The 121,896-nt window shown below is 38.5% G+C and overlaps 1 protein-coding gene across 1 annotated transcript; it reads right to left on the reverse strand.

The window, feature by feature from the left end:
- Positions 1–57,169: 57,169 nt before the first annotated feature.
- LOC149244106 (APO protein 4, mitochondrial-like) lies at positions 57,170–119,496 on the reverse strand. Its single transcript, XM_089374739.1, has 3 exons — positions 119,344–119,496; positions 118,840–119,102; positions 57,170–58,115 (listed from the first exon to the last, which is right to left on the reverse strand). Exons 2-3 carry the CDS (start codon positions 119,094–119,096, stop codon positions 57,185–57,187), a joined length of 1,188 nt encoding a protein of 395 aa, XP_089230865.1. The 5' UTR covers positions 119,097–119,102; positions 119,344–119,496; the 3' UTR covers positions 57,170–57,184.
- Between the last annotated feature and the right edge of the window lie 2,400 nt (positions 119,497–121,896).

The following is a 121,896-nucleotide window of genomic DNA, read 5'->3' on the forward strand; positions in this document are numbered from 1 at the left end:
AGATCAATTGATTGAGAAGTCAGTAGTGCATCAAAAGAAGATCAAGGAGGTCTTTGATAAAAAGTAAAGATGGACAGAATTCAGGTTGGTGACTGGGTTCTCAAATGGGATGCATTGAAGGAAAAGAAGGAAAACCATGGTAAATTTGATGCCTTATGGACAGGACTGTTTATCATTACTCGAGCTCAAATGAACAATACTTTCACTTTGCAAATTTTAGAGGGGGAAGGTGTTTTTGACGGCCCAGCCAATGGGTAGTTTTTGAAACTTTGTTTCGTTTAAGGCTTTAAAACCTTGGTATTGTAAATATGTTTTTCAATTTTATTTCATACTAGTTAGACTCCATCCCCAATGGAACACTATGTAGTAGTTTTAATCTTGTTGTTTACTGGAAAGGCAGTGGTCTACAGTTCTTGAAACCACACAGGGAGGCTTTCATCCCTAAAAGGAGCCAGTGTTAGCCCTGAGGTGCAGCACTGACGTTTTGAAGACTGAATGGAGGACATGGTCTGCTATGTTGTCCTGAAGAGGGCCCCACACGAGCCATTACCCCACTTTCCTCACTCTTCCACTTACATTTTATTCCGCTCGTTTCCTAACCCAACCCTCACATCGCGACGAAACCCTCTTTCACCTTAGCCTTAAGCAAATTAACCCAAAACCCCCGCAAAAACTTACCTTTCCGTCATACGCGCCCTCTACACATTTATCGAGGACATCTCGTACTTCCATGTCCCTCCGCCATTGATCTTCCCCCGCCGATCTGACAGCCCACGTTTCACCCAATTAACGAAACATGCCCAATCGTCCCTCGCCGTTAGATCATCCCCGCCAAATCTAACGACTGTCGCTCATATTGCACAAGCAACAAACGCAAAGAATACCCACCCAATAAAGGTGGTTTTTCTCTCTCTTCTACTGCGACATGTCATCCACTAACTGGAATCAGGTGGCCTCGCCATTTACCTCTTACCGCCGATGCCCTTCTGATAGAAACCATAACCACCCATACAAAACCACCCCCGGGCATTATCATCCACGCATATTCTCCACCCGATAGCCATCCGAACTGCTCACCCGAGATCTAACGGCCTGGACATGTTCCGCTCCCACCACGACCGCAGACCTCCTGCGCTCGATCTCTACCATGCCTTCCCCATGATCTAGTGACCCTTGTTCATGATCGCTCCCGCTTGCCCTCCTCCACTTCCGATTTGTCACGTCCCTCTGCCCATGCACCTCATACTCCACTCCCTATCAGTTACCCAAGGAAGAAGGTGGTCGACTCTGACAGTATTGTAACAAGTCAAACCGTTGAACCGAATTAACAGAACGCATGGCCGAAGGAATAAGGACACAGCACAATTCAGCAAATAGAATTAAATAGTCATGGAGCTCCACTGTCATAATCAAACCAACCACCTAACAGGGCAGCTCTGTACCAGAATTAATTACCGTTTTCATGATGGGAGGAGAATTGTGTCCTTGTATGCAATCAGGAAATTAAAGACAGTAGGGGGATAGATTAAAACAGATCCAACCCTAAAGGTCTGGAGAGCATTACAAAAAGCTATAAATAGCTGAAAGCAAGATGTAATCGAGGTTCAACTTCTGGAGACTATAGATACTTTGTTCCTTGCAGCGTCTCATCTTCATTTTCAGTAATACAAGCTTCTTTTGTTGTTATATGTTCAATGTCCATTTTCCCTCTGTTCTAAACTTGCACTTGGATAGGTTTATTCATGCTTTCTCCTATGTCTAATGCTAGATAATTGTCATCTTATCTGCATTGGTGAATTGGATTTTCTATTAAATAGGTCATCTATGTTTCTTCTGTATCTAACACTAGATAACTGTCATCTTATCTCTTCTTAGATAAATTAGAGTTGCAAGCTTCATTCACTGGCTGCAGCTGGCCATCGTATGTTATGTATGCATCTGTTGGCGTGGTTAGTATTCTTCATTCATTCACTTAATCTGCAAACTATTGAGCATTAGTGGTCTAAAGCCTTGTAGGTTGAAGGTGTTCATGCATGTCTCGAGTGAAAACAGAGTTGAAGTGGTTATCTGGCTTGAACCAAACCACCACCCATTCCAATAGTTCCTAGAACAATATTGAAGATTATATGTTACCAGGCATCTCCGAGCTATAACCTAGGAGAGTTTCCTGGAGAGCTAACAGGATCAGCCCAATGGATCAAGAACTAGAGAAACGTGTTCTTCATTGCCTCCTAGGGAGACATTATCCCCATTGGATCCAGTTGCTAGCACTAGGTTTATACCTTCCCAAAGGATCCAAATGTTTTGAATATCAATTAACAACTTCACTTAGAAATAACGAAAGGTTAAATATTGGGCTATGTTAAAAAAATTATGTGAAAGGATGGCATAAGGGTTAGAAACATGTAAAATAGGTTTATTATGTCATGCCTAATGTTTTACCTAAGTTTTGCAGCCAATCAAATGAAGTATAAAGAAAATAGGTGGCGGTGCGAAATATTTTCATAGCGCCTACATGAATTTTAAAATTAAAAGGTTTCTAACCGCCCTTTGAAGCATTTTAAGTGCCCAAACCATTTTGAAGTAGTTTAACTCATGTTAAATCTAGGTGTGACATTTGGTGGAATTTCCAAGCCTTAGAGAAAGTTCTAAAGTTAAACCCTAAAAACTGCAGTTTTTTGTAAAAAGGTCATTTCCAGCTTTCTCAGGCAACCAGTTTGCAACAGACATAGGAGTTTTTAGCATTTTTTACAACGTGTGGAATATTTCTTCAACTCCCTTGATGGAAGCACAGTTAGGGTTAGGTACATACAATTTCAAGTGACAAAATGTGCAAAGGAAACAATTTACCAACTAAAGGAGAGAAGTGATTTAAGAAGAAATGACAACACTCTATTTTTTTCTTGTTTTAGTCATCATGTTCAAACAAATATTCCAAGCAGGTGGTGATGAATTTTAAAAAACCAAAAAAAAAAAAAAAAAATGGGAATGGATTGATCTCAAAAAAAATCTTTCATATTTTACCCATACATTATAGTTTGGAAACTACAAAGGAATGTTTGAGGCCTATTTTTCCTGATTTTGTAATTATGTTTTTTCCTATTTTAGACATTTTTTTCAAACAAACTTTATTAACATGTGATGATTAATTTTTAAAAAAAAAAAAAAAAGAGGTTTTTGTTTTGAATAGGATTATTTACAAAAACCTCTTTAATTTTTACAACATGTGTCATGGTTTTGAAGATACGAATGCATCTTTGGACCTTATTTTTCAGGAATTCGCATATTTATTTTTCTAAAAATAAACTCATATAAGTTATTGATAAGCCACCTCATCAATTAGAATCGTGGATCATATATTTAGGTTTTAAAACTGTACAGAAATTACCTGCAAATGAATTATTAAAAGCAAAAAATATAGAATGGCAAGAAACACAAAACAAATACACAGAGATTTCCCCTAGATCCCAAAACCGGGACTACCAGATTGATTTTTCATTATATTCTTTTCAATGTTACAATACATATATATACATTTTGAATCATATATTAACCCTGGATTAGAACATAGTCATAGTTCCCTTTACCATATCTACAAAATACCATGGGCAGAAAACCACCATGCCCAAAACCATGTGCGAAATCAATGCACAAAACCATAGGTAGGTTCCCACACCTAATATAGGGTCCAAAAAAACATTCTCGGGGCATTGCCTCAGACCCTGTTCAAGGGGGCTACCTCCCCCTTGAAAACCCCCCGACAGGGGGGCACCCCCCCCCCCCCCTTGTGACCCCCCCGTTGCTCCTAGCGCAACGAAGGGGGAGTTGGTCACCCCCCCTAACCCCCCGACTTCGCACATGGCGCTAGTCGTGGAAAGAATATAACACACACCCAACATTCTCCCACTTGTTTTTTTCTTTCCATAGGGGGCCACAAGAGAGCTTGGTCATTGGTCCAGCCCTACACTGCCCATTGTTTCTCTACACCAAGAGAACTTCTCAGTACTCATAGACTTTGTCAATGCATTTGCAGTATTCTTCAAAGTGTCCACCTTTACCAACAAAACCTTTTTGTCCTCAACCATATCCCTTACAAAGTGATATTGAACATCAATGTGCTTTGTCTTTGAATGATAAGCATGGTCCTTTGCCAAGAAAATTGCACTTTGGCTGTCACAGTCTATCCTTATATCTTGTTGTACTAACCCCATACTTGAACACAATCTATGCAACCAAATTGCTTCCTGGCTTGCATGAGTGGTTCCCATGTTCCCATGTATTCTATCTATGTAGTTGAAAGTGCAACTACAGATTATCTCTTACTCATCCAACTGACTACACCTCCAAATAGGTTAAACACATATTGTCTTGTAGATATTCTCTGATCCAGAGCTCCACCTCAGTCTGCATCAACAAATCCACAGATTTCCAAAACTCTATCCAATCCCAGTCTCCCTTGGTATCACATACCATAATCACTAGTGCCACGCAAATACCTGAAAACCAACTTCATTGTTGTCCAATGCTCCTGCCCTAGTTTTGACATAAAACTGCTCAACACTCCCACTGCATGTGTAATTTCTGGTCTAGTACAGACCATTGCATACATCAGGCTACCGACTCCACTTGCGTATGGAACACGGGACATGTCCTCTTCCTCTTCTTGTGTCTTGGGACATTGTTCAAGAGATAAATTTACACCTACAGGAATAGGAACCTTCATCAGCTTACTATCCTCATATAAAACCTCTGCAGTATTGTCTGAAAATATTTCATTTGGTTTAACTAGAGCTTCTTCTTTGCCCGATCTCATTTAATTTCCATGCCCAAATATAGTTTGTAGCACCAATATCTTTCAAGCTAAATTTGGAGGAAAATTGGGTCTTCAAATCCTAGATAATTTCTTTGTTATTTACAATCAGCAATGTATCATCAGCGTACAAGACCAAATAAATAACACGGTCACCAATTACTTTAAAATATACACAGTGATTTTCTTTGCTTCCTGTGAATCCAATTCCCTGTATAAATGTATTAAATTTCTGATACTACATCCTTGGCGATTGTTTTAACCCATAAAGAGACTTTTTTAACTTGAATACCAGTGCGTTCTTACCCTTCACTGCAAAGCCTTCAGGTTGCTTCATGTAGATCTCTTATTCCATATCCCCATGAAGAAATGTTTTCTTCACATCCATTTGTTCTACCTCAAAATCAAAAGCAGCAACAACAGATAAAAGTAATCTAATAGAAGCTACCTTGGCAACAGGAGAAAAAATATCACCAAAATCAATTCCTGACACTGGGAATAACCTTTAGCTACCAACCAAGATTTGTATTTATCCACCTTGCGTTCTATATTCATCTTCTTCTTAAACACCCATTTGTTGCCAATGGGTTTCCTTCCAGCCAGCAACTCCACTAGATCCCAAGCCTCATTTTTGTGCAAAGATGCCATTTCATCAACCATGGCCTCTTTCCAGAGTTTTTCATTCTCTGAATCTATTGCTTCCCTCTCAGTTCTGAGATCATCATCAGTAATAGATAAAGCAGAATTTGAACAGAAAGTAGATGGACTATACCTTTCTAGCTACCTTCTTTCTCGAACTAATCTTCTCACATCTGGATTTTGTGGCTCTTCATCTTCTGATTCCTCTTCTGCTATAGATTCTGATTCTTCCTGCATTAGCTCAAACTCTATCTTCTCGGGTTCCTTTGGTAGGACTTCATGTTTAATAACATCTTTCACCCCTCTAAACACCACATCTCGATTGTACACAACCTTCCTTTTTTTTGGGTTCTAAAGCTTATAACCTTTTAAACAATCCTTATACCCAATAAAGATGCACCTTTCATATTTACTATCCAAGTTGGTTCTTTTCTCCTTTGGAACATGTACATATGCATCACAGCCAATTACCCTCAGATGTGAAAGAGAGGGTTTCTTACCAATCCATGCCTCATGTGGAGACTTATTGTGCAACGCTGATGAATGTGATTTATTAACCAAGTAACATGCAGTCTCCACTGCCTCTGCCCGGAATTCTTGTCCTAACCCGACACCACTAAGCATGTTTCTTGCCTTTTCCATCAACGTCCTTCTCATTCTCTACACCCCTAGGATATACGGAGCCCCTAAAATTCACAAAGAAGGTATACCTATTAGACCCATTATAAACACTATTGGTGGCCCTACTTACCATCTTGCGAAACATCTGGCTAAAAAGCTTAAACCCTTGGTTGGAAATACCAGCTCATTTGTCAAAGATTCCTATCATTTCATTAATGAAATCAAGCATATAAATCTAGACCAAGATGACATCTTAGTGAGCTTTGATGTAAAAGCTCTTTATACCAACATTCCTATAAATGAAGCCATGGAGGTTGTGCATAAAATCACTGACCCTAACACAGCTAAATTGGTTGAAATCTGTTTAAAATCCACCTTTTTTAGCTTCAAAAATGAGATATATGAACAAACTTGTGGTGTGGCCATGGGATCACCCCTGTCTCCCATCATTGCTAATTTGTTCATGGAACATTTTGAAACTAAAGCCATTGAGTCTTCTCCCCTAAAACCTAAATTATGGAAAAGATTCGTTGATGACACTTATGTCATTTGGCCTCATGGAAAAGAAAAATTAAACGAATTCCTTGAACACCTTAACAGCCAGTCAAATTCCATCAAGTTTACAATGGAAGTGGAAGAAAATGGTTGTCTTCCCTTTCTTGATATCCTTATCAAAAGAAACCAGGATGGCACTATATCTCACCAAGTCTATCGTAAAAAAGCTCACACCAAACACTACCTTCATGCTAACTCTCACCATCATCCGGCACAGAAACTTGGGGTGCTAAACACTCTAGCAACAAGAGCGATTCGTATTTCAGATCATGATAATTTTGAACAAGAGAAGAACCACCTCTTGGATGTTTTCAAGAAGAATGGATACAAGAGACGCCAAGGGATCAAGGCTTTCAAGAAGGTTGAAAATCCCATGAACAAACATCATAGGGATGATTACACTGGTACAGTTCACCTTCCTTACATTCTAGGCACTACTGATAAAATTTCTCACATCTTGAGAAAGAATAACATAAAAACCACCTTCAAACCTTTGAAAACAATTAACAGATGCCTCAAATCTGTCAAAGAGCCTATTGACCCTAAGCACCACAAAGGGGTCTACTTGGTCCCTTGTTCATGTGGAAAGACATACATTGGTGAAACCGGCCGATCTATATTAACTAGGATTCAAGAACATGCTGCTGACATTAACCATAACCGCTCCAAAACCTCAGCCTTGGCTGAGCACTCTAGTAAAACCAATCATCACATTTGCATCGAAGACTCCTATGTTATGGCCAAAATCGAGCATTACCACCATAGGAAATTCAGAGAAGCAATTGAAATAAGAAAACACTCTGATAACCTAAATCGTGATGACGGTTGGAAGATAAGTGACAATTGGATTCCCACGATAACAGATGATTCCACCACTTCCTAGTCCTCCTGTCCCCCTTGCACCCCCCCCCCCCCCCCCCCTTAAATCCCTGAGTCAGATTTATCCCCTTCACTTTCACAATTTAAAGAACCTTCTCTATATCAAATTAAATTAAATCCATAATTAAATAAAATCATAATAAATTAAACCAAACAAAATATATATATATATATATAAATAAATTATGAATTCAAATTTATAACCAAAGCATGATTAGGTTAAATTCATGCTTTAGTTATAAATATAAATTCAAATAAAAATGAAATTATGATAAATTCTAAATTAAAATAAAATTAATTCAATCCTAAATTAATTAATAAACCTCTCCTTAAATCAAGAACTTGTCGGCTCCTCACACCTCCCATCTTAACATTTATTTATTCATCTTCACCCCTCTATGACTTCTTCACAAATTCTAATCCTGATGATGAACCACAGAGGATGGTTCGAAACGTCGATGCACAAAAACAATAGATGCGATGAATCCGGAAGACACAACCACACAACTCCATTTTGTTGAGGTGTGTATGGAGTATTCTTCTGTCGTTCTATACCACACTTTTATAGAACTCTTAAAATTCCTTCTTGTAGAACTCTCCACCATTATTTGTCCTCGACACCTTTATATTCTTCTCTATCTGGTTTTCCACCAGAAATTTAAATTCTTTGAACCTGTCAAAGACTTCAAATTTCTTCTTGAGGAAATATATCCATGTATTCCTTCAGAAGTCATCTATAAATGATACATAGTACATAGACTTACCCACTGATGGAACCGACATAGGTCCAAACACAACACTGTGTACAAGCTCTAATATCCCTTTTGCCCTCTTAGCACCAGAAGCAAAACTCACCCGATTATACTTCCCATATACACAATGTTCACAGAAATCAAAATCCATAGAAAAATTAGACATACCTTCTACACACCATTACCATGAAGTATTCGAAGGCCCTTCTCTCCAATATGTCCAAACCTTTGATGCCATAGCATAGTCTTTTCTTCAGAGACCACTAGATTTTCTGCTCCACTTTCAGGAACCACAGAACTGTTGCACCCATCGATAACAATGCTACCCAGAAGCTTGTATAGATTTCCAATCCGAACTCCCCGCATCAATACCAGTGCTCCCTAAACCATCTTGAAAGTATCTTTCTCGAACATTTTTTTTACACCGGCATCATCCATCTTGCTTACAAAAAATAGATTTTTGGCCAATGCAAGAATATGCAGAACACCCGGAAGTGTTATAATCCTTCTACCTTACAATGTGTCCAGTGATTCTAGCCTTCATATCATCTCCTAAGAAGACATCACCACCATCATTTTTTCTCATACTTACAAAATGAATCCTTGTGGGGAGTGAAGTGAAAGGATGCACCTGAGTCAATCAACCATGCCTCATGATCTACATGTGTAATTGAAGAAGAATCCAAGTACACATCCCGACCTTCATCTAAGGTGGTTTTCGCCTCTATAGAAGGAGCATCATCAAATCCCTTTCCTTTCTCAGGAGCTTTAAATCTACAATGATTTTTGAAGTGTCCTTCCTTTCCACATTTCCAACACACCTTTATAGGTTTTCCTGGAGATTTAGATCTCCCTCTAAATTTAGATCTCCCACTCGAGGACTTATTTTTGTTTATGTTCTGGAACCGTCCTCGTACAGACAAGGCATCACCATTCTGGCCCTCCATATTTTTCTATCTCATCTCCTCCAACATCAAGGATGAGGTTATTTCATCAAACTCCAAGGTAGTTGTATTGCTACCTATTGCAACAACTAGACTATCCCACGAATCTGGTAGAGAACACAGAAAACTAATGCACTTATCTTCATCTGAAAATTTAATATCAACATATAACAACAAACTTACCACAGTATTGAAGGCGTTCAGATGCTCTGTCACCAAGTCTCCATCCTTCATCCTTAGGTTGTACATTTTTTTTCGTAGGAATAGTTTATTCACCAAAGACTTAGATTGGTACAAAGTCCCTAACTTGTCCCATAAATCCTTTGCCAAAGCTTCCCCTAATACATTCAACAAAATTGAATTTGAGATACACAACTGTATTGTGCTCTTTGCTTTCTGATCCAACTTCTTCCAGTCTTCATCGAACATTTTCATTAGTCTAGTACCTAGATCTATCGTGATCCAATGATCTTTATCCACCAGCAGATCCTCCATCTTGATTTTCCACAACTCAAAATTCTTCCCATTATTTTTCTCAACTCTATCTTTCCACTGCTCGTCATCTTCTTTCATTGCAAGAATCGATCCCACAGATCTCCCACTGAACAGGGTCCCATAGGACTAAGAAAAACCCATCCATAGCAAAGGCATCCCCTTGAAGCTAAAACAACTCTGTTACCAAATGTAGGTTTAAACCCTGTACAGAATTACCTACAAACGAATTCTTAAAAACAGAAAATATAAAATGGCAAGAAACACAAAACAAATACACAAAGATTTTGCCTGGATCCCAAAACTGAGACTACCATATTGAATTTTCATTATATTCCTTTCAATGTTATAATACATATATATACATGCTAAAGCATCCATAAACCTCAATCCATTAACCCTAGATTAAAACATAATCGTAGTTCCCTTGACTAAATCTACAAAATACTATGGGCAGAAAACCATCATGCCCAAAACCATGTGTGAAATCCATGCACAAAACCATAGGTAGGTTCACCCAACTAATATAGGTCCAAAAAAAATTCTTGGGGCACTGCCGCGGAGCTCGTGCAGGGGCGTTTCTGCCACCCCTTGTGCCCGGTGCAACGAAGGGGAGGCTAGCCACCCCCCAACTCCGCACATGAGGCTAGTCGTGGAAAGAATATAGCACACACCCAACAAGATCTAACCATCTCCTTGATTATTTCAAACAATTTACTAAATTTTGGTCAATAGGTTTTAATATCCATTTCTTTTGGATCTTGAGGATCACTGTAATTAATACTTTCCACAAATTGTGGATTTGAAACCTATGTAGTATTTCTATAAATTAAATGTAAAAGGAGGACTGAGGGTTGGTTTTTTATGAAAATTTAGCTATTGTATGTCTGTTGAAGGATTTGTTAATATATATTTTTCAAAGATCAGTAGATTTTTATTAGTGACACAAAGATTCATGTGATGGTATCTCTTAGTTTGTATTTTCTACATGTTTCATTGTTTCCTCCTTTGTAATATCATTTGAATGTAATGTCTTCTAATATTTGAATGAGAATAAATGTTACAGAATTCATCCTTGCTTTTGATGCTATGTCTCATAGATTCAAATATTTGCACTCCTATCTTCTAAAGCTACTTTAGGATTCATTTCATATGCCCTACTGTAGTGGATTGTTTTTCTATTTTCCTCTTCCATCTACAACGATGATTTGAAGTGTCTTGGATGTGCCATCTACCTTGCCTTTATCAATCTTGATCAGAAAAACAGTATCTTGCTAGGTCTCTATAATACTAGTGTATTCCATCATTGTTATTAGTGTAGCCCCCTCATTGTTATTTTTGTGCCCCATAGAAGACCACTATTTTTATTGTTCTGCCCTTACATTATTATTGTTATGTTGGCTCTGATTATATTCTGACCCCTCAAACTCCTGCATATATAAAGGAGATTTTTTCATTTGAATCATCCAAGAATTTTTCATTTGTGTAAAGTGAAGGAGATTTCTTCCTCGACGAGGCTGATTTTGAAGTCGTTGATCTATATTTTATTCTATTTTGTGGGTTGGTTGCATAAAATTTGGTACAAGAGCTTTGCATTCTACGGTGTTGTTGCTTTAAATAGGTCATCGTGGAATTTTCGCTATAACTTCTTTTCTACAAAACTTCAAAAGCTGAGAAAAAAAAAAACAAAAACAAAAACATTTGAGATGACATCTTGAAGAACTTCATATCCGAATTTCAAACTTTTTCTCGCAACATTTTTGGAGATATGAACTGAGGAAGTTAGGGTTTTTGCAGGCTCCCGAATTCCATCCCAAACAGGTTACGTTAGGAAAATCGTCATAACTTTCTCATTAAGCATCATATTAAAATTTTATAAAAAGATACAAAAAGAGGACAGACAGTAATTTGTTGCGTATCGTTTTGAGGGTTGAAGTTCGAATCAATGACATGTGGAACTTCATACAAGTTTTCTCTACTGAACCAGTGTATAATCAGGTCATTGTGGGAGATTGGGCATAACTCTTTCTTGGAAAATCCAATATTGATCAGACTTGTGGGGTTGGAAAGAGGACTTAGAAGTCTACGACAGGATGAAATTTCAGACCTTGGAGATCCAAAATTTCAGAGATACATCAGATTCAAAATCGAGCTCCTACAAAGCAAAACAAAAAAATAAAAGGTGTGTAGTCTTTTTTAAAATTTGCATAAGTTTTGTTTGAAAAATTAGTTTGAAGTGATTCAAAGGGAATAGTGAAGCATAATTATCATTAATTGATGCCCCAAAGAAAGAAAATGGAAACACCTAGTAAGCAACCTGAAATCTCTTCTATGACTCATGAAGAAGAGGAAGAAATGCAACATGATATATCAAAATTACGAGACCAAGTGCAACAAATTTCACTCTCACAAAAAGTAACAGAAGCTAAGATGAATGGTTTGAAGAATGGCATGGAAGCTAAGATGGATGGTTTGAAGAACGGAATCAATAAATCAAAAGGCAACATTGAAGATTTGAATAAAGAAATGGAAGGTTTGAAGGGAGGTTTGGCAAAGTTTCTATACGAAATGCTTCCTAATGGAAAAACAATAGTAGAGGAAACTCATTATGAGAACAAAAGAAATGTTAATCATGATTTCATAGACTCTAATATTGGATTGAATACCCACCATATTGTTGAAGAAAGTGTAACTAGGTTCGGTCTTCATGATGACATGATCTTTGTATTTGACGTAATAAAAGGAAATAAATTATTTTTGTAATCTTGCTACATGGGTTTCATGAGAAAGAAGTGTCTCTAGGTAGAATACTTCTTCTTGATGTCTTTAGGATTTATTTCTATGTCAAAGAATTATTTCATGAGTCCATGTAAATGTATACAAGTCTTCAACAAGTGTAGAAGCCCTCCAAGACCAAGATCAATGCCTCAAGAACAAGTGCAAGAATTTTGCAATGTAGGTTTTAACCTTGTACAGAAATTACCTGCATATGAATTCTAAAACACATAAAATAAACAATACGAGAGCATAACACATAAAACACATATACACAGATATTTTCCCCTGGATCCCAAAACCGAGACTACCAGCTTGATTTTTCATTATATTCCTTTCAATGTTACAAACATATTTATAGATGTCGAAGCATCCAATATCATGGACCGAAAAGCCATCGCGTCCAAAACCATGGACCGAAAAGCCATCGCGTCCAAAACCATGGACCGAAAACCATCGCGTCCAAAACCATGTGCAAAAATCATGCACAAAAACATAGGTGGGTCTGCCCAACCTAACATATGGTCCAAAACCAAAATTTCCTGGGGCGCTGCCCCAGACCCCATAGAGTGGGGTTATGGATACCCCTCAAACCCCTTGTGACCTCACCCCCCCCTAGGCAATCGACACAACAAAGGGGTGCTCTGCCCCCTCTAAACCCTAGTTAACTACATTCTCCCACTTGTTGTTTTCTTTCCACACGGGGCCACAAGAGAGCTTATTCATTTATCCAGCCCTGCAATGCCCATTGTTTCTCTACACCAAGAGAACTTCTCAGAACTCACAGATTTTGTCAATGCATCTTTAGTATTCTTCAAAGTGTCCACCTTTACCAGCAACACTTTTTTGTCTTCTATCATATCCCTCACAACGTGATACTGAACATCAATGTGCTTTGTCTTTGAATGATATGCAGGGTTCTTTGCCAAGAAAATTGCACTTTGGCTGTCACAGTCTATCCTTATAGCTTCCTGTACTAACCCCATACTTGAACACAATCTCTGCAACCAAACTGCTTCCTTGCTTGCATGAGTGGCCGCCATGTATTCTGCCTATGTAGTTGATAGTGCCACAATATATTGTTTCTTACTCATCCAACTGACTGCACCTCCAAATAGGTTAAACACATACCCACTTGTAGATCTTCTCTGATCCAGATCTCCAACCCAATCTGCATCAAAAAATCCATGAAAATCCAACACTTTGTCCAATCCTAGTCTTCCTTGGTAGCACAAACCATAATCACTAGTGCCACGCAAATACCTAAAAACCCGCTTCACTGTTGTCCAGTGCTCCTTCCCTGGTTTTGACATAAACTTGCTCAATACTTCCACTGCATGTGCAATGTCTGGTCTAGTACAGGCCATTGCATACATCAGGCTACCGATTGCACTTGCATATGGAACACGGGACATGTCCTCTTCCTCTTCTTGTGTCTTGGGACACAGTTTAGCAGATAACTTCACACCTACAAGAATAGGAACCTTCACCGGTTTACTATCATGCATATTAAACCTCTGCAGTATTGTCTCGACATACTTCCTCTGGTTTAACCAAAGCTTCCTCTTTGTACGATCTCTTTTAATTTCCATGCCCAAAATATAGTTTGCAGCACCAAGATCTTTCATGTCGAATTTGGAGGACAATTGGGTCTTCAAATCCTGGATAATTTCTTTGTCATTTCCAACCAGCAACATAACATCCCCATACAAGACAAGATAAATAACATGGTCACCAATTAATTTAAAATACACACAGTGATCTGCTTTGCTTCTGGTGAAGCCAAGTCCCCATATAAATGTATCAAATTTCTGATACCACATCCTTGGTGACTGTTTTTTGCTATACAGAGACTTCTTTAACTTGCATACCAGTTCTTTCTTACCCTTCACTGCAAAACCTTCAGGTTTCTTCATGTAGATCTCCTCTTTTAGATCCCCGTGAAGAAACTTTGTCTTCACATCCATATGTTCTACCTCATAATCAAAAGCAGCAGCAACAGATAAAAGTAATTTAATAGAAGTTACTTTGGCAACGGGAGAAAAAATATCACCAAAATCAATTCCCGACACCTGGGAATAACTTTTTGCTACCAACCGAGCTTTGTATTTCTCCACTTTTCCTTTTGCATTTGTCTTCTTCTTGAACACCCATTTGTTGCCAATGGGTTTCCTTCCAGCCGGCAACTCCACCAGATCCCAAGCCTCATTTTTGTGCAAAGATGCCATTTCATCAACCATGGCCTCTTTCCAGAGTTTTCCATCCTCTTAATCTACTACTTCCTTCACAGTTGTGGGATCATCATCAGTAATAGATAAAGAAAAATTTGAATAGAAAGCAAATGGACTATACCTTTCTGGCTGCCTTCTTTCTCAAACTGATCTTCTCACACCCAGAGTTTGTGGCTCTTCATCTTCTGATTCCTCCTCTACTGTAGAGTCTAATTCTTCCTCCTTTAGCTCAAACTCTATCTTATCAGGTTCCTTTGGTTGGATTTCATGTTTAATAACATCTTTTACCTCTCTAAACACCACATCTCGGTTGTACACAACCTTCCTTGTTACTGGGTTCCAAAGCTTATAACCCTTTAAACCATCCTTATACCCAATAAAGATGCACTTTTCAGATTTACTATCCAATTTGGTTCCTTTCTCCTTGGGAACATGTACATATGCATCACATCCAAATACCCTCAGATGTGAAAGAGAGGGTTTCTTACCAGTCCATACCGCTTGTGGAGTCTTATCCTCCAACGCTGATGAAGGTGACCTGTTGACTAGGTAACATGCAGTATCCATCACCTCTGCCCAAAATTCCTGTCCTAACCCGACACCACTGAGCATGCTTCTTGCCCTTTCCATCAATGTCTTGTTCATTCTTTCTGCAACTCCATTTTGCTGAGGTGTATATAAAGTAGTCTTCTGTCGTGCCATACCACGCTTCTTACAGAATTCTTTAAATTCCTTGCTACAAAACTCTCCACCATTATCTGTCCTCAGCACCTTTATCTTCTTCTCTGTTTGATTTTCCATGAGAGCCTTAAATTCTTTAAACCTGTCAAAGACTTCAAATTTCTTCTTAAGGAAATATATCCATGTATTCCTTGAGAAGTCATCTATAAATGATACATAGTACACAGACTTACCCAGTGATGGAACCTTCACAGGTCCAAACACATCACTGTGCACAAGCTCTAATATTTGTTTCGCCCTCTTACTACCAGAGGGCAAACTCACCCAATTCTACTTCCCATATACACAATTTTCACAGAAATCAAAATTCAGAGAGCTATTACTCATACCTTCTACCATACCTTTACCATGAAGTATTCCAAGGCCCTTCTCTCCAATATGTCCAATCCTTTGATGCCACAGCATGGTCTTCTCTCCAGAGACTACTAGATTTTCTGCTCCATTTTCAGGAACCACAGAACTATTGCACCCATCAATCACAGTGCTACCTTGCAACTTGTACAGAGTTCCAATCTAAACTCCCTGCATCAATACGAGTGCTCCTCGAACCATCTTACATGTATCCTTCTCGAACATTGTTTTTACACCTGCATCATCCAGCTTGCTTACAGAAATTAGATTTGTGGCCAATGCAGGAATATGTAGAACACCTGGAAGTGTTCTAACTCTTCCACCTTGCAATTTCAACTTTACTTTTCCATAACCAACGATTCTAGCCTTCCTATCATCCCCCAGGAATACATCAGCACCATCATATTTCTCATACTCGCAGAACCATTCTCTATGGGGAGTGAAGTGAAAGGATGCACCTAAGTCAATTAACCATGCCTCATGATCTACATGTGTACTTGAAGAAGCCAAGAACACATCCCCACCTTCATCTGAGGTGGTTTTCGCCTCTACAGAAGGAGCATCATCAAATCCATTTCCTTTATCAGGAGCTTTAGATTTATAGTCCCTTTTGTAGTGCCCTTCCTTTCCGCATTTCCAGCACACCACCTTTACAGGTTTTCCTAGAGATTTAGATTTAGATCTCCCACTCGATGACTTATTTTTGTTTCTTTTCTGGGATCGTCCTCGTACAGACAAGGCATCACCATTCTGGATCTCCATATTTTTCCGTCTCATCTCCTCCATCAACAAGGATGAGACTATTTCATCAAACTTCAAGGCAGTTGCATTACTACCTATTGCAATAACTAGACTATCCCACGAATCTGGTAGAGAACACAACAAACTGATGCACTTATCTTCATCTAAAATTTTAATATCAACAGATAATAATTGACTTACCACAGTATTAAATGCATTTAGATGCTCTGTCACCGAGTCTCCATCTTTCATCCTTAGGTTATACAACTTTTTTCGCAGGAACAGTTTATTCACCAGAGACTTAGATTGGTACAAAGTCCCTAACTTGTCCCACAAAGCCTTCGTCGTAGCTTCCCCTGATACATTCAGCAATAATGAATCTGAGACACACAATCGTATTGTGCTCTTTGCCTTCTGATCCAACTTCTTTCATTCTTCATCAGACACTCCCTTTGGTTTAGTACCCTGATCTACCGCGATCCACTGATCTTTATCCACCAATAGATCCTCAATCTTGAGTTTCCGCAACTCAAAACTCTGACCATTAAATTTCTCGATTTCTATCTTTCCAACGCTCTCCATCTTCTTTCACCACTAGAATCGATCTCGCAGATCTCCCACTAAACAGGGTTTGCCACAAGCCCAAGCAAAACCCCTCAGCAACAAAGGCGTCCCTTGAAGCCAAAATAGCTCTGATACCAAATGTAGGTTTTAACCTCGTACAGAAATTACTTGCATACGAATTCTAAAACACATAAAATAAACAATGCGAGAGCATAACACATATACACAGAGATTTTCCCCTGGATCCCAAAACCGGGACTACCAGCTTGATTTTTCATTATATTCCTTTCAATGTTACAATACATATTTATAGATGCTAAAGCATCCAATACCATGGACCAAAAAACTATCGCGTCCAAAACCATGGACTGAAAACCATCGCGTCCAAAACCATGTGCGAAAATCATGCACAAAACCATAGGTATAAGGAGCAGTAGAACCTAGATCAGCGTCCTCTCGAAAGCGAGGTTACGGGTACCCCTCAAACCCCCTGTGACCTCCCCCCCCCCTCCCCCCAGCTACGCAATCGACGCAACGAAGGAGGGGCTCCGCCCCCCCTCTAACCCTCGGTTAACTACATGGGCTAGTCGTGGAAAGAATATAACACAACCCAACATGCAAGCAAAGATGATCACGTCGGCTACAAAGAAATATGAATTAAATAAATTAATTAAATGTATTAATATATGTCATGTCAGTTTGGAAAAATATACATGTCGGTTCATAAGTGTACGTCAGCTTGCATATATGACCCTAACCACTATAAATAACTCATTGGTGTTATCTGCAAAGGGGATGACAGATCTCGTATACAGCCACAGTAGCCGTAGTGAGGGTAATGAAGATGCAGTCATGGTAATGGAGTCGTAGTCAAGGGAATGAAGCTACAATCAAGGTAATGGAGCCACAGTCAAGGTTGTTGGAGCCGTAGTCCAGGCATGGAACTGTAGACATAAAGAAAATGAATCTGCATTTTTATGTGGGATAGATCTAGGGTTCAGTTGCATCCTCGGATGGATATAAGGAGTAGCAAAACCTAGATCAGCCTCCTCTCGACATATCTATGATAAAGATGATGCCCTCGGATGGATAGAGCAGATAATTCAGCGTGTGATATACTATTGTCTTCACTATGACATACCTGTAGCAGCCTCAACGTGATGTATCGCAAAACCATGGAAGAAGTTTCCATAATAACAGAGATCCTCGGCATACAATAGCTCTCGGATTTATTATGATGCAAACTTGACGTGCTACAAGGGATAGTGACAAGGATCACAGTCTTGATCCTGATATAACCATAATCACAGTAGTTGTAGATCATGATTTTGTATATCAGTGATCTCATTGTCTCAATGATCTCAGTGCAGCAAGAGATGCATTATCAACCGATCTCAGTAATACTGTTGTGAAGGCCTCCATGTTGCAGCAATGGTGACTCAATGAAGACATAGCAACTATGGTCATGGTGAAGAAAGCAACAAAGATGATCTCAGTTAAAAGTGCAGCAGTAGTGCATCTATGATGACATCAGTGTAAGTAGCAGTGATGATGATGATCTCAACAATGGCTAGAAAGAGGATTGATGTCTTGGTCTTGGAGAGGCAGATTGTGTCAAGGGTCCTGGTCTTGGTATTCATCAATGGAATCTCTATAAGAATAATTTACGCATGGGTTTTCCTCTCCAAGAGGGAGAGGTTTTGGCCCTGGCAGAAAGCCAATCACTTGTGTTCTTGTCTCTTTTTGTTTTGATAGCAGTTTGATGAAGCTAACTCACATATGTTAATAATGAAGTAACATCAAGCTAAGATAAAAATGCATCAACACTTCACAAATTGTTATCATGTATAAGAAGAATCAACCTAACTGTGTTTGCCCTAGATTCTTCAACATGGTATCAAAGCAAAAGGTTCAGCAGTCAAAGAAAGGGGCAGAGAAGAGACATTCAAAAGTCAAGTTTTCTACAAGGTCTCAAATTAGTTGAAGGGATCAGGATCTACAAGGCCTAGATCTAAGAGGCAGCCTCCAACCTCAGTCTACAACAACAAGGGTTCTGAAGGATGACAGTCAAAGATGAAGCTGTCAGATCTTAAGATTCATGGCAACCTATTTGATGACTCCCACAATTTTGATCTAGGTCATGCCATAGTGAGTTCAATCATTTCACAAAGGAACAGAATCAGATCAGCTACAGCATGACTTGGATAGACAATACTCGATGAAGAATGAAGGTGTTTTTTGCATGGCAAGAAATCTCAAGACGATGTTGGATAGATTCCTTATGTAGCCCAAATACATAATCAAGATAGCTCGAAGGCAAAGGAGGCAATTTGCATGTCTACTCCAACTTCTGCCAACTTGATCAAGGTGAAGATTTCATCTTCACAATCAAGTAAGTACCCTTTTTTATTTTATAATCAAATTTGGTTTTATGACTTCATGATTGCAAGAAGACCTATATATTGATGGGTCATCAAGGGTCTTGCATGGAATAAGAAGGATTGTCATTATCCTTAGAGAAGTCAATACATCAAGGTCTCCTTTGAAGTCATGAGAACTCTTAAGGTTCTATCAAGTAAGAAAGGAGACATAAGAAGGATACCTAAAATGCTAGAGGACATAATCTCTGAAATTCATTATAGAAGGTGCCAAAGAATGAAGAAATGTCTTCATGATATCTCAATTGAGAGATCTGGGAAAATGATGAATAGATAATCATCATTGATAAGCAAGGTGACAATTTTCCATGAACAAGAAGGTCACCTCAATCAACAGTTTGTGATCTCTATGCCAGATAGAGAAAGGTAAGTTGAAAGGACTCAACTATGTGCAAAGGAAAGGTTAACAAAAACATAACAGCACTATGAAAAGATTATGAAAAAGGGTTCATATCATCCAAAGGAAAGGAATCTATAGGAAAGAGGGAGTAATAGATCCCCAGTATAAATGAAATGGCATCCCTCTCAAATGGGTCCTATCAGAAGTCCTTGCAGATATGACCATGGTAAGAAGATGCATCATGGCATCATGGAATCAAGAGCTCATATAGGAAGAACATAGCTCTTGGGAATCTCTTTGGACATTAAAGGAAAAGAAGAAGTCATCCAGGTCAAAGGGAACATTTGTCAGATGGGGATATACTAGATCCTAAAGAATATCTTATGGAAACCTCAGCGGAGAATCCCCTAGTCTGGGAAGGCAGTAAGTACTTCATCAGGAATTCCAACTTATGGAAATCATGAGATGAAGAACTCATGACATGATGAAGCAGATCAAGGGATTGAAGATCCGTTCAATCAAGAAAGCTGTTGAAAGTAACCTGAAGGGAAAATGAGGTATGTATGCTTGTATTTGTATTTGTATTTGATATCGTAATGTCATGATACATGGTTGCACGTAAAATGGATCAAGCATGATCAATATGGAAAGGATCTCCTCCTCTGAAAGGATGCAGAAGGACATAAGTCAAATTAGATGAAATCAACATAATATGTCCTCATTATGTAGTATGAGGTAGTTGATGACCATTGAAGAACTATGAGAGTTCCTGGGAATAACAAATATGAGAATGGGAGAGATCGTGAAGCACGCAACCATGATGAAGGTAGTCAACATCTAGAGGATCAGGAAGACTTGACCAGGAAACCTCCTGGAAGGATGTGAAGACTCTGATGGAATTCTGAAAAAGATCAGGACCCTTGACAACAGATATCATTGGGAAATGTGTCAACATGTATGCATGATGATTGATGCCTACAAGAATATGTCACTGAAAGAAGGCCATCACCAAAATGTAATATGTAATTTTTTTTTGGTCTCTGACCTCTTGGTATAGTATGGGTATGTGTGCAGGATCTAGGAAAGGAGAGTTGTGAAGGATGTCACAACTATGTACCTTGTGATCCATATCAATCATTGTTGATGAAAAGTGAACACAGATGAGCTGATAAAGGAAGCCCTAGATGTAAAGCCAAGGAGGATACTTTCCGAGAAAGAAGGAATGACATGACAGAGGAAAGTGATGGATGGATGAACCCTACATCTGAAGAAATTGATGACATCAAGATCATGGATCGTTAGTCAACAAGAAGACCCTATAAATTACTAATGACAGAGTCCATGTGTAATAGGGAGCTCTGGGTGGTTCCTATGATTAAAGGAACTCGAGGAAGTTTTTGAGTAAAAAGAAACTTGCTACTCGTCCCTGGTTAAGGGGGAGAGTGAGACACAGCATTCTTGTCTTCAGTTTGGAAGAAAGAATGGAGGATTGTGTAATCATCTGGCATCCGACACACTTTGAGGATGTGGTAGGGCATCCAAGACAAGAGTGGGAAAGAGGAACGATATTCTTGAGGGCTGGGAACCCAAGATGAGAATAGTCCTAGTAGGGCATACTCGAAGAACACCCAGGTGGGTATGACCCTAAGAGAGACAATGATGATGTGTGTCTATCATTCATTGGTCTCGCCAACATTGTGTGCTCTGATCTAAGTGAGAGATAGAGTTGTTAGTCAAGGCCTTTCTAAATGGAAACAATGTTGGTTGAAGTGATGCTATAACAAATGGATTGCAAATCTTATTATTCTTATGATAATTTCTTCATATTGAGAATGACCAAGTACCATTATGAATACCTCCCTATTTAAGAGGAAGTATTGAAGAAAGTGTAACTAGGTTCGATCTTCATGATGACATGATCTTTGTATTTGATGCAATAAAAGGAAATAAATTATTTTTGTAATCTTGCTACATGGGTTTCATGAGAAAAAAGTGTCTCTAGGTCAAAGACTTCTTCTTGATGTCTTTAAGATTTATTTCTATGTCAAAGAATCATGTCATGATTCCATGTAAATGTATACAAGTCTTCAACAAGTGTAGCAGCCCTCCAAGACCAAGATCAATGCCTCAAGAACAAGCATAAGAACTCTACAAGCGAAGATGATCACATCAGCTACAAAGAAATATGAATTAAATAAATTAATTAAATGTATTAATATATGTCATGTCGGCTTGGAAAAATAGACGCGTCGGTTCATAAGTATACGTCGGCTTGCATATATGACCCTAACCACTATAAATACCACGTTGGGGTTATCCGCAAAGGGGATGACAGAACTCGTATATAGCCGTAGTAGTCGCAATGAGGGTAATGAAGGCACAGTCATGGTAATGGAGCTGCAGTCAAGGGAATGAAGCTGCAATCAAGGGAATGAAGTTGCAATCAAGGTAATGGATCCTCAGTCAAGGTTGTTGGAGCCGCAATACAGGCATGGAGCTGCAGTCATAAAGAAAATGAATCTGAATTTTTCTGTGGGATAGTTCTAGGGTTCAACTGCGTCCTCAGATGGGTATAAGGAGCAGTAGAACCTATATCATCCTCCTCTCAGCATAACTGTGATAAAGATGATGCCCTCAGATGGATAGAGCAGATAAGTCAGCGTGTGATCTACTGTTGTCTTCACTATGACATACATGTAGCAGCCTCAAAGTGATGTATCGCAGAACCATGGAAGAAGTTTCCATAATAACAAAGATCCTCAACATACAGTAGCTATCAGATTTATTATGATGCAAACTTGACGTGTTACAAGGGACAGTGACAAGGATCACAATAATATTGTTGTGAAGGCCTCCATGTTGCAGCAATGGTGACTCAATGAAGACACAACAACTATGGTCTTGGTGAAGAAAGCAACAAAGATGATCTCAGTTAAAAGTGCAACAGTAGTGCAACTATGATGACATCAGTGTAAGCAGCAGTGATGATGATGATCTCAGCAATGGCTAGAAAGAGGATTGATGTCTTGGTCTTGGAGAGGCAGATTGTGTCAAGGGTCCTAGTCTTGGTATTCGTCAATGGAAACTCTATATGAAGAATTTATGCATGGATTTTCTTCTCCAAGAGAGAGAGGTTTTGGCCCTGGTAGAAATCCAATCACTTGTGTTCTTGTCTCTTTTTGTTTTGATAGCAGTTTGATGAAGTTAACTCACATATGTTAATAATGAAGTAACATCAAGCTAAGATAAAAATGCATCAACACTTCACAAATTGTTATCATGTGTAAGAAGAATCAACCTAACTTTGTTTGCCCTATATTATTCAACACATATTCCAAAGATCGTTATGAGGAAGTTTGATGGAAAGGATCTCGTAACATGGATACTACATATGGAGCAATATTTTGATCTCCATAATGTGAAAAACACACAAAAGGTATGCATTGAAACTCTATGTTTAGAACCCAATTAGTTTGTATGGTATCGATGGCAATATTTTGATCTCCATAATGTGAAAAACACACAAAAGGTATGCATTGCAACTCTATGTTTAGAACCCGATTAGTTTGTATGGTATGGATGGCTTTGCTCTCTTAAAAAACTGTCACATGGTCAATTTTTACGGAGGAAATTATAGCACATTATGAAGATACAAAGAGAAACACATTTTTAGTCGATTGATAAATCTCAAACAAAAGGGTTCAATAGTGGAACACATTGAGGACTTCCAAAAGTTGAATATAAGGGTAAATGATATTCCAGAGGAGCATAGGATTGATGTATTCATAAGGACTCTAAAGGATAACGTCCAACATGAGGTTCGTCGTTGGGAACCTAAGTCATTGGAGAAGGCATTCAAGTTGGCAAGAAAAATTGAAAGAAAAAATATGGCAACAAGAAAGCTTACCACTCACAACTATGAATATGGAAGTGTGGTTGCTCCTAGCCTTCTACAACCTACAAGGTTGACACCACAACAATTGGAAGAAAAAATATCAAAAGGTATTTGTTACAATTGTGATAGCAAGTACACTAAAGGGCATAAGCATGCTGAGAATAAATTATTTTCCATTGATTGTGAAGAGGAGGAAGAAAAGGAACAAGAAGAATATATACACCAGGAACCAACCCCAGACAAAGAAGAAATGAATCCAACCATATCTTGTAATGCATTGGCACGAATTACCACTCAAACTCTCAAGATAGAATGACATATCAAGAAGAAAAAGGTAATAGTGTTGATTGATTCGGGTAGTATCCATAATTTTATTCATTGTAAGAGAGCCAAGGAATTAAATTTCTTCTTATATCCAGCACAAGAGTGTCAATTGATGGTTGCAAATGGAGGAACCATAAATTTCTCAGGAAAGTGCCATAATATCAATCTATCCATGGGAGAATATGTATTAAATAGTCCAATGTTTTCCATTTCAATGGGTGGTGCTGATGTTGTACTAGGAGTCCAATGGTTACAATATTTGGGTACGATAGCTTTTAATTTTCAAGAACTTTTCTTGAAATATTTTTGGGAAGGAAAGGAATTTGAATTAAGAGGTATCACAGGGAAACCAGGAAAGATAATCATCTCTAATAGCATGACAAAGCTTCTAAAGAAATAACAGCAGGGCGTAATTGCACAATTATGTTCATTTGAGGCTCAAACATCGAAATCATCTATTTCTCCAGACCTCCAAAAAGTCTTGGACAAACATTTTTTAGTATACCTAGGGGGGATAGTATGGGGTACAGAGGGAGGTACATAAGGGAATAATGTAATAATGGGATGGGTCATAGTTATATGGTAAACCCATGGTATTAGATATATGGTATTGAGAGAACCATGGTAATGACCCATGGCATTGTATGTATGAGTCATATATAGAGGCTAGAGACTCCCCATTAATAATGTCAAGGAATATTGTATGGACAAGCATATGGCTTGTGGAGTGTTATCCTTCCTTAAAGAGTGAATGTGTGGTGTTGCCCTACATCAAGGGTTTTGATTAATAAAGTAAAGCATTTCTATATTCAGATATTTTTATTTCTAGGCATATTTCTATTCTCCTATATTTCCATGTCAGATCCATTACAGGCAGTATCATAGCACTTTCTTGGGCAAAACAAAGAATTTTTTATTTTTTGCAGGAATTTTTTGGGGCAGCAAGTTTGCATATCAGATCTGTAACTTCTAGTACAAAAATTGAAGAAAAAAATTGTAGATCTGGCTTCTTTGCGAAAAAATACCCAATTTAAAAAAACAAATCAGCTGAATCAGAGTCCAGATGATGGAGATATCGTTGATTTAAAAATTAGTTGTGTTGCAGAAAATTTTTGACGAAAATTCATGGATGGTGGATCTCCAGTTAATTTGTCATTTTTGTGGGGAATTTTTATAAAATAGTTACTAATCTGAGATCCTATTGAAAAATTACCCAATTTCAAAAAAAAAAAAAAAATCAGCCGAATCAGGGTCCGGATGAGGGAGATATCGCTGATTTAAAATCAGCGCTTTTTTTATAATTTTTTTTACGGCGGGACAGTTGTAGCGCAAATTTGAAATTCCAGTGCCTAAATTGGGATTTATATCACATAAGAAGATGCAGAATTATTGTTTCATTTCCGAAAATAGGTTATAATAAGAATTCTGAGCAATATTGACTGAACTGTGGCCATTTCAAATTTTTGCCAAGTGATTTTTTTTCCAAAACCCTCTTCATGGCTTCTAGCAAGGAATTTTTTACAGGGAAAGATAATGGTCCTACTATTGAAGAATTCATAAAAGACCTTAAGAAAACCTCTCCAAAATGTTGGACATTTTTCGTATGGCTTTGGCTGAAAGATGAGGCTGCCATATGGTGGAACTCACTTGACAGAAAGAAGTTGTCCAAACTTTCAGATGAAGAATTTGAAAAACTCCTTTTGGACAAATGGTCTCATGCTAGAAAACAGGGGAATGGGACATGTAAGGGGTTATTTTCTACTGGCATCTCCTTATTATAGGTTCATGGATATATTCAGAAGGAGAATATCATTGTGTCTATAAATCCTAATTGCAAGCAAAATCTTATAAATGTCAATTTGGCAAAAAAATTGCAAGTTCCAGCAAAACACATGGAAAATACACAGGTTGATAATGTGGATGTTCAAGTTTATAAAGATTTGAAGATTTCTATGGATAAGTATGTATTTCATTTTGATTTTTATGCTTCAGATATGGCTAATCTGGATGTTGTCTTGGGATACCCTTGAATGGAATCTGTTGGTACTATCAATATTAATGTTCAGAAGAAATTCCTGAAGCTCTGGTATAAAAAGAAGAAAATTACATTCTAGGATATTTCCATCAATAAACAGGTAGAGTCCAGGGAGGCTGAAGCAGAAGATGTTCAAGGGTCTAACACATCAGATGAGGAATCTATGGTTGAAGTAATACTAGAAGTTAACAAACAACAGCAGGCATCACAACATGTACCAGATACCAATCAAGCTCAATTAGGTGGTGAATTAAAGAAAGATACACCATTGGTTAAAACTTCAACATATCACCACCCACATCACCCAGCAAGAAAACAACCAACAATATGGCAATGTTTCAGCAACAAGGACAACAACCCCCGCATGACAGATAGAGAGGGGAAACGATCCACCCACAACACATCAACACAGAAGAGCCACCAGGGTCAACTTCCATCTCAAGCGAGCGAGGCACCAGCTAGATCGAGGGTTCGCCTTTCTCTTGGATGGCTAGATGCACATGCATGGTACCAGTGGACTACTCTTTTGAGTAGATCTTATTATTTGTGTTCTTCTTATGTTTTAGGGACAAAACATGTTTAATGGGGGTGGAATGTAATATACCTAGGGGGGATAGTATGGGGTACAGAGGGACGTACCTAAGGGAATAATGTAATAATGGAATGGGTCATAGTTATATGGTAAGCCCATGGTATTAGATATATGGTATTGAGAGAACCATGGTAATGATCCATGGTATTGTATGTATGAATCATATATAGAGGCTAGAGACTCCCCATTGATAATGTCAAGGAATATTGTATGGACAAGCATATGGCTTGTGGAGTGTTCTCCTTCCTTAAAGAGTGATTGTATGTGTTTCCCTACCTCAAGGGTTTTGATTAATAAATTGAAGCATTTATATATTCAGATATTGTTATTTCTAGGCATATTTCTATTCTCCTATATTTGCAGATCATATCCATTACACATTCCAAGGTATTTGAGACTCCTAATGGCCTCCCACCTATTCATGGTCATGATCATGTTATTCATTTAATTCCAGGAAGTATTCCTCCAAACATCGGACCTTACAGAGATCCCTATGCCCAAAAAAATGAAATGGAACGTATGATTGCAGAAATGCTAGAGGCTAGTATAATTCAACCTAGTCAAACTACTTTATCTTCTCTAGTGGTATTGGTGCGCAAGAAGGATGGATCATGGCGCATGTGTCCAGATTATAGGGAGCTCAACAAGCTCACTATTAAAGATAAATTTCCCATTCTTGTCATTAATGAATTGTTGGATGAATTACATGGAGCAAATTACTTCACCAGGGTGGATCTTTGTTCAGGATATCATCAAATAAGAATGAAGACTGAAGATGTTTTGAAAACAACATTTAGAACTCATGAGGATCATTATGAATCTTTATTCATGCCTTTTGGCCTTACCAATGCACCTTCTACATTTCAAGGTTTGATGAATTCCATTTTCAAACCCACCCTTAGAAAATTTGTGTTAGTATTTTTTGATGATATACTAATCTACAACAAGTATTGGAAGGATCATGTTCAACATGTTGACAAGGTGCTCAAGCTATTGGAGGAGAAACAACTATATGCAAAAACCTCCAAATGTTTCTTTGGAGTACAGGACGTGGAATATCTGGGTCATATTGTATCTCATGAGGGTGTTAAGGTAGACCCTAACAAAATTAAAGTCTTTAACGAATGGAAAATACCTACATCCATAAAGCATCTGCAAGGATTTCTCAGGTTGAAAGAGTATTATCGCAAGTTTGTTAAGAATTACGGGAGAATAACAACACCTCTAACAACATTACTGAAGAAATATGTATTTTCTTGGAATCCAGAAGCAAGGCCTTTGAGCATCTTAAAGAGGCAATAGGTCTTAGCTATGCCAAACTTCAAAAAGAAAATGTGGAATGTGATGCCTCGAGAAATGGAATTGGTGTTGTTTTAATGCAATAAGGAACACCCATTGCTTTTGAAAGTCGTCCAATCAAAGGAAAGTATTTACACAAAGCTATTTAGAAGGAAATGTTGGCAATAGTACAGGCACTTAATGTTAAAATGGAAACTAGGGCCAAACTCCATGTGGGTCATATTATTCATGGCTGATAATATTTTTACTAGATTCTTCTCATTGAGAGGTGTAGGATTGATCTAAAGATCATCCGATTCCGATAATTATTTATGGAGATATGAATTTATTTTGATTATGGAATTATTATCAAGCCGACCTACAACTCATGTAGGCTCAGAAGCCCAACAATCGCATCTATTCAAACATCAACAGTTGCGTATAAATACAGGAGGAATTTTCCTCATTTTCACTCACTCATCTCATCACATCTCTCTCTCTCTCCTGCGCAGAAAAGAGGCTCTTCTCTACTGCGCAGGAAAGAGACTCTCTCTCACACATGTGGAAGGAAGCTGCTGAACCTGAAGCTACAACTGCATATCCAAACTTTGACCAACGTTGACCATCAAATCTACTCCTCTGAACTGAATTTTACATCCATCTAGACCTCCTCTGAAGGCCGCATTTTTTGGTGGTGGAATCAATCTGATCCGACAGTCGGTTTGCAAGATATCGACTGCCCTAGTTTTGATGATGAAGTCGCTAATGTTGATGTTGCTGATCTAGGGTTTGCTATTGCTGATATAAATCAGATTTATTGTACTATTTCTCTCTGTTGAATTATTGAAGATAAAATAAGATTTGATCAAAGGGTTTCCCCACACATTGTGGGGTTTGTCCTTGGCTAGCCGCCACATCTTGTGTCTCTTGTCTTGGCTTGTTTTCTGTTGATCGTTTAATGTTCTATCTGCACTTTACTTATGCACATGTGATTGCTAATCTATGAATAATAATAAAAAAGAAAAGTAAATTTCTCTAAGCATAGAACATACCATATCTTTACATGGAATCAGAGTTGAGGTGAAGACAAAGCCCGAGCAAGAGCAAGAGCAATCACCGAAGAGAAGATTGGAAAGGCTATCCTAAAAGAACTATGGGGTTCGCATCACTCTTTCCTATCGAGGACAAGCTCCGTGAGAAAGCTGACTATCACTGATGGAAGATGTCTATCGATCTAACCCTAGAAGATCAAGGAGTGTTGGACCATGTGAGAGGAAATATTGTTGAGCCTCCATCAAATGCATCCGCTGCTGCCAGGAACAAATGGAAAACCGGAGAAGGAAGATCATCCGGGATTGGATTGACAAGCACTTGGTGGCCTACATCTCCGACCTGAACACCTCCAAGGAAATCTACAATAGACTGGTGAGTTTATTTAAAGTTAATGATGCAAATCAAGTTTTGTTTCTTAGAAATAAGCTAAACGAAATTAAGAAGGGTAAAGATGAGAGTATGCAAGCATACTTCCTAAGGATCACCAAAATTAGGAACGATCTCCTATCTATTGGGGAGACTATTACTGATAGGGAAATGGAACTCACGACTCTTGGAGGATTACCATTTGAATGGTACGTGTTTAGGACTACTCTTCTGAACAATAATGTAATTCCTAGTTTCGAGGAATTAATGGCTAGATGCATTCAAGAAGAAACAAGGGTAGAAGAGCAAGAAATGCCCATGCCTAAAGGTCCTCCTATTTCCTTCTCTTCTCATGCTAAGAAATGAAATAATACCGGGACTAAATCAAAAAGAAAGGTTGGACCTAAGGCTGGAAGAAAATGATGATGTTCCATTTGTGATAAAGCAGGTCACTATGCAAGGGAGTGCCCTGATAGAAAGGACTCACACCGAGACAATGATCAAAATCCCTCTCATGCCAATCAAAGGAATGGAAAATTCAATAGCAAAGGTAAAAGGAATGTTGGAAATCAAGGAAGAGGACAATCATTCAAGAAGGCTAGAAATTCCAGGTATGAATCCAACATTGTTGAAAATAAGCAGGATGAATATTATCTACTAGCTACTCTATCTACCTCTGCTCCTTCGAACTCAATGGGAATTTGGCTCATTGATAGTGGTGCCTCAAGGTACTTCACTGGTTACAAAGAAGTTCTCCATAATCTAATAGAGAAAGAAACTAACCTGGAAATTATCCTTGGAGATAATATGAAATATCTCGTGAAAGGTGTAGGCAATGTCTCTCTCAAATTGAATCAAGGTAATACGATCCACTTACAGGATGTATTATATGTACCTGACCTCAAAAAGAACCTGGTGTCCATCTCGGCAATGGAAGACAAAGGCTACAAGGTGACCTTTAGCAATGGCAAGGTACGTGTATGGAAAAATAATGTTAAAGATGCCTTTACTCTTGGGTTTCGTGTTGATTCATTATATCAGGTCGATGGAAGTCCGCTAGGTGTCATGTCTTATGACACATCTCTTTAGTCCGAACTTTGGCATCGAAGGTTTGCCCACCTTCATTATAAAGCTCTACCCGATGTAAGACAAATGGTGATAGGGATGCCCAAATTCCGAGTAGAGAAAGAAGGTGTATGTCAAGGATGTACCGAAGGAAAGCTCAAAAGGGGACCATTCCCCTCAATCCAAAGCAAGACCTCCGATATATTACAGTTGGCTCACTCAGGCATATTTGAAGTTGGCATTAAGAGGGAGACTACTAAACTACATACTCCTAAGCAGAATGGTGTGGCGAAAAGGAAGAACCATACGATTGTGGAAGTTGTTCGTGCCATGCTCCATGATCAAAGACTTCTGAAGTTTCGATGGGCAGATGATGTAACAATGCTTGATGCGAAGGAACCCATGGATCCTATTTATCCACATGAGCCTTCCTCTTCTAGGAAGAGGTCTTCATGGCTTAGGCGGCTACTTGATGATGCTAAAGGACATGCTGCACCCTGAGGAACCTTTCGTGAAAGTAAGAAACCTAACAGGTATCAGGGATACCTTACCATCATGAGCACGATCATACAAAATGAGCCTTCATCATTCTCCGATGTCGTCAAGCATCAAGTATGGAAGGATGCTATGACCAAAGAATATGAATCTATTATGAAGAATGATGTCTGGGAAGTAGTTCCCAGACCCCAGGACAAGACAGTTGTCACTTCTAAATGGCTTTACAAGATAAAGCATGCAGCAGATGGAAGTACGGAAAAGTACAAGGCTCGTTTTGTTGCTCGTGGCTTCTCCCAGAAGGAAGGTATAGACTATGATGAGACATTTGCACTTGTTGCCAGATATATGACCATCCGCTCAATCATAACCCTTGCGGCTTCACAAGGATGGAACATACATCAGATGGATGTCAAGACCGCGTTCTTGCATGGTTTGATCAAAGAAGAGGTATACGTGGAGCAACCCGAAGGATTTGATATTTATGATCAAAAATCTCATGTATGTAGGTTGAAGAAGGCTCTCTATGGGCTGAAGCAAGCACCCTGAGCATGGTATGAGAGGATCGATAGCTCCTTGATGAAGCTGGGATTCACTGGGAGTGAAGTCGATCCTAACCTTTACTTTAAGGTTGAAGATGAAAAACCTCTCATACTGGTGTTGTATGTGGATGACCTCTTTCTAGCAGGTGCATACCCTCTCATTCACAAATGTAAGAGGGAGTTGGCTTCTAAATTTGAAATGAAGGACCAAGGACTTGAAGTGTGGCAGAAGCCAAGGGAAATTTTCCTATCTCAAGGAAAATATGTGGTGAAGATTCTGGAAAGATTTGGTATGGTAGACTGCAAGCCTGTAACTACCCCAATGGAGCTTGACTTCAAGAAGTTAAGTGGTAGTGCTGCTGGATCTGTTTTACAAAATGCCACCGAGTATCGGCAACTTGTCAAAGCATTCATGTTCTTAGTGAACTCCCATCCAGATATATGCTTCGCAATCAACACGTTGAATCAACATATGGTTGAACCTCACCACATACATTGGATTGGTGCCAAGGATCTGTTGAGATATCTTCGTGGTACAATCACTTATGGGTTAAGATACAATGTCGAAGATGTGAGACTACTTGGATACACTGATGCTGATTGGGCAGGAAATGTGGAGGACCGTAAGAGCACTTTCGGGTGTTGTTTCTCCTTGAGATCTAATTCGATATCCTGGATGAGCAGGAAGCAGAAGTCGGTGGCTTTGAGCACCGTCGAAGCAGAGTATATTGCTGCTAGCATGGCCTCCTGTGAGGCAGTCTGCTTGCGAAAGCTCTTCAGTGAGTTGTTTGGATTTACATTGGATACCACCGTGATCCTGTGTGACAACCAGAGTGGATTCATCTGTCAGAGAATCTCGTATTTCATGATCGCTCCAAGCATATCAATATCAGGTACCACTATATTCGAGATATGGTGCAGCGGGGAGCTATCAAGCTCCAACATATCAGTACAGATGAACAGGTCGCCGACATTCTGACAAAGCCCCTAGGGAAAGTAAAATTCTTGACTTTCTGAGAACAACTTGGTGTTGTTCAAAGACCCTCCGATGAGGGTCTTGTATGATGCATTGAGCTCTGGGAGCTCCAGGGGGGTGTGGGGTACTTCTTGGAGCGACATATGACCACAGGGTGATTCATTATCCCCTGGTGGTGTACATGTACACCCCATGGCAACTATGTAGCAGGATGATTGGTTCTCTTGTGAGGTCTGGATGATGTGTTCTCCATGACGATTATGTAGCAAGATGATTAGTTCTCCTGTGAGGCCTGGATGATGTGTTCTCCATGGAGATTGTGTAGCAGGATGATTAGTTCTACTGTGAGGACGGGATTGATTAAGTTCTCTTGTCAATGCATCCTACCCATGCAGTCAAGGACTCATGGGAAGTACCTCTCATCTAATCAATGAGCAGGGAAATGAAGTTAGGGACCATAGTAGTATCGATGGACGCATCGCTATATCTACCATACTCCCTACGCTAGGATGACCTTCATTGATCTGGGATCAATGATACTGGTCTAGGACCAGTGGTAGGAGTTGTACCAACTATGACGCTAACTTCGGTCGGTTGAGACTAGTCTGGGACCAGTGGTACATACTTTGAGACTGACCTCGGGTTAGTGCAAGAGTGGTCTGGGACCAGTGAGAGTGGTACATACTATGACGCTGACTTCGGATCGGTTGAGACTGGTTTGGGACCAGCGGTACACTCTCTGAGACCGCGATACTGGTCTGGGACCAGTGGTAGGAGTGGTGCCTACTATGACGCTGACTTTGGGTCGGTTGAGACTAGTCTGGGACCATTGGTACGCACTCTGAGACTAACTTTGAGTCAGTGGAGGATGATACTGGTCTGGGACCAGTGGTAGGAGTTGTACTCACTATGACGCTGACTTCGGGTTGGTTGAGACTGGTCTGGGACCAGTGGTACATACTTTGAGAATGACTTTGAGTTAGTATGATACATCCTCGATCATTTCTTCTTCTTCATAATTCAGACAAAGGCATAGCAGAACAGAACAAAGCAAAGTAGAGCAATACAGATCAGTACATGACAGAACAAAACAAAGCAGAATAGGCAAAATAGAGCAGAGTAGGGCAAGGGTCAGGTTGTACAGGGCAGTGCATTTGATGGATGAATAGTAGCAACCGACAGACAGATTGCAGATGAAGTTCTCCCTAGTTGAGAGAGAGTGTTAAAATTGGCAACTAGGGCCAAACTCCATGTGGGTCATCTTATTCATGGCTAATAATATTTTTATTAGATTCCTCTCATCGAGAGGTGTAGGATTGATCTAAAGATCATCCGATTCCGATAAGTATTTATGGAGATATGAATTTATTTTGATTATGGAATTATTATCAAGCCGACCTACAACTCATGTAGGCTCAAAAGCCCAACAGTCGCATCTATTCAAACATCAATAGTTGCGTATAAATACAGGAGGAATTTTCCTCATTTTCACTCAGTCATCTCATCACATCTCTCTCTCTCTCCTGCACAGAAAAGAGGTTCTTCTCTACTGCGTAGAAAAGAAACTCTCTCTCACACATGTGGAAGGAAGCTGCTGAACCTGAAGCTGCAACTGCAGATCCAAATTTTGACCAGCATTGACCATCATATCTCCTCCTCGGAATTGCATTGTAGGTCCATCTAGACCTCCTCTGAAGGCCGCATTTTTTGGTGGTGGAATCAAGCCAATCCGATAGTCGGTTTGCAAGATATCGACTGCCCTAGTTTTGATGATGAAGCCGCTAATGCTTATGCTACTGATCTAGGGTTTGCTACTGCTGATATAAATTAAATTTATTGTATTATTTCTCTCTACTGAATTATTGAAGATAAAAGAAGATTTGATCAAAGGGTTTCCCCACACATTGTGGGGTTTGTCCCTGGCTATCCGCCACATCTTGTGTCTCTTGTCTTGGCTTGTTTTCTGTTGATTTTTTAATGTTCTATCTGCACTTTACTTATGCACATGTGATTGCTAATATATGAATAATAATAAGAAAGAAAAGTAAATTTCTCTAATCATAGAACATACCATATCTTAGCACTTAATAAATGGCGACCTTACCTAATGGGAAGGCACTTCAAGGTAAAAAAAAATCATGATAGTCTTAAATACTTTTTAGAGCAAGGACTATCTTCAAAAGAGCAGCAAAAATGGGTCACAATGATGTTGGATTATGACTTTGAAATTATCTACAAAAAAGGGAAGAAAAATGTTGTTGTAGATGCACTCTCAAGAAAGGATGAGGATGTGGAAGCATTGCTTTGTGCCATTTCTGTTATCCAACCAGATTGGATAATCGAAGCAAGGGATGAATGGAAGAATGATGAAGAAGTGCGGGCACTCATTCAAAAGTTGCAGCAAGATCCTAGTACATCTAAAACATTCAACAGGAATAATGATTCGTTATGGTACAAAGATCACTTGTACATTTGTAAGAATTCTCAACTCAAACAAAAGATTATTCAGGAATTGCACACCTCTCCCTTAGGAGGCCACTCAGGATTTTTAAAAACTTACCACAAGGTTAAGAAGGATTTTTTTTGGGATGGCCTTAAATATGATATTCAAAAGTTTGTAGCGGAATGTTTGGTTTTCCAACAAAATAAAGTTGATACAATTAAGATCTCGGGTCTGTTACAACCTTTATCCACTCCAACTCAATGTTGGGAGGAGGTTTCAATGGATTTTATCACAGGTTTACCCAAGTCCGAAGGAAAGAGTGTGATCATGGTGGTAGTTGATAGACTTACCAAGTATGCCCACTTTTGTGCATTATCTCATCCATTTAAAGCTAGTAAAGTTGATACTGTGGTTATGGAAACAATTCAAAACCTACATGGAAACCCAAAGATTATTGTAAGCGATAGAGATCCTATTTTCACTAGAAAATTTTGGACAGAATTATTTTCTTATCTGGGTACTCAATTAGCTCTTAGTTCATCTTATCATCCTCAATCAGATGGGCAAACTGAGATAGTGAACAAATGTTTGGCAGGATATCCTTGTTGCTTTGTATCTGATAAACAGGGACAATGGGTCAAGTGGTTACCTCTGGTTGAATGGTGGTATAACACTTCCTTCCATACTACAGCGAAAATGACCCCATTTATGGAAATTTATGGATATCATCCACCGTCCATCACATCATCTTTACGAAGAAAAAAAATCTAAGGTTCAAGCAATGGAAGATCACATCAAGCATCAGCAACAAGTTCTCCAACTCTTAAAGGATAACCTCACTATGGCGCAGAATAGAATGGATCAACATCGCAGCGAAAGAAGTTTTGATATAGGCGACTCGGTATTTTTATGGCTATAACCATACAAACAAATGTCCCTCAAGGAAGCTAAAAAGGATAATAAATTATCACCAAAATATTATGGTCCTTACAAGGTGTTGTAAAATATTGGTACTATGGCATACAAATTGGAGCTTCCTACATCTTCCCAGGTGCACCCAATTTTCCATGTTTCATGATTAAAGAAGGTTCTAGGTGACAAACTCTCAATTCAAATAATATTGCCAGAACTTGACGAGGAAGTAAAAATCATATTGGAACCTGAAGCAGTCACAGAAACAAGAACTCAACAGCTACAAAATCGATCAATTTCAAAGTATTTGATCAAGTGGAAGAACTTACCCGCGGAATATTCCACATGGGATTATGAGAATTTTATACATAAGCATCCAGAACTACTCAAGCATTGAGGACAACACTTTTTTTTAAGGAGGGGCATGTTAGGTCCCTATAATACTAGTGTATTCCCTCATTGTTATTATTGTAGCCCCCTTACTGTTATTGTTGTGCCCCATAGAAGCCCACTATTATTATTGTTGTGCCCTTACATTATTATTGTTATGTCGGCTATGATTATATTGTGACCCCTCAAACTCCGATATATAGAAAGGAGGTTCTGTCATTTGAATCATCCAAGAATTGTTCATTTGCGTAATGTAAAGGAGGTTGCCCCCTCAAAGAGGCTGATTTTGAAGTCGTTGGTCTATCTTTTCTTCTATTTTGTGATCTGGTTGCATAAAATTAGTTTTATTTTTGCATCATCTATGGAACTTCTCATAAGTTTAGTTATATTTTTGCATCAACTAGGGAACTTATCATATTAATCTAAAACATAAGCACTTTAATTTATAATAAAATCTATGCATTAATATTTCATAACTAAATTAAAAAATTTCTTTAAACAACACACTTGTTCTTTTCTATTTATGTGAATTAAGCTCTCTATCATTTACTTTTTATCTTTAAAGCTAGTATAGATTTAAATATTTTTCACATTCGCTCACAACTTCATATTGCATACAATTATGGCATGGAATAGTGGAAGAAACCAATCATTTTCGTTAATTATTAGTCTATAACATTTCTTCACAAGGTTTGAAACTTTGCACTCATGCAATATGGCTAAATTTTTCATTCTAAAGTTCAACCCCTACCTCCATGGCAAAATAAAATAGTATGTGAAGGAATTAATTGCTCTTTAAAGTATATCAAATGCTCTATATGTGGCCAAATTCTTTTACATGTCCCCAATACAGTTCAAATGCACTATATGTTCATGCTTTCATCTCATTCCATTTTAACTCAAGATCTAATTTATTTTTGTCTAAATAATTACTAAACATGAATATGTTTTTGTTTGCTCTCCAACACCATTGATTACAAAAACACAAAAGAGTAAAGATATCTAATTTCTACTCCAAAAGTACGCAAGTACTATATAAAGCCTATGACTTGAGTTTCATGTAGAACATTTGCTACAGGCACCATGAAAAAGAAAATAGATATAGTGAAAAAGAGATTTTTAATACATATCTTGTGTCAATTTGTACAAACAAGTTATCATATTTTACCTTTTCATAGTTTCACAATACCCTAGATAAACAAACATAGATGCACTGCATTTTTTAAAAAATGATTTTCATGTCAAAGTGCAAATGCTTTGAAAATGAAATTTTGTATTTTAAATATTCTTAGTTCACCAATAGCATGGTAAAGATAATCATTTTGTCATTGTAAGAAATTTTTAAAACATGTCTTGTTGTCTCCCCTAATAGCTTCATCAAAAATAATCAAAGAAATATACATACAATATATTTGTTTTTCAAAGGGAACTAGTTTCCCACTTCTCAAACTCAAGAACAAAGTAGAAAAGTTATCTTTATGTCTAATAAGTGCCTTCAACCACTTGTACTTGGCCTCCAATTCTCACATGTATTAAAAAACTTGAGGGTCAATACAATCCTAGTTGTAAAGGTCTTTACACAACTCTAGATTTTTTTATTTTTATTTTGGCTTGACCGACAAGGAATTTGAACTTTGAATCTCGTCATTTACATAATACTTTATAACATGACAATTTCCAATCGAGTTTCCCTTATGGGCTAACTCTCTATAATTTTAAGTTCATAAGTCAAATTAATTTAACTATAGGCTCATGGATGTATAACATCCTAACTCTATGCAATAGTAGTCATGCAATCTAGAAATATCTCATGATTTTCTAAAAATGCTAAAGTTTCATTTTCATGCATTTCACTTTGATTCTTCTGTGCTTGTACAACTCCCAATGCCATTTTACCCTCTCGTTGCGCAACTTTCTTTCAAGTTATAGAAACAAGGTATGGTATCTTTTATAGATATAAATATGTTTTTGTTATTTATTTTACCTCTATTTTTTTAGTTTTCATTTTCATTTTTATTATTTTCCCCTTTTTTTTAATATTCGGCTTTTAGGTCGTCGATACAAATATGTCGTAATTTTGAGCTCACAAAAAAGGAGTTTTCTACTTGTAGCATATCTTGTCAATTTGAGAGTTGTTTTTAAGATTTTGGTTGCAAGGCTACAAATTGTGTGAACCATGAGTTTCAAAGAAGTTACAATTTTGATCCTAAACAAAAATGTGTTATTGGGAGCACCATTGTTCGATTATGAGATTGATTTTAAAGTTTTGGTTGCAATTTTACATGCTCTTAAAACAATGAATTCGAACTAATAATTTTAACTTGAATATTTTGTTTTAAAAAAAGAAAACAAAACCTTTTGTGCCACTTTTCACTTCAAAGGTTGACTTTAATGGTTTTATTCACAAAAAATGCTAAATTGTTAACCTTGAAAAAAAATGTTACCGATAGCACCAATATTTGAAAGAAGGGTAGAATAGTGCCTAAACGTAACCTCAAAAAGATTTAGAGGGTTCTTTTCAAGTCAATAATTATATTTTTTCCACCACTAGAAGTTGAATGGACGTTGAACAGAAAAGTGTTGGTGACTTCATGTAGAGCTCACCCAGGAAATTGCACAACAAAGAGAAGAGTGTGCAAAATGAAGAGTTAACAATATGAAGAGTTACTTGCATCTCCAACCCAAGAAAAAGTTATCCAAGTTGTAGTAGAAAAATAGGTCAATGTCAATAATGAAGTGAGTTGTTCAGTGGAAGAAGGAAACTGCAAAGAAGGATATCAAGCATGGGTTATTGCAACTTGATTACAAAATGGCTAGCCATCTAGTAAACCAATGTACCCTTGAACAAACAATCGAAGTAACTAAGTGGTATATGGGGGTTGGATAATTCATGAGGATTGTATTGCACAAAAAGATTGTCATTTAATTGGCATCACTACAAAGATGGGAGTGTCATGCAAGCATGTGAAACAACAAATAATTGTTTCCATGTCAAGAAGAAATTGATCCAAACATAAGAGGGAAACGCATACTTTCTCCTTTGGAGTCACTATGTGATGGCATAGTTGTCAAAGATCTCATAGAACAAAAACAAACCAAAATTTGACTTGGCCTTCATTTGCTACTAAGATGAGCCATCTCTAAGTCTGAGAATTCAAGAGACTTTCACATTGAATATGGAAATGAATTCTAATTGCAAAGTTTGAATCTAAATATTTCTCAGCACTAAGAGTCAATGCAAATAATTATGCATTTTAGGATCAAGCAAAAAAAGAACCAAAAATAGAGTTATAGCTAAAACCAAAACTAGTAGCTAGAACCACAAAGCAAAGCCAGAGTTAGAGTTGTGGCCAAGAGCCAAAGGTAAAGCCATGTTCCGAAGAAGTAGAAAAAAGCCACATTGATCCAAATTAGTTTCTTCTAAGATTTTGGAGACCAAAAATCCTCTCAAGAGGGAGGTATGATCCAAAATGGTTCTAAACACAAGATAATGGTTGGAAGGCTCAATGCCTAAGTGCAAATCAATAATTAATGAGGGTGTGAAAATAACAAAATACAATGTGAGTCTTAAAAAATAAATGGGACAAAAGAGGGGAAAGAAAAGAATTAAATAAAACACACAAATTAAAATAGAAGAGGAAAAAATAGACGTGAATGGGCATTAAATGGTGAATCTTTTGACCTTCCCATTACACATTGTGTTGTTATATATCCTTGTAATTGGAATCTTAAATGGTATTTTGGTCGAGGGGAGTATGCATAAAAAGCCATGAGTTGCATAGTAAATAAATATTGCAAAAATAAGAGCATTGAGTAACCATTTAATGTTGGCTTTCCAATTTGGATTTTCAAAGTAAACATTGTGTTTGCGTGATGAAATTTTATCAATGGATATATTAATTGAAGTGATTGAGTCATTATTGATTTCATTGTGTTTAAAATGTTGCTTGTAATTGGCTTTATGGTTCTAAGGATGAATTCTCAGTTGTAGTTGTATTACTTCACTAAGAATTTAATTCTCCACTAGCATTTGATGAATGTTAATATCTCTATATTCCCACCATGCATCTTACTCTTAGATTTGAGATCAAGGGTTGGAGTTTCTAAATTTAATTCCCAAGGAAGAACAAAATTTAGTCCTCAAGACAATTGACATCATAACCATGTGTTCATAAAATGAATTCGAGATTATATGAAACCATATGTTGTCAATTCTACTCCAAGAGGGCCATATTTTATGAGTTATCTGTGGAGCTGACCACAAGCTATGCAAGCCATACATAGCCTTAGTATGTTATCAACTCCTTGAGGTAATATAAATTGGTGTTTACGCATACATATGTTAACATTCGAAATTGTGCAAAGTGAAGAGTTTAATTTCTTAGGAAAAGTATAGTCTTTATTCCTTGACCATATATTGATTGGTTGGGTAGAGATGGCCATACAATGGCTCAAATGAATTAATAAATTGTTGAATAATTAAACAAGTGTCTAGCCTAATACTTGTATGTAAATATTTTTCATCTAACCTTTCAGTGATTCATGAAATGCATTAGATTTAATTTACAAGTATTCTTTGCATTAAAATGTCAAGTTGAAGCTTCAACCTATACATATAAAAATTGGGAGTGAGGGATTGGTTTTTCTTCTTGACTATTAAGATGAGATGTTTTTCGACAACAACATCATCGTCCTTCCTTCAGATGGGGAGATCTTTGTCTTTCCTAAGGGCAGTGTCTTCATCAAAGGTAACATCTTGACTTACTTCCACATCTCTTTGACCAGGTACATAGATTCTATACACCTTTGAATTTTCACTGGAGCCGACGAATATACCTTTCTTCCAAAAAGTAGTGAAGACTTCCTTGGGTGTCTTAAAATCCAAAGCTTGATGTAGGTTCCTATTTTGAACATATACAACAGTGTTGGCAGTTTCTCCCCATAAGAACTTTGGTAGACCTTGATCATAAATCATGGCACAGGTGGCTTCCATAATAATTCGATTCTTTCTTTCAGCAACACCATTCTACTCAAGAGTGCACAGAACATTTGTCTCCCTCTTAATGACAACCTCTCTACAAAAGTCAATGAATTCATTTGATTCATATTTGGTTCCATTGTCGGTCCTCAACGTCTTTATCTTCTTCCTTGTTTGATTCTCTATTGATGCTTTAAAAGAATGGAACCATTTGAACACTTCATCCTTTCTCTTCAAGAAATAGATCCATGTTTTGCGTGAGTAGTCATCCACAAAGATTGCATAATGTGAGTATCCCCCTAATGAAGTTACAGGGCAAGAAACCAAACAAGTCAGAATGGACCAATTGAAGAATATTAGTAGTCTTGCTTTCACTAGAAGGCAATGGTCCCTTTGTATGTTCCCAACTGCACAACCCTGAGAAACTCCTTCATGATTCATGTTAAACTCAAGCATAATTCAGAAACTCGGGCATTAACTCCTTTGTAATGTAAGTGGGAAAATCATCGGTGCCATAATTCACATTGAAGAGAAGTATCACTTGTCAAAGCTCCCAAATGACTTCCACCAACTTGATAGAGACCATCAACCCTAAATCCAAGAGTAAATGCATCTTTAGGGTTTCTTTGCCAAATACGTACCTTTCCTTCAATTAATTCTACCTTGAAGCCTTTGTCTTCCATTGCAGAAATAGATATCAGGTTCTTCTTCAGATCGGGCACATACAACACATCTTGTAGATGGATGGTTTGACCTTGATTCAAGTGAAGAGTGACAGTTCCTATCCCTTTCACAGGGTAGGTGGCATTATCTCCAAGTATGATCTTTAAATTAGTTTTATTTTCAACCAAATTTGAGACAGCCTCCTTATACCTAGTGAAGTGCCTTGAGGCTCTACTATTGATCAACCAATGATCCAAATTATCCATTAGAGAGGCAGTGGATAGAGCAGAAATAAGATAAAACTCATCTTGTTTTTCTCCAACATTACTCTCATCATTACCTGGCATTTCTTGTCCTTTTGGGAGGTCAACCATTTCCATTTCAAGCAGCAGAAACATTCCTCTTTCCTTTGTTATTGAACATGTTGTTCCTTTGATTTCCATTGCCTTTGAAGTTGTTGTTGTTGTCATCATCCCTTGGAGAATTCTTCTTGTGAGGACACTCTCTAGCATAGTTGTCGAACCTATTGCAATTATAGCACCTTCCTTTTCTTCCTTCTTTGAATCCCTTCTTAGATCCTTGACCCTGTGTCCTTGGACCATAATTATTCTTCCTTTTGCATGAGCGAAGAAGGCAGTAGGCTCATTCCATTGGAGGGCTTATCTCTCTCCATCATCCTAGTCTCCTCTTGAGTGCATCTAGCCAATAACTCATCGAAACCATATATCCTATCAGTGTTGAGAATGGTGGTGGTAAATACATCACATGGTCTTGAAAGTCCTCCAAGTGCAATGAGAGTGAGCTCCATCTCAGCAATAACTTCTCCAATAGATAGTAGGTCATTCTTGATTTGTGTTATTCTCATGAAGTAGGATTGGATAGACTCCCCTTATACATCTTGATATCCTTCAACTTGTTTTTGAGAAAGAGGGTTTGATTTGCATTGTTCACTTTGAACATTCCAACCAGATTATCATATATTTCTTTAGAAGTTCCCAAATCAAAAATATAGAAAACCAAATGCTTTTGAATGGTGTCAATTAAAATATTATTTTATTTGACCTCACCTTTTCTATATTTCGTCTTCGCAACAGTCAATGCATTTGAAGGAGGCTCCACCATTTTTCCCTACACATAGTCCAATACTTGCTCCTCCAAAGTCATCTTCCATGCATGATAGTCAAGTTTTTCATTGAGCTTGTCCTCAGTCTTGAAGTAAGATGTAGAGGCCATGGAGACTTGTCCAATACTCTTTATCCAATAGATATCTTAGTGATTGATGTTCTCTCTCTTGCTTGGGCTTTGTCTTCACCTAGGCTATGATACCATGTTAATTTTAGTTAACAATGGTATGTTCTATGCTTGCAACAATTTCTTCAATGTCCTTTACTTAACCCAATAACAATTTCCAATAGAAATCACATTAATCATGACATCGACAAAAACTATAGATAGAAGATGAACAATAAAAGCAAAAGACAAGCCAAGACAAGAGAACACCAGTATTTGGTGAATGCAAGGGAAAAACCCCAAGATGGGGAAAACCCTTTGATCAATTCTTATTATTATTATATCAAATGTTCAGTAGAGAGAGAGAGAGAGAGTACAATAAAGTCAAAATTGACTTGCCAATAGATTATCAAAACAACCCTGTCAAATTTGTAATTTTGTCCCTCGTTGACAATGGTCAAATCAGCAATAGTGTGTGCCCTAACAAGTTGAACGGTCAAGGGTCAAAATATCCCTTTAGCATCTCGGTCAAAGTGCATTTAACTCAGCCTCATCAATTGGTCAAACAACAATCAAAATAGTCCTCTATATAGCATTCAAACCCAGTTAAACAAAGTCAACCATGTTGTCAAACAGGCCTGCAGTCAATGTAGGTCAAACATCCCAAAAAATCTCAATTTTTGTGCAAATGAATGCAGCCTCTTGAGACAGAAATTCTCCCTGAAAATCAAAGTCAAAAGGTGCCCAGAAATTCAAAATCAACGCTAGTCAATGTTGGAATTATTGGGGGGGTGAATCAGTATTTCTTTTCAGTTATTATTTTTTATTAGTTAAAAACATTTATAATTGGAACACAGAAGTAGATAATAGGAATAAATGCTTTTATTAATGTAATTTTTTGCAATAAATCAAGTACAAGATATATATATATATATATCTGGCTTCAATTTGTTGCCAAGCACCAACTTGGACTTTTTGTGAGGCTGCAACCTCTAGAGCACCAACTCTGTCTTGTCAAGGCACCAACCCTGGATTTAGGAGCACCAACTCCCAAGGCACCAATCCTTCTAGTTTTGAGGCACCAACCTTAAGGACTCCAACCCTCTGTTGTAGATTGTCTGGATCTGTTTGGTTGTAATTCTCTGCTCCCAATCCTGCTAGAACTGTGACTACTTGTGTCCTTCTGCTTCTTCCACCTCTGCCAGAACATTGGCTTCCTCTGTTTCTTACAGTTTCCCAGCCCACAAAATTTCCTTGTCTTCTGTTTTATATCTTGATACGCCACACCTTTGGCTTCCCTTTAGCTCACTTGACCTTTTGCATCCCCTCTTGATCACTTGGTCTTCGACTTCCTCTGTCTCTTCAAATCCATAAATACACATAGGACACGTTAATGTGGAAGAGGGACCTAATTACAATAATGTTGCATATTAAAGAGAATATCAGAGAGGCCCCCTTTTTTAATATTCATACAATATACATTAATAATCTCACAATCACAATTGGAGCTTTAATATGATAAGGCCTTAAGCCTTTAAACTCGGGACCACACAACATATTGAAATACAAGAATACACATGGAATACACGAAAAACCCCGCTCTGAAACAGTTAGTCGGACTTCAAATATTTATACACCCAGACATATATATCGTCGGGTCTGCACATAACATAGTCGATTCCCAACTGCCGACGGAGCGGATGTGATATGGTATTAAACAGTTATTGATAAGTCTGTCAGGTCCACACCCTTATCGCAATCACAGGTTTGACATTCCTTTGTACATTGCAATTACCGCAGATGCGACATTTGATTAAGCCATGCTATAATGGTGTAGTCGGGTCCGCAATTATATCGCAATCGACGGATTTCAATGTGGCAAAACTTTAACAAGGCTTACGATATTGCGACGAACGCGATATTACAATAGGGCATGTTATAACGTTGCAGCGGGTCCGCATACGTATCGCAATCGGCATTTTAATGTGGCAAGGCTTTACAAGAGTGTTGCGATATGGCGGATGCGAAGTAACTTTAAAGTCTATTACAATGGAATCCTCGGGCCCGTGTAGTGTATCGCATCTGTATATAATATATATATATATATAATCGCAATCGCATATTTGATGTGCCATCCCTTTAAAACTTATGAAATGATATTAAGTGGTATTCCTTAGCGATCCTCCATCGTTGATCTGCTCACGATCCAAAAGTCAACACTTAACCCGATCAATCCAAAACCATCTGTTGATCCTTTGCCGTCAATCAACCCATGCTGGATCCAACGGCTTGCATGAATTTCAGGTGAGAAATTTGCAAGGGAAATAACCACCCGAAGAAGTGGTTTTCTCTCTCCACTCGAAGTGCTACGTGTTGCCCATTGAATGGAATCGGGCGCTCTCCTCTAAATACCACTTACCGCCTAGCGTCCACCTGAAAAACACTGCTTATAGTTGTTGAACACTCCAATAGCTCTTTCCGCTCTTCTCTAGTCTGATATGGCTCCACGATGGCTTCCAATAGCTCTTCTCTGATATTCCTCCTCTATCTCATGATATGGCTCCTCTGTTAACACCTCTGATGCTTTGTTGCTCTTTGTTCTTCCGATAGCGGTTTCTCATTGGACATATCTCTCTGTGACTTATGTACCTTCGCTGATGCAATCCTCTTTCCAGTGGATTTACTCCTGTTCTTCACAAGTCTGCTCTGCTTCTCCTTGGCTTCATATTGACATTAATGACAATCTAGATCAAAAATCTCCCCCTTTGTCATTAATGGCAATATTCTTCTTCTCTCCCCCTTTGACATCAAGGACTCCCCCTGTCCTACAATATCTTTATGAATCAACTTAAGTGATGCTAAAGAGATAACTCCCATCTTTTGACAAAGATGTTCAAATGCTTCTCGAGGAAGAGGTTTTTTGAAAATAACAGCTATCTGCTCCCTAGTATTGATATATTCCAAGATGATGTTTTGTTCAGCTACTTGTTCATGAAGGAAATGATACTTGATTGGTATATGTTTGGTCTTTGAGTGAATCACTGGATTTTTGTTGAGGCTGATCGTACTTGTGTTATCACAATAGATGGTAATTAGGTGATTTGTGCCTATGTTGACATCTTTTAGAGCTTCCTTCATCCATAGTATTTGAGTACAACAATCTGCGGCAGCTATATACTCGGCTTCAGCTGTAGATAGTGAAATGGATGTCTATTTTTTACTGAGCCAAGATACTAAACAATCTCCTAGGAAGAATGCATTTCCACTAGTACTTTTTCGATCATCGACACTTCCGGCCCAATTATCATCGGAGTATGCAGTCATAGTAAGAGTTAAGCTCTTATAGTACCAAAGACCGAAATCAAAAGTTCCTTTCAGGTATCTGAGAATTCTTTTTACAGCCATCAAATGGGATTGTTTAGGAGCTTATTGAAATCTTCCCACCATTCCTACTGCTTGCGTAATGTCAGGTCTTGTAGCAGTTAAGTACAAAAGGGCTCCAATTATTGACCTGTAATGAGTTGCATCTACCGGAGGGGAGTCACCATTTTTTCTCAATTTGAAATTTGTGGTCATAGGTGTGCTCATGGGTGCACAGTCTTCCATTCCATATCTTTTAAGCATGTCTTTAAGATATTTGGCTTGAGATATAAACAAGCCTGTCATGGTTTGAGATACTTGTAGTCCAAGGAAGTGAGATAACTCTCCTATCATCGACATCTCGAACTCTTTTGACATGTTTTGAGAAAATTCATGGCTCATCTCATCATTATTACTAGCAAAAATCAGATCATCAACATAAACAAGTGTGACTAGTAACTTATCCTCATCCGTCTTTATGTAGAGATTACTTCCTGCCACCCCCTTCTTGAAGCCTTGTTGTTGTAGATAGTGATCCAATCTTGCGTACCAAGCTCTAGGAGCTTGTTTCAACCCATATAATGCCTTTTTCAACTTACAAACAAAGTCTTTTCCTTCTGTTAGATTAAACCCTTCTGGTTGCTCCATGTAGACTTCTTCCTTGAGTTCCCCATTCAGAAATGTTGATTTTATGTCCATTTGATAGATTTTGAATCCTTTTGAGCAAGCAAATGCCAAGCACATCGTGATAGCTTCCATACGAGCTACTGGTGCAAATGTTTCTTCAAAGTCAATTCCTTCAACTTGTGAATAGCCTTTACAAACAAGCCTTGCCTTGTTTCTGATGATTTGTCCATCTTCATTCATTTTGATTTTGAATACCCACTTGGTTCGTAATTATGTTTTTGTCCTTTGGACGAGGTACCAGCTCCCATGTCTCATTCTTCTCAATTTGAGACATTTCTTCTTCCATGGCTTTCACCCAGTGAGGATCCTTACTTGCTTGAGTAAATGTTTCTGGCTCTATCATGGATAGAAGAGCAACATCATTTTTCCTTGGTGTGTTTGTCATTCTTCTTCGTGTCTGCATACCTTCATCTACATTGCCAATAATCTGCTCTTCTGGGTGATATTTTTGGAGAAACTTCGTCTTTGAAGGGGTTTGAGATGGTTCTTTTTCATTGGGTTTTTCTTGATCTATTTCTTCTTTTTCAGGTTCTTCTTCCTCAATGAGAGGATCAACTTCATGTTCTTCAATTTCTTTTTCTGGAAGGTCTTCATCAATCTTTACATCAATGCTTTCCACTATTTTCCGCAGTCGATTATTATAGCACTTGTAGGCTTTGCTTCTTATAGAATATCCAAGAAAGATCCCTTTGTCAAGCCGAGAATCAAACTTTCCTGTTGAGCCATCATTGATTTTTATGAAGCACTTGCTTCCAAAAATCTTGAAGTGTTTTACTGAAGCAGGTCTTCCTTTCCATAATTCATAAGGAGTCTTTTCATTATTTGGTCTTAATTAAGTTCGATTCAAGGTATAGACAGATGTCCCGACTGCTTCTTTCCAGAATTTTGTCTGCAAATTAGTTGTTATTAAGATTGTTCTTGCCATTTCTTGAACTGTTCAGTTTCTTCTTTCAACTACCCCATTTTGCTTTGGTGTTCTGGCAGCAGATATTTCTCTTTTGATTCCATGTATTTTACAGAATTCATCAAATTATTTTGACGTGAATTCTCCCCCTCTATCTATTCTGAGACACTTAATCTTAGAGTCCTTTTCATTTCCACAAGAGCTTTAAGATTCTTAAAACACTTAAATGCTTTAGATTTATATTTTATAAAATATACCCACATCATTCTAGTATAATCATCAACAAATAAAGCAAAGTACCTTTCTCCTTGGAGTGTCGGAGTTCTAGTTGGTCCACATAAATCAGCATGAATGATCTCCAAAGGCTTTGATGTAGAAAACTCCTTGGTATTGTGACTTGTTCTAGTTTGCTTTCCATGTTGACATCGGCCACATACTCCTTGATTTGGTTTGAATAACTTTGGGATGTCTCTTACTGCATTTATCTTGCTAATATTGATCAAATTATCGAAGCTCGTATGTCCAAGTCGCTTGTGCCACAACCAACTTTCATATGTTTGACTTAAGTAGCATTTATCTTCTTGAATCTTGTTCAGAACGTAAATGTTGTCTGGTGTTCTAACCCCTTTCGCCACAAGTTCCCCTGAGGAAGAGTTCCTTATTTCATAGTCTTTGGTGCTAAAGACAACATTATGTCCTTGATCACAGATTTGGCTAACACTCAGGGGGTTGTGTTTGAGCCCGTCTACTAGCAAAGCATTTTGAGATTTTCCTTTTCCATTAATAATAGTAACAGTTCCTTTTCCATTAATAATAGTAACAGTTCCTTTTCCAGCAATTTTCGCAAATCCACTTCCAAAGGATACATTTCCTTCCTTTTTGTTCAATGAGACAAACTTCCTTCTGTCCCCTGTCATGTGTCTGGAGCAACCACTATCCACAAACCAATGATTTTCATTATTTTGAGCACACAGAGCTAGGCCACATTTATCCGTGTTGGGATTCTCACTTTTTGCTTTTCCTCTTTTGAGTGGGCAATTTTGTTCATTGTGTCCATTATTGTTACATAATGAGAAAATCAGATCAAATTTGGCCAAGGGATCAAAAGAATTGTAGGTCTTGATTTTTCCTTGCCCTTTGGGGCCATATGGTTTGTTTATTTGATCCTTCTGTTTTGGTGTGTCATTCTTACAAGCCATGCAATGTCTAGCTTGATGACCAAAATTTTTACAATGGAAACAATGCCCAAAAAAGATAGTTTTGTACCTGTTGTAATAGCCACGATTTGAATCAACATTCTTCCTTGGAGTTACTCCCGCTTCGTTCTTTGAATTTGAGATGGACCTTTGATGAAATACTATTTTGTATCTGTTGTAGCATCCATGATTCGAATCAACATTCTTCCTTGGAGTTACTCTCTCTTCATTCTTTGGATCTGGGATGAGCCTTTGATGAAATAATCTTTCTTCCTTTGGGTTGCTGGAAAGTACATCGGCATAGCTTTTCGCATTATTCTTAGTGCTTGATGATTCTCCTTTAAAACCTATTCCAGATTTATCACGTTGAGGTTTTTGATTATTTAGGATAGTGTCAAGTATTTGAGAGCTTTTCCAACCCCTTTTAACTTGCTCCAATTCCTTCCTCAGAGATACTATTTCGGCTTCACGTTCTTCGCAAGCTTCTTCTTTTTCTTTTGGCTTATTTTTCAAGAGATCTTCCCTTCTTTTTGTTTCCTCGTTTTCTACCTTGAGAGAAATGATTTTATTCCGTAATTTCTTATTTTCTTCAATGGCACTTATTAATAATTCATCTACATTTCCTTCTAGCCCTAAGTCATCATCATTTGTGAATGCCATGAATAATACTTCTTGGCTTCCAGCATGGTCATTTTCTTCATCTGATTCTTCATTACCTCCTTTGTGGTGAGGGAACTGGTCAATTGATTTCTTTTTGATTACTACAAATTCATCTTCATCAGACTCATCTTGCTTAGAGAGGAAATTCTTCTTATTGAACCCTTTCTTTTTGTATACCATCCTTTTATAATTTTCTTCATCATCACTATCATGCTTATGAGGACATTTTGCAACATAATGACCTATTTTTCTACAATTGAAACAAATAAGAGGGTATCTACCTTTTAGCTTAGATCCTCTCTTCAGCCTTCGTACAAATTGCGCCAATTCGGATTCAACATCGGAGTCATCACTACTGACATTCCTTTCTTTCCCCTTTTTTGATTTTGAGGCCTTGAATGCTGCATCTTTGGAACTTGGGCAACCTTTTCTCATCTCATAGGCAATGAGGATTCCATGGAGTTCATCCATCTTGAGAGTATTTAGATCCTTCACTTCTTCTGTGGCACTTACTTTGGAGTCAAATCTGTCTGGGAGAGATCTTAAGACCTTTTGAACAATGGTGCTTTCTTCAATGTTTTCTCCCAATCCTTTAAGAGAGTTGACCACTTCAACTACTCGGAGAAAGTATGACGCAATATCTTCTTCATCATCCATTTTCAGACTTTCAAATTGCCTTATATGAGTTTGAAGCTTAGCCTTCTCGACTTTGGAGTCCCCATCGTATAAGCTAATTAGCTTATCCCATACTTCTTTGGCAGAGTTACAATTCATGACTTTTGTAAATTCAGAATCAGTGATTCCACTGGTGATGGAGTTTAAGGCTTTTGCATTTGCAATGTAGACTTTCCTCTCATCTTGATCTGTTGGAAGAGTGGAAGGAGCTATGTACTCATTTAAGACCGAATGCCAAACTTCAGGTCCAAGGGACATTAAGTAATAGGACATTCTCTTTTTCCAGAAACCAAAATTTGTGCCATTGAACAGAGGAGGTCTTCCTGACACTTCTTGATTTCTCGTCATGACTAAGAATCCTTCTCCAAGCTATTAGGCTGATATGAAGAAGCCCAGATCTGATACCAATTGTTGGAAATACTAGGGGGGGTGAATCAGTATTTCTTTTCAGTTATTATTTTTTATTAGTTAAAAACATTTATAATTGGAACACAGAAGTAGATAACAGGAATAAATGCTTTTATTAATGTAATTTTTGCAATAAATCAAGTACAATATATATATATATATATATATATATATGGCTTCAATATGTTGCCAAGCACCAACTTGGACTTTTTGTGACGCTCCAACCTCCAAAGCACCAACCCTGTCTTGTCAAGGCACCAACCTTGGATTTAAGAGCACCAACTCCTAGGACACCAATCCTTCCAGTTTTGAGGCACCAACCTCAAGGGCTCTAGCCCTCTGCTGTAGACTGTCTGGATCTGTTTGGTTGTAATTCTCTGCTCCCAATCCTGCTGGACCTGTGACTACTTCTGTCCTCCTGCTTCTTCCACCTCTACCAGAACTTCAACTTCCTCTATTTCCTACAGTTTGCCAGCACACAAACTTTCCTTGTCTTCTGTTTTATATCTTGATACGCCACACCTTTAGCTTCCCTTTCGCTCGCTCAACCTTTCGCATCCCCTCTTGATCGCTTGGTCTTCGGCTTCCTCTATCTCTTCAAATCCATCAATACACACAAGACACGTTAATGTGGAAGAGAGGCCGAATTACAATAATGTTGCATATTAAAGAAAATATCAGAGAGGCCCCCTTTTTCAATATTCATACAATATACATTAATAATCCTGCAACCGCAATTGAAGCTTTAATATGACAAGGCCTTAAGCCTTTAAACCCGGGGCCACACAACATATTGAAATACAAGGATACACATGGAATACACGGAAAACCCCGCTCTAAAACACTTAGCCGGACTTCATATATTTATACACCCGGACATATATATCGTCGGGTCCGCACATAACATAGACGATTCCCAACTATCGACAGAGCAGATGCAATATGGTATTAAACAGTTATTGATAAGTCCGTTGGGTCCACACCCTTATCGCAATCACAGGTTTGACATTCCTTTGTACATTGCGATTACCGCAGATGCGACATTTGATTAAGCCATGCTATAATGGTGTAATCGGGTCCGCAATTATATCACAATCGGTGGATTTCAATGTGGCAAAACTTTAACAAGGCTTGCGATATTGCGACGGACGCGATATTACAATAGTGCATGTTATAACGTTGCAGCGAGTCCGCATACATATCGCAATCGGCATTTTAATGTGGCAAGGCTTTACAAGAGTCTTGCGATATCGTTTATGCGATGTAACTTTAAAGTCTATTACAATGGAATCGTCGGGCCCGTGTATTGTATCGCATCTGTATAAAATATATATATATATATATGTCGCAATCGCATATTTGATGTGCCATCACTTTATAACTTATGAAATGATATTAAGCAGTATTCCTTAGCGATCCTCCACCATTGATCTGCTCATGATCCGACAGTCAACACTTAACTCGATCAATCCAAAACCGTCCGTTGATACTTTGTCGTCGATCAACCCGCGCTGGATCCAACAGCCTGCATGAATTTCGGGTGAGCAATTTGCAAGGGAAATAACCACCCGAAGAAGTGGTTTTCTCTCTCCACCCGAGTGCTACGTGTCGCCCATTGAATGGAATCGGGCGCTCTCTAAATACCACTTACCACCTAGCGTCCACCCGAAAACCACTGCTTATAGTTGTTGAACGCTCCAATAGCTCTTTTCGCTCTTCTCTGGTCTGATATGGCTCCACGATGGCTTCCAATAGCTCTTCTATGATATTCCTCCTCTATCTCATGATATGGCTCCTCTGTTAACACCTTTGATGCTTTGTTGCTCTTTGTTCTTCCGATAGCGGTTTCTCATTCAACATATCTCTCTGTGACTTATGTACCTTCGTTGATGTGATCCTCTTTCCAGTGGCTTTGCTCCTGTTCTTCACAAGTCTGCTCTGCTTCTCCTTGGCTTCATATTGACATTAGTGACAATCTAGATCAACAGTCAAACCCTTGTCAAACTGCAAAAAAATTTAGAAATTTTAGCCTTGTAATTGTTTCCTCCTTCCTGCCACAAGTGTGAATAAATTAGCTGCCCAATGAGGTGTACGAACCAATCAGATGAGGAGAGAGAAGAATGTGTGAGTTGATAAAGTGCCAAATGGGGTGGGAGGTCTCTCTTATTTATATGAATCGATGAGGGTCAAAATACATGTTTGTTGGGCTTCATGAGCCTCCATGATGATGTGGTCGACCTTGACAATTTACACGTGTGGGCTTCACTTCAAAAACATATTTCTCCTTGTCCAAATATAGTGATGTTTAGGCCAATTTTGTCCTCTCAAAAAGAGAAATTCAATGCAAAAGTTATCTACATAAAATTAGCTGTCCAAAGTGGAATTTGGTCCTAGTTTCCAACTTTAATAAAGTCCTCCTCCATTTACCAATTAGTTGCCTTTCTCAAGGTCTTGTGTTCTCTATGTGGTATGTCTTTCTCCTCTCCTTAGTCTTGCTTTTGTTTCTCATTGAGTTAAATCCCTAACACTAATCTCCAAAGTGATTGATGGTTGAGTTTACATCTCCCCTCTCTTGAGATTGACAATTGAGATTAAAACATAATCACTAAAGTAAATACTTTACTTTTCCTAAATTTCTTTAGCTCAATAGCCAACATAATTAATTACATGTTTTTCCTAAGTTAGAATTCAGCTAAGTTTGAAAAGCAACTTACATGTTTTTCCTAAGTTAGACTTAAGCTAAGTTTGAAAAGCAACTTACATGTTTTGCCTAAGTTAGACTTAAGCTAAGTTTCAAAAGCAACTTACTCAATGCTTGAGAAAATATTCTAAAAAGACTTTGGGCAGCTTTTGCATGACTAGACACTTAAACCTATGCAAAATTACATGCCCAAGCTACAATCATCAAGTGAAACATTCATTTTCACCACAACTGAAATGAGATGTGAACGTATTTACCTCTATGTACAACACATGTCAAAGTTGTTAAAGGTGAAACAATGTAACATCAACTTTGACTTTGTATTAGTCATTCCCCATGCCTAAAGAGCCATACAGTGATATCATCATTATTTTATTTTGAATTTTACTCAAAACAAAGGAAAAATGATTTAATATTTGTGGCTATGAACCATTTTTTTTAAATGGCTTATTTCTTATCTATAAAATAGGACAATGATGCATGTCAAATCACTAGTTTATCCTTCAAAGAAATCATAAGTTTACTATAAATTCAAAAACTCACAATACTATAACAAGTGAGAAAGATGCCAACATTTGAGTCAATTTTAGAGAAAAGTGTGGAATAAGTTGAACTGCAAGTTACACTATAACTCAACCACTAACAAAGGTTGTGAATTGATGCTTGGTTAATTTACTACATTTGTGACTACTCAAGAAAATAGGATATGGTTTTGGCATAGTAGAGTTTTCTTTCCACCCATGTTAACTTAATTCATAGGTCTTATTTCCAAATTGTTTATGGACGAATTGTAAAGGCATAATGGAGTTATTACTAGACAATTTGAGCACATTCAAGAAATGTAATGGCAAGTGAAAATAAAACATGGAACAAATGAAAAATCCAAAAGCAAAGTTGATTTTCACTAAAAAGAAAAGATATTTCAAGGAGAGATAGTGATAGGTACCCACAAAGAACTTATAACAAGTTAAAAGCAAAGAAGATATGTCTTTTAATATTTTAAAGATGATAAATGAAAATGTGCATCAAATGGTCAACAGTTCATAGATATGTATTTTAAGATTTTAAAGATGATAAATGAAAATGTGCATCAAATGGTCAATAGTTCATAGTTCAAGTAGTTAGGCAGATTATTTGTTCCCGTCCCCACCCAGGTTCAATTCACCGCAAGTGAGATGTTGGTTTGTTGTGACAAGGTTAGAAGGGTAGATAACCCCTATTATAGAGTTCCACTTGAATGTGCCTCATTGCACCTCAACACTTGCTGCTAAGTCACAAGTTATTGGTATATCTAGCTTGCAGATTGTTGAATATGCTCTCAGATTATAGTAGCAGCCAATAAATTTTATCCCAAACCAGCCTATAGATCATTCCAATAAGTTATCAATTCTTATGATATATATATATATATAAAGTTACCAGAGGATATGGGCATCAATCATATTTTTAATATAGTATATTTGTATTCATATCAGGTAAATTTTAAAGCTAAACATCTACCTAAAATGCATTGTAGACACCAAGATTGCTGATAACCGATCCAAGAAAATAAAAATAGTTGGGGCTATTGGAATCAAAAAATACTTGGATGTTGAGTTCGATTAAATACAGCAGCCCTACTAAACTTAAAAAACACAAAATTCAGATTTTTTTGTGTCAAGCTCACAAACTGTAGCAATTAGTTTCATTAGTTAATTATAGAAGTGGTGGGTTGTTTTCTAGTTGAATTTTGGACCGATTGGAATCCCATGCTTTTCATATTTCTAAAAGTAGAAACATTCGTATTTCTAAAAGTTGAAACAGATTTTTTATTAGGATTTGTTTTATGAACTCGTGGCTCTTTTTCTGGAAGGTAAGATGGATATAAGCAATGAGAAGGGATTTTCTGAAAAATAATAGAAAGTAAAACTATTGTGATTTTCCTTTTTCAATCGGTTTCTACTCCTGATTAATCTTTTACATACTTTCCCTGCATGTACGTGTGAGGCCTTATATTTAGAAAGTTCCTAAAAGGACAACCAAGTCATGATATTAATAAGGTTGATTTCTGTGACTAATTCGTCTGCAGATATACAAATTGACTACAAATTGACTTTGGGGAGTAAGGGAGGCAGAATATTTTATAGTCATACAAGCAGTTCCAAGGTGGCTTACATGCATTTGTTAAGCTTTATGTTTAGAAGGTTCCTAAGAGGAAGTTGGGTTGTAATATTGACCAACCTAGATCCATCTTAAATTTGGATCTACCAAGCGCCAAGAGGGATCAACTCTCTTTTCACTCTAAAAGATGTTTGCATCTCAAGAGATTTGATCCCTCTCGGCACTTAGTAGATCTGGATTTAAGATGGATCTAGGTTGGTTTAATTTCCTCCTTTAATTAGGTTATATTCTGTAGAATACAATGGGTCAATACCATTTATTTGTATTTTTATTTTATTTTTATAGGGTTGTTTTTATTTTATATTTTTCATTTTATCTTGACCGTGTTAAAATGTTTACATTACATTACATCAATCTTTTTATTTAATTTAATTTATTTATTTATTTATTTTTATGTAATTTTACTTAGTCAAAATGTTAAACATTACATTACAACATCTCTACTATATTGGGCTGGAGAGTGCCTCTCAGCGTAACAAGCTAGAATTTTTGTGAATATCTGTCTGTGGATATATAGGGTTGAATTTGGAAGGGACGGGAGAGGAGAGTATTTGGTAGTTGTACAAGTGATTCCAGGGTGGCACAAGATATGTGTATCCAACTGTTGTTTCACATACACACCCACACAACAGAATGAGGCAGAATAGTTCTGCATCCAATCATTTTTGTAAATATACAGAGTTGATTTTATAAGAAGGCAGAATAGTTCTGCATCAAATCATTTTTGTAAATATACAGAGTTGATTTTATAAGAGAAATGCACAACAGAAAGTGAAGCAGAGCAGTTCCGCATCAGATTACTTTTGCAGATATACGGAACTGATTGAGACTAAACTGCCAAACAGAGTAGAAGCAGATAATGTCTGCATCAAATTTCCAATTATCGTCATTCACCCACTCCTAATTCAATCTTAACGGTCCTGAATTTTCAACAATATTCATCTTATATTATATTGGAAATTTTCAGCATATATACTCATGGTCTAAAATGAACTTGGAGTTCAAATGGTATTTAAAACGATTTTCTGGTCTTCTAACTATATGTTTGGACCACCAATTAGTCATTTATTTGAAGTTATTTTGTTTTCAGATCTAGTCTATTCAGATCACTTCTCAAACTTGTACAGTTTCTTTCCTAGATTACTCGAACCTTCCCAAATTATGGTTCTATCTATATGTTTGGACCACAAAGAAATTAAACAAATTAGCCAACTTGCCATTTATTTGAACCTATTTTCCTTTCAGATCTACTCTATTGAGATCACTTGTCAAACTTCTATTGTTGCTTTGCTAGACACTTGTCAAACTTCTATTGTTGCTTTGCTAGATTGCTGTAGAAGCATATATTCTATATCTGTAAAGGGATGTGTGCATGTCTAAAAATGAATGAATAAGCAAGTGTAGATTCGAAAAGCACAATAGATAGCACAAGAATAAAATCACGAGTGCATGGAAAAGTAGAAGAAAAGAAAGATAAACCGAAGGTGGTCTCAAACCATTTATCTTCATTATGCAGTGATATTTCTTGGGAATTACTGCCCCGCCTTGCATACATAACTCCACGACAGCAGGAGCATGACCATAACAACCTCTCCACTTATCTAAGAGTGGATGCACATCCTGCTTACGTACATGCCATACGTTCCTTGGAGGAATCAAGTCATCCAAACTAGCAGATTTCCATCTATGTTTCCCATTCAATGGTTGAGATTCAAATGAACGACAAAGCTGCACTTTGTGTCCAATCGGCCCAACATGAACTTCAGGACAGAACCGGCATACTTTAACAGGATACACACGCATAAGCTTTTTAGTTCGGCTCCTCATTATCTCCCAAGCCTGTAGTGTTCTTTGTGCCAACGTAGAGGGCTCTTCTACCAAGGTAGAGCAAGATTCTTCTTTATTGACTAAAACTTTACTCATTTTCTTACGTTTCATATCTAAAAAGTTAAATGGAAGATCATTTTTAAAGTTGCAAAAATTATCTCTTCTCTTCATTAGATATTCAGGAAGCTCTCCTCCTGCTTGTATACAGAGTTCCACAACAGCAGGAACTCTATAAAACTCAAACCTTTCATCATGCTCTATTACATTTTGAAACCTATCATGTAGGTGAAATGTTTCCACAGGAAGAAGAATATCATTGATGCCGCCTTCCATCCAGTCATGCCTCAAATTTTTTGCTCCCCTCTCAAGGCATTGGCATGTGCGAATAAAATGTCCTATATAACCAACATGTAATTCCGAACATCGCCTGCACATGTGAAATAGAAATTAACTTATAAACCACAAGATCCATACACATCGAATCTATTAAAATCAAGAACCAAACCAGCTTAAGAGAATCAAATTTCTATTGGATCACATGTAAGCATGGCTATTCTTTTCAACGAAATACAAATTTTGAACTTCACATGATGAGATGCTATTTTACTATTTATTGAAAATGGTGATATATTTATAATATGTGTATTTGTCACAGTTATCTATTCAATGTGTTGTTACGCTAATGGAAAACAAAAACCATATCTCCAACTGAAAAATCCTGGATGATACATCAGATTTACAATAAAGACTATGCAGATAAGATACGATAATTATATTAATGTCCAATAAATGACAACAAGGTATTTCAATGAGACTGCTGAGTAGAATGATGTCAAAACCAAGCAGGAGTACTAAAAAGTCTCCTATATAAAGAGCAAAAAGTAAAGTTAATAAAAATAAAATTAATAAAACATCAAAAAAAACGTGAAATTTACATGCAAAAACATGGAAAACTCTCAAATTCAAGTCTCGACAGCCGCAATGGGAGAGAGATATACAGAAGGAAAGCATCTGGGGACTGAGTCATGGTCCACTAAATCTACCTCCTCTAATAGCCGAGGCCCAATGAAGAAAACTCCAGACATGATGATGACCCGACAAAGAATTGGGGGAAGATCTAGATCCTCTACTACACTGCTGCCTCACCACTGTAACTTGCCACTAATGTCTAGTTGATCCCGTTTACCTGCTGATAAGGGATCCAGTTTGGTGCTTTTGCTGAGGTCTCTAGAGATTGGAAATGGTCCCGAGGGACCAAACTGATCTGGAGTCATCAATCTGTCTCTTAATGCCCCTTGCTAGCGGGAGCACCGTAAAGGAGGTGATCCATTGAACAGGATCTAACCTAGGAGGAGGCTGTAGAATGTAGCCATTAAGTCTGAGGACCTCCTGCATGTAAAAGGATAAACATCTCTGGTCTGAGTACTGGAAGAAACTGGAAAGGGTTTGGAACCCCTAAACAAGCAATGAAATCTCCCATGGATCTCATAATAAATGAGGCAATCGAATATAAAGTGCTCCTCTATCTCAGTCTCTTGGAGATGATATAGCTGGCAAATCCTATGTAAGTAGTCCATCTAGTGGTTCGTCTCAATCCATAGCCAATGAGAGCCAACTCTGAACTGTCCTAAGGAGCTCTGAAGGACGTGCATCCATGGCAATGTTGAATTTGTAACTATGGTCGGTCTTCATAATTTACATTTGGTCACTTGACGTAATTGTATTTATCATTGTAAAGCATATTTATAAATGCTTGAGTCCAAGGAAAATTTGATTTTTAGTCAAAGTCCTACTCAGACTTTTAAAAGATGAAAATTTGAATTTTTGAAATGTAAATTTTGGCTCCAAAAGTGACAAGTCGGCTTCTCTCCAAATCAAGTCGGCCCTGGCCAAGAGACACGTCCATTCACCCAAGACAAACTACTATATAAAGACAGCTCGGCCTCCTCCATTGGCACATTCGCATTCTCTCATACAAGACAGTTTCTAGCGAGTGAAGGACAAGAAGGACGAAGAAGGACGAAAAAGAAAGCTGAGTTTTTCTCTCTTCTTCCTCTCTCTAGCATCTCACACTTGTGGAGCAATCTCTCTACCTCTAGTTTGGATTTTTCTAGGGCAACTGTTGCAGGGGACCGAAATTTCTGGGTTACTGGGGCAACTATTGTAGGGCTGAAATTCTAAGGCAATTGGCTATTGCAGGAGGACCGAAATTCTAGAAATGCGGGATCAAGAGCGAAGTGCAGGATCATATTGGGTGACTTGACTTGGAGAAGACCAAGTTTGACCTTAGGTCTAGATGTGTCTCTCATTGAACAAAAAGAATTTCTTTATTGAAAAGGTTGTTGGGTTTTTCTCCATAGTGGGTTTTCCTAGGGTAAATCTTGTGCGTTGTGATCTCTATTGTTCTATTGTTCTTTATGTTTGAATTTCTAAAGTATAATTACTAAATGATATATTGGAATATGCTAAAAGAAGATCTACATCAAAAGTAATTATCATAATTTCAAAATATTGAGCTAATCCTAATTGCACTAAGAAACTCAACATGGTATTAGGGCTTTGGTGAAGGACGAAGGAAATATTGAGATCACCATGACAAACCCCAAAGAGCATTTTATTCAAGACCTTCTTGTAGATTGGTTTCTATAGCTTCCTCTATGAAATCCAAAAACAAGCTAGAGTGAGCATCTAATTTCAGAGCTTGGAAAATTGGAATAGATATTCTTCTTGCAAAGAACAAGGTTTTGGACATTGTGAAAGGAAAGGTTGTTGAACCAGAAGATGATGTAGGGAAAGCAAAGTTCAAGGAGGATGACATCAATGCTATGAGCGTCATAGTGGACCCCATTAGGGATAATTTGGTTCCCTACATTGCAAAACTTGATACCTCAAAAAATATCTACGATGCCCTAATGAATCTTTACACAATCAAGAATGTTGGTCAATCAATGAGCTTGAAGAATAAACTTCGAAATACAAGGATGACTAATGACGATATTGTGGCTTCTTACTTCATAAGGATTTCCCAAATAAGAGATCAAATTCAAGCAATTGGAGAATCCATCCCTAATCAAGAACTAGTAATTACAACACTCAATGGTCTTCCTAGATCATGGGATGCTTTTGCAACAGGTATAAGCAGTTGGAAGGAAGTGCCTACATTTGAACAACTATGGACATTGTGTGCTCAAGAAGAAGCAAGATTGATGACTAGAGATCGACAAGATGAGGAAGTTAAAGCCCTTGCAGCTCATTTCAAAAACAAAAGAAAGAAGATTGGACCTCAACACAAAAAGTCGGGAAAAGGATCTTCTTCCTCTAAAAAGAAGAAAGACTTATCAAAGATACAATGTTATGGTTGTCAAGAATATGGACATTTCAAGAGAGATTGTCCTAATATGGCTAACAAGAAAAGAAAAGGGAAACAACATGCTTCCGCAGCAGAAGTTGAAGAAGATGAAAAACCAAAGAAGACCAAAGGTGAAAAGGATTTCTTCTACTATTCTACTTTGATAGGTTCCTTTGCAGATGATGATGACATGTGGCTAGTAGATAGTGGAGCATCAAGGCACATGACTGGAGAGTGTGGGAATCTCTCAAGCATGACAAAAAAGTTGTCTCAAAGGGTTGAACTAGGAGACAATAACAGCTATGTAGTCAAAGGAGTTGGAAAGGCATCCATAGAGTTGGAATCTGGTAACAATGTACATCTCAGCAATGTTCTCTATGTACCAAGTTTGAAAAAGAATCTTGTCTCTGTTTCTTGTTTAGAAGATAAAGGAGATAGAGTTGCTTTTGTGGATGGCAAAGTACTTGTTTGGTCCAAGGGCTCTAGTATAGATGATGCTAGGGTTATTGGGATTCATGATGGAAGACTATATAGACTTGTAAGTCAACCAGATCAAGCACTAGTACATGACGAAATAAATCCAAGTGAGTTATGGCACCGAAGGAATGGACATCTTCATTTTAGAGCATTGTCTGAATTAGGTCAAATAGTGTCAGGGGTCCAAAACTGCAAATTAAAAATGATGGTGCAAAGGTTGTGCTCTTGGGAAGAACATCGAGAAACCATTTCCAAATAGTCACAACAAATCTAAGGAAGCTTTATACTTGATTCATTCTGATGTATGTGGTCCAATGCCTGTAAAATTGCTTGGTGGTTTGTTGTACTATATGACATTTATTGATGAATTCTCTCGTAAGAAATGAATATATCTCTTGAAGACTAAGGACGAAATATTTGACAAGTTCCAGGAATTCAAAGTTGAAGTGGAAAACTTGACAAGCAGAAAGATAAAGATATTGAGATCTGACAATGGAGGAGAATACACCTCAAAGGAGCTTGTTGCTTTCTGCAAACAAGCTCGGATTAAGAGGGTGTCGATTGTCCCCTATAATCCAGAACAAAATCTCGTAGCAAAACGAATGAAAAGGTCCATTGAAGAATTTGTCAAAGTCATGACGCATGACTTGGCCTTGTCATTGTCCTTATGGGGTGAAGCATCACAGGTAGTTGTATACATTCAAAATCGAAGTCCTCATAGAGTTCTAGAAGATATGACTCCTAAAGAAACCTTCTCTAAAAGGAAGCCAGAGGTCGGGCACATGAGAATCTGTGGTTGTCATGTATATATTCATGTTCCTAAAGATAAGAGGAACAAGCTTGAGCCTTCAGGAAGGAAATGCATATCTGTTGGATATAGTGAATCTTGAAAGGCCTACAGATATACATTCCAGAGCAACAACGGATTAAGGTCAATTGAGATGTCACCTTCGATGAGAAAGTGGCATGTTGGAGGCCTAAGGAAGTCTTCGTAGATTCCTTGGATGAAGTAAAACATGAGACCTCATGGGAAGAGCATTCATGTTCTACAAAACGTACCAGAAGGCCAAAAGGGCCTCAAGATCTAGCAGAACCAGTCATAATTCCTAAGATCAAGAAGAGACCAGCATGGTTGAGATCCACATTGGAGGCAGAAGGAACCCAAAAGGTTCTCTGACTATGTAGCTCTCATAAAAAATTCATTGATGAAGAACATTCTACATATCGAGAAGCAACTAGTCAGCAAGTTTGGAAGGAAGCAATGAATGAAGAGTACCAATCAATCATGAAGAATGATGTTTGGGAAATTGTGCCAAGGCCTGAAGGGAAGTCAGTGGTGACTTCCAAGTGGATATACAAGATTAAGCATGTTGCAGATGGGAGTATTGACAAATACAACGCATGGTTCGTGGGTAGAGGATCCTCCCAGAAAGATGGAGAAGACTATGATGAGACTTTTGCTCCAATTGCTAGGTACACCTCCATTAGATCCATCATCTCACTTGTTGCTTCTACGGGATGGGAACTACACTAGATGGATGTAAAGACCGCTTTCCTCAATGGCGTGATTGAGGAAGAGGTATACATAGAGCAAGTTGAAAAAGGCCTTGTATGGACTCAAGTAAGCTCAAAGAGCTTAGTATGCTCGTATTGATAACTATTTGACGAGACTGGGATTTACCAAGAGTGAAGTCGATGCAAACCTTTACTTTGAGGTTGGGAAGAATGCACCTATGATCTTATTATTATATGCTGATGACTTGTTTCTGATAAGTGCCAAGCCTCTTATAATTCAGTACAAGAAGCAGTGGGCTTCTAGGTTTGACATGAATGATCTTAGGTTGATGCACTATTACTTGGGATTAAAAGTATGGCAGAAACCTAGCGAAGTCTTCCTTGGTCAAGGAAAGTATGTATTAGAGATCCTTCAAAGATTCGGTATGATGGATTGCAAATCCATGGCGACTCCCATGGTGACTAACTTGAAGAAGTTAAGAGGCTCCGACTCCAGATTGGTAGATCCATCTATGTATCAGCAATTAATTGGTATGTTGATGTATTTGGTTAACACCAGGTCGGACATCTGCTTTGTTGTGAACACCTTGAGCCAGTTCTAGGTAGAACCGAGACACAAGCATTGGATTGCAACAAATCACATCTTGAGATATTTGTGTGGTACAGTGAACTATGGCTTGAGGTATGTTGCAAACAAGGATGTACAGCTTCAGGGATATACAGACACTGATTGGGCAAAAAGTGTTGAGGATAGGAAGACTACCTCGAGTGTATGCTTCAGTTTGGGATCTACGATGATATCATGGATGAGCACGAAGTAGAGATCGATCACACTCAACATTGTTGAAGCAGAGTACATTGCAGCCAATGAAGCTGTACCAGAGCAGTATGACTCTGGAAGTTGTTTGCAGGGTTGTTCGACCAAGAGTTGGAATTGATAGTGATACACTGCGATAATCAAAGTTGTGTGAAGCTTTCAGAGAATCTCGTGTTCCATGACAGGTCGAAGCATATTGAGATCAAGTACCACTACATCTGTGACATGGTGCAGAGGAGAGCAATAAGGCTCAAGTAGATCTCCACTGTTGAGCGAACAAGTGATGTTCTAACGAAGACGTTGCCAAGAGACAAGTTTGTGTACTTCAGAGACAAGTTGGGACTCGTGGAGATTACCCCTCTCATTGAGAGGGAGTGTTGATATGTCTGCAGCACGAATGGACATCCTTCCATGGATCCAAGAGACCCAGAGGGCTCAACAGGTGTTAAGTTTAGGTATGTTCTATGCTTAGAGCAATTTATTTCAATTTTCATAGTTAGCTCAATATCTTTTCCAGATTAGCAATCACATCAGCATTAAAGTAAACTGCAAATAGAACATAAACATAAATTGCAGAAGACAAGCCAAGACAAGAGGACACAAGATGTGGCGCTAGCCAGAGACAAACCCCAATGTGGGGAAACCCTTGATCAATTCTTCTTTTATGTTCTTCAATAGTTCAGCAAAGAGAGAGAGAGTACATATTACAACAGAAGTCAACACTTTGACTTATCTAGATAAGTGCAGAGATCATCTCTAGGAAGATGATACATGAGATCAGTTGAAGACATACTGCTTCAACTGATTCTCCAAGGTGACTCCTTCACCTCTCATTGTGTTGCATCTTGTCATCATGTTGCACCTCACTGTGCTGCACCCATCATCACAATCCTACATCTCATCATGCTTTACTAATCATGATTGTATCCATCACTGTACTGCATCTCCTCTTGCTACACTATGTTGAGCTCTTCATTGCACTATGTTGCACCCAAATGCATGCTACAATACCTCAGCATCGTGTTGTTGCTTCCATCACATCATGTTGCACTATGTATCACTGTGTTGCACCCCTGTTACTGTGCACTATGTTGCACTATCATATAGCTGTAGTATACCATGTTGTTGCTTCCATCACAACACGCTGCACCCCTTTTCATTCATTCATGTTGTCTTCAGCACCTTACTATCTCATGTTGCCCACGCACCTTATTCCATTGTGTTGTACCTAAATATCATTGTGTTGCATCGAAGTCAAACTTTAATCCTCCATGCTACTGGCTATGGCCTGCAGCCTAGCCCAACAGCAAGACAACCCAGCTATCTTTAAATCTTCTCTTGCACACTCAGCAATTAAGGTACATGAGACCCCTCCTAAGACTGCGGTCTAGAACAGTGTTAAGGTCTTCACCATAACTTCAACTTGACTGCGTTTAGGGCAGCTTCAATATAACAACATACATGACTATTACCTAGAACCAAGACAATGTAGAGGGCAGCTAGATCCAAGACAGCGTTTAGGTCTCTCTTCTAAGTCTATGTTTTAGGTGGCATCTTCTTTAGGCAACATAGCTTCTTCTTACCCAAGACAACAACTATGTCTAGGGCATCTCCTTTCCCTTTAGTCCTGTGGCTAGGGCATTCTGCCTTCATGACTGTGTTAGGGACAGCGTTAGGTTCTTTATGACTGTGCCTTGATCTTGTAGAGAACAACAATTAGGGCTTCTATAAGCCCTGTGTTTCCCCCACTATTCTTCCAATTATGACAGCGTATTAAGATCAGATCAAGGTTCTCTTCTTGTTGTGTTTGAGGGTTTCTTTTAGGACAGCGTTAGGGCTGTTAGGGCTTCTCTATACCAGCGTTGAACCCTATCCTTGTTGCGATATAAGAGCCTCCTTTTTGGGCAGCGAAGATTCTTCTCCATGAATGTAGATGAGGGCAGCGTATAGATCTCTTCGTCTAGGGCTAGGGCAAACCTCCTAGATCAGCATATTCTCTTAGGGATTCTTCCTTCCATTAAAACCCAAACGAATGGAGAGGAAGAGATCACAAGAGAGTTGTGAGTGTGTCCAAATGACTTTCAAGGCACCTCTATTTATACTAAAACGTTGAGCACATGTGGGGTTTATTTGGTTGTTGGCCGACCTTGACGAATTGTCCCATAACACAAATAAATTCATATCTCCATGAATACTTATCAGAATCGGATGATCTTTAGATCAATCCTACACCTCTCGATGAGAGGGATCCAAAAAAAATATCAGCTGCCATTAATAAGATGATCCACATGGAGTTTGGCCCTAGTTTCCAATTTTAACACTCCCTCTCAACTAGGGAGAACTCCATCTGTTGATCCATCTGCCAGACTGTACTATCTCTGCCAACAGTGCCCTGCTGAGCTCTGCTCTGCTGAACCATGAAGAAGAAGAATTGATTGAGAATGTCTCATACCATTCTCTACTGACCCGAAGTCAGTTTTATTGATCCCAGATCAATATCACAAGAGAGTGTCTCAAACCACTCATACTGATCCCAGATCAATGGAGGTCATCCTAGCATAGGGAGTACGGTAAATACAACGATACGTCCATCGATAGTAACACTATGGTCCCTAACCCCATTTCCCTGCTCATTGATCAGATGAGAGGTACTTCCCATGAGTCCCAGACTGCATGGGTAGGATGCCTCGACAGGAGAACCAATCATCATGTCCCTAAGTCGCCTCGGGGTATCACAAGGGAAGGCCGAGCCATTCACCCTATACTCAGCGCACCATTATGGGAGGGTGAGTCGCCCTATGGTCGCGTGTTGCTCCAGTAGTACCCCAAGCCCCCCGGAGCTCCCAGAGCTCAATGCATGCAACATGCAGGACCCTCATAAGAGGGTCTCTCAACAACTCCAAGTCGTTCGGGAAAGTCACAAATTTGACCTTTCCCTGGGGCTTTGACAGAATGTCTACGACCTGTACATCAGTCTCAATGCGATGGAGCCTCCTCGCTCATCGACGTACCATATCCCTGATAAGGTAGTATCTGATGTCTATCTGCTGGAGCAATCATAGAATACGGGATTCCTCAACAATCGAATCCCCCCCTAGTTGACACAGAAGATCACAATGGTATCCATCATGTGTACAAACAGCTCACTGAAGAGCTTCCACAACCACGCAGCTTCACACGAGATCATACTCGTAGCTATGTATTCGGTCTCGGTGGTGCTTATAGCAACCGACTTCTGCTTCCTGCTCATCCATGATATCGAAGCAGAATCCAAAGAGAACCAGCACTCAGAAGTGCTCTTGCAATCCTCCACACTGCCTGCCTAGTCAGCATTCGAATAATCATGCAGCTTCACATTTCCAGCAGTGTATCTCAATTCATGAGAGATTGTGCCCCGAAGATATCTCAGAAGATTCTTGGCACCAATCCAGTGAGGCTCAACCATATATGAGCTCATCATGCTAACTGCAAAACATATGTTTGGACAAAAGTTCACCAAGAACATCAATGCGAATGAGTTTATGAAACTCAAAGGCATTTCCCAAATCTAGTCTGGCATCACTACCATATAACTTCTTGAAAGTTAAGATCCTCGAGGTAGTCACAGGTTGCAGTTTATCGTTCCACATCCGAAATCCAACTCCCTCTTACTGCTGCAAATGAGAGGGTTTGCACTTGTCAGAAATAGGTCGTCCTTAGAAGGTGCCGGTATGAGAGGTCTATCATCCACAACCTTCGAGCATTGGTTTGGATCGGTTTCACTCCTAGTGAATCTCAGCTTCATCAGAGAACTATCAATCCTCTCATATTATGCCCGGGGTGTTTTGCTTCAAGCCATAGAGGGCTTTCTTCCACCTGTATACATGAGATTCCTGATCATGAATCTCAAGCTCCTTGGGTTGTTCCAAACCTGTGGACCTGCTACATAAGGGGAATGGTCCCCTTGATAGATTTCCATTCGGTACATCTCAGAAATGTACCTTCATGCTCTTCTTGAATTCAGGCATCCATGTCACCATCCGACTCACATCGGGTAGGGTCCCATAAGTAGACCTCCGATGTTATAGATGATATATGTCAATTGACATGATCCCCAATGGACCATCCTGCAACTTGATACAAATTGCCAAACCCTAAACCCATGAAAAAAAGGATCTTTGAAAATTCTATTTTCAAACGCGTACCTTTCCATCGATGAATGCCACCCTGAAACCTTTGACTTCCATTGCCGAAATGGACACCAGGTTCGTCTTGTGATCAGGTACATAAAAGATATTTTGTAAATGAATCGAGTTACCCTCATTCAATTGAGAGTTAACATTTCCTACACCCTTTTCAGGATAGGTGGCATCGGCTCCAAGTATAATCCCACGATTGTTTCCATCTCTTACCAAATTCGAGAGAGCACCCTTCTATCCGATGAAGTGCCTTGAAGCACTATAATCAATAAGCCAAATTCCCACAGAATCTGAAGGAGAGGGCCAATACAAGATAATGCTTCTTTATTTTATCAGAAACAACATTTGATTCTTCATACCTGGGGTTCCTTGCTTTCTCTGAAGAGTCAGCCATTTCCTTGATGACCTACATTACCTGTCATTCCTCTGATCATTGAAGATGTCCCTAAAATGATTGTTATCATCATCAAGTGATGTGTTCCTGCCATTCGAACACTCCTTCGCATAATGGCCGAACTTATTGCAAACAAGGCATCTGTCTTTCTTTCCACCCTTAGATCCAGACTTCCCATTGAAGTGATCTTTAGGCTATCAGAAACTTCCGCTACGCCATTCTGATAATATTCTCTGCTTCGACTTCACCCTTGGTGAATTTGAAGAGGGATGAGAAATCCATTGATCCTTTTGTCCTTTCCCAACTGTCCTCGGTGATTGCTCTTTCACTCTTGCTTGGGCTTCGTCTTCACCTCGCCTCTGATACCATGTTAAGTTTAGATATGTTCTATGCTTAGAGCAATTTATTTCAATTTTCATAGTTAACTTAATATCTTTTCCAGATTAGCAATCACGTCAGCATTAAAGTAAACTACAGATAGAACATAAACATAAATCGCAGAAGACAAGCCAAGACAAGAGGACACAAGATGTGGCGCTAGCCAGGGGCAAACTCCAATGTGGGGAAACCCTTGATCAATTCTTCTTTTATGTTCTTCAATAGTTCAGTAAAGAGAGAGAGAGAGAGATAGTACATTTACAACAGAAGTCAACACTTTGACTTATTTAGATAAGAGCAGAGATCATCTCTAAGAAGATGATACATGAGATCAGTTGAAGACATGCTGCTTCAACTGATTCTCCAAGGTGACTCCACCTCTCATTGTGTTGCATCTCGTCATCACACTGCACCTCAGTATGCTGCACCATGATGCACCTATCATCATAATGCTGCATCTCATCATGCTTTACTAATCATGATTGTACCCATCACTGTACCGCATCTCCTCTTGTTGCACTATGCTGAGCTTTTCATTGCATTATGCTGCACCCAAATGCATGCTGCAATACCTCAGCATCCTGTTGTTGTTATTGTGCATTATGCTGCACTATCATACAGTTGTAGCATACCATGTCGATGCTTCCATCACAACATGTTGCACCCCTTTTCATTCATTCATGTTGTCTTCAACACCTTACTGTCCCATGTTGCCCATGCACCTTATTCCATTGTGATGTACCTAAATATCACTGTGTTGTACCTAAATATCATTGTGCTTCACCGAAGTCAAACTTTAATCCTCCATGTTGCTGGCTATGGCCTGCAGCCTAGCCCAGCAACAAGACAACCCAGCTCTCTTTAAATCTTCTCTTGCACACTCAGCAATTAAGGTACATGAGACCCCTCCGAAGACTGCGGTCTAGAACAGTGTTAAGGTCTTCACCATAACTTCAACTTGACTGCGTTTATGGCAGCTTCAATATAACAGCGTACATGACTATTACCTAGAACCAAGACAACGTAGAGGGCAGCTAGATCCATGACAGCATTTAGGTCTCTCTTCTAAGTCTGTGTTTTAGGTGGCATCTTCTTTAGGCAGTGTAGCTTCTTCTTACCCAAGACAGCAACTATGTCTAGGGCATCTCCTTTCCCTTTAGTCCTGTGGCTAGGGCATTCTACCTTCATGACTGTGTTAGGGACAGCGTTAGGTTCTTTATGATTGTGCCTTGATCTTGTAGAGAATAGCAATTAGGGCATCTCTTAGCCCTGCGTTTCCCACACTGTTCTTCCAATTATGACAGCGTATTAAGATCAGATCAAGGTTCTCTTCTTGCTGTGTTTAAGGGTTTCTTTTAGGATAGTGTTAGGGTTGTTAGGGCTTCTCTATACCAGCGTTGAACCCTATCCTTGCTGCAATATAAGAGCCTCCTTTTTGGGTAGCGAAGATTCTTCTCCATGAATGTAGATGAGGGCAGCGTATAGATCTCTTCATCTAGGGCTAGGGCAAACCTCCTAGATCAGTGTATTCTCTTAGGGATTCTTCCTTCCACTAAAACCCAAACGAATGGAGAGGAAGAGATCACAAGAGAGTTGTGAGTGTGTCCAAATGACTTTCCAGGCACCTCTATTTATACTAAAACGTTGAGCACATGTGGGGTTTATTTGGTTGCTGAACGATCTTGACGACTTGTCTCATAACACAAATAAATTCATATCTCCATGAATACTTATCAGAATCAAATGATCTTTAGATCAATCCTACAACTCTCGATGAGAGAGATCCAAGAAAAATATCAGCTACCATTAATAAGATGATCCACATGGAGTTTGGCCCTAGTTGCCAATTTTAACAACAGGGAATGTTGAGTGAGTGTCTCTTAGATGTGGACCCTGATCACACACCAGGAATGGTGGAGTGAGGTCCTGGACCCTGATCACATACCAAGCATGGTGGGGTGAGGTCCTTCAGCAATTGGACCCTGATTACAAACTAGAAGGGTGGAGTGAGGTCCTAGGCCCTAATCACACACCGAGAAGGGTGGAGTGAGGTCCTTTGAGCATCTAGACCTGGTCACCAACCAGGAAAGGGTTGAGTGAGGTCTTGGCTCAAGGAGCTCACCAAGAAGGGTGAGTGAGTGCCTACCAATTGAGGGTCTCAGCATTTTTGGCTTAGGTAGAGGCCAAGGGATTCGAGGATCGATCACTCTAGAGGAGTGAGTCTTGATATGTTAATGACATTGCCATGTGTTTGGTATCGACCCGTATATGACCACTAATGAATGTTGATGATGGATGATGATGCTGGTAATAATGAATCACCTTTTCTTTAGAGAAATATGTTCAATTTGAGAACATCTATGACAATGATTATGAATACCTCCCTAGTTAAGAGGGAGTGTTGAATTTGTAACTATGGCCAGTCTTCATAATGTACATTTGGTCACTTAATGTAATTGTATTTATCATTGTAAAGCATATTTATAAATGCTTAAGTCAAAGGAAAATTTATTTTGAGTCAAAGTCCTATTCCGACTTTTAAAAGATGAAAAATTTGAATTTTTGAAATGTAAATTTTGGCTCCAAAAGTGACAAGTCGACTTCCCTCCAAGTCAAGTCGGCTCTGGCCAAGAGAAATGTCAATTCACCCAAGACAAACTACTATACAAAGGCAGCTAGAACTCCTCCATTGGCACATTCACACTCTCTCACACAAGACATTTTTTGGGCCAGTGAGCAAAGGACAAGGAGGACGAAGAAGGTTGAGTTTTTCTCTCTTCTCTCTCTCTAGCATCTCGCAGGTGTGGATTAATATCTCTCTTTGTGGTTCGCATTTTTTGGGAGAAACTGTTGCAAGGGGCCGAAATTTTTAGGTTACTGGGGCAACTATTGTAGGGCCAAAATTATGGGGCAACTGACTATTGTAGGAGAGTTGAAATTCTGGAAGTGCAGGGTTAAGAGCAAAGTGCAGGATAAGATTGGGTGACTTGACTCGGAGGAGAAGACTAGGTTTGACCATAGGTCTAGGTATGTCTCTCATTGAGCAAGAAGAATTTCTCTATTGAAAAGGTTGTTGGGATTTTCCCCATAGTGGGTTTTCTCAGGGTAAATCTTGTGTGTTGTGATCTCTATTGTTCTACTATCCTTTAAGGTTGAAATTCTGAAGTATAATTGTTGAATGATATATTGCAATAAGCTAGAAGAAAATCTACATCAAAATTAATTATCGGAATTTCAAAAATATTGTGCCAACCCTAATTGCACTAAGAAACTCAATGAGTGAAGCATGTAATGAGGACGGACAATGAGTTCATCCCTCGTCATCATGAAGTACTCAGCATAAAAGGCCATCTTTGAATGTAACCTACCCTGAGGATTTATCCAAGTGACCTATATATATAGCCTGTAGATATCCTCACAAATGATCGTACTTGTCTCCTATTTCGTTGGTAAGAGGTGGCCATGTGCATACAAGGGATATCTAAATGGAGGAAGCCAATCCAACATAATACAAACTAAAATACGGAGATTTGAAACTCTAGTGTACCGACATCGATACCAAGTTGAAGGACTAGTTGTTGCAATGGATTCTGATGAATGGTAAGCCAAGTATGGATATTTATCACGCCTCTATGTTGTGTTAGAAAAACTCCAAACAAAATGTATAAGTGAGATGAGACTAAACAGTGCTTCAAGTTGGAAGGGATGAGCACTAAACTCAGTGAGGATGATAATCTAAGGAACTATGTGTTTGCGCATAATGAAGCGGCAAAGGAGGATGGTTTGTACTCTCTCAACTCAGATCCAATCAAACTTTTAGTAAGCTAGGTCCCTAAACCTCGAACCCATATAGAATTATGAGCCGAACAGAATGTCCATGAGCGACATCTGGGTCAATATGTCCTAAAAGTGGTTCTAAAAACATTGTCTCTCAAGAAGAGCCAAGGACCCATAACACTTGTCGATTCAAGGCTAAAGTACATGTCGCAAACTAAAGTGAAGAACTGTGAATAGTATCCCCAAATAAGTATATGTGGTGGTGATCTCGATCTCCTCACATTTGAAAAGGATGTGGTCATTAGAGAGAATCTTCTTCGAAGCATTGAAGATCATGACCTTGGTTTTACCAAGTTGACCATCAGCTATCGAAAATCACAAAAAAGAGACAACGCATCCAACTATCACTTTAATCTGTCTGGGGATTAGGCTAGAAGGATAATCAGCGGCAAACAAAAGGATAGAAACCAAGACATGATGTAGAAGGCAACCATCACTGTGCTAGATGTGTTCACTGAGGAAGGACTCCACTTCATCAATGTAGATTCCCAATAATGTGGGGGACAAGGGGAAACCCTATTTAACTCCAAAAATACTTTGGATGAAATCTAATAGGCCATGCGTTGTGCACAAGTGACCAAGGAACAACTTATATAAACATATGATGGTTGACAATAGGGTCTCTGAAATGCCCATGTCTTTAAGTCTCTGGAACAATGCCTCCCTAAGGATAGAATCAAGAGTTCTCTAAAAGCCTACAAAACAATAGTGAACTTTCAAAGAGCGATGGTGTGCTTCCTCAATGATGGCTCTGAGTGTGAGGATGTTATTGATAGCCTAGTGCTCAAGTCAAAATCCACCTTTTCCTCTAGCTCTGAGATGTCATTGCTCAAGTTACCCGGAGAGCTTCAAATTGAGAACTATAACATAGAGCTTCGAGAATGTGTAGCAATATAATGTTTTGTAGTTATTGGCATCAAGGCTAGGGCATGATTTGCGTATCAAGTGAATGATGTGATGTGACCATGATGATGGAAAACTTGTACAAACCACATGATTAAAGAGATCACCCAAGGAACTAGAGAGTGAAGCCTGTGTTTAAAGAACTCTTTCTGAAAACCATCCTTGTCCATTGCTTTTCTCTTGTTCATCACCCAAACGGCCTCTCTAATGTCCTTATCTGAGAATAAAGGCATGAAGAAGGTGATGTAACCTCAATCCGGGGTTGCCCAGGAATATCATAAAGAATAGAGACATGCAAGAACATGGATATGAGGTTAAGGTCGAGAGGGAGGGGAGGTGGTAGGAGAAGATGATGCACCAGAAATGTTTAAGGGAGAGAATAAAGGAGGAACACGAGTCTTATCTCCTCTAAGAGAAAAAGAGACGTTTCTTGCGATGGAGAAAACAACGATTGGAGTCCTTGTTGTTGGGGTAAGAAGGGTGAGCATAAGTGACTGTGTATGAAAGCTTGTAGTGGATCACAGGACAAGAGTTGGAGGTGGAAGTGGGTCAGGTGGAGTGAGGGAAGGAGTTGAAAGCTACGTCCCAAATGATGGATGACAGACGATTGTACTTGGTAGAAGCAAAGTCTAGTGAGGAGAATAGGGTCTCAGGGGGGAGCATATGGTGAAGGTGGGTAGTAAAGATGTCTCAGCCTCCTTTCTTGAAACAGAAAATGGTGCGGGGTGGGCCCTTATGGGGGGGAAGGGGGGTTCTAGCAGAGGAGGAGAGGGTGTCAACCTGAAAAGTGAAGGAAAGAAAAGCATGGTCTACTAAGGGGATGTGGGAGATAGTTAAGTAGCAAATGAAGGGGAGCTAGTTTTGGCTAGAAAGAATATAATCACCAACACTAACCCCTTCGCCATGAGGGAAACATATGAAAAAACAAGAGTCTATGAAATAGGGGAGCCCATTTAAAATCAACAACTCATGAGATTCTCCTAGTTGTACAAGGTGTTGACCATAAGTCATGAAAGGTCCCATCTCATCATCTAACATCCTATGAAATCTCACTAATGCTAGATCTATCTCCTAGATGCAAATTGCATCCTTCGATCGATCGCGGAGAGGAATCTAGAGGGTTCTAGTCCAGGTGTTGAAGTCACTTAGGAGGATAGCATCCCCAACTACAGAATACTAGGTGATACTATCATACAAATCTAAATAGGGATACATGTCAGCTCCCTAAATAGCAAAAGACAAAGAAGCAAGAGGGAAGTAACAGAGTGCAATGTAAATGTCCCTAGGGAACAAAGAAACACCTTTAACCTAAACCCACATAAACCTAGAAAACTCATTTGATGCCACCAAGATATCCTACTCTAGAGGAGGTCTCTAACAAACAAGAAACTCTAACCATCTCTTATCTACATGTTGAGCATTGATGGGACCCTATGAAGTCCAAGAGAGGCCAAATCGAGATCACATGAGTATTGGCAATGAATAGGACATCTGACGAGCTCAAAGTATCATACATGAGACCCAATGATGACCAAAAAGACACATTACCATTCCAATCGTTGATAGAAATGTTTGCATTCTATTGCCTCTCTCGATGAGCATGTCATTGGAAAACCCTAGGTCGATATTCCCTTCTGAGTGGAATAGAATCCTGAATAACTGCTCTCAGGTTCCAAATGATAGCCACTTCCTTGCTTTGCGTGCTACTACACCTTGTTGAAGGAAATGTAACTAGGCTAGGTCTTCATAAATGTAATTTTGATATTTGTACTTATTCAAGAAAAGATAAATTATTTTTGTATTATTTGTCAATGAGTTTCTTGCTCGTTAAAAATAGGTCAAGCACATTTGGAAGTGCTTCTAGAGAGTCAAAGTAAAAATGTAATTATGATAAGACCCTTTGAGGGCATGTTACATCATGTAAGTCATCATACAAGGTCATGGGAACACATACAAGCATGGTCAAATCCTCTCCTAGCACCAACGAAGTCTACAAGCAGCAAAACAGTGAATAAAAATGAATTATAATGTAAACTGCAAGTCAGCCTAAAGGCAGCGAGTCAAGTCGGCTTAATTGGAGGGACAATCCTCTATTTATAGAGGTTGTCCACTCCAAAAGATAACGCACAACAAGCTCTGACATCTGCAAGTAAGAAGGAGACACGTATGATGAAGACAAGGCAAGAAGAAGGGTCTGTTAGGGCAGCGAAGAAAGAAGGAAGGACAGCAAAGGTGCAGGGTTGTTTTCTAGGGTTTCTGCAGCCACACGTGCGAAGAGATAAGGGACAGTCTGCGACCAGATCAACAGTGAAGTGACAAGGGTATATTCTTCATGGTTTGGGCTAGTAATTAGGCCTACAAAGGCCTCCTACTCCAGCGAAGAAGAAGAACTCTCAAGTGAAGTAAGGAAGCAGAAAGTTGAAGTATGAAGGACTGTTTCTAGGGCTAACAGTCACACATGCGAGGTGCAGCAAGGGTATGACAGCAGACAGTCTTTCTTGTTTGGGTAAGAGATCAAGCCTCCAAAGGCTCACAAGCCTAATGAAGGAGCCCATCTCTCTAAGGTGAAAAAGACTCTAATTGGAAGACAAAGTGTCGAAAGAAGTGTCGGAAGATGTGCCGGAAGTGACAATGCAAAAAGAGGAAGGATTTGACTTATGCTTGGAGGATATCCTAGTCAAGGGTCTAGGGTTTGGTGGTTGTTCAAATAAGAAGCTTCAATAAGAGAAATCTTACAAAGGGTTTTCCTCTCAAGAGTGGAGAGAGTTTGTCCTTGGCAGAGAGCCAAAATTTTGTGCTCTTGTTATTTTGTTTTGGTAGAAGTTTGATGAAGCACACACACATGCACTAGTAAGAAGAAGAAGAAGTATAGGCTAACTAGGAAAAAGTAAAAAGACTTCACAAATTGTCATTAAGTCTCGGAGAATCATCATAACACTACTTTGCCCTAGATTCTCTAACACACCTAACTCTCTAGAGCATTTGAGCTCCTCAATCTATGATCTAGTGAGATCTTTGTCAAGGAAGATCTTATTGGGAAGAGATAATGGCTCATGCTTAACTCTAAGGGCTCAAAGTCGATTAATTGTAGACCTGAATTGGAGGAATAGAGTAGAGTCGAACCCAAGCCAAGCTCTATCGAGGGAAATGCTAGGGAGGTCTAGATTATCCCTGAGAAACAAGGTCCCAACCACCCATGGAGTCTCAAGACAAGAGGGGTAGAGAGAGAGGTTTAATTCTAATGCTTGCCTAGCACATTCCTCCACTAACTTAGCATGTACTACATCCTCAACTAATTCCATAAGAGGGGGCTCTATCCTTTCCTCTAACTACCTATGCCCATGAGTTAGTATGTGTTTATGTTTCATGTTGATATGTAGCCTACTGAGATCCAATCTCCTCCTATTTGTTTTTAAGGTCAAAAAGTTCTACATGCAAGGCTTCACTAAAGGAGTCATGGGGGTGTAACTTAGACCTTGCTTTCATTTAGTGGTGTCTACAAAGAAATGTTCTTTGCCTCCAATTTTGCTACTTTGTTTGTTGAGTTCTCAGGCCTCTATCTGTAAGGCTGACTCCTAGAGTTCTAATCTCGTGATCAAGGTCTGAAGAATGTTATTACTACCCCTCTCTTTAGAACCCCATGTATTTCGAACTCCAACTAATGGCTCTATCATCTCGTTAGCAAGAAAGAGTTATATGCCTTCCTGTAACAAAGGAGACAACTAGATAAATTCAATGGGGTCATCCAGATGGGCTAACAAGATGAAACCCCCAAGGGCATTAGGGATGGCCCCGCGATATTGCCCCCTGGAACTCTCTATGTGAGCCGCATGACCCTCTATACGAGCCAATCTCTCTGAACCTACAACCAATGGGCAAGTGGATCCTAGGCTAAGGTGATAGAGGTCTGGTCGAGGTCATGAAGGCATCAATGCAAAGGTGAGGACATCGATGTGGTGGTTGAAGTTGTGGTCGAGGGTGTGGAATGCAGTTGCAGCCAAGGCCTATGAACAAAAGAGGGCTTTGGATTAGAGTCACTTAATGTTGTCGAGCTAGAGCAAATATTGAGTGGGTGCCTTTAGGGTGTGTACCTCACATAGGCTAGAGTTGAGGTTGGGAAGCACCTGAGACAAGGCAAGAGCTGAGAACTAGGGATGGGAGAAAAAAACCCCATGTCCTTCAAATTTTTCAATCAAGTAGGTATAGCCCAAATGGGTGCGAGAAAAAATGTTATCCTCCCCACCTAAGTTCAAATCCTACGTTGTGACATGATGCTCTCCATATGTTGTTCGTTGGATACAATGATCATTATGAGATTGTCAACAAAGCCTCGAGCTTCTACAAAATCTGGTTTACCCTGGGTACCATCCTCGAGATGAGGAGCAGTGCCTAGGAAGTTTCCCTACAATATATATTTTGAGGAAAAAAATTGATTTTGGAAGAGTTGAAAGAATGATGAAGAAAGGGAAATTAGAATAACTCATTGAATAGTATTTAAAAAGAAAATTGTGGCATTTATGAAAGAAACCTCTAGTATTTATAGTATCCTTAAGAGGTGTAATATTTAATATTTTTCATGTCATGCTGAAATCAAAGTCAAACTTGGTAACTATGACTCTAATACCACCACTACAAGGATAGATATCCATCTTCAGCCAAGAGTTGGGATCTAAGCACAAAGGGGGGTTGGAAAAAATCCCCAAGTGTAAACCCAAGGTTAAGATGGAGCTACGCTAGTTTATTTTTTTCACATTATGGTAATTAATTAAAACAAATAAAAAGTTGTGGCTCTTTCCCTTTTCTTCTTTTTTTGACAGAATGGTTACTAAAAGAAATGTCATCAAAAATTTTACATTTATTTATTAATGTTACCCACAGACAAATGTCACAAATGTGACATGGAAATCTCTCCCACTCTATGCTATAAGAGCACCTCACTTCTCTCACAGCACAATGAACCAAATTTGGAATCTAGTAATTTAACTGACATCTGACATAGATTCTGTAGTTATTTGGGGCTTGGACACCACTGTTATAACTTATAAGCCCCAAACTGTTATGAACCAAAGAAATTGCACTAGCAGATTTAGCGCATCTAGTTTACTATGAAAACAGTAACAAATTGGGAAAATACACATACAACAATCAGCAATAAATTTAGTAATAGTAGAAATCTAATAGCATTTAGCAAACTTCAGATCTGACTAACTGACTACATTTTCAAGTCCATAGCAAGAACCCCACTACCACTGAATCTTAAATAACTCTATAAGAACATAAGGAAAATTTTCTGAGAAGATATCGACACCAACCTAAGCCAACTCGAAACCCTGCATGCCAAATATGCAAACTCTCAAAGACTACTCGTACACAAAATTTGCTAAAGATCCCCCACTTTAACACTTACAATCCTATTTATAGATACTGTTCCCACTTTAGCTTCTTTGTCTTTTGCAAATGGGATAATGGACCCAACATAAAAAATTGTTAACTAGAAGGAAAGTACAGCTGATTATCATCGAATTCTTAACATAAAATATGTTAACTAATGGAAAAATATAAATTACTATCATAAATTCAAATCACCCGCAAAAAGTACCAATAGCTAGCATTCAAGTGTAAGATTATATTGGACATAATAAATATTTGGCTGGTCTGAATCTTCAAAAGCTCACACTTACCAAGTTAGTGTTTATATTCAAGGAAACATTTGCAGTGGAAAGTATAGGAAAGGCCTAGGAAATGGCCAAGCTTGTTTCTTTCTTGGAAAGGCCATGGATTCCGCTCAACCAGACATTTAACAAGCATTCTCTTTAGTGGCCGCTTATCCCTTTATTTAATTACAAGTGCTTGGTCAAATCTCCATGATTCTTGGCTCTCAGGTTCTATAGAAGAGGTATCAAAACTATTTTAGAAATATTTTTACTCCAATTAAAGTGACTAATTTCCATGGTCAAAGTTGAAGGAGAAATTCAAACTAAATAACTCAAATAGATTGATCCTAGATCGTGTTAAATAGCTTAACCCAAACTCCGTTGTTCAAGTTGGATGTATAGCCTCCAATGGGACAGTGGCAAGACTGAATTGAAAATTACTCTATAGCCTTAAGAAGTACAGGGGATGATTGCAAAATGGTTACGGAGAGAGACTTTGCTTGGGAATTTGACAATGAACTTGATAGGGAAGATCGAATCTCATTTTTTCCTTAGACTATTAAGTTGGGAAGTGAACCATCTCAAGGACCACCTTGTAAAAGACTGTACATTATGCACAGTAATAGATCTTTCAAAGAGAAATATTTCAAATAAAAATAAGAGACAAATGCTATAATAAAAGGGTATAATACATTCTCATAAATACACATCAAATGGGATATGCCAACTAGCCTACCTAGATCCCATCTAACATTTAATCATCACTAAACTATTCTAGCCTACATAATTATGCCCATACTATCCTATATTATACTTGTACATAATGAACCTTATGTTTGGTACAAGTCCTCTACCTTCAAAACATTGTAACCTCAAAGCAAAGTTTAGAGAGGATGTTGCAAACAGATGACCATATTCTTCACTGAGTGTTTTCAGTTGGTGAAGTCTTCCATTGGATTCATGATTGTTGATTTAATTATAATCTGATCTTTCACAAGGTTTCTCTTCAGAATGTGCTTAATCCTATGAGATTGTCCCCAACGGACTCTTGAAATGAAAACCTCAATGCCAAGATGTGTGAAACTCCTCTAACTGGAACACTACCTTATGCAACTCGACTTCCTTATTAGATACGAAGATGACTACTCTATTGGTTGGAGGTTCAAAACCATACAATTTGTAACTTTTTCCTTGCCATTTAAATTTCATAAATTGTTTTTGCAGGTTGGAGTAAGTGCTTGGTAAAAATTTTGAAAATGATAGCGAGAAAGGGTTGTTGGAAATACTGAGAGGGGGGGTGAATCAATATTTCTTAGCAATTAGAACTTTTTAATCATTTTCAAAGCATTAGTTAAACTTTAGTTATTATGATTGTTCTCCTTCAGATAAAACAGTAATCCACATTAGACAACACCATACAACAATGTAGAAAGATAAAACAGTGGACACAGATTTTTAGGTGGAAAAACCCCTCCAGGGCAAAAACCACCGAACGATTCTTAGTAATTGGCTTCTTCTCTCTTCAAAAGAGAAATTAATTACATCAAGATTTTAGCTACAACTGAGGGAGACATCAACCCCCTAATTCACAGGCCACAACCTGTAGGATGGTACTAGACCCTAATATCTTGTTGCAACTAGAAGGACGCCCCAACACCCTGTAGATCAAGCCACAACTTGATGAGTGCCTCAACACTCTATTTACTAGTTGTTGTCAGAGAGGATGCTTCGTTGCCCTATCAATTTATTAGCCACGATGCTCTATGCAAGCCACAACTTGCCCTAGCACCACCCTACCAACCTGAAGTGTTCTCAGGCCACAACCTGAAGGTGACTCCAATCACCCAGAAGAGTCGGTAGATCATGTTTCACAATTTTCACACTGGATCCCCTGTACTCTGAATCAATGTAGAGTAAGTGTAAGAAAGATGTAGAATAAATGTTGAATCCTAGTAGCCACTGACAATTGTTCCCACAAATTGATCACTACACAATGCTACACATCAAGTTATCATTGTTTAACTACACATCATTGTCACTGCACACTGCATATCATTGCTCATAAATGAAAAGTCATCAATGCACAATCAATGTCATCATCGTATCAGGCTGCACTCGATGCTACAACCATCAGGTACTGCTATCAAATAATGGCACAAACCAAGGTGCCTCAGGTCACCCAGATGACCTGCAATCAGTGCTTTCAAACGTTGTCCCCAAAGAGCTACCAGCATAGAAGCAAACATCATTGTTTGACTGGTCAAGCCCTGTTATCCATTCTTCTTCAATATGTTGTACAACTAGATGATATTGGCTTCAAAACATGCTGCCATGCAAGATTACAATTGTCACCTATGCACAAATCCTAGGTCATACAAGAGAAATCCTAGGTTATTATTTCAAGACCAACCCTAGATCAATATTGTCATAAGTCCATAAGTCTAATCAATTGATCAAAGTGAAAGGTGTCAACTCAAACATTGTCATCTATAGGACTACAACATTGTCATACCAATTAGAAGGCTTGTCAAAAGTATAGACAAGACACTTGTGAAGTACATGTAGTCAAGATCAAGTCAATAGATCATGTAGGTATCAATTCAACACAAGGTCCCTTGATGCCCTATCAGTAATAATCACATCATTTGTTAACATGTACCTTTAGATGCAAATATTAATAGGCTATCAAAACAATTGTCACAATAGTGGATGTTAAGTGTCATGTTATTGGTCAAGTTCATCACTTGCCTAGCTGTTGTGTTCAAGTCATTGTACAATATCGTCTGAATGTATTAAGTCAAAGTCAAACTCAAATTTATGTCATAGAATGCTTACTAAGTTAATCATTGTTTCACATCATTGTCAGGTCTGCGTATTAATGTCAAGACTTTATGAGGTCAATGTTAAATTAACAAGTTATAGCCCTCATAACATTACTACCATGTGTGATATAGTTATTTACATCAAGAGTCATTCATATGGTACATAATCATGGTTATCACAATACAAGTTATACAAGACTGTGAAATATAGAAAAGTAATAAGACTAGGCCATCAATCTTCAGAGTAGTGATTCGTTGCTTTAGGTCTGGTCAAACCATAGTTATGCCATTAATTAAACCACATTCCCTTCATGTGATCCGAATCTTCAGGGACCAATCAATCTTGAAAATGATTCGTTGTTTGAACTAGGCCGCAAGCTGCTTCAGGAGGTTATCTTTCTCTGAGTAAACCTCAAGTCAAAATCACGGATCTGTGCTACTTACTGTACATTACTATAACAGTTCTCAAGGTATGTTACTATAACAGTTCTTAAGGTATGTTACTATAACAATTTGTCATCAAAAATTGTGCACAAGTTAAGTTTGAACATGTAAGATCAAGTCACTACACCTTCTCATCCACAAGTAACTGTAGTGCAAAGATAATAGAGAAGTTTGTAAAGCTAGATGCACAACGAACCTACAAAGACACACAAGCGAATCCAGAACCAAAAACAAAATTGCAACATAAAAGAGACTTGAATTCAATCCTAAAAGATGGTCAAAAATCAAGACTTAATGCTGCACTCCAATTTCAAGAGAATTCCCTGCATTTGATGCCCTAACCACAGGGCCAAAAAGGAAGGACTGAAGGCTTAAGCATAGTAAATAAATGTTTGCCCAAGCCTGCAGTCTTGCCCTAATAAAGTTGCTACAAGGTTGAACTTGCCAAACAACACCCAATCAAGACAAAACAAAAAGGTCACTTACCTCCTGCAATTTCGCTGCCCTAAAAGAGGATCGAACTTGAAACTACCTCAAGAAAAGAACTTCATTGATCTACCACAGAAAAGTCAAGTGATTTCAGAGCTTACGCATGGAAATATTTGTTGAGATGTTACATTTTGGAGGTTATGAGTATCCTTTTATAGTGTGTGGCAAGGCTAATTAGGGGCTTCATTTGGTAGGCCTTTTATGATATTTAGGAACTCTTTAATTCTTAATAGGATTAATTTTAATAGGACGAGTTGCATGAGTAGTTCACTCATGCTAACTCAATCAATCACAAAAGAAAACTCCTTCATTAGAAACTCACTAAACTTAGCCATTCTAATTGCTCTAAAAGGAGGAACGAAGGCACAATCTAATCAATCGCCTTGTGAAGACGATTTGGTGAGACAAAACAATAGAGCTCATGAGTTTGTGAGTAGATTGCACAGGTTTATGTGTGGAGCTTGTGCAAGTATTGAAGAAGGCAAGCAGATCAGGAGTTTTGTTGATAGTTTCAAGCTTGGTACTAGCAGAGAAATTAGATTGATTTCAGATTGAAACAAGGTGTATTTGTAAAAGATCTATTGCTCTAAATTCTTCAGTAAAATTCTCAAGCAAGCAGAGGGTTTTCCCAGTTAGGTTCCCTAGAAAAATAGTGTGTTTTTATTGTGTGATTGTGTTTATTTATGTTCTTATTCCACTGCAAAGTTTAGTAGAGAAAATTTGTGTTTATGTGAAAAGAAATTATATTTCAGATTGTTCATATTGGTAGTTGCAGAATTTCGTGGATTTTCTACGATAGCACATCCAAGAGCAACCTGTCATAGAGAAGGATGAATCTGTGTTATCTCCTTATGTGTTTGGAGGGTCGAGGTTAGGCAGAGAGTTGGCCGAGTTTAGCGATTGTTCTGGGCATGAGTTTAAGCAGTGATTTTTGTGTTTGAGCCGAATTTTTTTTTCTGTGATTTGGAGCAGGGCTTAAGTGTTGGACAGAAAAATCTAATACATGTTCTGAAGCAAATTGAGGCCAAGATACCAAAAATTACAGCGAAGAAAAAGGGAGGTCTGCGTAATTTTTTTAGGCAAAATGGGGTAATGTACAGTTGTAGAGGGAGTCTTATTCAGGCCAAATAAGACCTCAGATGTGTGCTACAGAATAGTGGAGTACTTGAGGATAGGAACAGGTCATTCCTCAAAGGTATGTTTTGTTCCTTCATGTTGATGTTTTGCTAAGTGGATATTGTTCAGGTTGGACAATGTGTGTTTGGCATCTTAAGAGCAGTGAGGAGGGCTGCTAGTAGGTGTCAAAAGGAGCCCTAAGTGCAGACTTGTGAAGGACTATTAGGTCTGCTAGGAGAGACAGTTTTAGAGGCCCTAAGTACAACTTCTTGTGAAGGACTACAAGACTGTTAGTAGGCAAGTTTTAGAAAGCTCTCAGGGGAAGTAGGATGGCTTACCAAGGGTTGAGAGCATATCACTGTTTAGAGGGAGCATCAAACTTTGTTCCATGGAAAGGGAGGATCACAATAGTGCTAGGAAATAATGGGGTGGGAGAGTACATCAAACAGGCGATAGTGCCACCTCAACACCCCCAGCAATTGGCCCAGCATAATAAGAATGATATCAAGGCAAGGAGGATCATTCTAGAAGGGGTCAAAGGTCATATAGTGTCTCATATCCACAAGAAGAAGACAACATTTGAGATGTACAATACAATCCTGAAGTTGTATCAGAGTACCAATGATACCAGGAAGCTTGCTCTTAAGGAGAAGTTGAGGAGTATCCAAATGAGAAAGGATGAGCCCATCGTCCCATTTTTATCAAGGTTCACTCAGGTACGAGATGAACTAGGTGGGGTGTGTGTGGTTGTATCTGATCATAATCTTGTGAATTTTGCCTTACTTGGACTTCACAAGTCTTGGAGAGGGTTCCAGGATATTGTTAATGGGAGTGAGAATTTCCCAAATTGGGAAAGGTTTTGAATTGAATTCATATACGAAGAGATCCGAAGAGGAACCATAGAAGGGAGATCAATTATGACAGAGGACGAGGAGAGTTATGCCCTGGCAGGCAAGTAGCAAGGCTAAGGGCAAGAAAGGCCAAGGAGAGGCCGAGTCCAGTCAAAAGGGCAAGAAGAAGGATCTAAGCAAGATCAAGTGCTTCTATTGCCATGAGTTTGGAAACTATGCTTTTAAGTGTCCTAATCAGAAGGAGTCGAATAAGGATCATGTTGTTGCATCAGCAGAGGTAGATGCATTTTCTGCCCAGTTTGAGAAATATTTCTCATTGATTGCTTGCATGGCAAGCTCAACAGATAGCAGTATTTGGTATATTGATTTAGGAGCATCCTTCCATATGACCGAAAACAAGAAGAGTTTCAGCGACCTGAAGGAGGACATGCGGTTTCAGATTGAGCTAGGAAATGATGGGCAGTATGCAGCTAGGGGAGTTGGTACTGTCAGTTTTCAAAGGGAGTTAGATAATCATCTTCATCTCAGAGATGTTCCAAGATTGAGACAGAATCTTGTTTCGGTAGCTACCCTTGATGACAAGGGATATGATATCATCTTCAGCAGAGGTAAGGCGTACCTCCAACACTTAGCCTTTGGATGTAAGAAGCAGATAGTTGTGAGGGTGAAAAATCTCTACAAGTTGTAGGTAGAGATAGATGCAGCCTTGAGCAGCAAGGCAGGGAGAGCTCATAGTGGAGAAGTGGTGGTTGAGCGAGAACAGGATAGAGCTCTCAAGATGGAGCCTCAACCAATATCTCAATTTCAGTCTAAGCTAGTTGGCAGTTGCGCTGACCACCAAGATGATGAGGACCATAGCCCAAGGCGAGTGGAGGTAGCCACTCAGTCAAAGACTCCTAGTATAGGGAGAGTTCGAGCCAAGTGGGCAGAGGATTTGGTTAAGGGAGATCAGAAGAGAGTTGTCTCCTAGCATCAAGACGCAGACACAGAGGTAGACAAGGTACATGGCACTTATGACTAAAGTGGTGGACTCACAGAGCATGATGGGAAAGAACCAATCTTCAAAGCAGGTTTTGCAAAAGAGAGCAGGGAAGTCTTCTAGTTCAGAGCAGCTGCATCAGCGGAGAACTTGGTAGTATTGGAGACATATCCAGGTGGACGAGGTCCTTCCGTAAACACCTTCATCACTAAGAGGGTGTGTCGAAAATGATAACAGGAAAGGGTTCCTTGATTTGTGATTTAATCAAAGAAACCTCAACAAGTTCTTCCTTAGCATGCTCGAATTCCTATAAGGAATCAATTCCTATAAGTTAGGAGCTAATTCATATAAGTTTGGACAAGTTCCTAATATTTAGGATGATTCCCTACAAATTAGAAGTTCCTATAGTTTAGGATCAGTTCCTAAAAGTTAGGAGGAGTTATGAAGCAGTTAATTGATGTGTTAAAGGGGAGGCCGAGTTATTAGTCTTCTAGTGCGAGTTAATTGAGAAAAAAGAGTGTGTTTGAGTCTCAAGTCATCGATTTGAGATAGGAAGATTTGCAGCAGTAGTTAACTCATGCTAACTCAATCAATCATAAAAACAAACTCCTTAATTAGAAACTCACTAAACTTAGCCATTTGAATTGATTTAAAGAACGAAGGCAATATTTGATCAATTGTCTTGTGAACAAGAGTTGGTGAGACAAGACAATAGATCTCACAGGTTTGCGAGCAGATTGCACAGGTTTATGTGTGGAGCTTGTGAGAGAAAGGACGTACTAGAGGAGCTTGTGCGAGTATTGAAGGAGGCAAGCAAATCAAGGATCTTGTTGATAGTTGCAAGCTTGGTACTAGCAGAGAAATCAGATTGAAACAAGGTGTATTTGTAAAAGATCTATTGCTCTAACTTCTTCAATAAAATTCTCAAGAAAGCAGAGGGTTTTCCTAGTTGGGTTCCCTAGAAAAATAGTGTGTTTTATTGTGTGATTGTGTTTATTTATGTTCCTATTCCGCTGCAAAGTTTAGTAGAGAAATTCTGTGTTTATATGAAAAGAAATTATATTTCAGATTGTTCATATTAGCAGTTGCAGAATTTCGTGGATTTTCTACAAAAATAACCACTACACACCCAAAACTATGTCCATTCGACTTAGTGGCATGGTATAGTATCTAGTCTACATTTTTAAATTGTGGATTTGCAATGTCACCATGTGACATCCGCCTACCTTCGTAATATTTTGGCCGTCTGCAACCACAATAGTAAAGTCCTCCATTAAATACACAAAAATATTTAGCCTCTATGCAACAATGACATCAAAAAAGTTATGCGTACTTCCAAAGTCCACAAGTACAATCACATCAATGTTTTTCACTCACCCTTTGAATTCCAAGGTTTTGGGTTGTGAGTTTCTTGTCATGCCAACTAATAATATTCTAAGCATGAACTCTTAACCATTAGATTTTGAGATTCAGTATTGGAGGCTTTTACTTCTTCATTGTTCTCGATATTGCAATGGTATAATTTATTGTCTTGCTTTTCTTCAGTCTTTGGCTTATAGCAATTGGTTAAGAAGCTTCCTTTCTATTAGTTTCACCTTAGTTTTGTTGAAAAAGTGTAACTAGGTTCGGTCTTCATAATTACATGTAATTATAATTTTATGTAAAGAGATGTAAATAAGAAAATGAAATTATTTTATTTTATTGACTTGCTTCATGGGTTTCATGAGCAAGGAATTTTGTTTTTGAGTCAAGACTCCCATTGAGACTCGAGAGTCTTTAGGGTTTATTCATCTGATCATAAAAGAGTCATTGTCATGTAAATGAAGTCATGTTAAACTTGGCAAAAGGTTAATATTGTCTATATAAAGTATCCTCCAAGAACTTGTCACCAAACCCCTTCAAGTCGGCCTACAAACTATGACGAAGCTACAAGATGAAGTCGGCCTAAACTCCCGCTGTCAAGTCGGCCTAAAGGGTAGCGAAGAAGGGTAAATATAGCCCTACTCGGCCTCATTTGGAGACACACAATTCGTAAAAGCATTCACTGGAAAAGTGCAAAGGAGAAGGCAGAAGGAGGACGAAGGAGCAACAAAAGGGAAGGACGAAGATTCTTCTGGGTCATCATCTACTAGGTACAGCAAAGATTCTTCTGGGTCATCATCTACTGGGTATAGCGAAGTTTCTTCTAGGAAGTATGAAGGCTAGGCAGCAGAATCTTCTGGAAGTACGAAGTCTGGGCAGCATAATCTTTTGGGCAGTGTGAAGTCTGGGCAGCGAATTCTTCTAGGAAGTGCAAAGTTTGGGCAGCAGATTCTTTTAGGGCAGTAAGAGAGAAACTCTACTAAGTGATCAAAGTAGAGGCCGAGGTTCTCTCTAGAAGAACTAGAGACCGAGATTCTCTAGGGAAGTTGTGGAGGTGCAATACAATGAGATAGAGACCGAGTTTCTCTAGGAGGAAAGACGAAGAAGGGAGAAGCAGATCAAGGTGGGTGACAAGTGTCTTGGAAGGATACTATAGTCAAGGGTTCAGTGTCATGGTCTTGGTACTTATCAATTGAAGATCTAGAAGAAGAATTTTATCGGGTTTTCCTCTTGAGAAGTGAGAGGTTTTGGCCCTGGCTGGAGAAGCCTATATTTTGTGTTAGTGGTCTTTATTTTGATAACTGTCTTGACGAAAAGAACACACTAATAAGCTAACAAAGTGAAAGATCATAAGTAAACGAAGAACAAGCAATTATCAAGCAAAGAAATTGTTAGCATTGAATGCCCTAGATTTCTCAACAAGTTTTGGCTTCCTCGATAGATGATATGCTCCAAATTCATATTCTATTCCCTGTGTCTTTTCTTAAGCCAGCAACATAGACTTTTAACATCTTCATTGTGAATATTTGAGATTTGAGTTCCCAAAATATCCCATTCTCTAGTACAATCTTTCACCAATCCTATTTGTTGAAGATGACCGAGCTTGGCAAAGATATGTTGCTCTCCCTCATCATATAATCTTTTGACCAAGTTCAATTTAAACATTTTCTAGGTCAAATCAAGACTTTGGTTTTGCGGCCCATCACACGAACCAGTCGTAGATGGAGCCTTCCAAGTATGGTTGCTATTGAGATTGTTTCTTCCTTGGCTTGACTTGGATTCGATTTAAAAGATCTTTCAACTTTATTTATCCAGATGGTACCCATCTTGGTGTTGCTTCCATTGAAATAATGTAGTTTGAAGTTCAATCTGTTGGGAAGTCCCAATTTCAGATTAAATAACCTTTTTGAAACATGGGGTCGTGTATTCCCCTAGGCCACTAACAAGTTGAGTGTTGTTGATGAGGCTTGCTGGAGAATTAGATCTAATTTTCAGTCATACATTATCATATCTTTTTTTTATTTTGTTAAATTTGTCATTAAATTTATTCCTTATACTGTTCATTTTGTCCTTGAGATAACAGACATCAGAGCTTAACTTGGTATTAGTAATTACCAACCATCCTAGATAGTGAGACACGTTATCATCTGATTCTGCAATTGTATCTTTCTGAATTAAATATTTATACCCAAAATTATGATCCTTTTACTACAACTTTGGCCAACACAAAAACAAAAGAATGATTAGGGTTTTCTATTCTCTACCTAGTCACTCCCCCAATGACACTATCCAATAGGCATGGGGAATAGAAATCTATAATAGTGATTCAAAGGACAAGCAAGGAATGCTCCCTCTTCTCTTCGCTACAGGTATACTTTCATCCAAACATGGTTCTTTCTTCACTGGCTCTCTCCTCAAGATAACCTTCTTTTAGGCCCAGGTTTCAATATGTCATTTCATTTATGGCTGTCAGTTTACTATTACTCTTCTGTTATTTAATTCCTCATTTTTTTGCAAGGGTTATCTCAGAATCCCAATTTTTTATGGGTTTCTCGGGACTGATGCAATTTCTAGTCCCATTGATCTATTTGGTCTTTGTTGGCATTAGTATAAGTTTCATTTCCTTTTTCTGTTTTTTTCCAGCCCTGCTTTTGCACTGAAGTGGCCATGGTAGGATTAGAATTTCTCGCACTGGGGTCAGGGCTTCCTGTTCTGCAAAGAGGCTGATGCTGTAACAGCCCAAAAGAGGCTGATGCAAAGAGGCTCTAGATGGCTCTAGCGTCAAAAAGAAATCATGGCACAACAAATACCTATATAGCATCAAAATCATTGCCTATATTGGGATCCTCGTCATCAATATCACCCTCTAAGCATTAAAATAAGATAAAAAAAATCTTAACATGTCAAATTGAGATTTTGTTTGAGTAATGGGCACATTTTTTCTAGAGTCATGACAGAGGAGTTCAACAATCAATGCTACTAACATCAATCAATGCCACTAACATCAAGGTACATAGAGGGATTGGTGTTCTTGATTAAATGCCAGCTTCAAACCCTGGTACATAACAGAATCCAATGGAAATGTCGCAATCCCCCAACCCTGAAATCTTAAAAACTGTGAAGTCTGCTGGACTTTGAGTGGGATCTAAATTCTACTTTCTCCAAATGAAATCCAATGAGGTTGGAACCACTCTCAAACATCCTTTAACAATTACTGATGATGTTAAAAAATTTAAGTAAAAGGATGAAAATGAAGGATAAAGTATGGATTTAACATTATCATTAATTACATAGCATTAGTAGGGTCCTAGGTTTGAATATTGGGCTGCCTTTTCCTAAGCATTTGGAAGGTTCTTGGTTGGTATTTTATGAAACCAGCCAATTCTGTACAGAACCAGTCAGTTCGGTGAAAGAAGACTGGTTCAGTACCAAACTAGCCTTTTTCGGTTCCGTGCCACTAGTTGGACTGGTTTAGGCATAAAAATGGTTGGACCAGCCAGTTCTATCGTTCCAATAACAATGCTTGTAAGTGACACAAGTATAGATTTTTCACAATAACAGATATTTCAAAGAGAAATATTTCAAATAAAGATAAGATGTGAATGATAGGAATAAAAGAGTAATATGTGTTTATAAATACACATCAAGTGGCACATGTGCTGACCCGCAAATTTAATCATAATTACACTACTCTAGCCTACACAACTATGCCTATCCTATCCTATTTTCTACTTGTTCATGGTGAACTTTATGTTCATTACACACCTTTGGCCAAAATGTATACCCACGTCAAAAAATATATTTTTCCACATTATATATATTGATATATATGGGGGAAACCCCCCAAGTACTTCCCCTGATTCTGAGGATGGTACCCCAGGTAAAGTGTATTTCGCAGAAGCTCAAGGCTTTATCAACTCAGAGCTCAAGGTTGTTAAACCAGATGCTTATTACCTATCCATGTACATGGGTAACCCTAAGAGAAAAAATTTCTTCTATAATGCAATTTTCAAGCTAGCAACCCAACCATGATCCACAGATAGCAGCATCAGATGCCCCATATGCACACTATTGTATCATCTTGTCCACTTGACTAACCTATTCATCTAATAAAGGTAGGGTCATCCATTGTAAGGTACATTAACCATTTTTGCATGCAAGTGCTTTCATTTAATGTTTTTAACATTCTAGTATGGATCATGGATTGAAATTGGATAATAGATCATGATGCTTGGAATGTATATTTGTTCCCTTATTTCAACTTGGTGGTTATCATTTGCTTTTAGTCCAATGTGACCTTCCTTGGGGCTTTTTCTTTCATTGTCTAGGAAGGGCACAAATAGGAGGCTCTAATTGTTGTAGCATGTCCATGTTACTCATAATTAACACTTGTCATCATTCCCTTATTCATTCTCCTATCTTTTGTTTGGTTGTCAATCACCCATACTAGTAGTTAAAAATAATAGCAAGAAAGAGTTCCTTGATTTGTGCCTTATGTTGAAAAGTGTAACTAGGTTCGGTTTTCATAATGGCATGTGTAATTGTGATTTTATGTAATTGATGTAAAGAAGAAAAATAAAATTATTATTGTAATGCTTGTCTCATGGGTTTCATGAGCAAGGAATTTTATTTTTAGTAATGGCTCCCATTGTGAGCCTTTAGGTTTTGTCATCTAGTCATAAAAGTCAAATTGAGTCAATGTCATGTACGAAGGACCCTTCTTGGGCATGTTACATTTTGTATGAGTCATTAAATTAAGTATGAAAGCCCTCCAAGACAAGCATAAAACCTCTCCTTCAAGTCGGCTTCAAGAAGAATAATAATATCTTCACCAAAGAGTCATGTTGGTTCACCCTCTTCAAGTCGGCTTATTACAAGCTCCAATGACTATAAATAGGGCAGTTTGGATTTCATTTGAAGGCAGAATTTCAGAGAAGGATTTTCGGTCAAGGTCTGCAATAAGAAAGAAGTGCGAGAAGCCCAAGAAGGAAGCCTCCTCACCAACGAAGAAGAAGGGAAGATATCTGAACTATTTCAGATCTGTTTTAGGGCTGTCTCTTATCATTTGTGCGAGGAAGGAAGGCAGGATTTGTTGCAGAAGAAGCCAAGAAGAGTTCTAGAAGGGCCGAGGCTAGTAGGGTCACTTGGGAAGCCGAATTAAGGGAAGATTCATTGAATACATCAAGCCGAAGTATGTAAGGAAGTCTCCCCTCCAAGCAAAGTGATAACAAGGTACATCATACATTACACGTGCTGCAATTAGGGCTACTGAAGGTAGCAGGTCTAATCTAAGAAGCCGAGATCTGAAAGATAGCAGAGAAGGAAGGAGAAGCAAGTAGTTTGACCATTGAAGAAAGGAGTTAAACTAAGAGGTCTTGTGGCTTGGTCTTGGAGTGGCAAATAGGTCAAGGGTCTTGGTCTTGGTATTCGTCAATTGAAGTCTCTATAAGAAGAAGAATTTGTTCGGGTTTTCCTCTCAAGTGGGAGAGGTTTTGGCCCTGGCTGATAGCCTATATTCTGTGTCTCTTGTCTCGTTATTGTTTATGCTTTGATAATTGTTTGATGAAGAACACTATAATAATCTAACTAAAGAGAAGATCGTAATCTAATGAAGTAAAAAGCATTCACAAGCAGTTATCTAAAGTAGAGAAATCACCAAATCTCGATGCCCTAGATTTCTCAACACCTTAATCAAAGGAACCACAACGAGTTTCTCCTTGGCATGCTCAAGTTTCCTATAATTTAGGACAATTTCCTAAAATTTAAGAATCTCTCCTAAAAATCAGGATGAGTTTAAAAGCAGTTAACTAATGCGCTCAAGTGGAAGGACAAGTTACATGTCTTCTAGTGTGAGGTACATGAGGAAAAGGATGAGTGATTGTCTTAAGTTCTAGAATTAAGACAAGATGAGTTGCATGTGTGTTTTCACTTAGTTAATCAATCACAAAAGCAAATTCCTTAATTAGAAACTCACTAAACTTAGCCATTCGAATTGCTTTAAAAGGAGGAACGAAGGCACACTTGTTAATTTGGCAGCTCAATGACAAATTCCAACCATTGCATTAAATTCCTCTTTCCGAGAAGACCAAAATTGACTTTTGAAGCACTCAATTTGGACAAGGAAAAATATAATTTTGATGGAAAACCCAAAGTAGCACGTTTGTTCACGTCGGCGTAAAAGCAAAATGAGCAGCTTCCAACACATAAATTCAAGTCAAATCCTCATTTGGCATCACATCACACAACACATTCTTCTCTCTCCTCCTTTGATTGGTTCATACAGCTCAAGAATTGCAGGCTTCTCTCACATGTGCGAAGGAGAAAGAGGACGAAAATCACAGGTGACCGAAATCTGAAGTTGACTGCAACTTTGACCAGCGTTGACTTTGACTTTCTAGGGTGAATTTTGGTTCGATCTTTTGGGCATCTTTCTGATTGGGCAGCCTGCACTTTTTGGCACAAAAACCGAGGAATTTTGGGCACTTTGACCCCAGACATGTTGCAGACTTTGACTGCAGGCTTCATCACTGTTTTGACCAAATTTGACCACTCAGATTTGGACTGTTTTGACTTCTAGTTGACCAGCAAAGAAGGCTGAATTCATTGATCTTTGACCGAGCTCTTGGAGGACTATTTTGTTGACTGGTTAAGGCACACATTGTTGCCGTTGACTGCTGTTGACTTGGACAGATTTGCACAAGAGTTGACTTTGTTGACTCTCTCTCTATTGTCTCTATTTTGTATAAATTGCATGGCATATTGACTTGATTGGATATTGGATCTTGGTTTTGGATATTGGATAGTCAAAGCTTGACTTTGACTCTGGGTTGATGTACTCTCTCTGCTGAACATTTGAAGACAATCTATTAAAAGAAGAATTGCAAAGGGTTTTCCCCATTGTGGGGGTTTTACCTGGTTATTCACCAAATATTGTGTCTCTTGTCTCTTGGTTACCTTTGATTGTGCACATTTTATAATTGTTCTATCTACTATTGCTCTACTGTCATTGGTTAATTGAAAAAGTGGAAATTATAATTTGGATGCTATTGAAAATTGATGAAGTAATAGTTGCAGCATAGAACAATTCCTGAGGAAAATTAACAATAATTTGATTCATTGTCTTGTGAGCATGAGTTGGTGAGACAAGATAATAGAGCTCATGGGTTTGTGAGAAGGTTGCATAGTTTTATGTGTTGAGCTTTTAAGTGAAAGGTGTGCCAAGAGAAGCTCGTGCGCATAAATTTAGGAGACAAGGATCAGAAATCTTGCAAGGGTTTCAAGTCTGGTTCAAGGTACGAAAACAAGTTTGTTTTCAGATTGAAACAAGTTGTATTTGTAAGAGATCTATTGCTCAAATTTCTTCAATACAATTCTCAAGCAAGCAGAGGGTTTTCCCACTTGGGTTGCCTAGAAAAAAATAGTGTTTTGAAATTGTGTGACAGTGATTTATTTCTGTTCCTATTCCGCTGGAAAGTTTAGTAGAGAAATTCTGAGTTTATATGAAAAGAAATTATATTTCAGATTGTTCATATTAGCGGATCAGAATTTCGTGGATTTTCTACATGTTATCAGAGCTGTGAACAGAATAAAGACCAGCACCAGATTGACCAACTAATAGAGAAGCTTCTCTCTTAAGAGTGTCTTCCCTCAAGAAGAGCGTGATATCTCAGGCAACCGCAGTCATCAAGGAGGAAAATCATGGAGCATTTGAGGGCCTTCTCAAGTCTGTAAGAAGGCTGAGTTTGGTCAGGTCGAAGGCTCAAATATCTGTTCTGGTTTCAACCTTCAAGGAAGATAGATATAGCTCAAGGAGGTCACGGCTCAGTGATCTTATGTGCCCTAGTTAGGTCCCTGTTCAGTTATGTGCAGCCTCAGTATTCTATCCCAAACTCTGTGATAAATTCTCTAGGGTTCCTGTGCGTTGAGGAAGGGATAGCGGCCTTAGTCTGCTGCCTATCTAAAGGGTCGAGATTATGTTGTTGTGGGAGGAGGTCGTGGCTCTGATCTGCTGATAAGAAGGCTCTGCGATTGCAGATTAGAGACCAGACTTACCTCAGGTTGCAGCGCAGTGAAGGAGAAGCCCTTTAGATCGAATTCTGGAATATGTAGACCTGAGTATGACCGCAGATCTAGCCTCAGGAAGTTGAGCAGAATAGTGCAGTCATTTGGCAGAGAGGAAGGTTAGAACAGGGGGACAAGTGGAGAGTTGCCACATGGAAGCGAGTGCTGGAAGTTAATGAAATGTGAAGTCTGTCCAATAGGTTTGTGGACAGCGTATAAATTTGCCCCAAGGACTGTCAATTTGAAGTGGCAAAAGGACAGTCAGTGGGCTGCTGATATAAACCCTAAGGACTGTGATTTGATGTGTTAAAGTATTGTTCAGTGAGCTGTCTTATGTGTGCCTTGAGTACAATACTTAACGTGACAAATCAGAATCAAGTGGGCTGCCTAGAAAATCATAAATCAGTCAGAATTGGAGATTGAGAGAAGGTTGGGTGGATGCCCTAAGTACTGTCAACAAAGAGCAGATTTGTGACAGTTAAGAGGGCTGACTATGGAGCTCTATGACAGTCATCTTTGAGGCAACAAAGTCGCTGTAAGTGGGCAGTAAAAGAAGACCTCATGTACAGTGTTCATTGAGGAGATAATCGGCTGGTAGGAGGCAGTTTGATGCCCTAGTTCAGTGAATGCAGGGAGGCATCTCGCTGATAAGAGGGCAATTTGACAAAGACCCTAAGAATGTGATCCTTTGGAGAAGCAGAGGACATTGTTAGTGGGCAGCTTGGAAGTCCCTAAGAGCGATCTTGAAGGAGCAGGAGAGCAGCTAGTGGGCAGTTTGAGTAGCTTATGTTCAGTCTTCTTGGAGCAGCCAAGAGATATTGATAGTGGCAGATTTGATGGCTAGAGATGCAAGCATTCTGAAGTAGCAAAAGTTGCAGCGATCAGCAAAAGAGGAGGCAAAGTACCTGTCAGATGTGTTCAAGGAGCATCATTCCACATGACCAGGAACAAGGAGTATTTCAGCCACCTGAAGGAGAAGGGCATGCAGTTTCAGATTGATCTAGGAGATGATGGCCAATATGCAGCTAGAAGAGTCGGTACTGTCGGTTTTCCAAGGGAGTCAGGTAATCCTCTTCATCTTAGAGTTGTTCTCTATGCTCCAGGATTAAGGCAGAATCTTGTTTCAGTAGCTTTCCTTGAGGACAAGGGATATGATATCATCTTCAGCAGAGGTAAGGCGTGTTGGAGAATGTAACTAGTGTTGGTCTTCATAATTGTATGAGTCTTTATGTAATGTATTTGTCAAAGAGAACTTACAAAAAAAAAAAAAAAAATTATAAGCGTGGGTATCATGCTTCATTCATTTCTAGGTCAATGCCTCCATTGTAGGCTTCTAGGGTTGAGTCCTTGTCATCTTATAGACCTTTATTGGGCTTCTTAAGTCAAGAAAGATTTATTATTGGTCATGTAAACCCTCCACCATCAAGTCGGCCTCAAGCTCATCATGTCAGCCTCAAAGTACAGACTCCAACCACTATATATAGCAAATGAACTCGACCTATTTGGCATCACTTGGATCTGCAACTCAAGTAGAAAGGATGAAGTGTGAATATCATAAAAGAGCCTATCTCATAACAAGAAAGTGAAGGGAAACCTGGCGAAGAAAGAAGAAGCCAAATCTTTTCTGTAACACGTGTGAAGGAATTGAAGCTCTGCAAGACGAAGGTACAAGATTATGATTACAGGCTGAATTGCAAAAGGACCGAAGCTCTAATTGATTAGTTTGATGGATGGTTTGAACTTTGATGGACCAAAGGCCTATTTGATTTTCTATTATCTTGAAGGAAAATTCTCGAGGGCTGGCTTGATGGATGGAGGTAAGGTTTTTGTCTTGGTCAATGGTCAAGATTGTCTCAATTTGATTTGAATTTTCTAGTGGAAAAGTTTGACTAGGTTTTCCCCTTCATAGGGGTTTTGACCTGGTTGAGTGCCTATTTCTTGAGTTCTCTTTTGTGTTTGTGATCTACATTGTTTGAAATTTGTCTTGATGATAAGAACTTAATAATGAGGAAGAAGAACAAATAAGAAACTTCTCAAAAAATTGTCAAAGTAAGAGAAATTAACATAATAAAATGCTGCCCTGGAGGATTTCTCAACATGGTATCAAAGCTAAGGTTAGTAAATCAAGGCAGCTAGTAGATCACTTTTGGATCAAAAGAAAAGGGGTTTCAAATATATCTTTGAAGACAGAGCCATCTAGACGGAGGACCAAACTGATATAACACATTTCTAGGAATGTTTATGAAACTTTACCTCTGCAGTTAAGCCACAGACCTGAGTAAGTAGGGCCGCAGGACAGTACTTGGAAGCCATAATAAAAGAGGAACGGAATAGCATTTCAGAGAGACAAAATCCTAGGCAACTAGCCTAGACTAAACCGAGAATATTATAAAGAAGATCGAATCTCAGAGTATAGAATTAAGGATTTGAATTTACCACAAGTTACAAAGGTTCTGTAGTTGCAGAGGTGACCAAATTATAGAGAACTAGCAAAAAGTTCACTTGAAAATACTAAGGACTGACTTTTCATAAAGGCATTCTTAAGCTCACTAGAAGGCTTGATTAGAAGCTACAGCCATCACAAGAACTACAAAAAGGAGACATGTGCATGCATAAATATGGAGGTCGAGACCTATAAGTAATAAAGAAGCCAATATATGTTGTACAAGGCAATTTAGGCCTGCATAAGCAGTCTACTATATCAATGCATAATCTATCGTTGAAGAAAACAAGACCTTGATAAGCTATCTTAGCATCCATGTCTCAAGAAAGGAAGCAGTCTACAGCAATGAAAAACTTGTTTGTCTTGCTTTGCACCAACTTGGGGAAGAAGATTTGAGAATCTCATCAAAATCAAGTATAGTTTGTTTTGTTTCTTATGTCCCAATCATTTAACAATATGTCTTCAGTTTGCAAAGAGAGCAATAAGCCATCAATCTTTCAGTCATGAAAGAGTATGTAATCTTGAGGTATGTATAAAATGTTCATTTGTTAAGAATCTAGCTTGAAAAGTTTTAGGGTTTAGTTACTTATGTAATTCCAAGGTTGGCAAGTTGTCATTATGATAGAGATTGTAAATCCCAGATAGAACATATGAAAACCCTTATCCAAAATTCTCTTGTTCCTCTAAGAAACACTATGACATGATATCTAGGGTTTGTAGGTATATATAATATAACAATTCCCTGCAAAAATAAAATTAATTAATGTCTAGGTTTTGACATAATGTCCTAGGGCCTATAAGGGTTTGTACTTTAAAATCTCTAGGAATTCATTTTCTGAAATTTAATAGAAACCCTAGACTATATTCTTTTCCTTGTATACTTTTGCTAGTAAATGTTGCAGGTACATGAAAATTGTTGATGTCATACCTCATGAGAGGGAACCCTTCAATTAGAAAATCCTAAAAGGTTTGTAAAGGAAGAATCTCAAGGTATGTATAAAGATTTGTAGTTGGTCTTCTTCATATTAAAAAGCACGGTCATTTTGAAATTTATTTTATATTACTAACTCTCTCATGTCTAGGATTTTGAATCATAAAGATTCTTGTTTGTAAGGGTGATTAATCTTTAGATTGGATCAACCCTTGACATACTCTATATCTCTTCTTCACTTTGGTGAAACCCTAACCCATAGGGTTCACTATAAAACGATAGCTTCTTGAAGCTTAGGGAATGTTGTCTTTAATGATGAAACCCTAGTCTACTTAGGATTTGTTGATAAAGTCTAGAACATATAATGAAATCCTATGATGTTTACGATATGTTGATTTTATGAAACCCTAGCTTTTTAGGGTTTGTTCAATTAGGGTTTATGTCAAAACCCTTGCAATTGTTAATGTGAGATCCTAGGAATGAAATACTAGGTGTATATGCTTATGTTTGATTGAAACCCTAGCTTGGTTGAACTGTTGTATATCTAACTTTAAAGTTTTGATGTTTGTGTCTAGGATTCACGACAAAACCCTAGTAGAAATTAATATAAGATTCTAGGATATGATAATGAAACCCTAGATGTAAAATGCTTTCGCTATGCTAACTTGATTGTTGATATCTACGATTTAGTTTTGATGATGAAATCTAGGGTTTGTGACAAAACCCTAGCTAAAGTTGTTGCAAGAAGACTAGGGGATGTAACACCTGTTTATTATAAACCTAACCAGGTTTAGGTTTTGCATATCTAAAGTTTGTTTTCTTGTTCAAAGTATTAGATGCTCCCATTGTGATGACATATTTTGATATAGTTGACTTTATGCCCTTATATATTTGTGCTTGGTTATATTTGTTGATAAGAGTTGCAGGTACATAGTCTTCAAGATGTTGAAGATGTTTGCCTACCTCATACTTGATGATGACTTTATGATGATGATGAGCATGATAGAAAGAGGGAGCTGCAAGAACCTCAATGACATTAAAGTTTACTTTAATAATTGAAAGATGACCTTGTTGCCATATGAAGGAACAAAGTTCTTTGATAATATGATGATGCAAAAAGTAAGACCCTGTATAGCTGAAAGAATAAATATTTTGATCTCCCTAAGTTGAGAGGGAGCTTGGATGAAGGAAAGTGTATATCCTACATATTTGAGAAGGAGGACATGATCTTGGAAATATGAAAATATCGATAGCTAAAGCACTAGAGTTGATTGTTCTTAATTGATAAAGTTGCAAACAAAACTTGGATATGATTGAAAAAGTGTTGAGGCTGAGGTTGGTGTTGCTGAAGAAATTGAAGAAAGAAGCTTCCATAGAGATAAGTTTGGATATTGTGATGACCTGAGCAGCATCAAAATGATTGAAGATCACAGAGGTTTGTGCACACGCGCATATATACATTGAAAGTTTGTTACTAATTGGGGTTGTGATTGTGCAGGATCTCTCCATAAGAAGTTTGAATATTTAGAAGCATGCTTGGACTAGTGGATATATCTGATTTAGTTAATAGGAGAGATGAAGCATCTTAGGTTGCGTGCATGTATGATGCTTGGGAGGACATCTGGTTGGCCTGTGATGATGTCTAGATCCTAAAGTAGGGAGGGTATCGTTGGTCTTGTGGAGCTCTAACCTTGGATACGATACCTAGATCCCTGTGGGTTGGTGTTAGAGTTGAATCCTGATGGTACCTATAGTGGCAGAAGCTTGGATAACACCTTAGTCCCAACCAGTTAGATACCTTGGTCAAGTATCTAATCTTTAGCATTGCGTATGCTATGACTCTTCATAGAAACATCCTTGTACCTATATATATGTATAATTATGAATACCTCCCTAGTTAAGAGGGAGTGTTGTAGAATGTAACTAATGTCGGTCTTCGTAATTGTATTTGAGTCATGATGCAATGTATTTGTCAAATAGATAAATAACATATATATATATATAGCATGGGTTTCATGCTTCATTCATTTCTAGGTCAAAGCCTCCATTGTAGGCTTCTATGGTTGAGTCCTTGTCATCTTATAGACTCTTATTGGGTAAACACTCCACCATTAAGTCGGCCTCAATCTCATCGTGTCGGCCTCAAAGTACACACTCCAACCATTATATATAGCAAATGAACTCAACCTATTTGGCATCACTCGGATCTGCAACTCTAGTAGAAAGGATGAAGTTTGAATATCATAAAAGAGTCTATCTCATAACAAGAAAGTGAAGGGAAACTCGACGAAGAAGGAAAGGGCCTAATGTTTGTCTTTTCTGTCACACGTGTGAAGGAATTGAAGCTCTGCAGGACAAAGGCACAACATTATGATTACAAGCCGAGTTGCAGAAGGACTGAAGCTCTAATTGATTAGTTTCATGGATGGTTTGATGGACCAAAGGCCTATTTGATTCTACATTATCTTGAAGGAAAATTCTTGAGAGTTGGCTTGATCGATGGAGATAAGGTTTTTGTCCTAGTCAAAGGTCAAGATTGTCTCAATTTGATTTGAATTTTCTAGTGGAAGAGTTTGATTGGGTTTTCCCCTCCATAGAGGTTTTTCCCTGGCTGAGTGCCTACATCTTGAGTTCTCTTTTGTGTTTGGGATCTACATTGTTTGGCATTTGTCTTGATGATAAGAACTAAATAATTAAAAATAAGAACAAATAAGAAACTTCTCAAAAAAATGTCAAAGTAAGAGAAATCAACATAATAAAAACCCTAACTATGTTGCCCTGGAGGATTTCTCAACAAGGCGTGCCTCCAGAACTTAGCTTCTGGATGTAATAAGTAGATAGGTGTGAGGGTGAAGAATCTCTACAAGTTGCAGGTAGAGTGTTATGTAATTAATTAATTGTGTAATTGGGGCGGCATCAACGATCATTCCCCTTCTCGAAAAGTTGCCCAAGGGCTTATTTAAGCCAGGGCCCTTCTTGTAAAAACCCATCAATCAATAATCAGTATATATCTGTTAATGTTTTCTATTAATTGAAGAGTCTGAATGTTCCAAGTGGTATCAGAGCTTAGTGATCCTCGATCTCCATTCACTGCATCCACTCCGTTGTTCACTCTCCGCTCATTCGTTCACTACATCCACTCTTTTGCTCCCAATTGTGTCTGTTCTGTCACCACTCTTCACCATACTCCACCCACAGTTGTCCAACATTGTGTCATTCTCGCCCTCAAACCATAACCTTCCACACCCTATATTTTCCTCGGCCCGTAGACTTCGTCGTCGGCATCCAAATCGAATCGCCGTCATCATTGTCTCCCACCCATTGTCTCACCCATGTCTCCCACCGATCCTCTCACAATTCGATTCAACCAACGATTCATCCCTTGTTTAATATAACTATATATTGCATATATAGTTACACTATATATTATAAAAATTCCATTATATAATTAAATTAATTAATTAATTTAATCATTTGAAATATATATATATATATATATATATATATATATATATATAATTAAAAAAAATTAGGGTTAATTTGAGAAAAAAAGTTAATCTAGATAAATATACACCACCACATACCCGATCAATGGTGTTGTCAATGTCAATGCCCGATTTTAGTAAAAAATGATTGATCTTGAGAATAAGGTTACTGGACATTCCAATGAAATCAAGGAGCTCCAGGATACAACAAAGAGAATAGAAATTCAACTCAAGCAGAACCATAATGAATTTAAAAGGGATCATGCAATCCTTTCAAATACGGTGAATCTAAATCATAGTCAAGCAATGGTGATGTTAACCTGTATTTGTGACAAGTTGAAGATTACACCCGATCAAATACCCCAGAATAATGAAGCTACTCAACATCTCAATTTGTCGGATTCGTCAAACTCGTCAGAATCACATGGGAAACCCAAGTCTCCAAAAGCATCATCCATACCCGTTCAACAAAATAGTAACATGAATTTTCAAAATATACAGCTCTAGAATCAATTCTCAAATATGCAATGTGTGAATCAATACCCTCTCTTTACTCCAACAGTTGCGACATATCAATGAAGAGCAAAACTTGAACTCTCCAAATTTGACGGTAAAGAGAAGTGCAATGTTGCATGGTTCAAGCAGAAGAATATTTTGAGATTTACGATATCGACAATGATGATGAAAAGATTAGGCATGCATCCATGCAAATGGAAGGTGAAGCGTATAATTGGTATATGTGGTGGAAAAAAACAACACTTGCTATCAGTTGGAGGAAATTTTAAAATGCATTCTTTAAAAAGGTTCCAAGGTGTCAAGGAAAAAGAGTTCTTCTCGACACTCACCAGGCTGCAACAAAAAGGAGTTGTGGACTAATACACTCGAGAATGGGAAACTTTAGCTACACGAGTGCCTGGATTATCAGAAACTCGGCTCATTCAATCATACACCACAAGACTTAAACCACATCTCCAGGCTGAGCTTGTGCTTCGTGACATCACTTCTATAGAGGTAGCCAGACAAAAGGCAAAAGCTGCTGAAAAGAAGCACGAAAAGATGCAGTGGCCAAAAGTTGAAAGAGTATATTCGAGACGAAGATTTTCCCAAGCTACGAACACAGATAACACAAAATATGTTCCACCACATCTTCGTGAAGGAGAAAAAACTAACTTGGAAATGCAAAGAATGAAAGAGGGCAAGTGCAAACGTTGTGGCGAAAAATGGGACCCTAAACATAGGTGTGCTAAAGGAAAAGAGACCAAGAACTTGTATAAATGTGAAGCAACTAATGATTCAAACAGTGATGAATCAGACATAGAAGAAATCAAAGATTCTCCAGAACTAGATAACAAGAATATTCCGTAAATGTCATTATCGGCCATGACAAGTATATCACAGCCCCAGAGATTAAAGTTAAAAGGACATATCAAGAAGAGCAATGTAATGGTTCTGATCAATACCGGTAGCACCCACAACTTTTTGGACTCAACTATGGTGAAAAGACTCAACATTTTCACATTTCCCATGCCCAACATGAAGGTTATGGTAGTTGATGGTAAGAAAATTGAAAAAGTAGGGAAATGCCATAAAGTCAAATTATAGATTCAAGACTATAATCTAGAATCTTCGTTCTACACTGTACCATTAGGAGGAGTGGATGTGGTCCTAGGTATCCAATGGCTTCAAACCCTAGGTACTTACTCTGCCAACCATCAAAAGCAATTTATTAAATTTAAATGGGAAGGGCAGAAATACAAGCTATATGGGTTCTAGCCACCTGAGAACCAAATTGTATCATCATCCCAGATGATGAAAATGATTCAAAAGGGAGCACCAGCTTATGTACTACAATGTCATCAATTAGAAATGTTAACTTTGAACCTGGTCAACGAAGAAGCGCCAGAAGTCCAAGAGCTAATTCAAAAGCACGAAAAAGTCTTCCAAGACCTTCCAATGAAGATGCCTCCTAAAAGAGAAATCGAGCATACAATAGAAGTCAAAGCAGGATCAAATCCCATCAACATCAAACTATATCGATATCCACATCATCAAAAAACTGAAATTGAGAGATTAGTCCAAGATCTTTTAAAGTGTGGCATCATCACAAAAAGTAAAAGTCTGTATGTTGCTCCAATTGTATTAGTTCGAAAGAAAGATGGATCGTTCAGATTATGAATCGATTATCGAGGACTAAACAAAATAACAATTAAAAACAAGTTTCCAATTCCTTTTATCGATGAAATGTTGGATGAACTACATGGCGCTAAATACTTCTCAAAATTGGACTTAAGGTCAGGGTATTACCAAATCAGAATAAGGTTGGAAGACGTAGCAAAAATTGCATTCCAAACACATGAAGGTCATTACGAGTTTAAAGTAATGCCTTTTGGTTTAACCAATGCACTGGCAACATTCCAAGCTACTATGAACGAGCTATTCCGTCCATATCTAAGGAAGTTTGTGTTAGTGTTCTTTGATGACATTCTAATTTATAGTAAAACATGGAAGGAGCACCTACAACATTTTGAGCAAGTCCTTGATGTATTAGAAGAGCATCAATTCTATGCCAAGAAGTCCAAATGCACTTTTGGGAAGGAAGAAGTAGAGTATCTCGGACATATAATATCCAAAGGATTTAAAGTAGATCCTAGTAAGATCAAGGCTATAAGGGAATGGCCCAAACCAATTAATATCTCCAAGTTAAGAGGATTCTTAGGATTAATCGGGTATTATCGAAGATTTATAAACAACTATGCACATATAACCGCACCCCTAACGAACCTTCTAAAGAAGAACTCATTTCGATGGAATGATGAGGCATAAAAGTGTTTTGAAGACTTGAAGAAAGTTATGTCTAATGCCCCTGTATTGGCAACTCCAGACTTTTCAAAACCATTTTTAATTGAGTGTGATGCTTCAGGTTTTGGCATAGGAGCAGTACTAATGCAAGATGGCCATTTGTAACTGAGTGTGATGCTTCAGGTTTTGAGTGTGATGGCTTCAAGTTTTCCCTCCTTAGTCTTAAAGGGGTCAAATTTGGGCAAAGAGAAAAGAGAAAATTTATGAAGAAAAGTTCAAGTGACCACCAACAAAGGAGGGTCAGTGCCTTATTCTTAGGCAGGTGGAGTCTATAATGTGATAAATCAGCCAATAAGTTTTCAAGGAGGCATGATTTTGATGCCCTAGCAACCAAAATTTCAATAATTGCCTATGCAATGGATAATGGATTTTCCATGGGAGAGCTACCAAGAGTTCACCAATAGGAAATCCATTCACGTGTTACAAATGAGTAATGCATGAAATAGATCATCTAAATAGCATTTAATATATCTTCAAGAAATTAGGGCACAATTAGCACAACCTAGAATCAACATTATTCCATACATTAGGCATGAAGAGAATAGATATTCAAAAATTATGTATACTTACAAGATAACATGCAAAGATTCCATTCATTTGTCCAAAGAATAGCTCCAAAGATAACCAAAATGAGCTCCAAATATCAAAGTGCATTTATAGATCCAATCTCTACCACAAGAAAAGAGGGTTGAAATTCCTCTCAAGAGAGAGAGGTTGAAATCTCCAAGTGTGTGATGATGAGATTCAAAAATGATATGTTCTAAATATAAATGAGGCATACGAATGCCTATTTAGCCTACAAGCCCCTCTAAAATTATAAAATAATATGCAAAATAGGACTAGGTCACAAGTTGAATTAGTAGCCTTTGTGATGAAATTAATCTCCACATGATCAAGCCGAAATGATGACGACATGATAATGTGGGCTTGCTAAGGGCAAGCGTTGAGGGCCTCGATTAGTGTAGAGGCCCTCTAAATTCACCTTCTAGGCATTGGCGCCCCTAGATGTCAATCAAACTCATCCTACAGGCCCTAGTTATTAGTTTGGGGCACAATATGGGTCTCATGGGTCTCCAGATGATGAATAATCTTGACGTTGCTCCAATGTTGGGGGCTTTCAAAGGTGATGCTATCCCTCCCTGTCTCGAGGAGAATATCCTCCTCCGGGCCCTGGATAAACTACCATCCCTCTAGAAATGCTAAGTTGGTCGGGAGGCTTGCTCAATCCAGGTGCATCATCCCATAAAAGTCATCGATGTAGGGCAAAGTGTGTTGAAAATAGTAGCGAGAAAGGTCCTTCTTTGACTTGTGCCTTAATCAAAGAGACCATAAAAATTTTTCCTTAGCATGGCGAGTTCCTAAAAATCAAGACAGTCATGGAGAAGTTTATCTCATACGAACAGTTGGAGGCTCAATTGTTTGTCTCCTAGTGCGAGTTAGCCTTAGAAAAGGACGAGTGACCAGTCTCAAAGGCTATTTGTGGCTAGGATGAGTTGCTAGAGTCAGTTAAACTCGGTTAACTAGTCAATCACAAGTCGGAGTTGTTGAAAAATGTGTAACTAGGTTCGGTCTTCATAAATATGAAATGTACCTTTGATTCTTGTAAATTGTAAAATGAAATAAAATTATTATTATTTTTGGAGCATGGCTTTCATGCTCAAGGTCTTTTATTTTATAGGTCAAGCACCCATTGAGTGCTTCTAGGGTTGGTCCTAGGTCAAGAAGTCAAAAAAAGTCAGTCATAAGTTGAAGACCCCATCAAGCACATTGTAACTTGTAAAGAAAAATATTTTTGTCCTTAAAAGTGTCAAAATACACTTCAAGGCCAAGTCAGCCTAATTTGAGGAGCCACGTCCACCTTGAGAAGCCTATATAAAGGAGAAAACTCGACCTCCTTGAAGCACATTCATCACTCACTCATCCAAGCAAAGGAGGAACAAGAAGAAGGAAGAGGACAAAGGAGACTTGTTTTGGGCTATTTCTCTCTCACACGTGCGAAGGAAGGCTAGGGTTTTTGCAGCAGATCTAGGGTTTTCTTCTACAAGTTCGATCTTGAAGAAGGGAAGGAAAGAAGGTCAAGCGAAGGTCACAAGAAGCCATCCTCAAGCTCCAGAAGGAAGAGAAAGCCAAGTGAAGGTCTAAGGAAGCCTTGGAAGGCTAAACGGAAAGCCTAGAAACAACTCAATTAAATTAATTGATCGATAATTAAAAAATGCATAAGACCAACTTAGGGAAATCGATTAATTAATAGTAATTAAATGAGAAAGGTGACAATTCTCTAGAAACTCACACAGATTGACTTGGAGATGATCTCAGCCATTGATTAAGTTTTAATCTTGATCATTGGAATCCCAACTGGAGATTATAAGAAAAGGTCGATGGGTAGATGAAAAACACACTAGTTGCAGATACTCAGTGATCAAGGCAGTTTGATTTCCTAGTTGCAGGTGATTCAGCAAAGAGATCGAGCTAGTGATCTTGTAGCAAGAGGCAGAGGGGCAACATAGAGGTTTTCTAGAGGAGTTTCCAATTCCGAAAGAGGTAGAAGAGGAGGTTGAAATTTTTCTCCAGGATGTTGCACAAAGCCTCAATTGAGCAGTTCGATTCAGCCATAAGTGAGGTCGATTCAGCTTCCAGTGGCCGCGAATATTTCCAAAAGGTCGGGAGGATCACTTCCAGAGGCAGAGACAGGCAAGACGTCATCTTCATAGGCATATTTCAACTAGTGCATGTAGGCTTGTACAGAGGCAACGCAAAAGGTCCTGCACAAGGGTTTGGACGGCTTGTTTCTGAGGCAGCTTGTTGCAGGATTGACTGTGGAGGAGGCTAAATTCCCTTAGTTGATTTTTGTCAGTATCTCTCTTACATAAAAACGCCAGTTTGAAGTCATTTTATTGCACTCAAAATTTTTGTTGGTGCATAGTAATAAAACCCTCAACAGCTGCACCGGTTTTCCTACATTGGGTTTTTCCGCGGACATTTGTCCAAAAATAATTGTGTCATTTTTATGCGTGTGCTGGCATTTCTTAGTTCCTATTTTTTCCACAGTATTTTTTTATGGTGGAGAAATTGCAGTGTGAATTATTTGTTGTTTGTCGTAGCAAATAAACTGCTTAATAATTAACCAACTAGAAGAATAATTTCCGGTTGCTGCATTTCAAGAAAATTTTCACAATTCAGTTGATGAAAGGAGCCATATGGTTGATAAGAGGGCAGTTCCAGAAGTCCCTAAGAGCGATGATTATGGAGCATCCATATCAGTGTTAGTGGGCAGTTTGTTGGACCCTCAGAGCTGACGATCTTAAAGGAGCGTGAGAGCAGCTAGTGGGCAGATTTGTTTGAGATAGGTGCAACCTTGAGCAACAAAGCAGGGAGAGCTTAGAGTAGAGAAGTAATGGTTGAGCAAGAGCAGGATAATCTCTCAAGATGGAACCTCAGCTAGTATCTCAGTTTGAGTCTAAGCTAGTTGGCAGTTGGCCTAACCAACATGATGATGATGACCATAGCCCATGGCGAGTGGAGGCAGCCACTCAGACAAAGAATCCTAGTTTAGGGAGAGTTTGAGCCAATTGTGTAGAGGATTTGGTTAAGGGAGATCATAAGAGAGTTGAATCTTCCAATATCATTTCTAGCCAAAGGACGCAGCCACAGAGGTACACAGGGTACATGGCACTTATGACTGAAGTGATGCACTCACAGAACATGGTGGGAAAGAACAAGTTTTCAAATCAGGTTCTCTGGGGAAAGCAGGGAAGTCTTCTAGTTCAGAGGGAGCAGTTGCAGCAGCAGAGAATGTGGTAGTGTTGAAAACAGATACAGGTGGACGAGGTTCTTCCAGAAGCTCCTTTCTCGCTAAGATGCAGTGTTGAAAATAGTAGCGAAAAAGGTCCTTCTTTGACTTGTGCCTTAAGCAAAGAGACCAAAAGCAGTTTTTAGTTAGCATGCATGAGTTCCTAAAAGTTAGGGCAAGTTCCTAAAAATCAGGACAGTCATGGAGCAATTTAACTCATACGAACAGTTGGAGGCTCAGTTGTTTGTCTCCTAGTGCGATTTAGCTTTGGAAAAGGACGAGTGACTAGTCTCAAATGCTATTTGTGGCCAAGACGAGTTGCTAGAATCAGTTAGACTCAGTTAACTAGTCAATCACAAGTCGGAGTTCCAAAAATGAACTTGCCAAATTTAGATGGGTCTAAAAGCTTATAAGGAAGACGAAGGCAAAGAGATCGTCATTGTTTTGTGAGCACAAGTTGGTGAGACAAAGTAATAGAGAGCACAAGTTTGTGTGTGTGAGAGCTTATGAGAGGAATAGTGTGCAAGAGAAGCTTGTGCACAGATTAGTAGAGGCTATTTTTCCCTTGGGAAGTACACTAGCAATTAGGAAGTATTTCCTAGTTAAATAGGAGCTGCCTATGCACATAGATTGAGGGAAACAGATCAGGGATGTTGCAAGGAGTGTTTCGGCTTAGTACAAGAAGAGAAAACAAGATTGGTTTCTATTGAAACAAGTTGTATTGTAAGAGATTGTTGCTCATTTTTCTATCAATAAAATTCTCAAACAAGCAGAGGGTTTTCCCAATTGATTTCCCTAGAAAAAAATTGTGTTTTTATATTGTGTAACTGTGTTATTTTTGTTCTTATTCCACTACAAAATTAGTAGAGAAAATTATGTCTTGAGTTATGTAAAAATTTCTCATTTCCCACCCCGGTTTTCAGTTTCACCTTATTTCTCCAAAATAGTTAAATGCCCTTTCCCATATCCATACATTTAACAGCTGAAAAATAAATTTTGCTGAAAACACAAATTCTGGAAATTTTACAAAATGCTGAAAAATGCAGAAATAAAAAAATCAGCACATACAAACAGCCATTTAACTCATTTAAACACAGTGATTTTTTGTCAAGGTGACCCTGGAAAAACCCCCTACAACTCTTGGGGAAAACCAGTTCGAGAGCTCTTTCTTATTTCTGGAAAATGCTTTTTACAATGAGAAATATTCAACAAAAAATCAACAAGCAAACTTTACAACTTATCTCGTTTTTCGTGCCTCACAGCGAACTGGAAAAACTTGCAATAGCAAAACAGAACAGCAATAAATGTTGTACGGCCTCCTAGAAAAGCGTGCAAGCTGCCATTAAATACGCTGTACGGATTTCCTCGATTTGCGTGCAGAAAAAACCAGCAAAACAGCTATACGGATTTGCCTTGATTTGCGTGCCAAGGTATAGCCACTTGCTATACGGATTTCTGCTCCTCGATTTCTATGCACTTGCTGTACGGATTTCTAGAAAAACGTGCCCAATATCTGCCTTTCACTGTGTGCTAATTCAGCTGTATGAGTTTGCTAAAATGTTGCCTGGGAATGTGTGCCAAGCTGCTGCCTCCTTCTCCTCCCTATCCAAAAATCTCCCTTGCTCTCTTGCTCTCTCTCTCTCTCAATCTGCTCATGAAAGAATGAATGACCTTTTCCTCCTTTTCCTCCCTTAATCTAACCCTAAGTGACTTTTGGGTAATCCCTAAATCCAATGGCTGAAATAGATTGAGATCTAGGGCTGAGATTAAATGCTCATTTAAATCTCACTTTCTATTTGTTAATTCACCCCACTTTAATAAAGACCCACTTAGTCATTTATTTCCAAAGTCACTTTTCCTTTCTAATTTTACATTGACTTTATTAAAGTCACTTTAAAATTAGACTTTAGTAACTTTATCACTTAAAGTCATTTTTAAATTAGATTTGACTTTATAAAAATTATAAAGTCACTTTAGGAGAAAAATTAAATTCTTTTGGACACTTTTCCCTAGGCCAAAGATTAAAGCCTTAGGGAACCACCTGTCCTCCGGTACCAAATTTCAACAAGTTACGAGTGAGGTTCAAATTTGTTCATTCAAGCAAATCAGAATTTTCATGGAATTTCTACAAAGTGTTGGAACAATGTGGATGTTGAAGATATCCATGGATGCTAGTGATGCTCTACAATTGTCAAGAATCCCATGGCTCGGAACAATGTGGATGTTGAAGGTATCCATGGATGCTAGTGATGCTCTACAATTGTCAAGAATCCCATGGCTCTCAATGCATCACTTGTGGGTGCCAATATGTTCTTCTAGTGGACTTGGGCCCTAGTTTTGTTGTCCAACCCATGATGAAACCACTTGCCAATTAGACACAATATCTACTGCTACATCTTCACCATTAGGTACATTTAATCGTTATTGCATCTAAGTGCACCAAGCTTGTTAGTTATGGGCAAATTGACATTTCTTACAAGGCTTTCCTTCCAAATTTGGGGCTTTAATCTCATAAGAATGTTACCTCCCTCGACAGGAGTGGCTAATAGACCACCCTATTAGGTGTTTCCAACCCCTAAGGGGAAATACATGTCCCTGGTCCACCCTTCAACGGATAGGTGTCATGAATAATGATGAAATGGAAGGGAGAGGCTTCATGGCCAAGTGTCATGGTCATGGATTAGCATGAATGAGACTCCACATCATGGGTGTATAGATGGGAGGAGGGAGAAATTGTGGAAGCATGAGTTACCTCGGCCTTTGTTTTTCCATTCCTCTAATTGTTTTTACTTTTTCTTGACTTTTCTTTGTATTATTGCTCGAAGCTCCAAGGAATGTGAGCATGCTTTGTATGATGTGTACTAACTATTACCCCCTTAGTGGTGGGGCAATTCGTTGCCCACTAGGGGTTGGGACATGCAAGGGTTCCTTTTCCATAATGTGGCAAGGCAACATTGGCCCAAGAACCAAGTGATGGCCATAGTATGGATGTAGAGCTCATGCTTCGCTTTTGACCATGTCCTAATTTGTAAGTCTCGGCCATCTTTTGCATTTTTATAATTTTCTTCTCTTTTGTTTTGCTTGTGGCCATCATATGTTTTTTCCTTTTCTTTTAGCAGCATCAACCTCCCAAGGAAAATTCCCAAGCCCAACCCAGGTACGAGGATGTATGAGTGCCAAATCCCAATGAACCAATGATCAATTGAACCTGAAGAATGGAGGTGGAGTATGGGGCTCATGATGTGAAATGGAAAGTGGTAAGTATGGAAAGGGAGAGATGGGACTACACTATCTCAATCAAGGTTTCTCAAGTAGTGCCCTTCCTAAAGCCATGGGCCATTAGGGGAGGTCCCACTGAACTAGGGTTGAAGATTAATCCCCCATTTAAGGTGAGGGAAGAAGACTATGGTCAAAACCCTTCCCTATTCCAAGTTATCCCATAATCCATGTCAAATGCCCTAATAAAAACAAGCATAAGCACTCCATTGCAAAATGAATAAAGTACCTTTTGGGTCGAATTGCCCACCTTCCAACATGTGACCTTGGAAAATGGGTGAGGAAACATATGAGTGATGCAGGTGGTGGAGATATGAATGGCACATCACATTGGCTACTCCATGGTTATTAGGGGTTTTTGGCTACCGGCAGGAAGAGATGAATAGGAGAAAAGTTTCTCCTAGGAGTCACCCACTTTTGGTGGGTAACATCTGGCTCCAACTGGGAAATGAGCTCACCATAGAGCACATGATCCATGTAGTCGAATAGGGAGTTCATGTTATGAAACCAGCTTACAAAATAGAAGAGATAGATCAACGACTCCAAAATAAGCCTCTTCGAGGGGGCAACCTCCTTTACATTACACCAATGAACAATTCTTCGATGATACAAATGACAAGACCTCCTTTCTATATATAGGAGTCTAAGGGGTCACAATATAATCAGAGCCTACATAACAATAATATTGTAAGGGCACAACAATAACAATAGTGGGCTTCTATGGGACACAACAATAACAATATGAGGACTACATGGGCACAACAATAGAATAAGGGGGTTGCACTAATAACAATAAGGGGCTACACTAGTAGTATAAGGACCTAACAATTCATGAGAACTCCAACAATCCCCTGAACCGTAGACCTGTAACCTGCACATTGCAATACAATTGTTTGGGAGGATCTGCATTGGTCATACTGTAATCGCCCATGTCTTTCATAAAAGTAATAATCCATATAGAAAAAGGAAATATACACTAAGTGCAAGCTAATCTATATGCAATCTATTCTAGCATGAGAACATTGGATGATGATGTTAGTTGCGCAAAAGAAATAAGTAATGCACCTACACCAGCATGCATAGCATGCACACTATACATGAGATAAGTATAGTCATATAACCAAAGCAACCAACACATCATTAGATCAATGTAACAACACTTGCCCTTATGAGTGATTATGATATAGGGCAACCAAATATCACATCCTACTTGGCAAGATTGGCATGAAGAGTCACAAGGGTGGGAGGTGGGAATAGCAACATTGACCCAGGAACTGGGTGATGGCCATACGAGAGAGGTAGAGCTCATGCTTGGCTTTCTTCCATGATTGCTCCCTCCTCACATCTATACACTCAGGATGAGGTACTTCATCATAGCCGGTCCCTTTAACCATGGCACTTGGCCATGAAGTCGTTTCCCCTCTATTCCATCATTATTTACATGGCACCTATCGATTCAAAGGTGGACCAAGGACATGTCACATCCATTTGGGGGTGGAGAACACCTAATAGGGTCATCTACTAACCACTCCTACCTAGGGTGGTACACCATTATGTGACTAAGGCCCCAATTTTGAAAGAGAAGCCTCATATGAAATGTTATTTTTTCCATTTCTTTCGAGTTTGGTTCACTTATATGCAATAATGATTAATATACCTAACGCTGAAAGTTGCAACATTGGATATTGTGTGTAATTGGCAAGTGGTTCCATCTATAGGTTTGGACAACTTAACTGGGGTGCAAGTCCTCCAGAGGAACATACTGAGACCCACAGGTGATGCACTAAGAGCCATGGGACTTCGGGCAATTGTAGAGCATCATTCACGGCCATGGGGACCTTCAGCACCCACAGGGTTCCTGTATTTTCTTTATTATTCATGTGATGAAGCACCAGGACCAACATTCCCCCCAGCCGACTTAGCAGTGATAACATGGTTTGGCAATTGATCCAGGGCCCAGATGAGGTTTGTCTCATGCCTTGAGAGTCTGAGACATGGGAGAAATAGCACCATCTTCATTGCCCTCAATGTTGGAGCAGAATTAGGCTTATTCATCATCTGGAGACCCATGAGACCCAGTTTTGTGCCCCAAACCCACATTTGGGGGCTATAAGATGATTTTCAGAGAGATCTAGGGGCCCACCCATTGACCTTGAGTTTAGGAGCCCTATACACTTGCAATGGCACCAAGGAGCTCAATGCAAGCCCTGGAAGGGCATATGGCAGCATGATGTCAGCATTTCGGCCCTTTTGTGGGGAGATTTACTATGTTTCACATTGGCTACAAGGTCGGCTCGCAACCTTGATTAGTTCTTGCCCATTATTTTAATGTTTGAGGGGCTTCTAGGCATAATTAGACATTAGTAGCACACATATATATTAGAGATCATTCATTTGTGATCTTTCATCATCATCACTCTTGGAATCTCAACCTCATTGAGGAATTCGACCTCTCTAGAGGGATTGGACTTATTCTCTTATAGTTGTTTTGGATCTATTGGATGTATTTTGACATTTGGAGCTAATCTTGGATATTTTTTGGAGCAATTCTTTGGCATAATGGAAGGAATTCTTGCATGTTTTCTTGTAAGTGCACTTTATTGTTGAATATCTATTTTTCATGTCTAATGTATGGAATTATTCATTCTAGATCATGATAAATTGTGCCCTAATTTGTTGAAGATTAATTGAATTACTATCTAGATGAATATTGCACACATTACTCATGTATAACATGTGATGAATAGTCCTAATGATGAACTCATTGAAGCTCTCCCATAAAAATCCATTTTTCCATTGAGTGGGTAAATGCTTGAAATTTGTTTGCTAGGGCATCAAATTTCGGCCTCCTTGAAAACAGGTTTGGCTAACCTAAATCATCCTAGACTCCATTCTCCCAAGGAACAAAGAACTAGTCAAATTGGTTGGTGATCAATCTTATATTTTATCAATCTTCTCTCTCTTAATTTCGGTACTTTCAAGGCTAGGGTGGAAAGCTAGGGCTTGGTACGAATTTCAAAGGAGGAAGGGTTTTGGTAATTCGAGACCCTAAACATCAAGAGGGCAGGGTTTGCCACAAAACCTATCAATTTGGTTGGTATCCACTCCAATTTCATCCATAAATTCTCATGTTGTAGGTGTTTGCCCTAAGAGGTAAACCTTAGTTTTTCTTCCCTCAACATAAAGACTTCCTTAAAGGTTTCATGAACCTTGGCATAGCTAACATACATTTTAAGAAACCTTTTCTCCTAGCCTCGACCTTGAGTTGCTCCAACACTCGTCAAATTGCTCAAACCTTGAGTCTTGTACCCTTGTTTCTAGGCCTCTTTATAGAAAGGGAAATGCTTCTTTGTGAAGCCTTGAGCATAAATTGTATCTTTCTTGAAGACTTCCTAGTGAGATCATTTCACAAATTAACTCTAGAATATCTATTATCGGTGATCTCTTTCCTAGCGAGACTCCTCCCATCGGTGAAAATATGTTAAGAGCAGGGGGTTTTCGCTGTGGTGACAATGGGCCACTACCCCATTGTTGATTCCTGGTCTAGTTTACACCTTGCAGGGTTTCTCTCTCCAAGTCCTGTTAGTTTTTTGGCAACAAGGGGAATATATCAAAAACTTCCAAAATGGCACTAAGTATAGTACATATCAGCAACAAATACATAGTCAACCAGGCTCTAAATGGCTTCTAGGATTTAGAGTCTGAAAAATACTAGCCAAGTGTTATTTAAACCTATGAACCACCCCCCCATCCCATGCATTTCTTGCAATATTTGCAATAAATCTCCTTATCAACAAGATCAGCATGGACTCATGCAGGGTCTTTGACTCTTGGGGCAATGGCCATGCTAAAATTCCAATCTACAAATTCAAATATGTAACAATGTAAGAAGCAAACCCTATCTTTAAGTATTAATGTGCGAAGTTTGTACTCCAAACTTCATAATTCCAAAAGAGTAGAAGGCTGAAAGTACATTTCTTTAAAGACCAACTTGAGATCTACAAGTTAATGAGAGGAAAACAAAGGGGCATATTTAACATTTAATTGTTAACAAATGGTATAATTGGGGCTGGGATGGATAACTGCTCTTCTATGCTACTCCAAATTTCCAAATGCTCACAAATGCTCCATGACAAAGGTGTGAGGCAAATAAAGAGAGGGGTGTCTCTTTATAGCATTTTGGTAGTGTTTAGACACTAGGTTTTGGATTTTCTTATTAAAAAATATGAATATTGCACATTAAGTTGGCCACAATGGGACCCAATACCTACTCAAGCTAATATGTACGACTCAACCTAGCATGGTCAGTGCGATACAAAACTCGCCCTCTAAACTGAGCACATGGCTGAGTCGGTACAGCAGCTAGTCAACTCAACCAGTGTTGTGAAAATTGCGATATTATCGTGATTTTATCGTTTTATCGCGAGTTTTTCAGCAGAATGAAAATATCGCGAGTTTTATTCAAAATTATCACCGGTATTTTTTTTGCCCGATTTTTTAGAAATTATCGCAAGTTTTTCAAATTATTGCGATTTTTTCCCCAAAAAAATCGCAATAAAATCGAAAATTATCGCGGGCAGTCGGGGCAGCGAGGTTTTATAAGGGATGCTAAATGTTTGAAATGCAATTTTTTTTTAAAGAAACAAATAATTTTTGAGTGGGGCAGCTTAATAATCAAGTCTAGGCCCTAGTATTGATATGTTATTCATGGTAATGTTTGACATTCTCCTTAATCTTCATTTTCATCCTTTTACTTAAATTTTTAACATTACCATGAAATAACTCAGGATGTTTGAGAGTGGTTTCGGCCTCATTGGATTTCATATGGAGAAAGTAGAATTTTAGATTTCATTCAAAATCCAGCAGACTTATCAGTTTTTCAGGATTTCGAGATTGGGAGATTGTAATGTTTCCAGGTGACACCACCTGCCCAGGCTACCCCTGCCACCAGTAGAAGACGTGGTCTACCTCCTATAGCTCCTACTTCTAGTTTTTCAGCTTCTAGAGCATAGCAGACTCCACTGCCAACTCCACCAGCACCAACATCTACATCTAGAGGGAAAGGGAAAGCTGTGGCATTTTCTCGCGAGAGTGGTTGAGGAAATCAATAGGATTTGACTTTAGTTATTTTCTTCATTTTATTGTATATGACATTATGACATGATGAGATAGATTATTATATTTTTTGTTGATATTTTGAGGTTGAGTTGGGACTCAGGAGTCAGGACATGATTCAATGTTATGTGTGACTTTAGCACTAGAAATGATATTAAACATCTTATATATTAGTTCTTTTATGATATTTATGTGTCAATGTATTTAATTTATGTTGTAGATGGTTTAGATATTAAAAAAATTGAAAAAAAAATGAATATTTTGTACCAAACAATTTTTTCTCGATTATTTCCGATTATTTCCCGATAATTACGATTTTTTCCAATTTTTTCCGCACGCCGATATTATCCCGATAACAATTAATGCAACATTGAACTCAACTGAGTTTGACCAAGTCCAAGTTGACTCGGACCACTTTTAAAAACATTTGATAGAAGCACCTTCACCTTTTATTTTTTAAAGCACAACTAACCCTACTACACAAAATATTTTTCCACGTGCTTCTCCACCACTACAATCATTTTCCCGTACTACACACCCTCCTACTTCAATTGGTACCTTCTTTGCCCCCTATACCCAACCTGGTGCACAAGCCATCTTAGCGTACAAAAAGAGGGCAAGCAATTCATCAGCATACATAGCTACATTCACGTAGAAATGATTATAGTTGGGTGGCGAATCTATCCCTTAGCAATCAATTTGACAGGTCATCTATCTTGATAATTGAAGCCGTGGATTGTTTGTACACTCTTCTCTCTCGCAAGGAATGGAATACTTCATAGTGCAATGTTCATTTCCATTGTTTTCTTGTGAATGCCTTGTTGCATACATGAGATCTTTCTCTCTCTCAAGGAATGGAATACTTCGTTGTGCTAAGTTCATTTCCGTTGTTTCCTTTCAGTTCTCTCTCTCTCAGAATGGAACACCTCAATGTCATAAAGTTCATTTCCAAAAGCTCCCCACTCTCTCTCTATACAGGAATGGAACAATTCATTGTGCTCAGTTCGTTTCCATTGTTTTCTTGTATGTGATGGATGCCTTATTCAATACATTAGTTCTCTCTCTCTCTCTCCAAAGGAATGGATACTTCATCGCGCTAGGTTCATTTCCGTTATATTCTTGCCTGTGCTTACTATCTTATTGTATAAATTGGCCAGATCTGTATTCCAACTTTAACGATCACGAACACGCCTTGTGATCTGCTGGAGATTTGGGATGTTGCTAGAATGGTAACAAATAAACAAGCAGACAAAAATCGATAACCCCAGTGAAACGATGGTGGCCCACACAAGATGCTGTATAAGACTCAAAAATGTATGCCCAACATTTCTTCAATTCAGGGCAAGGGGCAATGAATCAAATCCAAGATAAGGCAAAAAACAACATAGAAAACGGAAAATCCCCAAATAATAAAGAATTGATTTTGAATTATTTTTGTAAGTATATGGCCCTGTGAAAGGGAGTTTGGTTCTACAAATTTTGGTTTTGATTTTGTGCGAGACAGACTCTAGGGATCAAACATGACTCCCCACTTTATTAGGTGCTCAGTTTCTCAGGCGCAAAAATAAAAGCTGCAATATATATTTTGTTTCTTCACATAAAGCAATGAACAGACCATAGACTCACCTGCAAGACTTAACAGGTACAACTTTGAGCAGTTTGGATACTCCTTCTATGAGTGTAGCTCTTGCCTTCAATACTTCGTCTGCCACAGGTATCATCCTCTTAACTGCATAATCTTTGGGCTTTTGTTTTATTCGATCAAAAACCATGGGCCGCAGCTTTTTCCAGTCCACCTTTGACATAAATGACCTTAAAACAATAAGGCAGTTGTAAGAGCTGATCTGGGAGTATAACTGATAGAGCTTCTGTTGTAAATCCATATGCACCTTGAGACCAAGCCAAGAAAATACAATAAGGAAGTAATCTTAACAGATGAAAAGGGATTGAACCCAGATAAACATGTGATTAGAGAATTGCAAAACAGAGCAGTATGTGAGAATCGCAAAACACAGGTAGAAATGAAAGAAAATAGAACTTAAAAACAAATGATCCAATTTCCAGCGCATATGATTTGATTAAAATGTGTAAACCCGATCCATGGCCGCCACAAACCCTATCTCATTTTACCTTATAAGTTAGAGGATGCGTTATTGCATCGCAATGCCAAGATACGGGGACAACCTCTCATGGATCCACACCAGTGTACCCATCCAGCCCCGACGAAGATGCGCATAATGTTCCCATGGATTTCTCTCCGCTTAATACGTTACAGTAATATATATTCATATATCTGAAGGGGTTATGTAAAAATATAATAAAAATAATAAATATAACTCGTGATGGTATTCATTGATTTGAAGATTTCATATTGAGTATGTGTTCTTTCCCATTGGACCTCGTTCGTCCATTTCCTTGTCACTCATGGTAAGACTTTTTTGGGAAGGGGGGCTCAAAAACGTTGGAGTGTTATATTATTTTTAAATAAGATCCAATTTAATTTGCTACTTTATTTACAATTTTTTAAGAATTTTTGTATTTGGTGAATTATTTAGTTAAAGGTTTATTAACTCTTAAAATTTAAGCATCAAGGGCTTATATGAAAAATAGTAAGTTATTAATCTATGAACTATGTCTAAGAGTTTTTTTTGGTAACTAAACAATTTCTCATCATTTTAAATGGTTTCTTTAGTACTTTATCACATCGAATGATGCTCATAGAGGTGAAGAAATGGGATTGAAACTAGCAATCAAACCACATTACATCGAGCATCACTTTTGGGGCCTACACCTAGTAACCAAGATTTCCCAAAAGTCTAGTCATCCTGAGACTCTTCTGACTTAAGTGCACCTAACTATGGAATTTTTCCCATAATCAAACCCACTTAGTTTGCCAACCCATTTGCAAAATCTTAGTAAGTATTGTGCCTTATGAACTATTGACTAAAGCTCCCTTCACTCTTTTATTGAAGCATCAATGGGCTTCTCCAATCCAACATATGAGATATCATTTTTGAGATTATATATATAGAGTGAGTTATTAATGTATGACCCATATTAAAGAGTATCAATCGCAACTAACCAATTTCTCATGATTCTAAGTAGTCCACTTAGCACTCATTGCATAAAAGCATGTTCACAACGGTGAAGAAGTGGGATTGAAACTAGCAAAGTGAATCGCATAACATCAATTGTCACCTGCAAAGCTTGCACCCAGTAACCAAGACTTGTCAAGAGGTCACCCATCCCAATATTCCTCTGTCTCAAGCACACTTAACTATGGAGTGTTGTCCCTAATGCAATGAGTGCTAAATGGACTGTTCAAAATCATGAGAAATTGGTTAGTTGCGGCCAATACTCATGGGTATAGGTCATAGATTACTGACTCAATCTACCCAAATAATCCTCAAAATGATGTTTCATATGTGGACCAAAGAAGCCGATCATGATTATTAGGTTTTATCATGAAACCCAAGTATTTTATACTTTCATCCAAAGAGCCACATTTTATAGGGAAGAGTTGAGAAATATGTGTCTCAACACCCTCTTAGAGCTCATTATATATCAAACTAGACCTAAATAAATTTACCTCCATTCCCATTGCATTGTGAATAAGTCAAATATCTTCTTTAGTCACTTCATCTCAAATAAAGAACCATTCTATAACACTAAGATAGCATCCACAAAGTAATTAAGTGATGGTAAAGGAATTCGAAGGGTTAAGTGCTTTGGATTTGCCTTCTCTTCTAACCTCTAATAAAAATGATGCACAAACTTTTGACCATCAATAAAAAGAGAAATAGGGACAAAGGGCACCTTTGTCTGAGGTCTTGAGAGGCATAGAAAAAACCAAATGGATATGTATTAACCAAAATTGCTGAGGATGCAACTAACATGTAACATACAACCTAATTGACAAGCGACAAGCTCATTCTAATCTGGAGCAATATAGCCTAATATACAACTAATTCACATTTGTCATAAGCTTTCACAGGGTCAGTTTTCATAACAATACTTGGGATTTTGCCTATTTTAATGGAGTGGATACCTTGTTGTGTAGTCCTTATTACATCCATAATTCTTCTATTAAAAATAAAACTAAAAATGAGCTTATATATAACATCACAAAGTGAGATATATAAAATCCCCAAACATGGATGGCTCATTCTTCTTTGGAAAAAGGTTGAATTAATTGCTTCAAGGACTTTTCCTGAAACTTTAGACTCCTCTATTGGGTGTGTGTTATATTCTTTCCATGACTAGCCCCGGTAGTGAAGTGAGGGGGGTTAGAGGGGCGGCGACCAACTCCACCTTCGTTGCGTCAACTGCAGCGAGGGGGTCATAGGGCGGCGACAACCCCCCCCCGTCAGGAGGTTTGAGGGGGTTGGTAGCCCCCCTCTACGGGGTCCGGGGCAGCACCCCAGGGAATTTATTTTTTTGGACCCTATATTAGGTGGGCGGACCTACCTATGGTTTTGTGCATGGGTTTTGAACATGGTTTTGGGCATGATGACTTTCTGTCCATGGTATCTTGTACATCTCGTCAAGGCAACTACAGTTATGTTCTAATCCATGTTTAATGGATTGGGGTTTATGGATGCTTCGGCATGTATATATATGTATTGTAGCATTGAAAGGAATATAATGAAAAATCAATCTGGTAGTCCCAATTTTGGGATCCAG

This window comes from Pinus tabuliformis, chromosome 8, assembly GCF_031772625.1.
Source record: "Pinus tabuliformis cultivar Carrire ecotype Pingquan chromosome 8, CPIR1, whole genome shotgun sequence".
Taxonomy (NCBI): Eukaryota; Viridiplantae; Streptophyta; class Pinopsida; order Pinales; family Pinaceae; genus Pinus; species Pinus tabuliformis.

Bases quoted from the DNA above. Each gene is read 5' to 3' on its own strand.
- LOC149244106 (XM_089374739.1), bottom strand. From the start codon at position 119,096: ATGGATTTACAACAGAAGCTCTATCAGTTATACTCCCAGATCAGCTCT. The intron at 58,116-118,839 runs GTGAGTCTATGG...TCACATGTGCAG, and splicing joins GTACCTGTTAAGTCTTGCAG to GCGATGTTCGGAATTACATG.